At 40.6% G+C, this 144,179-nt stretch overlaps 1 protein-coding gene across 2 annotated transcripts; it reads left to right on the forward strand.

Moving 5' to 3' along the window:
• The first annotated feature begins 769 nt into the window (after positions 1 to 769).
• On the forward strand, positions 770 to 89,470 carry BMP7 (bone morphogenetic protein 7). 2 transcript variants are annotated; one of them, XM_087928962.1, is made up of 7 exons: positions 770 to 1,301; positions 67,104 to 67,296; positions 76,843 to 76,991; positions 80,151 to 80,363; positions 81,787 to 81,863; positions 83,883 to 83,993; positions 85,793 to 89,470. In XM_087928962.1, the coding sequence occupies exons 1-7, from the start codon at positions 770 to 772 to the stop codon at positions 85,940 to 85,942; spliced, it is 1,425 nt and encodes a 474-aa protein (XP_087785088.1). In that variant the 3' UTR covers positions 85,943 to 89,470. The 2 variants fall into 2 exon arrangements, with proteins under 2 accessions (XP_087785088.1, XP_026553242.2); XM_026697457.2 differs by having other exon boundaries at positions 80,151 to 80,348.
• Positions 89,471 to 144,179: the final 54,709 nt, after the last annotated feature.

The following is a 144,179-nucleotide window of genomic DNA, read 5'->3' on the forward strand; positions in this document are numbered from 1 at the left end:
TGGTTCAGCGCTCTCCGACCCACCCACCCCCCGCAAACCCTGCCGCCCACGTCGCCCGCCCACGCGCTTACCTGGGAGCAAACTACGCAAGTGGGCTTCGCTCCCCGGGAACGCCCAGGGACGGGCTGCGCGCCTACACAAAACAAGTGCCTCTCTTCCCTTTCGCCAGATGGGGCAGAGGCCCTCCACGCAAGCACCCGCCACGAGTGTGCGTGTGCGCCCCGCGCTCATTATTCTCCAAGCCAGTCGGGAGGGGGCGGCGGCGGCCCGGGTGAAGGACCGGAGGCGGGGAATCGTGGGCGGGGGAGGGGGCTCTCTCTTGGAAATGCCTCCAAACGGACGTCGGAGCCCGGCGAGGAAAGAGACTTGACTCGCTCCTGCGGCTTGACTCCCAGACATTTTGGGGAGGCAGCGAGGCAAGAGAAGCGAGCTCCGCCCACTAAGCGCCCGAGCTGCCGCCTGTTGCTTCGGCAAAAGCTGCAGTTGGAAAACTCCGGGACTCGCGGCGAGACGCGCACAGGACTGGAAGCGGCCGGGGCGAGCGAAGGAGCGCGGTGCCCGCGAGAAGCGGCGAGGTGGGGAAGGGGATCGGGTCGGTCTCCTTTCTTTTTTCTTTTTCACCTCCGTGTATGGATTTTGCCAACTGAGCCGCTTCCCGCCGCGACAGCCCGGGCTTATCATGCGCGCCTCGAGGTCGGCTTCCCAGGGCAGCTCCCGAGCCGAGTGATCCCTCCGCGGGGCGCTCCGCTCAGCTGCCCGCCCCCTTTTAATGGTCAGCTCTTTCGTCCGGTCGCCGCCGCCCGCCGCCGCTCAGCCCGTTGGCTTCCTAGATCTACACACACACACATACACACAACACACTCCCGTGACGGAGATGCACGCGGCGGGGTGGTTCAAGCAGCTGGCGGCTCCCTCCCGGCTCGTCTGGATCTTCCTCTGGACTCTGGAGCTGCGGTGCGCCCTGGCGGACTTCACCCTGGAGAACGAGGTGCACTCGAGTTTCATCCACAGGAGGCTCCGGAGCCAGGAGCGCCGGGAGATGCAGCGGGAGATCCTGTCCATCCTGGGGTTGCCCCACCGGCCGAGGCCCCACTTGCACGGCAAGCACAACTCGGCTCCCATGTTCATGCTGGACCTCTACAACGCTATGTCGGTGGAGGAAGAGGGCCCCAGCGAAAGCGGCGAAGGCTTCTCCTACCCTTACAAGCCTATCTTCAGTACTCAAGGGCCACCCCTGGCCAGCCTGCAGGACAGCAATTTCCTCACCGAGGCAGATATGGTCATGAGCTTCGTGAACATGGGTGAGTCGCTGGCTGATGGTGGAAAGTGGTTGGGAGCGCTTGGGAGAAGGCGGTTGTTGGGAAGCCAGGAAGAACCTGGTGGAGGTAGGACCAGCACCTGGTCCTAGGAGCCCCAAGGCTGGTGACCTACCAGAGATCTTTGGGCACTGAGGATACTTGTCCTAGATTCCCAGGTGCAGGTCCCTGGCGATCTGGCAGAGGCAGCCATCTTCTTCCGCACCCCTGAGAAGTATTATGGGAAACAAAAATGACCCACAGTAATTGGGTCATTAAAGGCCTGCTTAAACCTGAACCTAGCCTTCCAGCAACCTTCTTTTCTCTTTATGGCTGGCATGAATCAGTCAGGAATTGTTGTTTATCTTCCTTCCAGACTTTTACTTGATTACTCACAGGTAAAAAAACTGAACTTATTTTTTTTTTTAAAGCCATCCTTTCTTATAGCTTCTTGGATCCTCTGTTAAATGAACAGAATTTTGTTTGCTCTTTTTCAAATGCTTAGACTTTCTCACCATGATAAAATAGTTTTGTCACTGGGATCCCCACATCAACCACATGGACAATAGTGTGTCTCTAAAGGGCACGGTGTCTTCAGTGTATGCTTCCTGAAGTTGTGAAGGCCAAATCTCTGAATTGGGACTCCTGTCCAATTTGGTACTTAGGAAGGTAGAACTAGAATTTATTTTATTTCTTAAAACCACATGTAGAGAGACACCATTAGATCAAAAGGGTGGATATTCTCAAGCGTGGTTGGGGTCACGAACTATGGGGAGCTATTATCTCCAAAATCCTTTCGTAAATCAATGTGGATTCTTAATAAGGTGCATTTATTCCAACCGTATATCCTGGACAGTAAAAAAAAGAGTTAACTTGTTGGATTTGTTGAATTTCAGCAACTTTCCCCTCTAGATATGAGCCCCACCTGATTAATGAGTAACCAATTGTTGAGTGATCTTTAACTGTTCTTCAAGCCTATTACATATTTTTTCAAGCTACCCCTTGAAATCTTGCAATTAGCTGGCCTTAAAGGACCTTGGGAAGTGCACCTGCATGAATCTAAAGTTGCAATACCACACATTGATTTGGGAATGAGTGGCATTGCCTTTAGTGTATGAAAACAGAGGACTGGGAAAGGTGACAAATTGCAGGACTTTTAACTAGTGAAATTAATTAATCTGTAATAACAGAAGCCATTATGTTCTCCACTTGCAATAACATAACTGGACAAACACTTTGCTTGCTCCTTGTGTCATCCAATGGACAGGTGACATTTTCTGCATTTTAATCTCCTCCTGCATATTGTTGGGTTAGAGCCTGATAATGAAATTTTGATTATGCCCCTCCCCCCCAAACATTAGATTTATTCCTCAATGTAAACTAGAAACAAACAAATTGAACTTTCTTCTACTTAAAAATACGTATATGAACATAACATGCAATCTTTGTTGTGGAGTAATGTGATGATACCATAGCCTCATCTAATCCACTAATTAAATATCCAGTGCAGGGTTGTGAAAATAGCCTCATATGTGTTACGTGTGAACAAAGGTTTGCTAAGAGATACCAACTGCTTATCAAGATGTTTGCAGAATTAGTCTAAAGAGCTCCTAGTTTTATTTGCTATCATGAACTGTTGTGCATCATAAATGAATTAATCACAGTTTTATGCATACACTCTGGAAATTGCTCAGAGATACATTTGCATAAGATAACAGTTGATTATTGTTATCTTAAGTCTTATCACATATGCACTTCTAGCTCTCTCCCAGCACTTTGCAGTGATGGTGAGTTCAGTCCTGTGTCTGAGATCTCAAGGTTTAGGTAACAACTCGTAGTACATGTTAAAGGATTTGGATCGTGTTGAAGAGCAATGGAGTTGCTGCAGAAGCATCTATAAATGGAAAGATCCCAATGGAAAGAAGAAAGCTCAGAGCTGTTCTAAAAAGCTAGCTTGCTTTATTCAACGAAATTCTTTTCAGTCTGGTTTGTAGTCCACAAACTCATTACATATGATGCACTTTTTCAGATGAGGAAAGGTTTGCTTGGGGGTGGGGGGCAAAGCAGGTTGTGGATTTGGAACTTAATGACCCAAGAAAGATTTCCTGATAATTCCTTGTTTGCTGTGGCTTTGTAATGAGCAAAGCCTGAGCACATGGCAATGGGTTAAAACAAATTAAAGGAAACTTGTCACTTTTCAGTTTGGCTAAGCTGACTTTTTTTTAAAAAAAATTGAGAGATATTATTCATGGGGGTTTCTCTTTGTTTGTTAATGGGGTTGAATAAACCAGCTGGATTTGAGTAGAATACTCTTTAGGGCAAAGTTCTATTTAAAATGTATAATTATAGGTACGAGTTTCTGTGTATCTGTTTTTAGCCTAGATCACGTGTTGTCTGTGAAACCACCACATGTACAGATTGGATGTCTCTGAATCCACACCAAATCTTTATAGAAGTTCAGAACAGAGAGAACTTTAAACGATTCCCCCTTCCCCAACCACCCAGCTTGGCCTAAACAAAGCCATAAAGAGGGACACACCCTTTGCATATGAAATGCCACAAATGATAGCCGGATTCTTCTTTCTTATTGCAACATGAGGTGCAGTGGCCTAGAGCTTACTGTCTGATTCTCCAAGTGTCCACCCAGCTAAGAAAGTTGACTAACACAAGATAGTTGTGGAAAATGTTTCATGGACAGTCAGTGAAGGGAAGCTGGCTTAAGACCTCTTTAATCAAGCTGGATGGAAATTCTGGCTGGTGAAGGCCAACATACCTGGCCAATAGTGATCCAGGGAAAGTTGCCTTAAGAATGCATATTTGAGTAGTAAAGCCAAACTAACCACATTATGAGTTAACATAATGTGTGAACTTAGCCTACATGAAAGTTTAAGCAATTTTAAGTGAAACACTGAATAGGGAGATCTTAATTATCCTTATTTGGCACAATTTATATATTTCAGTTTCTTTGTTACTGTATAAATCAATGCATAGTTCATAGTGCATTATATTGCATTTCTATGCAGGATATATTTCTATAAGTTGGAAACTTGTTCTGTCATGACACATGTATACAATCAACCAATATTTCTCACCCTTGGTAACCTTTAGATGTGTGGTTCTCAGCTTCCCGAATGTCCCAGCCAGCATGCTGACTAGGGAATTCTGGGAGTTGAAGTCCATACATCTTCAAGCTAACAAAGTTGAGATACACTGAAATCAACTGGTTAAAACTGGTTGTGGTGTGAACTAACTTAGCTCATGTGAATTTGGATGGGGAAGAAAATCCTTGTTCCTAAACCGTTCCCTCAGATTCTGTGTGAATTATTCTAGTACTGAATTAATGCACTTTTACTATCACACACTCCAATGAACCAAACATAACCCAACGTGTGAGCTTCACAGAACAGGTGAAGTCACACATACACATACATCTTTTAAGTAAAATCTAAAATTATCCAAGTTTCTGATGTTATGATAGTATAAGTCCTGGGCATTAAACTGAATTAAATGTATGGTGTGAACACAGTTCTAGAAAAAGTAGAATAGCATAGTGTTTTCCAGCATACCTGGCTGGGGAATTTTGGGCATTGCAGTCCACACATCTCCAAACTACCAGGGTTGACAAACATTGCATCTATGGGAAATCATGTAAACCTCCCCCTTCTCAAACCGTGGAAAACTAATCCATTTAGTTATGCCACTAATATGGATTGGGCTACACACTGTAGTAGGAAACATGCTGTTCTGGAAATAATGATTCTATCATAGTGGTATTTTCTCTCCGTGAGTGTGGCTTTTCACTAGTAAACTGATAGGAAAGATTCAGTAGTTTTCACATAGGCAGGTGGAATGAAATGAGTTTTCTCTGCATGGGTTTGTTCCCTTGTCAAGAATGCATGCCAGGGCATGTTCAAGAAAGGACATAGATCTCTAATAGCTTTCTTCATCCTTGTGTACACCTTTCATCCCATTATAGCTGCAGGTCTTTCATCTCTGTAGGACAAAGGCCATCTTGTTTATAGACTTTTAAATGAATTAGACTCATAGCTCACCAGACTATATAGTCAAGCCCAGCACCTGTTTTGGAGCCTACAGATTTCTATTGACAGTGAAAATTAGAAGATCTATTGTCAGGGAGATTTCCCTCCTCTGTTAATTGAAAGCTTTCTATAGCAATCTTTCAAAATTGTAGCCTCTGTATTAAACTGTGCCATGGTTGAGAAAAAAGATACCCTTGCGGGCATTGTGTTTCTCAGGTAGGGTCTTGTTACATATGTTGAACTATTGCAGCAGAGAAGTGTCATAACACAAAACTGAAAATGTATTGCGGTGAGGAACTGTTATAGCCCTAATAAAAGGCTGAAATAAAGCAACTTTATATTTGAAATAATTCAGTATAACTTATTCTCTCTCTCTCTCTCTCTCTCTCTCTCTCTGTGTGTGTGTGTGTGTGTTTTAAATTACATCTTTTTCTCACTTTTCTTTGCCTCAGCTACTAAGAGCTAAAGAATGAGTTTTCAAGAAGGTGCAAAGTGGGTGAGCTTTGCAGGGATTGCTGAAGATTTAAAAGATTTTGTATTAGGAACAAATAACCCTTTATAAAAAAAGACAGAGCGGCTTTGTAAGTTGTAAAGAAGCATCAAAAGATAAAGGAGGAATAAATGGTGCTTATTTTTTTCCTCTTGCTGTGGTTAAGTAATTCTGTCATTCTGTCATGCTATATGTAAGGTACAGGGTGGTTATAGGTAGTCCTCCAGAACTGAGACCAGAATTTTGTTGCTAAGCAAGCTGGCTGCTTTGTTCTGAAGACTGACTGTGTGTAACTTTTTTCAGTGCTGTTGTAAGGCTGCTAAACTAACAGTTGTAAATCAACAACTACATGTAGTGAAATTGGAACAGCTGTGGGGAAGATATGCAATATGAAGTTATCAAAAAAGGAAGCAGAAAAAAATGGTATTTCCTTATAACCAATGGTATTTCAAAAATGTATCTTTCAATCTATCTATCTATTGTATCTATCTATCAGTCTATCTTATCTATCATCCATCCATCCATCTATCCATCCATCCATCCCTCCATCCATCCATCCATCTATCTGTCACGAACCTCCCTCCCTGTATGGATTATATATCATCTTTGTTTCTCCCCAAGAACCCAGAGATTAATTTTGTAAAGATACCAAGATTTGATTGATGGTGGCTCTGTTTTTTTTTAACAGAATTAAAATTGTCAGCCTATACTGTCCATTTTTCCAGTAACGTACAGGTCTTCTGAAATATCACTTTGAGCATTTTGATTTTTGAGATAGGCTTTCGGGATGGTGAGGCTTATAGAACCAAGTTTCATTGTCAGTAGAAGAGTGTAAACAGTATTTGCAGGTTGTCTGCCAAGCTGATTTGGAGTATGAAAGCAGTTTCTGGAGGACAAGTGAATTGCAGAGGCTGGCTTATTGAGGCTGCTATGAGTATTTGATGACTAGTCAACAGCCCATTTCTGATCCTCATAGGCTTACGACCACAACTGAGCCCAAAATTTCTGTGCTAAGTGAGACATTTGTTAAGTGAAGTTTTCCCCATTTTGCGACCTTCCTTGCCACAGTTTTAAGTGAATCACTGTAGCGGTTAAGTTAGTGTCATGGTTGTGAAGTGAACCTGGCTTCCTCAATGACTCTGTTTATCAGAAGGTCGCAAAAAGCGACCACATGACTCTGGGACACCGCAACCGTCACAAATATGAACCAGTTGCCAAACATCTGAATTTTGACCATGTGATCATGGGGATGCTGCAATAGTTGTAAGTATGAAAAACGGTCATAAGTCACTTTGTTCAGTGCCATTGTAATTCGAACAGTCACTAAGCGTACTGTTGTAAATTGAAGACTATCTATATTGCTTTTGTTCTCCAGATTCTTTAAACTGTGGAGGGAGAATCATGAGATGGGGAGTAGGTTAATGCATAATTCTGACTTTTTCAATCAAGTATCCTCCAGATATCTTTGTGCTATACAACCATTATACTCATTCATTGAATTTCTTTCTTTTTAGTGCCTTCCCGTTGTGATATTCATCTTTGTCATCCTACTTGCTACCTCTAGAAATTATAAGCATAGAAGTGTTCAATTCTGGAACGTTTATCATAGGAATAAGTTGCCGGATTGAATGCCGGAGCACAATCAATATGAAAACTGGGTTGCTATCAAATAACAGGAGAACAAATGATGGAGATTATTAAAAAGAGGAATCCAGGCAGTTTTCGACTTGTGACGGTCACTTAGCAACCGTTAAAAGTTGCAGTGAACCAAGAAAAAGCTACTTATAACTTGAAGTCAAAGTTCTGGTGGCTGCCCCCCCCACTTTCCATGGTTACATGATCATATTGTGGGCACTTGGCAACTGGTCCTCATTAATGGCCTTTTCAATGTCTTGTGGTCATGGGATCATGATTTCTGATTTATTTTTTTGCCAGAAACTGGTGTTTACTTCCGGTAAGTCTGTAAGTATCTGTAAGTATTGTGGGGAAAGGCAGATACAGGTTATACTTCAGGCCCGGGAAAGGTAAATCAACAAAGGAATTAATTTGTGGATTCAATGTTATAGGTTCAGATTTTATCCTTTGATTGAGTTTGGAAGCCTGAATGAAGCATGTGAAGAAAGAAGTGCCGGTTTAAAGCATCTTCAGTTAAATATGTATAATGATGACTTACTGGATGCCACTTTATAACTGGCAAAGCAAAGAATTTCATTAGTGATCTTAAATGCCCAATCACAAGCAGGTTTTATCTGCTTCCTCCCAGTACCAAAGGATTTAAATATAATTCCCAAATATTTAAAATCGTTGATTTGTTCTACTTAAATATCAATTATTTATTTTCCAACCATGGTTGTAATTGGGCAGCTGTTCAGTAAGACCACTGCTTTTTCTTTTGATAATGGATTTTTATTCTCTGCAACATCAATCACAGGCCGGAAACTTTCACCTTTGGCTCATTTGCATTGTGGAGTAGATGTTATATCATCAGCATATAAAAGAATTGATATGGGCCTACTTGCTACCCTGGGAGAATACAGTTCATTGTAGATAAAACTTGAGGTGTATTTGAGTAGCATTCACCTTATTTGTGGATGAGCTTATATATGAATATATATAATATTCCCTTAGCTTTTTTTGAAGTACTCATATCCTGTATATATTTGTGTATAAAGCCCGCCTGTGGATAAGTAGATTCTTGAATTTTTAACCAAAGTACGATGAAAATCTACAGGTAAGTCAATTTTCAAAGGTCAGCTTATCCATAGTTGGCACATTTTACATGGTATTTTGGCTAAAAATTTAACGGTCAGCTTAATCATGGATGGGCTAATAGACAAGTACTACGTATACAGTAAACAGGATGAAAGAAGGATGATTATGATTGGATGGAGTTGACAAGATCCTCAAAAAAAAAAAAAAAGAATTGAGAAGAACAAAAGACAGTACGTGAAGTGGTATATAGAAGAGTGAATATTAGATTTAGCTATAATTGCTTTTCTTATGCCACTAATTTCCTTAGTCATCCATATTGTGTCATCCTTACCAGGTAGATCATTCAGAAAACATTACTTTATTGTAAAATTACATGAACAGAATCTTGCAAGCCTGAAAGCACATTGCTCCCATCATCATCTTCATACTGCTAGTTCTCAACTTACAAGAGTTCACTTAGTATCCGTTCGAAGTTACAATGGCGCTGAAAAAAAGTGAGTTATGACCATTTTTCACACTTAACAACCATCAGCATCCCCGTGATCATGTGATTTACATTCCTGGGTCGTGTGACCACCCTTTGCAACCTTCTGACAAGCAAAGTCAATGGGGAAACCAGAATCACTTTAACAACCAGATTACTAACTTAATTGCAATTATTCACTTAACAACGTTGGCAGGAAAAGTTGTAAAATGGGGCAAACCTCACTTAACAGTTTTCTCATTTAACAACATAAATTTTGGGCTCAATTGTGGTTGTAAGTTGAGGACTAGCTGTAGCTTGAGAAACTAGGGAGAATCCCTTCTGCATCTCTTGTCCCACCCATTATTCAACTGCAGGCTATGCTGTCTTTTATCTGATTATTCTCCAGGCAGCCTCTCTTCACCCTGTCTCCCAAAGTCTTTCCACACACCATTACACATTGGTTTGCTCAGAAGGGAATTATGTGAAGTGAATACATGCATACCTATGTGTGTGAGATGTCATACTTATGGAAATCCAGAAACACTCCCAACTTATTTATATCATGCTTTCCATCTTTCTTGCCACCCCACTAACCTGCTTTCCAGCTCTGTTCTCCTGTATAGGGCAACAAAAGAAGATCCAGCCAATCAGCTGGGACTCGGGGGGCAGAGAATAGATGGGATGGGGCCAGTCAGAGGTGGTATTTGCCGGTTCTTCAAACTACTCAAAATTTCTGCTACCAGTTCTCCAGGACCTGTAAGAACTGGGTGAATACCATCTCTGACTATATTCGCTTAGCTTTTTTTAAAGTACCCATATATCCTATATATATTGTACTTGTGAGTAACGAGGATGACCTTGTTGGTAAATCTGTACGTACAGTATTCCTTTAGCTTTTTAAAATTACCCATATATCCTATACATATGGTACTTGTGGACAAGCAGATCAAAACAGAGGTTAAGGACCAAATCAGAGGTTGAGTCCAAATCAAGGAGAAGGTATGCATAAACATGTTAAACAGATCCCCCCACCAGTCCACGTGCATATAAAGAAAGGGAGGAGGCAAAGCATAATCAGATTTAACAAGATTCTGTTACTGTAGTCCACCTTAATAAAAGTAGTTTTAGACTTCTGTAGATTTGGTGTAGTCTACATTCTTGGGCTGAGATCCAGCAAACACAGGGATGGAGAAAGGTAAAATAGTCTGCCGGGTAGGGAAAGCTACAAGTTTCCCAGTCTCATCACATTGGCATTGCTTCTTATAAATTGGCGAAGTAGGGTAGTTGGGAAGAGAACATCACCTGGATTGATCCCATTGTTGTGAAATTCCATAAGAACAGTTAGCTAGTGCTTGGCTGTTGCCTAGCAACCATGGCTTGCTTCCTTTACTTCAGAACAGGCTCCAAGCAATTCTTCAGATTGTTGGCTTTCCTAAAGCCACAAGGAAATAAAACTTTTCCATGAAAGTAGAGACTCATACCACCTGCACCCTTCATACATGATATGCAAATAGCTGAGGAGAGTTGGAAGAAAATAAGAAGTTTCTTTTTGCATTCAGGACACACCCAGACTGAAACCTATACACTTTCTGGAATAAATGGAGGCTTGCAATGATTTTGGTTCCTTCAATGTGGCGTTCTTTGGATGTTGGACTTGTAGTCATAGAAATCTTGGGGGAACTGGCTTGAATGAAAGTGGTTATTCTTGAGAATCCAGCCTTCTTTCTCCCCCTTCACATGCAAATGTGTTTCTAATTCATTTTTCATATAAGTCTTTTTCAAGCTGGTATCCATGCTTGATTGGGATGATGGGAGCTGCAGTGTGAAGCAGTGCTTCTCATGGGGGAAAAGTCTAATTGTAGAAGCCTTCTGGAGAAACCAGTTTCCTAAAGAAAAGAAAGCAAAAATGGTACCATAACAATAACAATAATTCAAGCCCTAACCCCATCCTGTTTGCTCAGAAGAGAAATCAAAATGTCTGGTCGAATTCTTCTAAAAACGTAGTACAAAATATTAAAATTTAAATGGTAAGATAGGGAACTAAAAAAATACAGACCCTAGAGCTTGAAGGGAGGGGTAAACTGCTTTTATATCACACGATGAAAACTGCCCAATATCTGTATAGATTTTCTACAGGCAGAGTGAAATGTAGTTTACTTTGATATTGTGGCTGTCATATTTTGGAACACTAGAGATCTGCTGAATCTGTCTAACTTATTTTGAAAAGCATTCCCAAACAACTCTGTTCCAATGAGTTTTTAACCCTAGTTGATCACCAGAGGTGTTTTTAATTTCTGTATTGTTTGGCATTATAACTAGGTAGTCGTCTGAGTAGGCTCAGCTATGAAAACTGTAAATAAACAGATAAACTCTGAAGTAAGTTCATTCTAAAACCAGTACTGAAGGGCCTCTGTCCTAAATGGATATTTGACAGCAATGACCTTTTCAGTGGGGCCTCCCCTGCGGATGTTAACATCTAAGCAAGTTCATAATGGAAAAGTGGTCCCTCAGGTGGTCAGGCTCTAATATGTTTTTGAGAGCTAAAGGTCAAATCTATACTCTAAATTGTCCTTGGAGAACAATTGGCAATAATAGCAGATCTTTCAATAGGGATATTGTGTCATCCTGGTATCTTGTATCAATTAATAGCCAAACTACTGCATTTTGCATCAGTTGCAAATTCCAGATACCTTCCTCTTTGTCCATGATAGCTGGAAAGTCCAGGAAGTCCAGAAGAAAGTCCAGAAGATGCCAAACCAACACAGTCTGGAGGTCATCATCTTAACTGCCCAGAGTTGCTGGAAGTCGGGCAGCATATGCATTTATTATTACTATTATTGTTGCCTTGGAAAAGGCAGCTGCGCATTATGAAAGTCTCTGTGGCAGCAAATACTCCCAATGTTATCAATAGAAAGCCTCATGGCAGAAGTGTCCATTACCGAATCAAGAGTCAGACTGAAGCCAAAACTCCTGGACTTCAGGTTCTGTCATTTGGAGCAGGTGATGGGAAGCTGGAGCTTGTGAGTATAATGTTTGTTACCACTGGTAATTATTGTTTTGCCACGGCTCTTGGGAACCAGCTTGAACTTGCCTGCTAGAAAGAATGCAGAACAACCGAAGGAAGGGAAAAAGGATTGCTTCTCAGAGGAAACAGAAATCCTGAAATTGTAAGCAGAAGTGAAAAGCAGTTGATGAGAAGAAATCTCTCCCAGCAGGAACAAAATCGTCTGCAATGATAGAGAAGACCTAATAATGTTGCAGGATCCCAAAACATAGAGTCTATGAAGACGCCTTTCAGAAGGTTAGAGGGGTGGGAGCTGTCCGAAATCTTTTGGGAAGCTATTCCATAGAACATAACACTGGGACAGAGAAGCAATTATTGAGAGCCAGTGAATAGAGCAGTTAAGACATTGGACTAGGAATGGAAAGAACAAGATTCCAATGATCCTTTAGGCCTAGAGCAGGCAACTGAGTAACTTTGGGCCAATCATTCTCTTTAATAGCAATAGCATTACTGCTTCACAGTGCTTTACAGCTCTCTCTAAGCGGTTTACAGAGTCAGCAGATTGCCCCCAACAATCTGCGTCCTTATTTTACCCACCTCAGAAGGATGAGTCAACCCTGAGCCGGTGAGAATCGAACTGCCGAACTGCTGGCAGAAGTAGCCTGCAATACTGCACTCTAACCATGCGCCAGCACATCTCTTTTAAGCCCTACACTGGGAAGTTGAAAACCACCCTAGCTACCAGCATGCACTGCACGTAATGTGGTAAATTATAGTCCATAACCTTCAAGGGAAGACACCTTCATGGAATGATCTGGGATGATAGGAGGAGGAGGAAAACAGATTTTTCTGCATCAGCTGGGGACCTCAGGCAACGATCTACACCTCATTAATTTTCATTAATAATAAAAAGAATAATATAAACTCACACAGGTGATTTTAGTGATCTGGTTACAATGAAATATCATCCTGACAGATTTATGAATGGTTGTTGCTATTCTGATGAGCCCTTTGTAAAGGTTTGCTTTTTGTTTTGTTTTGTTTGAGCAAATCTACTTTTGTTTGGATTGAAAGCAGATTGGCATGGGAGTTTTTTCCCTCTTGCCTCCCCCTCATTCCACAGCCTTCTTGGTCTTAAATTTAACAAGGTTTCCACAAACAGCTGCCTGCAGTGCTTTCCCACCTGCTTGGAGCAAGCTGCTGAAAATATCTGCAGGTCTTTGATGGTTTCCTTTCAGACCCAGCCTCAGTGAAAAATACTGTCAACTCCAGTTGCTTCATTGACAACTTTAAAATTGTGGTTAAATGCTTGACTAAGTAAGTAAGTGAGAGAGGTGGGAATGGGAAAATTAGTCATTCTTGGAAAGAGCATAGAAAAGTGGCTTTTGGTCCATGTAAACGAAGATGCTTAAGAAACCCTGGAGGTTCAGTTTACTTCATACCATCTGGCAGCCTCTTTCTCTCCCTCGTCTTTTTCCCCTGACAAGTGTTTGGCATCAGAAAAGCCATCTCCTTGCCCCATTTAATAACAAGCTTTTAGCACTCTAGGGTAGTAGAATTTTCCTTCTACAACCGTGTAGGAGAAAGGAGGGAGGTGCACCCTCTTTTGGGGATTACTTTGTGAAGGGAATGTAAGGGGACAAGCATTTGCAGCTGTAACCTGGCTTGTGTTAAAATTTGGAAAAGCTGCCTTGCATTCCATCTCACTACAGGCCTTCCTTGGTGTGCAGCCAAAGGTTAATATAGATGTCGCAAAGTTTCTCTCCCCCTCAAATCCTCCCCCCCTCCCCACTTTAGAGCGCTTCAGATGTTGGAGTATATATACAGCTGTGTTTGTAGTAACCCTTTCATATTCGCCCTTCTTAAACGGCATTTTCCTGCTTGTATAAATCAAAAGAATTTCTGAAAGATATTTGACCTGCATTTGAACTTATTTGATCTTTGCGCATTTCCCACTTGAAACAAAGCAGATTAAATCTTGGCCCTGAAAAGGCCAAGGATCACATGATGCGGTCTATACCTCAGGATAAACATTTCCCCCGCCCACCCCCTGGCTATCCTTTTAAGCTTCTCTGCTTGCTTTGAAAGCCTGGACGTTGAATCGGTTCCTTATAACCTGGGATTTATAACCCCCTAGAGATTGAAATGAAAGAGAGATTCGGTGTACAAAATTATGTTATCCTTCTAACAGAATGCATGATATTAATAAGAATAAGCCAATAGGTACTTTTGCTTTGTGTCAGAATGTAGAAATCATGAGAACTTAGAACGGATGAGAACTTCACAGTGTGTGGTTCTCCAGTGTTCCTATGTTTGCAGCATGTATGTATGTATGTATGTATGTGTATGTATTAAACTTATATGCCTCCCATCTCACTCTGAAAAGTGACTTTCTGCCCCTTGGTAATTTGCATTTATTGCTGATGGGATTTGGATTTCAACTACAATCTAGAAGTCATTAGTTTCTCAGTCCTGGCTTGGGGATAGGCACTTAGGCAGCTGGCTTTCCCTAGAATTACGATTCCTATAAGATTGGAGTTGCATTATATGACTCCATTCCGCACCAGGTAGTAAAACCACAAATCTGATTGGCAAAGTAAGTAAGTAAGGAGTAAGCTAAATGAGAAACACAGTGAAGTATCGGGGAAATCAGGAGATTCAAGCAATTCAAATCAATATAAAGCTTTCTTGCAAGCTCTCTACAAGAATCTGATTAACTAGTAGTCAAGTGAAATGTGTGGGAGATAAGAGAGGCATTCAAGGAGGGCTGGACTTAAATCTATTGTGGGCAGGCAGGGATTTACAAAGCATTTGACCCTTTCCTTGGGCTCAGCCTGGTCATCTTCTACAAGCACATTAGATTGTCTACCATTTTTTTTTTGCTTCTGATGAAGAAGAGTTTTGAGACTAGGAAAGAGTTATAAAGAGAATGTTTGGACCATACTGGAGAAGATAGATATGGCCAGACTAACTCATGCCTTAATCAATACTCAGTCAGATGTTTGATACAAGGAACCATACAGCGACTTCAAAGGGCAACAGCAAAATGCTTTCCAGCATATGCCAAACAAATGTTAGGCTGGTTTTATATTGTCTTTGGTGATCTATGTCACCTTTATTTTGTGTGATAACAATTGGGCATAAAAACATGACGATGTGTTGTATATTACTTGGGGTTTTTTTTAAGCATGTGTACTTAGGTGGCAATAGAGTTAAATTTGCATCTGGTATTAGTTTATCCAAAATAAATCTTAACATTTCAGAGAATATATGTTTTGAATGTTCTGGGCTAAACATGGGACAGCTTACCTTTTGCCCTCAGAGTAATTGTTGAATATTTCAGGGGAAAGGATGAATAAAGTTCTACCCAAATCTATGTCGAAAACATTCTGACTTCCAAACCATTCCCATGATTGGGATGAAGCATCCTGATATAGATTTTTCTCCTTCTAATGTCTCTGTACAGGAATTATTTTCCATATTTTTAATACAAAGGAAAGCACTGAAATGCATAACAACACCCTCCTGTGTTTTTAGCAGAAATGCTTCTGCCTATTTTCCCCTGCCCAATTCTTTTTCCCTACTCTCACATGGCAGTTCCAGTTTACTCTATGATAGTCAAAAAAATGACATTGATCTTCTTATTTTCTGATGTAGATGTTTTCATCTGTAGAAATCGCTGTGTCAATAGGTTTGATAGACCTTGTGCAAGATTTTCTTTTGAAATTTTGCTTCAGAAATATTGCACTGGGCATTGGTCCTGATATTCTCACGTTGTAAAAACTGATAAAATAAAATAAACAGCTTCCCTGCATTGTATGGAAAAGGGAAACAATAAATAACTCTTTCAGTGGAGATGATTGGGTGCCTCATGCAAAATTAGCAAGGTGTGGTAGAAAAGGTTGCTACTGTTATTATTGGTTGATTTTAAAAACAAATTGCACTATCGAACCACAGCTGGTGTGCACATCCTTGGGAGCAGATAGCTAAAATATTTAAAACTTAAAAGAGCAGTTTGTTGAGTAGAAAAAAAGGTTGTCGTAGTTGATGGTTTATGTAGAATACTGGCTTGCATCTAGGATTAATCATGGTCAATGTAGAGCCTTTAAATCAGTAGGCTTAAGGTGATTTCATTGATTTCAATGGATGTATGATTAAGCAAGAATTGATATACCAACTAAACCATAAGCACAGGCTTGATTTACACCAGGGGTAGGAAACTGTGGCCCTTTTATGTCTTGTGAATTTTAACTCCCAGAATTCCCTAGCCAGCAGTACTGGCTTAGGAATTCTAGGACTTGAAGTCCACAAGTCAGAAAGGGGCTATAGTTCCCCACCCCTGGTTGATACAATAAGACTTGATAATACATTCCCTAATTAAAGGACATTATGCTATTCTCTATATAGATTGTCTGAAGGGGTGCTTTGCAGAAGTATTCCCAAGAGAAGCAACCATCACAGCATCCCTATGGTCAAGTGATCAAAAATAAAGTGCTTGGCAATCGATCTGTATGTATGACAGGATAGGTTAGGGTTAGGCAAAATCAATGGAGGAAACTGGATTCTCTTCTGTCAATAACTGGTTTCTTTGATTCAGTTATGTGATATGATCTCTATGGGAAATGTCCTCATTTAGTCATATTAGAAGTAAAATTATTATTTGTGACACGTTAGTGAGGTGTAAATAGCTTCAAAGGAGGAGTAAATTTTTTTAAAAAATGGCCTTAATAGCTTGTGGAAGGGAAAGAAGAACAAAATAAAAATAACAACAAATTTTCTTTTAACATGTAAGAATCCATTTCAGAGTGAAAGTGGCCTTAATTAGAATGGGATGAGAAAAGATTTGAAAGGCCTAATAGAAATATTTTATTAGGCCCAAAAGTGAGCCCAGATAAGTGGAAGAATCTTGCATATTCTCTCAAAGGAAGTAAATAAGTGAGTTTAGTCTGCATTTAGGATTGCCTCCAAATGGAATCAAATCAGTTGTCTCTGAAAAAAAGTTAAGTTGACATGGATTGACCTAGTCATTATCAATCTGCTTTGAAGTGGTTTTTTTCCCCTTAAATCTCTGCACTTTTATCCCTCTCATTTATCTTTCACCTGAAAGTACTTCAGTATATGCCTTCTCCTCAAATGAATAACTGTAATCTGAATAGATATTATACTTACAAGAAGGATCCAGGCTGAGTAATGCAAATTAATGTAGAATTAGAAAGAACATTCGCCAAGTTTTCTTTAACCCTCTTCCATCATGACATAACGATAATTAGAACCAGAGAATGGTGAATTAATGCTTATTGTAGCCTGTAACCCATGCACTGGCACATATGACTTATCCCAAAATGAAACCACAACTTTTGTAATAGATTATATTCTTTGACACCAACTAATGAATTTGTGTAAATTAGGGGCTTAGTTGTTGTTTTTTTGAAAACAGTTCTGCTCAAAAGAGAGTTGAACTGTGATTCTAACAATTCTACAGTAATCTGAAGCCCAAATAATTCAGTGGGACTTACTTTCAAGCAAAACACTACAGAATTGCAGGCTAATTCATTTTGGTTTGTACATAAAAACTATATTTGGTTTGTACATAAAAACTGATTTTGTATGGTACTTGGATAATTTTGCTAAAAGTAATTTTTTAGTATTTCCTCAAAAGTTGAATTTGCTTGATTGTCCTCAATAACCTAATGATTTAAAGTTTTCGCCTAGGAGTTGGAAGGTTCAGCTTTGAGTTTCCTCTTACTACAGATCATCTGGTGAACTAGTTACTGTCTCTCAGCTCAGTCTACCTGGAGAGGGTACTGCATATCACATCTTGGTTTCTAGAGGACAGCATTACACATCTAAGATAGACTAACAGATTTGCTAGAATGATTTCCATCCACATTTGTGGTTTCAAAGCACTAAGGTGAGGCTAATTAAAAAGCTGCCTCAAATAATACTCCATCTTGAAACCTGCTACTAGATGTTCATGTAGTGCATGGGTGTCAAACTTATGCCGTTACATTGCCGTCATGTGATGGATCATGACTTTTCCCCCTTTGCGGAGCTGGGGTGGGCATGGCCTGTGCCTGATGCATCCTGCCTGCGGGCTGCCAGTTTGACACCCTTGATGTAGTGCCATCATATTGATGGATTCAGTCACCAGCTGGTATGGATGTCAAAGATGAGGTGATGCTATTTCACATGAGTTTGGAATAGAGTTTATTGCAAGACTCGCAGATGCGCTGTTTTGTGTTTCATGCAATTGTAGCTTATTCGGCAATTATTAAGACATCCTTCTTTTGTTAATAAAAATTTACTCAGTTTGGAACATATTTGAGAAAGGAATGACAGACAGGAGCAAAAATGGTTGGGAAGACACCCCCCCCCCCACCAAAAAGCTTATTATTATCAAAGCTGAGTCAAGATCTGTTGACAGATTTCTTTTTAAACGGGACATGTTATGTTTCAGTTTAATACATTCTGGCAGTGTCACTGGGGTTAAAGCTAACGCAGAGATGTGTGGATCCTGTCATGTTATTGTCAGGAAGAATGTGGGGATTAGGTTTAAAAAGGGCAGTGGGTGAGTGGTGCAGCTGTTTATACGTATTATTAAAGAAAAAGGGGGGTTAATTCCCACTGTTAGAATCAATATATTAAATTGCAAGAATCTTTGGTTTTAATTAATCAAAATAAAATATGTTGTTAGAGCTCTCATGGCTTCCCTCCTTGAACCACAGCAAGGAAATGCTAATATTTGTACAGAAACTGTTAATTTGTGGTTAAAATGATAACATCTTTAGTTTTTAACACAACTCAGTCTTTCTAATGCAACAGCTGATGTGATTGACTGATAAAAATCATGTGAACCAATGAATTCAAGAGTTTGCACAGTAGAGGCGAGATTATTTATTTGTAAGATTTGGATAGCCACCTAGTTTATGTAACATAACCCTGGGTGACTCAAAAGCAAATAGTAAAAACCTCAGAAGCCACCAAAACCTTCTTGACAACCCAAACACAATATATCCCCACACATCCTGAAGAAAATGTAGTCCTTTCCTGGATTCTAGCCTCAGTCTACTCCAAACCTTCATGGCTTTCTGGAAAGCCAGGAGCCTTTTGGATCTCATTATGAAGGGTATTCCAAAGGTCCCAGATAGCTACTGAGAAGGTGTTGCAATAAAGATCCTGCTAGATGGCAACATTTAAAGGAAGGAATCTGGAGTGCCCAACCCCTTATTTGACCTGGTGAAAAGAGCAGATAGCAATAGCACTTAGACTTATATACTGCTTCACAGTGCTTTACAGTCCTTTCTAAGCAGTTTACAGAGTCAGTCTGTTGCCCCCAACAATTTGGGTTCTCATTTTACCCACCATGGAAGGATGGAAGACTGAACATGAAGATACCTTCAGGGAGAGATGGCCCTATCAATAAGTTGTTGGCATGGATCAAGTCTGGGGTTTCTGTAGGTTGTGGTCAACCTCAAAATTGCAACTCCCAACAGCAATGGGACAGAGACATTTTTTTTAATATGTACCGTGTGCTCATATGTTAAATGAAACATTGATCCTTATGTCACGGTCACTAGTTTGGCTTTTTTTGACCACGCTTTGAATACATCTCTTGCTTAAGAAATGATAATTACTAATTTACAGAGAAATCAACTAGTACACTCACGGTGTCACATTGCCATCATGTGGCGTTTTGTGATGTTTTCCCCCTTCGCGGAGTTTGAGTGGGCGTGGCCAGTGCATGACTCATCCAGCCTGCAGGCTGCCAGTTTGACACCCCTGAAGTAGTGGCAATTAGCTCTGAATACTAGATCCAAGCCTTTGCTTTAATAACCTGCAGCGTATGACCATTGGGTTGATTAATGTGGAAATCAGGGTATTGAAATTGATGAACTGAAGGCCTGCTCTATTAAAGCCTTCTTATAATAGTCTAATATAGACTGATTTTGTACTCTAATACAGCCATCCCAAAATGTTGCATATGTTGCATGTTTGGAATGGTAAGAATTGGAGATTGACTGATTCAATTTTTTGCAAAGTGCTGGTCAAATACATCTCAAGCACCTTGTTTTACTTCAAAAGTCTGGAACCCATAGGAAAAAATCCTTTTTCTGAATAGAAAATTCATTGACTCTCACTTAAACAAAGTTACCTCTGAAAACAGCCCACAGTTACTGGTGGGTAGATTTATTGCTCGCTGTTATTACAGTAGGATTGTTTTATGCTAAAGTTGTATATTTAGAATAAAATATTGCTAGCAAGTACTGTAGATAGATACCAGAAATAAAAAAATGGGCTATTGTTAAGGATTTCTTTTCTGCAATAAAATCCCCTTTGTTTGAAACCTTAATTCTGTTCACCAGGTGTTTTGTATTCTCTGCTTTAGAAACACAGTCAGTATACTGTACTTTGGCAAGATTACCCAGAATCTGTTTAAGAAAACTGGCATTGTGGTTAGCTGAATGATGGTAGATAAAGTTAACTGCTAAGCTCTAATCTTAGAGATACATTAAGCGTGGGTGTAACAATTGTTAGGGGAATCCATGTTCTGTGATTGTATAAGTGCATTATTTCTGATTGGAAAAATAGCTTTTATATTACTATAGGTAGGTTCACAGATACTTGGGTGGTAGACCTTCAACACTCTTCCTCTAGAACAAACTGAAAATGGGCCTGTTTTGGCACTTTCGGTATTTCTGGGAGGCCTGTTTTTTGGCCTCCTGAGGCTGCAGAGGCTTCCCTAGAGCCTCCGGGAGGGAGAAAATGGCCTCCCCCGAGCTCCAGAGCTCCTCCTGACGCTGAAAACGGGCACTTCTGGTATTTCCAGAAGGCCTGTTTTTTGGCCTCCCAAGGCTACAGAGGCTTACCTTGAGCCTCCGGGAGGGCAAAAACAGCCTCAAATGGGCCAAAAACCAGGTGGGAGGTACGCACATGCACAGTGCGGGTAAATTTGGCTGGGGCTCATGTGCTCGCATAAATGGCTCTGCATGCCACCTGGGGCACACATGCCATAATTTTGCCATCATGGCCATAGGTTAAGTTAGGGAGTTAATACATCTGCTATATAGAAGACAAGTGCTGTTTTCGGGGTGGGGGTTGGGGGGGGGGGACCTGAACTCTCTTTTTAACTGAAATATTCTCTGTGTGCACTTGGAAAATAGCTAGGAATGCCCCCCCCACCTTCTTAATACCCAGAATTCAATAAACAATTGGTGTTGCTGTTTTTTGTTTTCTGTCTGTTTTTGAAGGAGAGACATTCAGTTCCATTTTTTTTAAAAAATCTACGCTTTGTGGTTCTATAATCCCTACACTCCCCAAACATGTAGTTCAGATCTGGGTGTACTCAGTTTTGAGACTGCAAATCTCAGTGTACTTGCTCTATTGTTTAAGAACCAAGATGTTTATAATCTGGTTCCTGTGCAAACATGCTGAATGTGTGTTAATGTGTTTCAAAACCAGACCCCTTCAGCAAAATCTCTGCTTTTCATTAATTGACATCAGTAGCACATGGTATTTCAAAGTGCCGGCCAAATCTGAACTGTGTTTCCAATTTCTTGACTTTCCTGTGCTTGGAATGCCAATGTTAATTTGTTCCCATGGAAGAGCCAGACATGGCCAACCATCATTTCATGTTGATGGCTTTGCTGTGTGGAGCTGCCAATGCTAAAATGATATTTTGGGGGGGAATCTCTTGGCTGTGCTCATCAGATTTAGTACCTAACACTGGGAGCACTATGTAAAGGTGGGTTACAATATTAATAGAGAGAGGTCAGCTCCTTTTCCTGAAGAAAAGGTTTAATAAAATAGGCTTATTTTCACTTAATAATTAACCAAAATTACTGAATGGGTTCCTTATATGAAGTAAACCCATGGAAACAATGACTGTTCCCATGTTTTCCAAACTTTACCCAAAGGCACGGAAACTTGCAGGCTAATCCCTGGATTTACTTGATTTTAGCGAGATTTCCTATGAAGCCGGTACATTTAGAAGGTCAGTCCTAATAGGTACAATATGTAATTCATGCTTTTACCTCTATTCCTTTGCAGGAGTTTTAAGATACTCAGTTTTACATAGCATAGCGTCCTATCCGGTTCTTTCTGAAATCATTATAGTGTGCCCTGACAAACAGGGTAGGCACAGCCTTTTCATAGTATTATCCAGCTGGAGTGGATTTTGTTTTTATATGCATGCCTTTGGCTGGCATAAAGGCATGTCCGCGAGCACTTATCACTCTCCATCCAGTTTTAAACAAGTAACTAAAACATTGTAAGAAAACATTACATGATGCATCTCTCTCTCAGCCCCTGCCCCCTCCTGTTGGTAGCGTCATCTTTTTTCATTTATCTTTCTTATTCTCTTTTCAGAGATAATGTTTAACTGCATTTTTCAAATATAATGCCTTTCATGTCACTTCCCATATGGTCATTTCAAAGTTCAGCTGATCTTTTTTTTTTTAAAATCAAGATTGTATCAATTGCATTAAGGCAAATATAAAATATTCATTAAACATTCATTAAAAAAAGGTATGGAAGAGAAACAATGTGGAAGGAGAGAGGGAAGAGAAAAGGAAGAACAAAACAAAACCATTCATCCATAAAGGACAGAAAATCTACTTCAGCTTTTTTCCATTATGGCTCTCCTAATGATCAGTGGTAACCCTTTTTGCATTGTCTCACAAAAAAAGGATTGTTTATTCAATAAAGTGATTTACACTCTAATTGGGTCCATGTCTTTTCATAAGAAGATGTTATTAACTTCTGTAGCATTTCTCACAAATTACAACTGCTGTCTTAATGCCAGTTTCTTGAAATTAATAATCGTTGAGCTCTGTAAATCAAATTTTATGCCATTCCAATCAGTTATAAATAATTGGTTATACCAACACAATTTTCTCCTAGCTGGAAATTCTTGCAATGTAGTATCAATTGTAACTGGAAATGACCATATTGGAAGAGTTTGCTCTAGTAACTTGTTCATGCAAACAATGTAAAATCGAAGTAAGTTTTTAGTGAATAATGTACCAGCTTCTTTGGTGGTTCTAAAAATTCTAGTTTGATTCCACCCCCACGTGCAACCCCCCCCCCCCCGAGTGCACATATTAAACAAAAATTAATTCAAAGAACATCTTAATGCAATGCCTGCAAAACATCTTCCTATATATTCTGAACTGATAAGAAACATATGTAACAGCCTTGGAAAGGTCGGAATACAACGGGGTGGCATTTTTAATAACAAGCCATTGAATATTAGATAAGCCATGAACTTTTTCCTCCAGATTTTCCTACATAAACAGAAAGAATATATATGTAGTCCTCAATTTACGATAGTTCATTTAGTGAATGTTCAAAGTTACAAGGGCACTGAAAAGAGTGACTTTTGACAGTTTTTCACACATACGCCCGTTGCAGCATCCCTACAGACATGTGATCAAAATTCAGGTGCTTGGCAACTGACTCATACATACGACGGTTGCAGTGTTCTGGGGTAATGTGATCCCCTTTTGTGACCTTCAGACAAGCAAAGTCTATCGGGAAGCCAGATGCACTTAGCAATCCTGTGTACTAACTCCACAACTGCAGTGATTCACTTAACAAATGTGGCAAGAAAGGTTGTAAAATGGGGCAAAACTCACTTAACAAATGTTTCACTTAGCAACATAAATTGTGGGCTCAGTTGTGGTCGTAACTCGAGGACAACCTGTAGACCACAAGCATCCGTTTCTCCTAGCTCACCACCATCAACCTCAGATTTCCATTCTTTATCCAACCCCTTCCCAATATACACAATGTTGCAAGTCTTCAGTAGCTATAGAATAAAATTTCTAAGATTTTCTGGAGAAAGTAATTATTTTAAAAAAGGTATTAATATACTATATGTAAAAATAGACTTAAAAGAAAGTTTTGTTTTATGCAGGGGTTATGACATTGTACAGATGAGGCTAGTTTCTAGATAATCTAATCTCATTCTTCTGCTAGATCTATTTGTGACAGATGACTCTTTAGTCTATCAAAAATGTCCCATCAGTTGAGTTAGGCTATTACAGGAGATTCATCTCATCCTCAAGCAGTTTCTCAACCCAAAACCCTTTTTCTCTCATTTAAACCTGTTAAATTTCATCTTAACTTTTTGGGCTGAAGAACAAATCTGTCTCTTAATGTAACTTTCTTCAGATTTCTGAAACATCCCCTGGCCCACTCAGCTTTCACCAGGCTTATCATGTTCAGTTTCTTCAATAGTTCTTCAGAAAATCTCTCTTTCCTATTCCACTGACCAACGTAGGTTCTTCCCAGTTCCAATTTGCCCACATCCTTCTTAAAGTACCTCATTTGTGGTGTGACTAGTAGAGAATGAGTTGTTTTTTCTAATGTTTTCAAAACTATGGACATGTAATTATATGTAATTTCAATTGTATTCACCTCTATTAAGTTATTTTCATGATGGTAGGATGCCAATGTTAAACTTTTATCAGCTGGTTAAATGTAAAACTGTAAACAAATTAGCATGGATATTTTGTTGTTCATTGAATTGCTTATAATTTTGTCCACCTGCCATAGTAATTCATTCTTAAGAATCTTACAGATCAAGGCATAGCTAGTTCAACTGTTTTTTTTCAAATTGGCCAACTAGATCCTAGGGGAAACATGCAAGTAGTTGGGAGTAGTAGTTCTGTGGTTCTCCACATTTGGGTAGCTTACAAATATTATTAGTAAGATGTGGTTTCCCTTGGAAAAATGTTGGGGAGAAAAAAAAACAAGCTAATGCCTGAGCTAGTTTTTTTTCTTTTTTCTTTCTTTTTCCCTTCATCCTCTTTTTTCCCAAGGAGAAAGATTATTTGCACTGCTTCCTAACTAACAATTGGAAAGATTGAAAACTAGATGTTTCCTAAACAGAGGTGACCACTGTATCTCTTTCCTCCTCCTCTTCTGATTTCTATTTTGTTTGCCAGATTTAGATCTTATCTTTCAGCAGTGTGGTGGCCTAGTGGTGAAGACTTGGAAAATTGAGAGTTCAATTCTAGGTAGCGGCAGATGTTTCTTTTCTAGGGCACAAAGAAAAAAAAATCTGCTGTGAACTCCACATGGCATCAGGAAAGGCATCCAGCCAGTAAGTACTCAGTTCCATCCAGTTGCCCTGACTCTACCCCAAATTAAGGGATTATAGGCAGGGGTGGGATTCTCCCAGTCTGGACTGGTTTGGGCAAACCCCTTGTTCTGAAAATCAGCTAGCTCTGAACTGGTTCGCTCCAATGAGCCTGTGGACCCTCCCGGCCACTCCTGGTCTTTCCTGTGCTTTATGTCTTTTTGTTTGCACAGCTGATTCGTGTAGCAGAGCGGTTTGCTGCACCTCAGCTGTTTTCTTCAGCTGCAGTTGAAGGTAAGTATTAGCTTTTTTAAATGTGGAGGATGCGCGCAAAGTGTGTGCTCACTGAACTAGTTGTTATACCGGTTGAATCGCATCCCTGATTACAGGGTCATAAAAAGGGAGTATGTAGAGCTCATCTTTCTTCTAGACACTCAAGGCAGCATGAGTAGCATTCTCACCTTCAGTTTCTCTCACAACAGTAAACACATGAGGTAGGAAGGGCTGAGGGAAAGTTCCTGGTTGACAGTGGAGAAATAGGAGATTAAACATAAGTGTTCCAGCCTGTGATTCACATATAACACACACTTTTGCTTCCTCTCATTCTGGCTGCCTATCTTGCTGTGATTTGCCTTTTGTCTTTCCACAATCAAACAAAAGCTAGTAGATAGATTAGCTGTTTTCTAATAGGTGCCCTACACCTTACCACAGCCTTTGGCTCAGTAGTGTCCATCGGGAAAGTAAAAATCAATATGGCAGCCACAACCATCTTCATGCAATCTCAATGTTCATTCATGTAGCCCCAACTGCCAGTTGACTTTTTAAACCACCAGCTTGCAGACATCCCTGCTTTGGCCATAATGGCTGGGAGTTCCTACAGATGCAACTTTAAGAAATCTGGACAGTGCTACTCTGAGGAAGACTGCCTTAAAAGCAAACTTTACTAAATCTGCATGTGTTGAAGGATGTTCCTTTATTCACAAAACATTGACGTATTATGGAGTAAATTTACTTTCTGAATCTAGTTATTAGTAATTGCTTCAGACTGGGTTAAAAGATAGAGTGGACACAATTAAGAAAATTCCAGACTACTTCCTAGTATTTCAAGGTAAAAATAGACATTAGAAAAGAAAAATAAAGGAGGCTGGTTATTTAGGGATTCTCTTCTTATGGATTTTCATCAGATTCAGCCACAAATGTAGAAGTGTACCACTGGATATACAGCTGGATTTAGGAGTGTCTGCACTGAGTCCAAAATTAAATGCTTAGCAGTTAGACACAAGCATAACTAAAATAATATAACAAGAATCTGCATAATTGTATAAAACTATTTATTTCAGAGTTGCTTTCTCATTGAGCCAAGGGATGCCAAGAGGGAAAAGAGTAGATAGTGCTTAAAATGTTTTAACAAGTTTCCTAGAACAATAAAACCAAGAGCAGGTTTTCATTGGAAAAAGTTAGCTTAATTTCCTAAGCTAAATGGATCTGAATTTAAAAACTGTACTCTGGAAAAAAAAAATGGAATTCATCCATTTTCCTCAGGCGTTTTAGTTCTTCAGGTTTTTTTCAGATACACTGAAACCACTATGTCAGAACAGATGTCATAGAAGGTGGCCCTGGTCATTTTAGTTGTGTCCTTGTGGTTTTTACTTTAGAACAGGGGTGTCAAACTCGCAGCCTGCGGGCCGGATGCATCACGCACTGGCCACGCCCACCCCCAGTTTAGCAAAAGGGAAAATAGTTGCGATACGACACAGGATGACAACGTGTCATCACAAGTTTGACACCCCTGCTTTAGAACATGCTCTTTTCGAAGGCGTGGAAGAGATTATGTTGTGATCTTTTGTAAATTTCTCCAATCTAACTCTAAATCAACTCACTTTCCAATTTTGAAAATTTGCACCATTTTTAGGTATTTTAGGAGGAGAAAAGCATACACTTTAACTCACCATCAGATGGAATACATTCTAGACAATAGCAAAAGAATTCCCCTTAAAAAGAAAAGAGCTTTCAAAAAAATATACAGATGTTTAGAATACACCATGCAAATATAATACTGGTTGGATAGCTTCCTGGTCTTCTGTCCCCCATTCTCCCCTCCCCTTTCCCTAAAGATTTTTAGGAATATTTGAAGGCAATTTTCTAGAAGCCTTGAGTGACAAACTCATTACTTAACAGCCTTTTCCTTGCCAAGCACTTTCTGCATTCTTTCACTGCTTTGCTCTCAAGAGACTTTTAAATCCATTGACCCAAAACAGCCCTCGCTTTGCTGGCTTAGGAAGATCCTGGCAGAGCTGTTAGTGGCTACACCTGTTCCAATAAAACAGGAGATTTAAACCCATTTGGTGTCTTTATGAAACCTAAGACAGCCTGTACTTAGAAAGCCTACTCAGAAGAGGTAGAAACAGGGGGAAGAAACCGGTTATGTCATGCTATGTTTTTAACAAAAAAGCGGTATACTGGCTCTCAGGGCTTGATCTGACTCCTCTAGAAAAGAGAAGCGACATGATTAAAGCTAAACATGAGCACCTGCAGTTTCATGTTTTTTTTCCCTCTTTTGTTTTTCTAAAGATCTCTTTTCACATCACTTGACATGATGGGGAAGTGACAGTGTCTTACTTAGCTTGTTATTCTAAACATACTAAACAACAACAGGAAGCCTATTACTCAGCTATCAACTCAGATAACTTTAGATCAGGCCTGGAAATGTCTTTCTAAGAAGTCTGTATTTGCTCATGATTAATCTAATGTAGACTACCTGGAGGCAGGCTTAATGAAAGCAATAGATCAGGGGTGTCAAACTGGTGGCCCATGGGCCAGATGCATCACACACAGACCATATCCACCCTAGCTCCACGAAGGGGAAAAACCATCGTGATACGTCACATGATGGCAATTTGACAACACGAGTTTGATACCCATGCAATAGATAGAGCCAGAAACCAACCTAACCCAACACAACCCAACCCAACCCAACCTAACCTAACCTAACCTAACCTAACCTAACCCAACCCAACCCAACCCAACCCAACCCAACCCAACCCAACTTTACCCAGCCTAGCCTAGCCTAGCCTAACCTAGCCTAACCCTAGAGACACCTATATCCTAAATCATGCAAAAGGTTTTTAGAAGTTCGCTCTGGGTGCTCAGTTGTGTTTCAGAAGGAACTTAGACAAATCTATGGAGGATAAATCTCTCTGTAGCTCTTTATCATGACGATATGATACCCCAAGGATCAAAAGCAGAACAAGAAAGATCCAAAGTCAAGTGCACTCTCAGCCATGGAATCCTTTTTGCTTCTTATTGCCTTCTATACTTCCTATACCTCTTTAGCAAATGGAGATGTCATGAAGCCTTTTCAGGACACTAGTGGTGAAGGACTGATGAGATACTGTGCACTACCTGAAGAAAGTGAGTGAGAGTAAGTTTCCCCAAAACAGCAACCCTTGAACAAGTTAGTATGTTTGTTTGCTGAGAGACAACCTGTAGGAGATGACCAGGCTGAGCCCAAAGAAAGGGTCAAGTGCATCATTATCTCTAATTCCTTCAGGCCCACAGGAGATGTAAGTCCAGCCCACTTTGAATTCCATTGAGTCTTATCTACCGCCAATTTGCTTTAATTGTTAGTAGTTCAGATTCTTATAGCAAGTATTAGCATGCAATAAACCTGTATTTATTTGAACTGCTTTGTCTTCTGATTTCCTGCACTTCACACAATCCCTACCACCACCATGAGGAGATCTGACTGGGGTAGTAGCTTACTGGGAAGATCTGAGTGGAATACAGGCAGTCCTCACCTTAGGACCTTCCAGAATGGAGATTGCATTGGGAAAAGAGAGCAGCCCACACTGCCCCTTGGCATCCCTAGGCCTTGTGGCTCCATACTGGAAGTGGATGCCATTTCATAGCAACCAGAATTCATTCTGGAATCTGTTCATTGCATGATTTATCCATTCTGCATGTGTAGAGAAGCCTCTTGTGATACTCTCAGCATTAGATAGGAAGTGTCTTCCAGATATTACAAGTGCTAGTTAGACCTGGTGGACATTGTCTTTGAATGTATGAATTCTTAGAAGATATGGCAGCATTACTTGCTTTGAGGGAGTGTCAAAGCATGATATCCCATATTAAGAGTAAAAGTCAATACCACTGTTTACTCATGTAGGCAGTTATCACTACCGTTATTTTGTCCTACTCATAGAATCAAAGAGAAAGCACCACTGGAAAAATAATGTGGCCCCCGTAGTGGTCCACAAAGTTACAGACCGTCCTCACTTAGCAACCACAGTTGGGCAAATTGGATGTTCAACAAAGCAATCATTACCTGAAACCGTGACTAGCACGATCTTTTTCAGCTTTCCTTTGCCTTACAGACTCACAATGGTTGTAAATGCGAGGAATGGTCATAGAATTACTTTTTCATCGCTGTTGTAATTACAAATGATTGCTAAACAAGAGAGTCCATAATTGAAGACTAGCTATATTTAAATAACCTTGGTAAAAGCTGCAGGATTTGAGTGTTCAATTATTGGTCTAACAATCAGCTGTAGGGCAGACTGCGCATGCATGCATGTGCTATGGGACTTTTCTGGGCGACCTCTCATGTGCCGTCAGAAGTGGCTCTGCATGCCACTTCCGACACGTGTGCCATAGGTTCACCATCACGGCTCTAGCCTCACTGTGCTTTTTCTGTGCCTTTTACTTAGGCACCTCTCACTAAGGCTTACTGTATCTCCTGCGCAGCCCTGCAGGCCCTCCCAAAACATCTCTACCCTTCTACCACACACCTTTTTCGGCTTGCCTTTTGCCATCGTAGCACAAGAACTACCAGTCACTGTGTAAGTTGATAACTAGAGAAAATGCACCTTTGCCATCAGTTCAGTGCTTTACTTACTTAACTTATTTCAGTGAATAGCTGATGGAGGAATAGACAGTGTTACTCTTTGCTTTGATAACCATGTATTATTGGTTTTTAGAGTACTATTTTATTACCCATTCTATGTTTTGAAGGTTTAAAAAAAAATTTCTAGTAACACACACTTTTAATCTTACAGATAAAATAAGTTCTTACTATTTACCTGTTGTATTCTAGAATACCATTAAAAATCCAGAGTAGACATAGGTGTCTTAAAGCTCACATATGCGTGCAAACAGAGGCGATATAGTCGATTTGTTTTGTGTACACAACTACTCCAAATCATACATGAAAGCTCTTTCAAACTCAAGAGTAACACCCCCAAGTGAAACATGCTCTTATCTGAGTATACTTAGACATTTATCTGATTTTGCTGCTTAGAAAGGTATGTTTGATTTCAGCATATTTAATTTGAAAATGGCCACAGGTAGTTTTGCTGGGATATTTTGACAGAGAATCTAGGCATATTCTCAGGGCTGCAAGATGACTTATCAATTGGCCACCCCTGGACTATGCCATAAACCCATTTATGGCACAATGGCTGGGTTTGCACACCGTGCTAAGCAATAATGTTTATGTTGTGTGAACTCAGCCACCAGGAGCTACTAAGTCTGGTCTATTCGGTAAAGGAGCAGGTTTTATATTTTTAGACAGGGTGCAAGCCAGAAGATAATTGTGTCCCCTATGATCCCTGTGTGGAACTGTGCCAAGCAGAGGAGGCAATAAAACTGCTACTGACTTCATCACGGATCTTTTGAACATGCCTCAACAAAAGATGTTGGAACCTGTGAGTTTTGCTAATCTGAATTTGGCAATGGGCATCTTTTGCCAAAACAGAGATAAGCTATAAATACGTATACACTTGATTTGTTATTTATAAGAAATGATCTGTATGATTTCGATTTATTTAGTAACATATTTTTAATAATTATTCTGGCAATTGGCATTAAGTATTAATTATTCTGGCAATTGGTATTAAGACCTGCATTCACCTTCCAGTAAAGTAAACACCCTACATTGCCGGATCATGAAGTTTTACAAGAACATGATGCTGAGTGGAGCCTCAGGGAATCCATATTCCAGGCTCATACAGAGCAAAATAGTCCAATCTTGAAAATATTAGTCTCCAATTCCTGCTTGTGTTTCCCAAGTGTGTGTAGTAGCTTGGGATGAATTTGTTATGTTTTACCCTTTAATGAGAACTCAGTTTGTACTTGTTTCATAAGCACTGAGTAGATGCCACAATGGCATCATGCATCTTACGGCATATTCATGCAAACGATGCCAGCTATGGAATTCGACTACATCAGTCAGAATACACTTGTGTTCTTTAAACTGTGGGTTGCAAATGCTGTCCTGATATACATACAATTTAGCCAGTATTGCCAATGACTAGTGACCAAATGTAGTGCGACATCCACATGTAAACTGTGGGTTGAAAACTTGGTTGGTTTCCTTAACTAAATCTCAACGTGTTGGGTTAATAATCTAAACAGAATATGTGTAGGTGCGTTTGGTGGCAATAGGAATTATTTTATGGCAATCTGGATGCTCTCCAGGTATGTGAACTTAGCCAGGATTTTGCTGAGATTTCTGGGAATTGAAGTCCATATACCTAGAAGTGGCCCAAGCTAGGAAAATGTGTTCTGTGTTTCATTTCTGCTTTTGTCCCTTTTTTTATATCAGTGGGGAATGAGATGGGGGAGGGGGAGTTATAAAGGAATTCAGTTTTCCCCTTCCCATCTATTGTGATTCTAACTCATATGAGGTCATAGCTATAAAAAAATAATAGCGACCCAAATATATTTTGCATATCAGATATCCATGGTTTGCGCCAGAATGGAAGTTACAGGTAGTCTTCAACTTACAACTACAATTGGGACCAGAATTTCTGTTGGTAAGCAAAGCAGTTGTTAAGTAAGCCATGTTTACAGCCTTTTTTTTTTGCCATGGTTGTTAAACAAAATGCTGCAGTTGCTAAGTGAATCATATAGTTGTTAAGCAAGTCCAGTTTCCCCAATTGACTTTGGTTATCAGAGTCCAGCTGTCCTAAATAATAGCCAAGCATCCAAATCTTGATCATCGGGGTGGGTGGTGCTGCAATGGTCATAAGAGAGAGGGTTGGTCATAAGTTATTTTTTTCAATATCATAATTTTGAACTCTTCCTAAATGAATAGCTATATACCAAGGACTACTTTACTTGTACATATTATGTGATCCTATTCCATGTATTTCATCTTCCAAGCAGATAACCATCTTCCTCACTCTGGCCTTAATCATTCCATTTTATTGGCTTGCACTATCATTTAATTTTACTCCAGAATTAACTAGAATATAAGCTGTGGCTAATGACAGCAGTTTAACTAAGCATTCTGACAGTGTTATTATTGGGTATGTTGAGGATGGGTGATAAATTAAAAAAGCATATTGACTTTTATACTTCAAGGGCTTAACCCAGAGACAAGATTTAATGCTATTTTGATGGTAACTTTTTTGTGTGAAATTCCTCATCTTCTGGAGATTCTTAATCCCTATATTTTTAAAAAGTTTCTGGCTATAAAAACTTGTTTTTTCACCCCTGTCTGATTTTGCTTAGCTGATTTTTTAAACTTATACTTCTGATTGAGTGATGTTTTAAATTGTACTGGATTTTATTTTTAAAATACGGATTTAGATGAAATAAAATAACTTTAGGTCATACCAATTTGCAATTCACTTTGTCGGCCAGTACAAGACCCACAAATATCAAAATTTGTAGTGATAATTGTTCTCAGCTGATATATAATATTTGTAATTGGTTTTAGGTTATTTTAATGATTGTTCACCACCCAGAAGCAGTTGTTTGAGAGGGGTGGCTATAGAAAGAAAAGAAAAGAAAAGAAAGAGACGAAGAGAGAAAGAAAGAAAGAAAATGGTTTTCTACCATTTCTAGATAATAAACAAATGAACACAAACAGTGGGAACCACTGAGAAAAACCTCAATATAGTTATTTTTCTAACCAACATACGAATAGAGAAGGAAAATGGCTCTGAAAATGGCTTTTTTGTACGCTATGACTTTCATAAAGTCAGTACAGTACCCCTTTTTTCAGGTTTATTATGGGAAGAAGCTGTTGTTTAGCATTACATCCTCTTCACTTCTTTGTGTTATTTTGCCATTTTAATTGGAGTCTTGAGTCCTGATTGCACATCTTCCAAATAACTTTGGATTGGGATGAATCAAATTACAAGCGATGAGAGACCTGTGATTATTCTGTTGACTGTTTGTGCTAGGGTGTGTATACCAAATTACAGTAACAGAAGGATCTGAGTTCAACTGATGGTTTTTGTGTGTGTGTGTGTGTGCGTATACATAAGTATTTGTGCTATGCCTCCCCCCCCCCCAATTTTAAGTGACTTTCTTTCTCTTGTTCTTGGGAAGCAAATAACTTTCACTTTTAAAAAGGAAGAGTTAATCTTAAACTCTTCTTAAAAGAAAGAGTTAATCGCATATTCTCCCCAATTAAATGCATGACACATTCTAGAGTTTAATCTCTCCCACCATGGTTTCTTTTGAGCCATGGAGCTCCCCACATCCCATGTAATTTAATCCTGATCTAAGACGTTGTGGCACAGGCTCTACAAAAACATTTACAGCTATTTAAAAATCCCAGTTGGATTTTAAAAATCCAGCATAGCTTCTGATGTTGTTTTCCCTAAGATTGGTTTTCCTTTTGCAAGTGGACCCCAGGTTCTTTCATCCCAGTTGGCATGTTCAGTGGTTATATTAGCCAGAGAGCACCACGTTGAAAAAGATGACCTAAGAAACAGAACTGCATATATGAACTACATCAGGTGTCTGGAGGTTTAAACTTTGACAGGGGGAAATCTTTTTGTACTGTAAGGAACCTTGCTTTTCCACAAGTCAACATCGATTTAGAAAAGAGTACATTCCACCGATAGCATTAACCCATTAGACAAGTCTGTCACCTAATCTCCTGCCTTTTAAGTGTTGCTGGTTGATGGATGTACCCATATTCTGCGTTAGTGCTTTTTGAAGGACTTTTATTCTGAACTCAAGATGTGGATCTTATGGTATTAAGGAAAACAGAGCAACCCTTTATGTAGCTGCACCTGCATCTTAACGCCTAATGAGTTTAGTTTGATGGAATCCAGAGCTCAGGAAGGATTATAAATTCTCGTTTGATTTCATTTACTTCTGAAATACCTTAAACCAGCTGTACCAGTCTGGAATCCACTTGGCTCTTCCAGACTGCTTTTTTTTCCCCTTCAATGACCTGCTAATCTATTACATCTATAACTTTAACTTTCTAATGTATACCCAATAACTAAGAGCAGAAGGATAGTTAAAGGAGGGGGAAAGTTGTTACAAAATAAATTAGATGTATATAACTTTGAAAGCAAATGTCTTCTGAGTTATGAAAGAAGCTTTAAAAAAAATAACACACTGTACTGCATTCTTGTTACATTAGGCATCTGAAGGAAGATGTTTTATTTGGGAGGGCTGAATCAGTGTTCTAAGCCAAGAATGATTAAACCATGATTTATTGAATCTGGTACAATGGTTGGAATCACATATTGCACTAAACCCAAATCATAGATTGTAAACCATGAAAAGTCTGGCTGGGATATGTGAAGCTAGGTAAGGCTTTAATACAGTATTTAAAGTATTAATCTGTTTGACCTAATTATAACCTCATCTCCTTGCTTCATTAGCTATGCTTACCTCATGTTGCTTAGAAAAATTCTTTTTACTTTTTTATTTTGCCTAATGATACTTCTTTCCTTCGCTGCTGCTAGTTCGTACCTCGGGCTGCAATTCTGAGGTACTCCATATGGGGACCCTGTACCCAAAGCGAAGCTATGGATTTTCCCTTTGAGGTCTGTCCATGATGATATCTCTACTGGTACAACATCTTCCATCTTTCTTCTGTCAGAAAGCTTGCTTTAGACATCAAGGTGCTGCTGATACATATACAACGTTGTCCTTCAACGTCTTTCTGTTTGTACGCATGGATTGCTAATGTATTTCTTCACAGATGTGTTCAAGCAGTGGATAGGTAGCCAACTATTGGGAAAGGATTAATTTTCATTTTGGTGCATGATGATGTAGGACTTGACAGGCAAGGCGAGCCCTTTAAACTGCCATTTTATATCATAGTTTCTACTTCTAGGGAGAGCACTGACTTAATGCCAGGCATAAGGAGCTGAGTTCTGGGAATAGGCTGAAGTAGTTTCTTGATTGTTCCTTCTGTTTCAGGGGTGTCAAACTCAATTTCATTGAGGGCCGCATCAAGACCATGGTTGATCTTGGGGGACTGGATGGGTGTGGCTGACTAGGTGTGCGTGACCAACTGGGTGGCATGACCAGCTTGATGCCACTCCCCAAACTGCTGGCATGTTTCCTCTTTGCACTGGGTAGACCGGGCCAAAGCCATGCTGGCCCGATGTTTCCCTTCGCCAAAGCCACACTGGCTTGATCTTTCCTCTTCTTACTGGGTAGACTGGGCCGAGGCTGTGCTGGCCTGATCGTTCCACTTCACATTGGGTAGACTGGGCCAAAGCCACACTGGCCTGATGTTTCTTCTTCGCATTGGGTGGACTGGGCCAAAGCAACATGGGCTGGCCCTTTACATTTTCCAGGATGGCCCCGCAGGCCAAATCCACCATATTGCAGGCTGGATCTGACCACATCTGCCCTGCGGACCTTGTGTTTGACACCCGTGTTCTATTTACAAGAACCTTGCCAGACTTACTGCAGTCTTTTGGGAACAGTTGGCAGATAAAGGCTTATGGGAGTCTGGCCTCCATTGCTTTCTCTCACACAGTGACATAAGCTAGACTGCCTCTTTATTCCACACTTTACCCACAGATTCTACTACACTTAATTGTGATAGGGCCACCTAGCTGAGATGACCTTCTGAGGTTCACTCTTGAAAAATATAAACATTTATAAGTATACATAAATTTGTATAGACCGGTATTCTTTAATCCAGTTTCTGCCAGATATGTTGAAGTAAACTTCCTGTCATCTCCCCACTAGTATTCAGGAATTCAGAATTTATAATCCAATGCATCATGGTAAAATTGACAGATAACAAGTGGTCTCTGATACTTGTATCAGAGGTGAAGACATTGTTATAATTTTAAATGACGGTATTCCAGCTAGAAACGATATAGATAAACAAAACTCTTTTAGTGCACATAAGAAACTGTTACCCTGTGGAAAGACGGGCAGCCAATAAAATTCACAAGTAAAATAAATAAATAAAACACAGAACTATAGAGCCATAAAATGGTACATGCAGCTTTAAATTTATTTGCTATTGTTTTAAACATAATAGCAAAGCAGGAACAAAACACAAGACTAATTATGACAGAAATTCATACGTTGTCGAAAAAAGTTCATAGAAAGTATTTTAAGATGACTATTATAACAGTAAACAGGTATAATTTTAAATATACTACTTATTTTCTAATGCAAATATTATTTAAGTACAGATAGTCTTCAACTTACAACCAGAATTGAGTCCAAAATTTATGTTGCAAAGTGTGAAATTAATTACGTGAGTTTTGCCCCACTTTATGACTTTTCTTGTCACATTTGTTAAGTGAATCACTACAGTTGTTAAATTAGTAACACAGTTGTTCAGTGAATCTGGCAAAAGGAGATCACCTGGCCCAGGATGCTGCAACGGTCATAAATGTGAATTAGTTGTCAGCATCTGAATGTAAATCACATGACCATGGGGGAAAATTCTGTAATGGTCATAAGTGTGAAAAATGATCATAAGTCATTTTTTTCTATGGCATTGTGACTTTGAACGGTCACTAAGCAAACTGTTGTAAGTCAAGGAGTACCTCTCTGCATATATTTCTAATTTACTTATATAACTAGAGTATCATGTTTTTTAATCTATATGAGATGATATATACACAACTACAAGTGCAGCCAGATAAGTTTGGAATTTCATCATGACACAGAATACACACAGAAAAAGTGTTTCATGAGACGGTGCTCTACAGAGATGGCTAAATATGGATACAGAGGAAATAATGTTACCAATGTGCAATGCACACAAAACCAGCATATATTTTATACACCAAACCCTTCAATCTGAGAACATTTACGTCAGACAGACCTGTTCCTCGGATAATAGAACTGTGGTTACAACATACACATTAATTCAGTGCTTAAATTTTTCCTATGTGGGTAGCTGTCAACAGTCCTTCAGCCTATTACTCCCTGGCTGATTTTTGTGGAGCAAAACTCCTTCTAGTAAGGTTGCAGTGGCCAGAGTTAGAATTAAAATAACTTTCCATTAACCAACTTTTGTGTTTCTAGAACATATATAAGTTGTTTCTTTACTGGCCGACTGTGACATTGAATTAACACACAAATTAATTTGCTCTTCTAATCACTTACAACTAGTAAGATTCTTTTTCACAACCCATCTCTTCTGAACCCATTTATCAATATCCTTTTGGTATGTTGTTTTGTCACTAAATCAATATTGGGTATGGTATTTCTATTAAGACACAATAAGTACTGAATAAAGCAAGTTAAGCTATCCCAGGGCTGTGAAGCCGTGGTTCTACTGACATCCTTTGAGAACATGGCCATTGTTGAAGAATATTGGTAGTTGTAATTCAGCAAGTTCTAGAGGAACACATACTCCCTACCTCTTTTCTGTGTAAAGATGGTATTTATGCCTCATAATTGCAACCTACCATAATTGCAGCCTATTCTGATCCAGGGATTTTAATCTCTAACCATTGTTTTATGTTTGAACTCGTTATTACGGTACATTCTTTCTTGGCAGTTGGGAGAGAATAAATATATGCAAAACATACCATTCTGGGAATGAGCTCTTCCAAGAACTCTGTTCTCTCTCTGCCCTCTGGATTGTGCTAATCAGCCTGATCTGGAGGATGGTCCACTGGTTTATAATGTTGTGGCTGGGATTACAGCTTCTACTTTGAAAGAATAACTTATGAAAACTGCTTGAGCAACCCCAAACAGCGGGTTGAGCGTGATCTGGAAGAGAAATTGAAAATTAAGGAGTTTTATGGAATTTCCTCCCCATCCCCCCAAAATCAGAAAATATAACCCACCTCTGCAGGAGAATCATATGGAGAAGAGACGTTTGTCTCCATACCCTAAGAGCATCCAGAAGCATCCTGTGAACTTTTGTGAGAACTATCTTTGGTCTCTTGCAGCACAGTTGTTCTTATGAAATGCACTTCTATAGGAAGATTAATATATCATCCAGCAGATGAATGCTAGGTCCCATGTGCTGTGGACGTGGGACCAGTGCTTAATTTAAGCCAGGGATGTCAAATTCATGGGCCGGATGCGTCACATGCTGGCCATGCCCACCCTGGTTTAGCGAAGGGAAAAAAAGTTTCAATACGTCACTTGACGACGTATCGACAACTTGATGCTGCGAGCTTGACAGCAATTTGACACTGCGAGTTTGACATCCCTGATCTAAGCTATTGTCACAATCACCAGCTTCCATGAGTGCTCTGAAGATACTAGAAATATTGTTGGTTCTATCAACCAGGAAGACATACATATACTGCCTGGGGCTTACAAAGGATTAACGTTAGCAATATAATAGATCCGCCTGTTTCCAGTTGTTTTCCAATCATATTTCTTCTTCTAATAGTTCTATTCCTAGCCCATTAAGAATTATTCTAGAGGGTAAGTTGGCTCAAGAAGAATTAGGAAAGAAAGCCCATGGGGCATCAAATGATGGTGTTGAGAGTTTTCAATGAAATCAACCTTTCAGGACTCTCCAAAATTGGAAATTGGGCCCCTGCATAGCTGTCTTCTGTCATACCGCAGTTTCTATTGGCTTTGCGTCATTTGTCCTTGAATCTGCTGACCATGGGTTTTAGTTTCTTCTTTCCCTGGAGAACCCTCTCCACAGTTTACAACATTCTAAATTTCATTTTGCGTTACATTTTCCTGCACAATTGTAAGACTTCTTGGAGGTTCTATGAAATATTAGTATATTATGCTTTCTAACTTTAGTAGTATATTATGTAAATAATATATGACTTCATGTACTACTACAGAGTTCCCCAACCTTTCTGGGTTGGCAGCCCTGGGGGGAGGAGCAGGTGCCTTTACACATACATGTGCACCTGTGAATGGGGGCGGCAAGCTCACACGTGATGCGAACGGGGTGGCAAGCATGCACACTGGCCAGCCACTCACGTGGCCCAATGGCCAAACAGGCCACTGCCGAGTAATGGCCCGTGGCCCACAGGTTGGGGACCTCTATACTAGTATATTATATAAATAGTTTAAAATGCTTTCTAATAAAAAGCTGCAAGGCAGTTATTCAATATTGGGCAGCTCAATACAATTTTTTTTGACATAGGCTTGAAAAGATATGTCCTCTGAACGTATACAGTTCTTTTCCAGGAACAAATGTAGGAAAGGCTATTTCAGACTTGCACAGATGACTCTTCTGGGCTTTGATTCCATTTGAGAAGAACTCTTGAGGGTTTAAGAAATAATTGGATCCACCTTCTTTTCAGCTCTGTCTTGTCGGGTTCCTACACAATGGTACTTTTGTTCACAGCAAATATGTTGATGTTAAAGTGTTTAATCTAATACTACAGTATTTGGGGGGTCGCTCTAACATCTGTATATGATAAGAAATGGTTTGTATTAAGAGGATTTGTTGACAAAGTAATAGCTAATGCTTATACATGAGCAGATGGAAAATCTCTTCCCTCCCTTTTATTCAGCAAGGAGGGGCGTTCCTTCTTTCCATTTGGGTTGCAGATGTGATATGCCCCATTGCTATAAAAACTGTCTTATTTTATTTATTAGTGAAAAGTCTGTGTTGGGTGGGAAGAATGCTGAAAACTCACTGCTCTGTTTTAGGCTCTAGATCGTTTGGTTTGCCTTCTTTCTGGAAAGAAGAAAATGCAGCACAAATAGTAAAAAGTAAAAAATTGCAGATATTAAAACATTAGATTATTAAAAGCTTGGGTAAATTAAAAAAACAGTAGCATCCCCTCCTACATTGTAAGAGGAAGAGAGTTTGCCTCAACCCTAGTGGGCAGTTTCTTCCATTGCAATGAAAATTTGAGGACAAAATCCAGTTTTTTCAATTCGAGCACTAGTTTTTGAGATTTCTAAAACTGAGGTTAAATCTATTGGTTAATGCTTTAGATGAACTTTTCCTACTCAGGCTTTCCAGATGTGCTTCCTAGCCAACAGATGTATGATGATGCTACCAAGCTACAGCTGGAAACCCCTGTATTGAAGAAGGCTGGAATAAACATTGCTGTTCCTATGGAGCCCCTGTGTTTGTAGCTGTGGTTGAGGGAGAGCTCTTGGAAATATATCTCAAGAATGAATGTTAAATCTCATTTGATAAAAGGCAATATTATTGAATTAACATTTGTCTGACAGTACCATAGACTAGTTTCATTTGTTATTGTGTGTGTGTGTGTGTGTGTGTGTGTGTGTGTATGAAAGAATAGAGGTGCAGATGGATACAATTATTTAGTTGGATCAGTTTTCCTGCATTTATTACACAAATGAAGATTTTTAGAATAGAACATTCTATTATGATAGATTGCTTGTTTATCTGTACCTAATAGCAATAGCACTTAGACTTATATACCACCTACAGTGCTTTACAGCCCTCTCTAGGCATTTTACAGAATCAGCCTCTTGCCCCCATCAATCTGGGTCCTCATTTTATCCATCTCGGAAGGATGGAAGGCTGAATGAACTTTAAGCCTGGTGAGATTTGAACTGCCAAATTGTAGGCAGCCGATAGTCAGCAGAAGTGGCCTGCAGTACAGCACTCTAACCACTGCACCACCGAGGCTCTTAATTCAGTATTGGGCATGCCTAGTCTACAGAAAAGAAGCACTAGGGCTAACATCATATATTGTTCCAATATTTGAGGGCTCTTACAAAGATGTGGGGGTCAAACTGTTTTCCAAAGACCAAAAGACAAGAAAAGAAACAATGGATGGAAATTAACCAAGAAGAAAGCAACCCAGAATTAAGGAGGAATTTCCTAATGGCAAGAGCAATGGGAATAGCTTGCCTTCAAAAGTTATGGGTGTCCCATCACTGGAGGCTTTCAAGAAGAGACTGGACAACAATTTATTTGAAATAGTACATGGCATCCTGCTCAAGCAGGGAGCTATACTAGGTCTAGCTCAGGGGTGGGCAAACTATGGCCCAGGGGCCACATCTGGCCCGTTGGTCTTTTTAATCTGGCCCGCCGAAGATTGGTACAGAATTAAGGTTTGATGTGAATGATTGAATGATTGCATTCATTTGATTTTGACTTGTAATGACAGGCATTTCAACACCAGGTGGGGGCCCGTCTGTCAAATTTTAAAAGTCAATGAGGCCCCCGAGCCAAAAAGTTTGCCCACCCCTGGTCTAGCTCCTTCAAGGTCCTTTCCAAATCTATTATTCTATGTTCTGTGGTTATACAGGTAGTCCTCGCTTATCAACTATCTAATTTGGTGATCATTGGGTATTCATAGTTCTACATAAGATGATCTCCTTCCTTCTTATTTAATCTTTCTTTAAGAAAACAATATTTTTTTTCTCAAGAATTAAATATGAAACAATTTTACACATTCAATCTCTCTCCTAAGTGAGGATTTGATTGTGTTTTCTTGTAGAAATTAATTTTGCAAATTCGCTTAGATGCATTATTGTGATATATTTAAAATTTACTCAACAATATTACACGAGAACTTATACACACACACATACATACACATGTATATGTATACACAGGTATGCATACTACATTCATACACCCACATGTGTGCATAAATACATATTTACATACATGAGTAAATATGTATGTAAATATGTAAATACAGAGTATCAGCTGGCCAAGCTTCTCATCCAGCTTTATATTTTGTTTGCCACTCAACTGTATAAGGTGTTTAACTTTTGGATGCAAAAGAAACTGATAGTACTTCCAGTCTTTTAACACTGATAAAAAATATTGCTGGTAAAAAATAGCATAGAAATCATGAAGTATTTTAAGAAGTCATTAGTTCTTATGGACAATATAATCCACATACTTTCATTTTTAAAAGCATCCTTTAAAAGCATCCTCCAGGTTTCACATAATTATTTTTGCAGGCTACTTTCTGCTGTTTTTGAGTGACATGTACACAATGCAACTGTTCCTTTGCACTCCTTTCATCCTGACTGGCCGTGTTTTTTTTAAGACAACACATTAGCTTTTTCTATAAATGGCAATTGAAAGCATCAACTGCTTTATGCCTGTTTTATAGGAGGCTATAGGACATTTATAGGACATGTATGTTATGTCATCCAGATAGAAATGACAGCAATTTTGTGGCATTCTTCCCATTTCCATGCTGATGATTTTATTCCTATAAAAAGTGCCAAGGATGCTACAGCAAGCGTTCAATCAGAAATGTTTAGAAACATTGGACACTCTGGTTTCCTTGTTGCTATATGTATCATTTCAGGCTGAATGTGATTTTCATAGGAAAGATGACTTTTTACTACTACCGTGGTTAGAATGTAGTATTGCAGGCTAGCTCTGCCGACTGCCAGGAGTTCAATCCTGATCTGCTCAAGGTTGACTTAGCCTTCCATCCTTCCAAGGTCAGCAAAATGAAGACCCACGTTGTTGGGAGCAATATGCTGACTCTATACACTATTTAGAGAAGTGGTTCCCAAAGTAGGTGGTACCGCCCCCTGGGGGGGAGTGGCATGCCTTAGGGGGGGCACTGAGAGGCAAAGGGGCCAGCAGAGGGGCGCTAAGAGGTGGCACGGGGCGGTAGAGGTGAGCGGCAGGGCACAATTCAGGGGTGAGAAAAAATGCCACTGCCACGTTCGAAGCGAGGCCCCGCAGGATCACCCCATTGACTTGCATGCTCTGGTGCAAGGAGCTCAATAGGGTGATCCTGCGGGGCCTCGCCCCAAATGCAGTGTTGGGAAAGGAGAGCAAAGCCAGAGTGGCTTTGCTCTCCTTTTCAAACATCCTGCCGCTGCGTTCGGGGCGAGGCTCTGCAAATCCACCCCATTGATCCCCTTGTACCGGAGGCACCTGCCCAAGCAAGTCTGAATGGAGCGGTGCACGAAGCCAATGGGGTGAGCCTGAGAGAGAGGAAGAGAGAGAGAGAGAGAGAGAGAAAAGAGAGAAAGAAAAAGAGAAAGAAAGAAAAAGGGACAAAGAAAGAGGAGGGGATGGAAGGAAGGGACAGAAAAAAAAGAAATAAAGAAGAAGGGAGGGAGGGAGAAAGATAATGAGATATCTATTCGAGTCCAATCACCTGCACCAGCAGGGTTAGAAGGGAGTATGTGTGTTTGTGTGTGTTGTCCTTGTAATTTACCAATACATTTTGGTTTTGCCTCCTTCAGAATTGGCACTGTAATGCATTGGGGAAAAGTAATTTTTTAGGGTGGGGATCTGGTCCAATGGATCCTGTTTAAAGCCTCAACAAAATGTGAGAGCTTCCTGATAGCCTTGGCCATATTTTGTCCACAAAACCTTTAATTAATAGAAGCCAAAGATGTTTCAATCTGCTGGTAAAGATGCTGGCAAAGACATTTCAATGTGGAAAAGGACCCCTAAACTAGGCCTCATTTCAATCTGATGCATCAGGTCTCTCTCTCTCCCGCTCTCCCCTTCCCCCCTCCATCCCCCCTTTCTTTGTCCCTTTTTCTTTCTTTCCCTTTTCTCTCTTTTTTCTTCCTTCTCTCTTTCTCTCTTTTCTCTCTCTTTCCCTCTCCCAGGCTCACCCTAATGATTTGGTGCACCGCTCCGCTTGGACTTGCTTGGGCAGGTCTATCCAGTGCAGCGGGCTCAATGGGGTGGACCTGCGGGGCCGGCACCTAGAACGTGGCAGTGCCAGCACATTTGAAAAGTAGAGCAAAGGCAGAGGTCGGTAATTTTTGCTGCAAAGAATCACAAAAGCTTCTGGGTTGTGCACAAGAAGGGGAACACATGTCAATGCAATTCAGCAACATAAAATAATCTCCAAAGCATCTCTGATTAGATTTTATTCACTACTAGAATCTAATCAGAGATGCTTTGCCGATTCTAGTCCAATGACCTGCTCCAGCAGGGTTGGAAGGGAGTATTGTGTATATGTGTGTGCGTGGCTGTCAAAACTTCAAAAACAGGTCAAGTCGTTCTGGGGAGGCCAGTCATAAATTAGAACACTTGCTAAGCAACCGGCCATTAAGTGAGGACCACTTGTATTTGGTTTGCCAGTCACCAAACCATGCCCACCCAGTCACGTAACCAGCAAGCCATGCCACCAGTCGCGTGACCAGCAAGCCACTCCCACCCAGTCACGTTACCAGCAAACCATACCCTCAAATTAGGCCACGCCCACAGAAATTTGAATTCCACCCCTGGGTGGGGTGGGGCATTGAGGATGAGTTTGTAGCACCAAGGGGGGCGGTGGGCTGAAAAAGTTTGGGAACCACTGATTTAGAGCATGTTATGAATCACTGTGAAGCAGTATATAAGTCTAAGTGCTATTGCTACCTGCATAAGGCAGAACACAAGTCCTTATTTGCAAAAGCATGATTTCCTTTGAAGCTGAAATATTAGGGAAGGTGCAATGAGCAAGGGAGCTGGATGAAAAAAATCAGATACTTGTGGAAACAGAATTGCTTTCTGCTAATGGAAAACCTCTCTCCTTTAAAGAGAATTCCACGAATCAGCAACTAGCAGCCTCAAATCTAATCTGTCCCTTGAGGAATAGTGCTTGGCCTAAAGGTAGCATGATTTTATTTTGAAAGTGATTATACAGGTAGTCCTCAACTTACAACTACAATTAAGCCCCAAATTTCCATTGCTAAGCAAGACAGTTGTTAAGTGAGTTTTGCCCCATTTTACGACCTTTCTTGCCACAGTTGTTAAGTGAATCACCGCAGTTGATAAGTTAGCAACCCTCAACCCTATTAAGTGAATCTGGCTTCCCCATTGACTATGCTGGTCAGAAGGTCATAAAAGGGGATCACGTGTCATAAATATGAACCCGTTTCCAAGCATCTGAATTTTGATCACCGTGGGGATTTCTGCTAAGGTCGTAAGTGTGAAAAATGGTCGTAAGTCATTTTTTCAGGGCCATTGTAACTTTGAACGGACGCTAAATGAACTGTTGTAACTTGAGGACTACCTGTATTCAAAGAGCTCAGTGTTTCTGAAAGAGCCACGTGCCCTGCAGCAATGAACCGATAGTCAGATTAATTTACTGGAAACCAGGAAAGCTTCATGTTGTTTTCCTAGTGCAAAGCCTCTTTCTTTCTTTCTGTTTTTTAAAATCAATTTGCTTTCCTTTCAGCATGTTCCAAAATAATCTAATCGGGCAAGGGAGTTGATGCCTATAAATTTTGACAGTGTCAGGCAAATTCTGTTTTAACAGTATTAAAGAAACATTTTCCTGTTGGTTGCACAGTGTGGAGCATTTGCTATGCTCTCCTTCCAGAACCTCTTATTTATAGCATCAAGAAAAAAAATAAAAACTAAAAAGATACAAATGCTGATTCAGCTCTAGTGGTCAAGTATGTTAATTCTTTTACTCGAGGGAGCTGGGATGAAGAAAAAGCAAAGTTGCATAACAACGTTGTGTTGCCCATTTTAATTTTCCTTCCAGCAAATCCACAGAATGTGCATCACGGACATAACTGAGCTAGAAATACATTCTAGCTTATCCAAGTTGTAATCACAGAGGATTAGCTTTGCAGAGTTGTTAGTCTGGGGAGAATTGAGACACGAACTGTTGTATTCTTTCCTGTGTCAGAATTATTTAAAAGTTATCTGGAGTTGCAGTAAGTGATCAGTCTAGGGGACTTTGTAAGGACTTGGCTTATTACCATGTTTCCCCCAAAATAAGACCGCTTCTTATTTTCTTTTGGGTCCCCAAATAAGCACTAGGGTTTATTTTGGGGATTGTCTTATTTATCTCCCTGCCCCCCCATGTATGGGAGACCCACTTCTGCTTGCTCGCGGCAGGCAGGAGGCTGCGCAGCATGCCAGCACCACCACCATGAGGTGGGGGGATGGAGCTGCCCCAAATGCCCCGTGCTGGCTTACCTCAGGGCCCTCTCAGTCAAGCCATCCATGCCTCGACGCCTGCCCATCTTGCGGCCATGGCCCCAACACACCATTCAACCTCCTGCTCCGTTGCGGCTGTGAGCAAGCAGAAAAAGTGGGCTGGTGGCCATGTGGGCTGCGGGTGCTGCCACCTCAGGGCATGGATGGCCTGGCTGTGGGGGCCCTGAGGTAAACCAGTGCAGGGCGTGTGGGGCAGCTCCACCACCATCCCACCTCGCCTCATGGCCAGAGAACCACGAGCAACCAGATGGAATGGGTGGCGGCCAGCTGTGCAGGCTCTTATGTTTTGGGGGTAGGGCTTATATTAGGCATCCACGGAAAAAACATGCTAGGGCTTATTTTTGGCATCGGTCTTATTTTCAGGGAAACCGGGTAATAGCCTCATTTTGTCCTCCCTCTCCCAACTGCCTGATCAGCTGAGTCTAACCCTAGAGAGAATACTCAAGGCAAATAGGAAAAACTCTTGTCTCTTCTCACTCTTATTGTGATTTGTATAATACGGGGGCCTAGTCTTTGTGGGCATTAGACTTTGAGAAAAAGCATCAGGGAAAAGATGAACTCGGGGACCAGGCCTCTGACAGAGTGTTGGGCTTCAGTACCTGTCTGGCGATACAGTTAGTCCTTGACTTACAGCAGTTTGTTTAGTTACAACAACACTGAAGTACAACACCGCTTTTCACAGTTAGGACTGTGGCAGTAGTCCTGTGGTCACAGGATCAAATGCTTGGCAATTGACTCATATTTATAACGGTTGCAGTGTCCCGGGGTTATGTGATCCCCTTTTGTGACCTTCTGATGAGCAAATTCAAAGGGGAAAGCCAAATTCACTTCACAGTTGTGCCAGTAAGTTAACAACTGCATTGATTCCAGTGGTGGTATTTGACTGGTTCGGCGCGGTTCTGCAGAGCCGATAGCAGCAATGAGCAGCGGAGACTGAACCAATTCTCTCCACCACTCTTGCTGTTGTGCCCACCCGCCCGTCCGGGCTCCCATACTCACTTTTATTTGCTGAATTTGAAACATAGCTGCTTTGTGCGGCACAGAAGAATGTTGTGTGGCAGCTACTGAAGCGACCGGGATCATACAGGCTTTCAGGAGGTGAGTTAGAATGCCTCTGTGCCTGCACAAATACCTCTGCGCCTGTGCAAAGTGCGTGTTTGGCACCCACGCGCATGCAAAGTGTGTGCACGTGCGCAAAGTGCGCCCCCCAAGCCACGCCCGCCAAACTGGTTGCAAAAATATTTGAATCCCACCACTGGTTGATTCACTTAAAAACTGTAGCAAGGAAAGTTGTAAAATGGAGCAAATCTCACTTAACAAATACCTCGCTTAGCAACAGAAACCTTGGGCTCAATTGTGGTCGTAAGTTGAGCACTACCTGTTAGTGTAGCCTCAGAAGCTGGCCATGCCACTAGAAACTTGGAACCTTAATGATGTCACGATAAAACGACGGAACATCTTGCAAAGTGAACATTTGTAGTCAGCAATACGGTTTCCAGAAGAGTTGGTGATTTGGCATCTGGGGAAGGTTCTGCTTGCCAGCACAGATGGGAAGAAAAAAAAGAAGTGTGAATGGAATGCTTGATCCACTATTCAGCCTTTGTTTCCAAACAACTTGGTGTTGGTTGTGATTGGTATCCACTCCTGATTTAGTAGTGGAGGAACAGGGATAACTCTGAAAGGAAACAGCTTCCAGCAGCATCTGTGTTGAAGCCAGGAGTTTCAGGCCTAACCAGGAGACACAGCAATGCTGAAGAGGCTATGCAGTGACTTAGAGGGGAAATAATGGGCTACTTTAGTTCACATTCTCCCCCTCCCCGCCCCTTTCTTCACAGCACAGTTGTCAAGAAACAAAACTATCACAATTGCTGCATGCTGGGACAATAGAGGCCACTTTGACTTTGCATAAATGGAACAGTTAATTGAAGTTTGTTTGGTCAGTTATTCCAGTTTCAGCGTGTCGCTTTGGACAACTGCCCCAGTGTACATTAGCCTGAATCCACATCCCATCAAGAACCACAGTCGTCAGTGGTGGGATTTAAATATTTTTACCGCTGGTTCACTGGGCGTGGCTTGGTGGGTGCACTTAGCGCATGTGCACACACTTTGCATGTACGCGGGTGCCAAACGCACTTTGCTCAGGTGCAGAGGTGTTTGCGCAGGCACAGAGGCGTTCTAACTCACCTCCTGCAAGCCTGCATGATCCTGGTCGCTTCAGCAGCTGCTGCACGGTGCTATTCTGTGCCGCTCAAAGCAGCTGCGCTTCAAATTCAGCGGATAAAGGTTTGGTCTCTGCTGCTCAACGCTGCTACCGGCTCTGTAGAACCGGGTCGAACCGATAGAACACCACCACTGGTCGTCATGCAAGGAGAGTTCTGTAAGAATTATAGAAACTCTTGACACATGGGCTTCAGGACCCTCGACTGTACAGATGTGGGGGGATATGGGTAGTCCTTGATAAACAACTATAATTGAACCCAAAATTTACATTGCTAAGCGAGACATTTGTTAAGTGACTTTTGCCCCATTTTACGACTTTTCTTGCCACAGTTGTTAAGGGAATCATTGCAGTTGTTAAGTTAATAACCTGGTTGTTAAGTGAATCTGGCTTCCCCATTGATTTTGTTTGTCAGATGGTCGCAAAAGGTATTCCCATGATCCGGGGGACACTGTAACCATCTGAACCAGTTGACAAGCATCACATTTTGGTCATGTGACCATGGGGGGAGGATGCAATGGCCATAAGTGTGAAAAACGGTTATAAGTCACTTTTTTCAATGATGTTGTAACTTTGATTGGTCACTAAATGAACTGTTGTTTAGTTTAGTTTACTTTTTTTTACTTTATTGTCATTGTACCACATACACCGAAATCAAACACCATCTTCAGTGCACATCATGACCATGAAAATAAACACAAACATATATCCTTCACACTCCACACATTGAACCGAAAACCTGCAACACCGCACCAACAGTGCACAAAACAAAAGCTGTTTTTCAGCCTATTTGTCCTTATTTTTATTATTCTGTACCATCTGCCAGTTGGTAATAGTTAAAAAAAAAGGTTGCCCAGGATAAAATGGATCTTTGAGAATGTTTTGAACTTTCTTAAGGCAGTGGGAGCTATAAAGTTCTTCCGAAGAAGGGAGAGGGCAACCAATGAATCTCTGGGCAATGACGTTAACCTTCTGGAGTGCTTTCCTATCTGCCCCTATGCAAACCATACAGAGGTGCAATATGTTAAAATACTCTCTATGGTGCAGCGGTAGAAGGTCATCAGCAGTTTTTCATTCAGTTGTTGTTTTCTGAGAAGTCTCAGGTAGTATAATGTCTGCTGGGCCCTTTTGACTAGTGCTGCAATGACTCCAAGTCAGGTCCTCTTTTATGGTAACACCATAAGTTGTAAGTCGAGGACTGCCTATAGTCATAAAAAGCTTCTGATTTTGGAAGCATTGTTAAAAGATTCAGCAGCCCAAAACTTCTCCTTTCCTTCTAGCATATGGAAGGACTTAGTCTACTTGTACTCTGATCTTTACTCAGGTGTGATGAGAATTAGAGTATTTACAGTAAGCTCCCAATCGCTCTCCCTTCCCCCTATAAAGAGAGTATCTGGTTTAATCTATAGGAATCTACTTTCTCTTAGGTTCTCTTTGAGTCTCAGGAATTCACTCAAGGAGATTAGAATCTTCCACAAATCCCCCCCAAGGCCTTTTCTGGTCAGGAGAGCACTCACAGATATTTAAATGTGCATTCCTGATAATGTGGCTTTCCATACATGTGTGTGAAAGGGGATTTTCATCCTCAAGGCAACAGTTATCAAGACCCATTTTTCCATAGGAATGGAAAGAGAAGAGCCACTCTTAGGAACATTTACAATCTGACCTGCCAAGCAAAGATTGCCTTGAAGAGCTAAATGGGGAAAATATATTTGTGAAAATACAGTTAAGCTTTATTAAACAATCTTTAGTGCCCTGTAAAACAGCACTCAGATCTTTAGTGAGAGTGTGTACACTAATCTTATCTTTAACAACAATGTAGAACATACAGTGAAAACTACCCAACTGCTAACTAGAATCATGTAGCTGAGTTTTATACACACACGTGCACACACATACCCACACACAGAATATCACACAGACAACACACACACACACACACACACACACACACACACACACACACGGAATACAGTTAGAGAAGAGACACTTACTTGTTGATGAAGGGAATTTATGGGAAACTATCTTACATTGAGTGAAATTTAGCTCAGTTCTTAGCTAGATCAGAAGTATCATATGTAGAATACAGTTTCCGTAAACCAAGTCACCTCCAACAAAGAACTGTGGACTGAGAACAATCTGGTGGGAGGCAGCTGTTTAGAAAATTACCCCCAGGTCTTTGGCCTACAGGCAAGTTTTATATTACTAAGTTAAGGTTGTTAGGCTGCGGAGCAGAAACTCTCTACTGCAAACCATGATGTCTGGACAGGCTCATCTTTAAATGAAACCACCTGGCTCTCTGTTCCAAGCCATTTTTGAAATGCAAGAGAAAGTGAAGGATCTTTCTTGTTAAAGCTGTCCTGAAGATAATCCTTCGTGATATATTGCCACTAAATCCTAGAGATATTATGTAATCCACCTGACTAAGAGCAGTCAGTAAGGCTTTCTGATGAGTGCTAAAGTGTGGAATAAACCGAAATGAAATATATAGGATGCTTTTAGTGCTGCAGTATTGGGAGAAACTTTGAATGACAAGAGTTAAGATCCGTGGTGTCACAGTGGTTAGAATGCAGTATTGCAGACTAATTCTGCCGACTGCCAGCAATTCAATTCTCACTGGGTCAAGGTTGAGTTAGCCTTCCATTCTTCTGTGGTCGGTAAAGGACCCAGATTGTTGGGGGCAATATGCTGACCTTGTAAACTGCTTAGAGAAAGCTGTAAAGCACTGTGAAGTGGTATATAAATCCAAGTGCTATTGATATTAAGGTACCTGTTTTGTCCCTGAACTTTTCCACAGGACGTTACCGTTTTTTTAAAAAAATGGCTGAAATATAATTTCCTATCCAATTTTATGGCATCATAATATCTTCTGCAATAACCCCGTGGTATACAGGGAAGAGCAAAGCCTGTAAATAAAACTGGAAATTTAATTTTGGGATCCACTCCCCCCTTTCCCCCCCAAAAGCCTTCATTAATTTTACATGTGAATTTTTAAAAATAGGAATTCTTTGCAAGAGTACCAACCTTAGAATGCATGAATAAATAAATAAATGCCTTTTTAAAAAAGTTGATAGCAGAGCAAGAGTACAAAGACACGGTGCTCAGTGCAAGACAATGCAAACCACACTTGTCTTTGTGTATGTATGTTTGAGTATTTGTGCGATAGAGTATTATTGTCTGGGAGAAAAGGGGTGTGGTGGAGAAAATAAACCTAGCAAACAAAATGGAAGTTGAATCCCTTTCCTCCCTGTGCTTTAGAAATAACCATGGTTAAATAAAAGTTTTGAAGAAGAGCTGAAGAAGCTTCTTGGACGAGAAGCGAAACATCTTCAAGGAAAAACCAGAAAGTCCAGTTGCCTCTTGAAAAAGCACCTTTGGGACAACCATGACTTGGACGGCGGACAGCCTCCATAGACATGGTTAAACACAGTCCATCTCTTTGCCTAATCTCATTAGACCCAAATTAACCCTGCCTGGGTTCTAGACAAAGGCCTCCCCTGCAATCCCATCAAGAATAAAAGTCTTCTCACCAGCTCGCAGCACAGCCAAAAGGAAACTGCAACCTAGAGAAACCTCAGCTGTTTCATCTTCCATCAGCTGATGATCTCAGTGTTCCATCTTCTTCACAGTGGACTTCCCCAGCTCTGCTGTCTTTCTAGAAGGTCCATTTTGCCTAACAATAGAACGATCCCAGGTACACTGATAAGGACTTGCCTAACTACCCAAAATTTCCCTGTACTCAGTGTTGTGCATTGTGTGGGAATGTGTGCTAAACAAGTTTCCATTTTTCTTCTGTAAACCATAATAAGGAAGCATGTGCAATAATGTTTCTTTTGGGATACAAGCCTCAAAACAGCCAAAGCTTATTGGCTGCTCGATAGTTAAAATACAAAATTACACCAAAAAGGGAAAAGTAGGAAAGGGGGACAACAACAAAAATTTAAAGTGACACAAAAAATCAAAAATAACTTTAAAAATTACTTTCAACTCTCTTCATTAAGATATAATTATAATAAAATACTCTCTTGCTTACTTTACCAAATAAGCACATGTTTAACTAAAGTATAAAAGTTGTACATACCAAACTATCACATAATAACAGAAATATATAATATTATAGTCACTTACTCTGAATAAAACATAATGCAACATAGTAGCAATCCCACCCACATATTACTAGATATTTTTAATATTAAATATCTACAATAAAACATCCTCTATTTTAAGTTTAAATAGGTATGTAGAAACATAAAGTAAAATGGCATTGTCTAAATCCTAGCAAGGATACTATTCCAGTGAATTTAGTGATTAAAGCTGCAATGACTTGGCATGGGAATCCTGTTGCTGCATCATTCCCATATATCATGTGACTGCTCATGCATAAACAGGAACTTTTTATTGTTGTTGCAGTTCAGTTGCATTATTGGCACGAGAAGCGACAAAAATCTTCCAGTACTAAGGTGTAGCCAGACTGGTTAGGTCATGATAAACTTTTACTATATCTTATTAAATAGTTTGAAAGCCACAGTTAATTGAGTGCTAGTGCAAATGTTAGTGGAGTGGTGTTAATCCGTAGATTTCTGGGACTCAGCTTTTGATGTTGAAACTCTTGATGTTGAAATTTTGGGACCCAACTCTTGATGTTGACCCAACTCTTGATGTCTTAATATGGATAGTCCTTGACTTACAACAGTGGCCATTTAGTGACCATTCAAAGTTACAATGCACTGAGAAAGTGACTGTTTTTTGCACTTATGACGACTGCAGCATCCCCATGGTCATGTGATCAAAATTCAGATGCTTGGCAACTGACTCATGTTTGTGATGGTTGCAGAGTCTCGGGGTCCTGTGAACACCCTTTGCGACTTTCCGGCTAAAGTCAATGGGGAATCCAGATTCATTTAACAGGCATGTTACTCACAGTAATGGGATTCAAAATTGTTTTCTACCGGTTCTGTCATGTGGCAGAGGAAGGATACTGCAAAATCCCCATTCCCACCCCATTCCTGGGAGAAGGTTACTGCAAAATTCCATTCCCTCCCCACCCCACTAACCTGCTTTCCAGCTCCATTCTCCTGTGCAGGGCAACAAAAGAAGACCCAGCTAATCAGCTGGGACTCAGGAAGCAGAGAATAGATGGGGGCAGGGCCAGTCAGAGGTGGTATTTGCTGGTTCTCTGAACTACTCAAAATTTCCACTACCAGTTCTCCACAACTGGCCAGAACCTTCTGAATACCATCTCTGATATTACTAAAGTAAAAACTGCAGTGAATCACTTAAATGTGGCAAGAAAAGGAATAAAATGGGGCAAAACCCACTTAATGAAGGCCTCACTTAGTAACAGAAATATTGGGCTCAGTTATGGTAGTAAATTGAGGACTATCTGCACAAGTTTGAATATTGAAGTTAGAAGCCAAAAGTTGTGATTAAAATATGTATTTGTACACTAATATATATATTACCCCTCCCCAGATGTTATATGTTACATCCACGTCTGCTTATAATATTACAGAAAGTAATAGAATAATATCAGTAAAAAACAAAGATGCAGATTAGATACTGTTTTAAGTTAGTGCTAAGATAATCTAATTTCAGTAGAACTACCGTGCCTTTAGTGGGTGCCATCTGTAATGTTTTCAGTTCTCAGGGTCATGGCCATTGACTATTTCAAAATAAGGACTTGAAGTTAGATTTCCAGACCAGTGGTTTGATGTTTATTATTGTTAAACCACTCTGACTGTCACTGGAATATAACAAGATAGCACTTGGATCCGATAAATTCATGGGGGTTTCATATTTGTTTGTTTGCAAAGTCACAGTAATATTGGCAGATGTTACAAAAAAAAATGAAAGAAACAGAAGCTTATTTGCATATGTCATTTTTTTGCTGGAATGTTTCCATGCAATTATCCTCCACTGCATATTTGCAATTTAATTAAGAAAATTCCATGTGATAATACTCTTCAGCATCAATTTCCATGCTAATAATTTTGAGCTTGGTCACGATCGCTGACATTTTTTTCAAGAAAGTGTGTGCGATTACTTCCTGTTGATAACTTCCTGCTAATAAAAAACAAAAAGAAAAGGTGGGTTTGACTAGAGAAGATGCAAACTCTGTGAACAGGTTCTCAGAAACCCGTGTGGTTCTTTTTGGTTTAAGTAATCAAACAAGAAGGTCAAGTGGGGATTTGTTGATAATGTGTGTGTAACTTCCCAGAGTTAATTGTTAATTGGGTAGCACAGGAAGTGTAAATGAGATCAACAGATACAAGCTTAAGCCAAGCAAACATACAGAATGAGTTAAGTACACAGTGTTGCCACAAATGGGTGATTAATTATTGGAAGATTTATGAAAGCACTCAACAGCAATCAGGATCTCTCTTCTCTCTTCTTAGCTTTCAAGTCTGAGACTAAAATAGATATGATGGTGGCCATGTAAGCATTCCATGCATACTTCACCCCCATTTAAATAAAGTCCAACTCATTGTACCAGTGGTTCTCATAGGAATCAACAGTCTCAAAGGAGTATGGTGTTGGTAAGAGCTTTATTAATGGCCATCATTACATCAAATGTTTGTTTCAATAAAATAATTTTGGAAGCATTTAATTGTATGCTACTTTCATTTTCATTAATGTATTTGTGGAGAGAGGATATCAGTAGTTTCCATTAATATGAAATTCAGTGGTGATCTACTCTTATGATTTTGCTACCACACTATTGGCTCATTATGTTCAGATGCTGAACCATGTATGTTGGGAAATTAGATTCAGGAGATTTAGAAGGAAGAAGAATGGCTAAACTAGGGTAGCAGAGTGTTGGACTAACCGTGGGAAGACTTAGATCACTTAATTGTAGAGCTTGTAGACAATAATAACTATATATGTCTAAGCCCAAACTTAACCGGGCTAATGAAAAACTCATTTCTGTAAGCTCCCAGAATTAAGATGATCATCTACACTTGATCTAAGGCAGGAGTGTCAAACTCAATTTCATTGAGCGATGCATTGGGGTTGTGTTTGTCCTTGGGGGCGTGGCCAGGGTGAGTGTGGTCAACTCAACATCAATCATGTCAAGGGCACCTGTGGTGGCTCGGCTGGAGCTGGGGGGGGATCCATTATCTCCAGCAGAGAAAGGTGAGACCAGGAAGAGCACCAAACCCTTGGCCTCCAGAGGAGCCTTGCCATTCCTCTCAGGCCATGCAGAGGACCCCTGACGGTAGCATAGGCTATCCGGAACTCTAGGCAGCAGCCTAGCCCTTGAGCTCCCAGGACACCAGAACCCCACAGCCTAGCCCAGCCCTGCTTCCCTGAGGGAGTGCTCAGCTACACTTACCCATTTTCATTGACAGAGGCACACCACAGGGCAGTCCTTCACTGTTTCCAGGGCGGCTCCCTGGGCCAGATCTAAGCACTCCACAGGCCGGATCGTCCTGCGGGCCTTGAGTTTGACACCCTTGATCTAAGGCGAGTATTATTTTTCCAATCTTGTAATGATAACTTTTTTAAACAGTTGGCTTCCCTTAAAGTAATGAAAAGAAGGACTGGGGTGACATGATAGCAGTGTTCCAATATCTCAGGGGTTGCCACAAAGAAGAGGGGAGTCAACCTCTTCTCCAAAGCACCCAAAGGCAGGACAAGAAGCAATAGGTGGAAACTAAGCAAGGAGAAAAGCAACCTAGAACTAAGAAGAAATTTCTTGACAGTTAGAACAATTAATCCATGGAATAACTTGCCTCCAGAAGTTATGAATGCCCAACACTGGAAGTTTTTAAGAAGAGATTGGACAACCATTTATCTGAAATGGTATACAGTGGGTGGGTGTTGCACTAGAAGACCTCCAAAGCCCCTTCCAACTCTGTTATTCTATTCTAATTGGAAACTACTGTAAGCATGTTTGTATGGTAACTTGTAATAGATATTATTTACTTATTTTAAATTTGCTGCCCCCTTTCACTTTTAAATTAATTTGATGTGGCCTTGTGCTTTTTTTATGCACAGCCCTCATTCTTATATTTCTAAGACCAGCCTAACAGAGAATATATTTCTTTGGAATAATATTAGGAAAACAAAACTCATCACAAACTTTCCTCTGACTTACTGTGTATTTCAGGAGGGCAGCTTTTTTTAGGATGAGTATGAGAAGTTGGCTGTTAGATGAAGTAGATCAGACCACAGTGGAAAGCAGACCAAGTCCAAGGGAGTCAAAAACAGATGTATAATCTGCAGTTGAGATTCAAGATAGTAACAAGCAGGGCTAGAACCCAAGCCAAGATAGGAAATCTACAAACAAGAGAACAATTGTTGAGATTAATTGCCAGTCACTTATAAAGCTGTCGTCTTGTAATTTTGCCAGGGGAATGAATGAGAAAGGAAGGCTTCCCTTGAAGGACTTACAAACTGGGCAAACTCACAAAGAAAATACTTCTTTCAAAAATGCCTTATCTTGAGTCCTGTAGAATTTTATTGGTCACATTTAGCATTTGAATGGTGACATAATACAGTAGGTGGTAAAACTGTTGTTAATAGCAAGTTCCTGCTAATTGGCCCCAAGCAAATTGGCTTCTAAAATATTCTGAACCAATTCCATCTCTTTTTCAAAAGCCAGTAAACTAAGCCTATGTTTGTGAATTCTTGACTATTCCCAGAGGGAGAGGTATTAGAAAACTGGCAGAGTTTTAGAATTATAGCATGCATAGCAATTATTTCATTTGAAAGAGTTTATGAAGTATTAAATTTTTTAAATTCTAGAACTCTTCTTCTCTTCATATGGTTGGTCCATAAGCAACTTGATTGGCTCTTCAACCCAATTTAATTTATCCAGAGCACAATTCAGTGGTAGAGTACTTCTTTGCAAAGGTAAAGTTTTGAGTTCAATTCAAGTACAAGGATAGGGCTGAAATCCCTATAAGACCCCAGAATGTCTCCCCCAATCAGATTAGACAACACTCAGTTCACAGTCCAGTAGTCTGACTTTGATATAAGGCAGCTTCCATGTCAATTTGGCTCTGGGATATTTACTTATTTTTCCTTGTTAGGTCATACGCTTTTGCATAATACACAGCTCATTTAATCTTCAAAGGGTTTAATAATGAATTCTTCCAGCCCAGCCCATAAATAGGGACTGCTGCCTTAGCAGATGAGAAAGCTGGCAAAAGGTGATAAAGAGATTTCCCATGCATACTTCTGAGTGTTGCAGTCAGGGCTGGATCATGGACTTTCTTGGGACAGTAAATCTGAGCTGAGGAAGGGAGGAAGAGAATTATTAATGAAAATATTTTCTCAAGTCTAAGCTATTTTTCCCTCTAATACTATTTACATCATCACATTCAGACAGATGGTTGCATCATTTCAATAAATGATTGGCTTATTTAAAGCTGCATCTAGTAAAGTCATCCTCCTTCAGGTTGAACTTGACACTGTGCAGTTTTCTTGGCAACAGTAAGGAAGTAGTTTGCAGTGAACTTTTTTCAGGATTTTAAATTCCTATTCTAGTCAACAGCCTTCCTATTGCATGTCACCCATCCAGTACCAACTAGGCAGAGATCCTGCTTAGGTTCTCAATCAAGACAGAAACAATTGACCAGTTGCTGCCACCTGCTGTGGACTCATTCATAAATTGAAAATATGACTTGGATAGTAATGTAAATTCTACTCTAAGGGCAGATTTTCTGAAGAAAAAAACAACAATAGCTATGAACATATCCTTAATGAATTGCATCAGGATTCTTTTAGAACAGCATATAATCTTGTTTCACCTTGCTTGAAAAACAGGACAGCTAGTGTAATAACCATTTGAAAGAATAAATGAAATTCTATACTTTCACTTATCATACTTTTTCCATACAGGTGAGTATTCATGTTCAGAGTGATGGGAATGGGCAACTAGAGTTTATCAAGCAGACTGTATATTGCTTAGTGTATATTGCCATGTATATTGCTGCAGTTGTGGTGATGCTGGATCATAAATATAGATACTTTCTGTTCTTATTGTTGAGTTGAGTGGTTCAACAAATTTGATAAAAAGTGTCAGAATACTACTCTGAAGTACGTTCAGCTTGAGGAAAAGGCTGAAGTTGACAATTTTATTATTTTCTTGATTTCTCAAGGCATTGGGTGTTACCTAAATTTCATAAAACAAATGCCACAGTTTTTGTTTTGAATTCCAAGGACACATATCGTTGCTGGAATTAGTAGTTTCCTCTGTGTTTTCTGTTTGCTTTGTGACATTTGGCTTTTCTTGAACCTAGACTCTCTATAAGTAAAATAGCTGTTATCTGAGCACTTCCATTTTAATAGCTATAGACTTTAAATAATTAAAACAAATCAACAGAGAACTAAAATGTGTGAGATCAAAGCATAAACATGAAGTACTTCAGTACAAGGGCTATTATAGTACAGGAAATAATCTTACTAATTGTGGTTCATAGTTGGATGGCATAATATCCAGATCTGTAGTTTAAAACCTAGAATTTTTCAAATGATAAAGAGAGCAGTAGAGGTGTATGTAAGTAATTTTAGAATAGAATTATGATACTGGAAGAATGTTAAGCGGTTGCACTGTGTATACATTTATATTCTTCCCTCTCTTTTAGTTTAGTTTTTAACTGTTTTTAATTGGTATTAATGGTTAAATTTTGTGATTGTTAATTTGAATTCTAAATGAGTACACCCTGCTCAGGGTCACATGGAAGTGAGATGGGTGCATATAAATTGAATCAATCAATTCTCTTCAATAATCAATATAACAGTATATTTTTTCTTTCTTTTTTCTGGTCCGTTTTGACGCTTTTTTCCTGATGCACTTCAAACAGTGCAATTAGAACATACTGTAGTTAGGAAACTACATAAACTTGAGAGTGGGATAATGCCCAGACAAAGTTCACTTGGTATCTATGACATGTATCTATATTCCAGTCATGGTCATTGTGCCTGGATATTGGCATGGGAAGAAAGCTGTATCATCTCAGTGACAAAACATTGTGGTGAGTTTGGAAAAATGTGATCAAATAAAACTCAGACAAAGAACATCTGGATTAACCCCCCTCCCAAGAACAAATGACTAACAGGCAGCTATGCTGCATAAAATGGATTGCTTTGACAAGTTCAGGATGAGATTTCTCTCAATTTCTGCTTCTTGTGTAAAAGAGAGCACATGTTGACCATCTTATTTTGATGCAATGTGGGGGAGCTTGTGAGTTGAAAGCTTATTTTTGCTGGGAATAGGAACACTTGGTCAAAGTTTCCAGAAAAGTTGATTTACTGGACAAAGAGAAAGCTGGGGAGAAAGTGATCCTGTTGGAATTCTTAGTATGATGAGAAAGTTAAGCTGAGTGTAACCAAATTCGTATTTTGGGTTTCGAGAAACCACTTTTTAATAAGCTCAAAAGAAGAATAAGAATTCCATGGCAGGAGATACGAATAGGGAAAGAAGGCCAAGGTGGGTTGGAGTTCCTTAAAAAGGAGCCGTTGAAACAGTTGCAAAAAATATGGTATAAAAATGGGACAGTAGAGGAAGGTAGTACGCGTGTACTAAAGAATTAATGGAAGACAGGAGAAATAAAGCAAATGGAAGGAAGAACAAGTTTTCATGGAGGAACATATACAAGTAGTCCAGATTTGATACCAGGAAGATTAAATCTTAAAGAGACTGGGGTTGGTGACCAATGGTAGGACTAACCAAAAACACCTTTCTTTCTTTCTTTCTTTCTTTCTTTCTTTCTTTCTTTCTTTCTTTCTTTCTTTCTTTCTTTCTTTCTTTCTTTCTTTCTTTCTTTCTTTCTGAGGGAGGGAGGGTATGCCAGTTGCTAAATGGAAAGGAGTTAGAACATTAAGAAAAGACAGAACTGCTTTAATCCTATTAAAATTACAGTCTTTTCTGAAAAGGGTCCATGTCTTCTCCCTGGCAATTAGGAAAAAGCAAGATTCAAGCTTAAGGTTGATATCATTCCTTCTAGAATACTTAGTGACCTGATTCAGAACTCCAGGATTTTATTCTAAGATAAAAGGACTTGCTAAGTTTGTTTGTTTGTTTCCAAATTTTAAATCTGCCCATCTTCCTCTCAGAGAGACTCTTGGCAGTGTACAACTAAAACGGTACAGGTAGTCCTCGACTTATGACCACAATTAAGCCCAAAGTTTCTGTTCTTAAGTGAGGCGTTTGTTAAGTGAGTTCTGCCCCATTTTACGACCTTTCTTCCCTCAGTTGTTAAGTGAATCACTGCAGTGAAGTTAGTTACCCAGTTCTTAAGTGAATTTGGCTTTCCTGTTGCCTTGGCTTGTCAGAAGGTTGCAAAAAGGTGATCACATGACTTTGGGACACAGCAACGGTCATAAGTAGGAACCGATTGCCAAGCGCCTGAATTTTGGTCACGTGACTTTGGCTGCTGCAAAAGTCATAACTGAAAAACCATCATAAGTCACTTTTTTCAGTGCTGTTGCAACTTTGAATGGTCACTCAATGAACTGTTGGAAGTTGAGGACTGCCTGTAGTCATAAAAAGGTTCTGATTTTGGAAGCATTGTTAAAAGATTCAGCGCCCCAAAACTTCTCCTTTCCTTCTAGCATGTGGAAGGACTTAGTCTACTTGTGCTCTGATCTTTACTCGGGTGTGATGAGAATTTGTTGTAAGTTGAGGATTACCTGTATATAACATTTAAAAAGAGGCAAAGATGATTAAAATTGAATGTTAAAAACTGATTAAAAGGGAGGGAGAGGCCTTTCAAGGTGCTAACCCTGCATGCTTCTCTGTGTGCCCCAAATAAGGCTGCAGAGAAATTATTTTTCACTTTTCCAAGAGAGTGAGGGCCCACCTTACCTCAGACCGGGGGTGTTCAGAGGGTGGGGGAAATGGCAGAGAACGATCTCTTCCTGAACCCACCAGTTGGAATTTGGGGGCTGATAAATTCCACAACACACCTTCCCTACCTAGCCTAGTGGGATGGGCTGATGTAATAGAATTTCTGTAGATAAACTGGCACCGTGTAGCGCCTTAATGGTCGTAAACACCTTGAATTGGAGCCAGAAACAGACTATTCCTTTTATCTTTGAGGAAATCCTAATGAATGAAGAAAGTTTTGGAGTGATTTTTGTCTCTGTCTTCTGAAAGGAGACCTCGGGTAACACAGACCACTCAGTCTGATATCAGTACAACAAGACAGACACAGATTTCAGAGAGTAATTAGGACTGCAGAAAAAACAATTGCTACCAGCCTGCCTTCCATTGAAGACCTGTATACTGCACAAGACAAAAAGAGGGCTGTGAAAATCTTTACAGACCCCTCACATCCTGGACATAAACTGCTTCAACTCCTACCCTCAAAACATTGCTATAGAACACTGCACACCAGAACAACTAGACACAAGAACAGTTTTTCCCCGAACACCAACACTCTGCTAAACAAATAATTCCCTCAACACTGTCCAATTCCCACAACACTATTACTATTAATCTTCTCATCACTCCTTATCACCCATCCCCTCCCACTTGTGACTGTATGACTGCAACTTTGTGACTTGTATCCTAACAACTTTTATTGACTGTTTCCTAGTATGATTTGATTGCGTATTGTACCTTATGACTATTAAGTGTTGTACCTTATGATTCTTGACTCTTGACGAATGTATCTTTTCTTTTATGTATATTGAAAGCATTTGCACCAAGACAGAGTCCATCACACTTGGCCAATAAAGAATTCTATTCTATTCTATTCTATTCTATTACCTGGGAAGATTCTAAGTTAGATCATTAAATGATAGATTTGGCAGTACCTTGAAAAAGTGCCCTGTGACAGTCTAATTGTCAAGTTAGTTAAAAGTTGAGAATCGTTTTCTGCCATTAAGAGCCTGGATAGAAATATTTTTAAAAATCACGTTGTATAGGATTGCATTTTGTTGTTAAGTGTTCAGAATAGGAGTAATTCCACAGCAGTCAAATTTAATAGATAATAAACCTAATTGATAATAATTGTATTCAAACCTGGAACACCCAGAAGGGATGTCTAGGGAGATTCTCCGTCATCCACATCATGGTTCTCCCAAAGGTGCTTTTTTTTCCCAAGAGGCAACGGGACTTTTTGTTTTTCCTTTGAAGATGTTTCACTTCTCATCTAAGAAGCTTCCTCAGCTCTGACTTCTATTCCTCCACCATCCAGTCAGAGCTGAAGAAGCTTCTTGGATGAGAAGTGAAACATCTTCAAAGGAAAACCAGAAAGTCTAGTTGCTTCTTGGAAAAAATAAACATCTTTGGGACATAAGAAGGATCAGTGGTGGGATTCAATTTTTTTTACCACTGGTTCGGTGGGCGTGGCTTGGTGGGCGTGGCAGGGGAAGGGTATTGTAAAATCTCCAGTCAGAGGTAGTATTTGCTGGTTTTACAAACTACTCAAAATTTCTGCTACTGGTTTTCCAGAACTGATCAGAACCTGCTGAATACCACCTCTGGAGATGATTATTGTGGAAAGCATAATCAGTTATTGTGGTGTAGAGGAATTTATATATACTATATTTAAGGTTGTTGGTAAATAGCAGGTTTTTTTTTTTTACAAATAATACCATGTAAATGTATTGAAGTCCAAATCTACTATCTCCTGCATTTTTTGTACTAATTAGGGTGATTTGCTTCTTGTCCAAAATGTTGAAGAGCACCAAGGGCAAGGCTTGGGCAAGGCTTACAGAATAATGAAAAAAAAAAACCATTGAAGATTGGCAGCTGCAATATTATGGACCACAACTTGTGGTCTATTTTACTTTGGATACATAGATTTGGGTTTTGATGAGTAACTTCATTGCTCATAGATGCAGTTTTTAAAGATAACTATCCTTTATGTAAGGTAGGAATTAGAAAAAAAACCACATAGAGAACTTCAGATGAAACAAAAATATTAAAATCAACATGCCCTTCAGGTTTACCATTATTCATTTCTGATTATAATATAAAATCATGGGAAGCAACAGTTTATATTATATGAGTCACACCGTTTATACAGTTAGCTATGGTCCCCTTACTAGATGAAAATAGCATCAAATATGTCTGTTTTTATACTTTCCTTGCATTGGTGCACGGTCTAGCCAACCATACTTGATTACCTGAGAGCTGTGGTGGCACAGTGGTTAGAATGCAATGCAGCTTACTTCTGCTGACTGCCGGCTGCCAGCAGTTCGGCAATTCGATTCTCATCGGCCCAAGGGTGACTCAGCCTTCCCTCCCTCCAAGATTGGTAAAACGAGAACCTAGATTGTTGGGGGCAATATACTGACTCTGTAAACTGCTTAGAGAGGCTGTGAAGTGGTATATAAATCTAAGTGCTACCTCGCTTGTGCCTCAGTGATTTCTGTAAAAAAAGAAGTTAGGAAAAATGCATGTTTGCCTAAATTGCTAAGTGATACTTACAGGTACCTGGGGTTACTAGTATGCTAGATGAAGCTAACAGTCTAAAACAGGGGTGTCAGACTTATCACAATGTTTTCTCCTTTTGCTAAACTGAGTGTGGGCATGGCCAGCACGTGACACATCTGGCCTGCGGGCTATGAGTGTGACAGACCTGGTCTAAAAGTTATTTCAATCTTTTCTTCATGATAGGGCTGTTCAGCCTCCTACTGATTGGACTGAGATCCATCTTTATGCTTAGTTTAAACATAGAGATTGTTGGTGAATGCATTCCTGAATGTGTAGCAGCTTCTGTGCCTAAAAGGGCTTTTCAACAACTCTGGTTGAAAAGGTACTCCTCGACTTACGATGACAATTGAGCCTAACATTTCTGTTGCTAAGTGAAACATTTATTCAGTGAATTTTGCCTCATTTTACGACCCTTCTTGCCACAGTTGTTAAGTGAATCACTGCAAGCGTTAAGTTAGTAACATGGTTGTTAAGTGAATCTGGCTGCCCCATTGATTTTGCTTGTCAAAGGATTGCAAAAGCTGATCACATGGGACACTCAACCATCATAAATGTGTGTCAGTTGCCAAGTGTCCAAATTTTGATCACATGACCATGGGGATGCTATAAAGGTGGTAAAAATGAAAAATGGTCATAAGTCACTTTCTTTAGTGCCATTGTAACTCTGAACAGTCACGAAATGAACTGTTGTAAGTTGAGGATTAGCAATATAACAATATTAGATTAGTTTAAAGGCCTATGTAGTCAAGCATCTTGGTTTTTAACAGTGGGCTGCCAGTTATTGATGAGAATACAGCCTCTTGTAACCGTATGACTGTAACTTTGTCGCTTGTATCCTTACGATTTATATTGACTGTTTCCTAGTATGATTTGATTGCTTATTGTACCCTGTGACTATCATTAAGTGTTGCACGTTATGATTCTTGACTCTTGACAAATGTATCTTTTCTTTTATGTACACTGAGAGCATTTGCACCAAGACAAATTTTTTGTACGTCCAATCACACTTGGCCAATAAAGAATTCTATTCTTAAAAAAAAAAAGAATGTAGATTTTTTTTTCTCACAGTATAACCACAACTGTATTTTTATTGTGTTGCAGTTGTTTGTATTCCACTAATAATAATCATCATCTTAGAGAAAGAACTGGGAAAAAAAACACAAAATACAAAGACCAGCAAATAGAACAACTGTGGCAAAAGAAAGCAAAGTTAGTAGCAATAGTAATTGGTGCCTTGGGTGTGATCTCAAAACATTGGAAGCACCACTAGAATAGCACCAATATTGACAAAATCACCATCAGTCAATTGCAAAAGGCAGCTTTACCTTGGAACAGCTTACATCCTGTGACAATATGTTTGACACTATCGAACAATAACATCTGCCTACCCCTAACTCCTTGGGAAGAACCTGATAGGTGCATAAAAATGCCAAATTCAGTCTAACTATCTGGCTGACTGTGCCACCAACCATAATAATAAATATTGATGTGGAAATTCACAAGAAAATACACTCAATTATCACTCCAACAACTATATGGAGAGTCATATTGTCTCAGCAGGTGGCAGCACCTGGTTGATCTTGTCTTAGCTGAAAATATTAGCAGGATCGGGCCTGAATAGAAGTCATCCTGAGAATAAGATTACCCTGAGTAATGCCAGAAGCAGCAATGGGAAACTATTTCCTTACTGTTGCTAAGAAAACTTTGTGGGAAGATCATGAGTTGTCAGAAGTTGAGTGCAGACTGAGGGAAATGGTAATTGGGGGTAATGCATAGCTCTCGTGATTAGTAGCTGGTATGAAAGTTAGTTCTCACCCAGTCAGAAAAATAAACTATGGTAACTGATCCATTGATTGCACACAAAAAAAGAACAGATAGAAACAACATGGCCTGAACCGTGCAAAGAGTTTGAATACTGTTCCTATAGAAAAAGGTTGTTTTTGAATCATAGCAATTGTTGAAATTCTTTGGTTATTGTTTCTATTACTTTTTCCAATACATATGATTCATCTGTCATCAGACAACTGTTGAGAGACAAATTTATGGAGAATAACATGAGAGTGTTTATGGAGTGATACCACATTTTAAAGCCATCTGTGTTAATGGCCATGATCTATAGAAGCAAATTCCATAGTTTAAGCATGAGTTGCCTGAAGAAAGATTTCTTGGCAAAAAAAAAAAAATGAAGTGGTGTGTTCCTTCACCTCCTTTTTCCAGTATGTTTTTTTTTTTAAATTCCCACTCTAGTCTTGAGATTTCTCACATCCCTTTTCTCCAAGAAGTATTCAGGGCTGACCCTATTTAGTTTTCTTGAGATCAGCCACAACTAGTTAAGTACCATCATCAATTGTGGTTCTGCCTCATTTTAGTGCTCTCCCAATGTTAATTAAATAATAATAATAATAATTCCAGAGTTCCTTTGGATTCTATCTGGTGGTTGAAAAAAAAATCTAACTAGAAAAGCTGGTGTGCCCTATATGCCAGGGGTGTCAAACTCAATTTCGTTGTGGGCCGCATCAGGGTTGTATTTGATCAGGGTGGATGTAGCCAGAGTGGGCGTACCCAGCTTGATGTCATTCATGTCGGGGCACCTGTGCTGGCCTGAGCTCTCTGCCAGCAAAAACGGGCTCCTGAGCTCTGTTTTTGGCTGCGACAGCCTCCTGCAACCCTCTGTCAGTGAAAATGGAGCTCAGGAGGGCCCCCTACAATCGTCCTGAGCTCCACTTTGCTGGCAGGGGAACCACAGGCAGTCCTTCACTGTTTCCAGGGTGGCCCCATGGACCAGATTTACACACCCCATGGGCTGGATCCGGCCCCTGAACCTTAAGTTTGTTACCCTGCTAAATGCCCTCCCAGAAACTTCAGTGAGAGCGGATACTAAGATGGACCAATTAAACCCATTTCTGTCTGCCCACTGTTAGGAATAGCAATATTCTAAAGTCTACAGGAGATCCGGAGATGATCAGTAATGTATATCTGGTTTATCATCCTCTATATTGTACTTTGTATTGTATATATTGTACATAGATATTGTACTAGGTACTATATTGTACTGTATATTTTTTAGCTTAGGGTATATGAGTCTGAAATTCAGACTGGATTGGCTTGGTTTCTCAGTCAGGGAGCAAGAGTGAACAGATCCTTCCCAACATCTGGCATGTCCATCTAATTTGAATAACCAGTACTTCGCAAAGTTTCTGCAAAGATTTAAAATGTGTTGTGAGTAGTAATATCCTCCTATCCCATGGATACATTCTCTTTTCTACCAGGCATTTTCTTTGTGAATGCATAGATGTTAATTCTGCCATTGGATATTTTATGGGTCATTGAAAAATTATTGGAGCCAATAATTTGATTTTCTTTCTGCAGTGGAACATGACAAGGAGTTTTATCATCAGCGCAGTCATCGTCGCGAGTTCCGATTTGATCTCTCTAGGATCCCCGAGGGTGAAGCAGTAACTGCAGCTGAGTTTCGAATTTACAAGGACTACATTAGAGAACGTTTTGATAATGAAACATTCCAAATCGGTGTCTACCAGGTCCTCCAAGAACATCCAGGAAGGTGAGTGACTAAAAGACCTCATTTGAGTTGGTGCTGGAAACCTAAGAGACTGTAGAATGAAATATAATTCAGTAGTTCCTGTAATGAGGGAGAGGGAGAGAAAGAGAGAGAGAAAGGGAGAAAGGGAAAGAGAGAGGGGGAAGAGATGAGGGGGAGAGAGAGATGAGAGAGAAAGAGAGAGAGGGAGGGAGAAAGAGAGAGATGAAAGAGAAAGAGAGAGATGAAAGAGAGAGATGAGAGAGAGTGTGTATGCCTGTGATGCTTATTATTTAGTATCTCCTCATCTAAAGACTCAGGGCTGAATGTGTGAAGAGATCTTCTGAAACTTCCTTTGTTGAGATGATATGGAAACTCTGTTTTTAGCACTTGACTTCCAGAGGCTGTTTCTGTTCAACTTAATTATCCCCCTTAAAATGCAACTACACTTGTGTATTTAATGTATTTAGCTTTGAAGTACTAATCAAGAATTGAGGTGTAAGCCTTTGAAGAGCAGTTGGTTTAATTAATGTGGAACTTGCTTATGAAATAGGTAGTAAGATTAGGCCCATTCCATGCAGAGTAAAAGACAGCTTGGTGGCTCTGTTGCTTCAGCTCCACTGAGTTCCTCCTCCATGGCTTGCCAAACAGGACTCATTTTGCTAAACTTTCAGAATGGTCTTATTTTCAGCCTATCCGAATGGCCGGAGTTGCAGGATCTCCTCCTATCTGAATCATGTTGAAATTCCTTACCCTTCTTGAGGATGGCTTAATATGGTGGACTTTAGCAGTGACATTCCAAAGATAGATTTAAATATAGGAAAGCAATTTCCAATTGAAAGTTAGAAAATAGTAACAGAGCACTGGATACTGGATAGCGGAATCAATTATCCAGATAGGTGTAGACACGCCGTCACTGTTTGAGCAGAGGATCTGTCAGTGTGTCCCACACCGAGGAGCCAATCAGAATAGAGCTGGAAGGGACCTTGGAGGTCTTCTAATCCAACCCTCTGCTGAAGCAGAAGACCCTATACCATTTCAGACAAGTGGCTGTCCAGCTCGAAAAACCTCCAGTGATGAAGCACCCACAACTTCTGAAGGCAAGCTGTTCCATTGGTTAATTGTCCTCACTGTTAAGAAGTTTCTCCTTAATTCCAGGTTGCTTCTCTCCTTGATTAGTTTCCAACCATTGTTTATTGTCTTGCCTTCTGGTGCTTTGGAAAATAAGTTGACCCCCTCCTCTTTGTGTCAGCCCCTCAAATACTGGAAGACTGCTATCATGTCCTTCTTTTCTCTAGACTTGCTGAAAACAACAATCCCATCTGATTCTATGATTCTGTTTACTTGAAGTGTTGCAATGCCTGTAAGACATTTTAATAATGATGTGGTTGGTGGCATGTAAAATATGGATGGAAACTTTAGCTATTTGTTGTGTCTGTTCTGTAACCCGGTCAGGTTTTCAGATCAGTTACTTATATCAGAGCCAGTAAGCAATCTAAAGTTCATTCAGGAGTTCAAACAAAAGGTCTAGCTGTAAGCAGACTCTAAAGCTAGGCCGAAGGTCAACATCAGTGTATCAGCAGCTAAGATGCTCAACTGGAGATCAGAAGAGAAGCTTTTGTAGAGTTGCCACTGATGAATAACTCTCATGCCAATTTGTTTCTCAAGAGAGCATTCCTTTGAAGCCGTTGGTGCTCTCTGAGCTTGGTGGTTTTGCAGGCTTCAATCTGGTCCATCACGAGGACCTAGAGGCTTAATCTTCCAAGCGTTTGGATTCATGCTAGAGTGCATCCTCATTCAGCTGTAGCACAAGTCTGAAAGTTCAGAAGACTAAACTTCTGGTCCTTGTGATGGACCCAGATTGGATCCTGCAACATTATCCTGAGACATTGATATTTGCCTTCGTTGGTGGTTTTCTTGCAGATGTTTCATTATCAAACTAGCTAACACCACAGGGTATTCCTTTGCCTAGCTATTACCATCTCTTTTGCTGCCCCTCATCCCATTGATGATGGGCATCCCATTGAGCCAGGTGGCACAGTAGTTAGAGTGCAGCACTGCAGGCTACTTCTGCTGCCTGCCGGCTGCCTGCAATCTTATCAGGCTCAAATCTTATCAGGCTCAAGGTTGACTCAGTTTTCCATCCTTCCAAGGTGGGTACAACGAGGACCCAAATTGGTGGGGGCAATAGGCTGACTCTAAATTGCTTAGAGAGGACTGTAAAGTGGTATATAAGTCTAATTGGTATTGCTATTGATTTTATCCCACCGAAAGAGCTGTCTCGGGAAACAAAGGTGAAGGATCTCCTCTAAATAAACAGGAGCTGCCTATTCCATTTAGGGGGTTATAGTGAAGGTATCTCAGGAGCTTCTAATCTTCCTCCAAAGAGAAATCCTTTGAGGTAAGAGTAGGCTATGCTGCTCAAACCTTCCTACAGTTTACTTCTAAACAAGACACATGTCTTCTGTAAATCAATAGATAGATATCATAGCATTTAGACATTACTTCACAGTGCTTTATGAGCCCTCGAGAATCAAACTGCTGGCAGTCAGCAGAATTAATCTGCAATACTGTATTCTAATCACTGTGCCACCACAGTAAGTAGGCAGGCAGATATTCAATGTATTAATTGGCATAACTTTCCTTTTTAATTTATCTTTGTTTAGTATCCTGAATAAACAATAAATCAAGTCTAATTTTGGGGTTAAAAATAGGAGATGAAGCAAACAAATTATTTAGTTCGAAATGACTTCCATAAAATGGACACTCTTCTTCCAAGGCTGCTAATCCACTATTGCTGCTGATACCAGGACAGAAAAGTTCCAAATAAGTGTGGGAAAGATGATTCCCTTTGATCTCTCTTCCTGAGAGGGTTTCCCTCCAGGCTTGTTGTGTACATAAGAATCTAAGTAACTGCAGGAAAACAGATGCATTGTACAGCTGACTCATGGCCTGCTCTGAGCCATGCCATGCCTTCATTTCAACAAGGGAATTGAAATGAAAAGGGGGGAGGGGTAGCTTTTTCCCATATAAGGTTAACCCAAGTTGTAATTTTCAAGAAGTGTCTGCCCCATTCCCCCCAAAAGTAAACATTCATGAAGTAGGTTTGTGAGTAATAGAAGATGGTCAAATCAAGCAAGTCAAATGAAACCCTGGAAATTCCACATCAGATCTCAACGTTTAAGGCTGAGTGTTGTGCTTTGTCATCCATGCTTCCTGTTATTGATCCTTGATTTGAAAGCTCATCAATGAATTTCAATGTTAGAGCCTGGCTGACAAGCATTGAGGACTTGGTACAACGTGGTAGAGAAGCCACAAAGCTTTGTGTTTGTTTCTAAGTTGACTCTGTCAAAGGGAAGGGAGAGTTTGATGCCCCAATTTTCAAAAGACCGCCCAAGGAATATGGAAGAATGTCCTTGATCAATTAGCAGATTGCTCTGTCTGACAGCAGAATTCATGCAGATGTCTTACTTGTTATCTTACAGATAATTTATGAAGAGGCCAGATGTGATTGGGTAGAATTGGGGTTTTTACCCTTATAACTAACTACTGTTACTCTTAAATCTAGAGAAGCTCATAGATGACCTTGGAGAAGGTCAGTGGCAATTGTTAATAAAATATTATTAACAGGAAAACAAGGAAGCATGAGAAAGAAAATCAAGGTTGTTCCATCTTGACAGCCTTAATAGAAGAGGGAGGGAAGAATAAGGCTGCCAAACCTTTAAGATTCTGTCACTATAATAAAATAAAATTCTAATATTTCTTGTGGCGTCTGTTTCTTAGGGTGGCCTGCCTTGAAGGGCTGACATGGAGTTCCTTGTCTCGTGTGTGTATTTATTTTAAGAATATACACTACACTTTTGTTCCATTTGCAGTGCAAAATATTCTCAAAACCATAAGTCTTCAGAAAGACTTTAGCAGCCAGCAACTGTTTTAGTGGGGGCACTCTGATGAGATGATCAGAAATAATTGCCACATTTTCTTGAAAAGTGGCTGGCTGCTGTACCATAGTCAGTCTTTCTAAGATGCAGCCACACTCGGGTCTTCCACATGCTGCTTACACACCTTGGGGCTCCCGGAGGCTGGCTATGCTATCTGATTTGTCTAAAATACGATTTTAATTTAAAAAGAGAGTGAAATGATAGCACGCCATAAAGCAGATTGCTAGCCTGAAGCACAATTCATTTCCAGGAATGTTTCTGGGCCTCACATATATAATAAAATTGTTATAAAGTAATGAGCAATCATGGCAGACATTTATAAGAATGTCTCTTTCATAATTTCAGATTTGTCCACAAGCCCCACGAGATTATGATCTTAAGATCTTGTCTTAAGATAGGCTTTTTATTAAATCAAGATTGCCGTTCAAGAGTTAGTCCTTGTCCTCCAGATTACCTGAATATGCATTCTGCGGTGGATGTAACATCTCTATAGTACACTAGGATTCTTTTGAAAATGGAGAAGCAATTGTCAGGTGCAGAAAAAGTTCTCTAAAGATAAAAAATGTGCAATTCATTGAGGACACAGAGGATTAGGACTTTATTAGGGAAAGTACTTTTTAAATTGTTAAGTATTTTCATCTTGATCAGATTTGCTGATCAGATTGATTACATCACATTACTTTATCTTGTGCTTGAATATCTACAGAAAATCTTTCAGTTGGGAACTCGGAACATTTCCCCAGCTCCCTAAAAAAAAACACCCTCTGGTAGCTGGCTGTTATATGAGGATCAATGTCATAAAATGTAACAAAAGCTTTTCAAAGATCAGCTTGACATCTCTGCCCTAATTATCCAGAGTTGTGAGGGAGATGGGCAGTCCTAAAAATGGGTGGACATCGAGATAGATAGAAAGACAGACAGATCTGAGTCCTAGGGTGCCTGGATATGAAAGCAGATACTTAAATTATCATTTCATGTTCTTGATCTGAATTGGATACATGACATGGATCAGAAGCATAGAAAAGCATCTCTCTCTGCTGCCATCTTGTGACTGTCCATCATTTTTTTGGATATAATCCTAGAGATCTCATTCAGCTGGAACCTGAATGAAGCAGAGCAGGAGACCTATTTTTCTCACTTCTAAAATAAGTCTCAGTTTTAAAATAAGTCTTTTTCTCAGGCCCAACTAAAGTTCATGGTGCTAGTGACCTCTACACAGAGTACCATACTCATAACAATACAGGGAGTCAAAGGGAAGACTAAAGGTAGAATTTCCAACTAAACAAAACAGCACTAAAAGTAATTTTAAAAATGAAACCAATCCTGATAGTTTTATCTATTCTTTCCCTATTAAATGTACTTCTCTCGGGGTTTTGAAGCAAAGGGCCTGATCCCAGAAAGCCTTTAGCTGCTTTTAGAGATTATAACCCATCAGACTGAGGGGGGGAGTGTCAGATTGTCATTTTCAGTCCAAATCCTCCCAAGCCATACCTCCCCTCATTGATAGAGGACAGTAGCTTTTAAATATTATAAAATATTTAGAGTAATCATCCAGCCTGCAGCAATCAACAATGATTAGACTAGTTGAAAATTCTGGGTATTTATGTCTTGGTATCTGGAGGCTTCACAGGATATGGAAAACCATTCTGATTGTTAGTCTGATCCAGAATAGCTTATATATTGTTTGGGTATTTTCCCACGTCATTATAATGGTGTTTTTAAAGCACCACTATAATGACGTGGGAAAATACCTGAACAAAGCTGAATACCATACATAAAAATACCCGCGAAAACTTAAGAAAAATGTGTGTGTGTGTGTGCGTGTGTGCATAGCCTTGCAACACAGCTGTAATTGGCCTTTATTTGTTTTAAAAAGGCCATCAGACTATCATTGCATGTATTTATATTATTATAACCTGTCCAAAAGTCAAATTAAGTTGAAAATAATCGTTCCCCCAAAATTAAGGTCAGGTATGCTTTAGCAGTTAGAACAGCACTCTAGCAGTATCTTTCTTTTGGCTTTCTCTTCAAGTGGTTTCTTTCCTGCTAAATTGAGCAATGTGTCAGAATGGAATAAGGAAGATACTACAATGATTTCTGTTAAAATCTAGGAAGCTGTTAGAAAGTGAATTGGTGTTCAAAATGCCTCATGTTTTGGGGTTTGATTTGTTAAAGCATGAAGATAACCAAAGAATAGAATAGAATAGAATAGAATAGAATAGAATAGAATAGAATAGAATAGAATAGAATAGAATACTTTTATTGGCCAAATGTGATTGGACAAACAAGGAATTTGTCTTGATGCAAATGCTTTCAGTGTACATAAAATAACCTCATTATGGTAGATGTAGGGTTCCACCTTCTGATTCTATATTTTCAGAATTTATTGTGTATACTTTTTTATAAAAAAAATAGGACATTGTTCATCTCTTCCATACATATCCAAATATTCTTCTAAAAAATCCGATGGACTTTCTATTACACCTAGAAACCTGAATATTTAGAATGGGTTTCAGGTGGGCCAGCATGAAACTATAATGGAACTGATGAGATAAAAACGTTATTCCTCTGTTATTTTGGTCCTCCGGTATGTCAGAGGATCTGTTCTTCACGTTTGGCAGGTTCCATGCTTAGCTCAATTACTTTTAATTAAAAACCACATGTAAAAATGCCATGCTGTAAAGCCAAGCCCCAAGTCTGTAGCCCCATTTAAAGACTGTAGTCTCAAGAGTGCTTCCTGACTCTTTATACCCTATACTATGGAAACATTCTTATGAAATAAAATGATAAGGAGTTTGCAACCCAATACATGATCTTCCCAGAATAGGACAAGGTCAGCAGAAGTGGCAAAGAGCATGTAAGAAAACTAAAGCAGGTGATTGGGAATATTCTCCTTTGCTTTCCTTCTGGTAAATCCCATCTACGATGCCTGGTAATTCCTAAAAATGCCCGTAAAGTGCTTTCAGAATTTACCGGCACAAAAAATATGAATACCTCTGCTCTGCCAGATGGTTGAGTATTAGTGTGACACCCATAAAACCTTGATGATAATTGCCTCATTAGTTTTCATCTGCAACCCAACAGGACAGACACAGATTTCAGAGGATAATTAGGACTGCAGAAAAAAACAATTACTACCAACCTGCCTTCCATCGAGGACGTGTATCTTGCGCGAGTCAAAAAGAGGGCTGTGAAAATATTTACAGACCCTTCACATCCCAGACATAAGCTGTTTCAACTCCTTCCCTCAAAATGATGCTATAGAGCACTATACACCAGAACAACTAGACACAAGTACAGTTTTTCCCGAATGCCATAACAAATAATTCTCTCAACACTGTCCAACTATTTACAAAGTCTGCACTACTATTACCATTAACCTTCTCATCACTCCTTATCACCCATCCCCTCCCACTTGTTACTATATGATGTAACTTTGTCACTTGTATCCTTACAATCTACATCGATTGTTTCCTAGTATGATTTGATTGCTTATTGTACCCTATGACTATCATTAAGTGTTGTACCTTATGATTCTTGACGAATGTATCTTTTCTTTTATGTATACTGAGAACATTTGCACCAAGACAAATTCCTTGTGTGTCCAATCACACTTGGCCAATAAAGAATTCTATTCTGCTCTATTCTATTCTATTTAAAAGGCTGAAACAAGAGAGCTTACTAGCCTGTTTAGGAAAACTCAGTTGATTTTAGTAACACTTCACCCAGACTTAATTTCGAATGGGTAACCTGTTGATCACAGCTGAATTTGCTTAATATATTCCTGTTGTTAAAAACTTGCAAGAGAAAGTGCTTACCGTCGTGTTGTGTGTTCTCCTTCATCCGGTCTTGTGGCAATCCCAGAGGTGAAACTTTAGGTTTGTTGTAGATGATCCAGAAGTTGCCCTGTTCAAGGAAGCAACTCGCATATGTAACTGTCCAGATTAGGAAGAAGTAACCTAGATATTGCTTCTGTCTCAGACCTCATGATATTCTTGCTTGATCTTTGTGCTTCCTCTTGAGGTTGCTCTAGTCCTTTGTTGAATGTCAATTCCACACCTCTGCCTTTTTAAAAAAATGAGTATGCTTTGTGGCTTGGTGCTTCTTTTATCTATAAAACCCTGTACTATCATTCTACTGATAGTAGTGCCCTAAGATTTTCACAACCACACAGATGGGCTTATCTTTGCTTCAGCTGGAACCCACACAAAGTAATTTAGTTATGCAAATATCTATGCAGACGTGTTCACGGGATATTTGGCAAGATGATGCAAATCAGTAAATGAAGCTGGTATGTTGGTGTATCCAATTATCAACCTTGCACAAATGGTTACAACTTCCAAGTGGCCTATATTAACTATAAATGGGATTGTATGAGGAATGTACAGTTTGTCTAGGGTGGGAATTAAGGACACTATTAAGCTCTAGAATACCATGTGGGTCACCGCACTCCAAAAATGAGCATGAAAAAGGACACAGAAGTATGATATGATATGATATGACATGCTATGGCATGCTATATGATGTAATCCATAGAATTGAGAAAGGATTGATGGGATGATATCTTCATTCAAAACAGTTGATGTATATAACCCAGTATTTATTTTAGGATTTGTGGGTTTCTCCACAGTATTGGCCATTGGCTTCAGTGGACAAAGAGTGACATAGGAGATTCTAACATCTGTCACTTTGTCCATCCATATCCATCCATCTGAAACACAGGCAAAGGCAAAGAAAATTCTACTCATAATGGCTTGAGAATCTTAGTCAATATTCCCCGGATCCTAGGAAAGAAAAGTTGGATGCCATTGAGGTTGATCTCCCTCAGATTCCTTCTTCATGAATGTTTTGCACACTTTAACAATTATTTCAACCTGGCTTTCAGAATTTTGTATAGACAGTTTTATATTTAGTAGAATAAAACTTAAACAAGGGTTGCTTGTGCTTATTCTATAAATTCATAAGATATTTGTTCAATAGCCAAAATAATTTGAACTGAAAATATTGGAGGAGAGGGACTCATATTCAAGAAATTGTACATAATGTTACATTTAGACAAATTATTAACTACATTTCCTGCATGATGGTTTCAGTTCATTGCAAATTGTATTTTTAAGCAAAATTCTTTACACTGCACCACATGTTGTGATCTAAGCATGTTTGTTCTTTAAAATGTATATATGTACGTACAGTTTTCCCTGTCAGTCATGTCCAACTGTTAAGTACAGTGCTCATCTCCATTTCTTGACCGAAGGAACCAATATTGTCCAAAGATAATTTCCATGGTCATGTGGCCAGCATGGCTATATGCCAAAGGTGCTCGAATGCTTTTACCATCCCACCAAAGAGGTACCTATTGATCTACTTGCATTTGCATGCTTTCAAACTACTAAGTGGGCAGGAGTTGGAGCAAGGAGCTCATCCCATTGCGTTGTGCTCACATCTCAAACTTGGGCTGTCAGCTCCCCAGCTGACAAGTTTAGTGTCTTTAACCACTGAGCCATGTGCCTTACAAACACACACACACACACACACACACACACACACGCACACACACACAATCTTAATTTTAATTCTAGAAATTTTGAAAGATGTTATCTCCCATTTTCTTTTTATTTTGTGTCTCTAGGGATTCAGATTTGTTCTTACTTGATACTCGTACAATTTGGGCTGAAGAAGAAGGTTGGCTAGTATTTGATATTACAGCAACTAGTAATCACTGGGTGGTAAATCCACAGCACAATCTTGGCCTACAGCTATCAGTGGAGAGTATAGATGGTGAGTATCAGAAAACAACATTTTGGCAGATCTTTTACAATTTGTGCTGGGGACAATTACCAGTTGTATTTAGACATGGTGTTACTTATGACCATTTCATTCACCCCATGGAGATTTGAGTCTGGATGGAATGGTTTTGAAGGCATTTTGAAATTCTATCTGTAACATAAGCTCACGTTAAATAGGAACTAGACAACAGTGATCTATTTGGTCAATATTTCAGAGACATTTTCTTACTTAAACAGGGAAACAGAATGACCAAGGGCAGAAAATCAATGAGAATGAGAATGATTTCTGACTTCCTGCTAGCTTTTCTCATGGTTGACTACCTTTGACAGCCATTGGTGGGATTGATCTACCCAGCCTCCAGAAAGCTAGGATGGAAGTGGTCTATTGAACTTCTGGATGGCAGTACATCAGCACTACAGCTTTTTCCAAATTTCAATTCCATGGGAGTCATATGTCCTGGATTTTGGACACATTGTTAAGTTCGCCCAATTGAATTAAATTGATTCAAAAATTGTTGCCCTATAATGCACTGTTCCACCCAGGTTAGGTTATAGACATAGTATATAGATCACAATTTCTATTCTTTGATAATTAAATCCAACAATGGTAGATAGAAGGAAGGAAGGAACAATGGCGGAAGGAAGGAAGGAAGGAAGAAAAGAAAGAAAGAAAGAAAGAAAGAAAGAAAGAAAGAAAGAAAGAAAGAAAGAAAGAAAGAAAGAAAGAAAGAAAGAGGGAATTTTAGTGAGTTTTTGTTTATTCTGAGAAAGTTTGGTTAAATGAAGCAATGCAAGAAAGGCTAAAGTAATCCATTAGCCTCGGGTATTCTGTTATCTGCTTTCCTTCCTGACATTATATTGGAGCAATAGCTGACTCTGTAAAATTAACTTGATTTCTTACATACTGGTTCATATCCTGTTTGTCTCATTACTGTGGCGATTTGAAGAAAACTCTTATGCAGCTTGATTCTAGACATACATGCTTGGCAGTAAATCCCGCACAGTTTATCAGCCACCATAGCTAAGGAAATGTTCAATGAATATAGACTCAGAAGCTATAGCTAGTCTAAAGCATATTTGCATCTTTTCATCTGAATGAAGAGTATTGCTTTAAACTTAATACAACTATCTTCTCTAAAGTCTTCATGAGAACCCATCAGAGTGACTGCGAAGGAGCTTCCACTATAATGAGATTAGAACCTAAGATAGGGAGTTATTACTGATAGGAATAAGAGGTTTTTTTTTTTACTTAAAACAGGGCTCCCCAACCCCTGGGCCACAGCCCACTACCGGGCCGTGGCTTATTGGAATCGGGCTGCATGAGACCTGGAGCGGTGCACATGCACACATGCAGCTACACTCACATGAATGGTGAGTCAGTGTGCAGGCAAGTGCGTCATCCCACTGCTTGTGTGGCCCAGTTCCCCGCTCTCCCCCATAGCTAAGCCACCAAGCTGCAAAGATTGTGGACCACTGACTGAAAAGATTTATTAAATTAAATTAAATCTATTTCTTAAATTATCTATAAAATGCTGTTTAAGAAAGAAAAACAGTGGCTGCTAAATCCTCTGTCAAATGTTTCCAAATCTTTACTTGCAGTATTTCAAAATGAACGATTTGGCCCAGCATTACTGAACAACTTAACAGATTAAATATTACTGATATTATAAGCATTATTGACTAAATGAGTATGATAGGGAGCTAAACAATTGCCATATTTCTGGTGATCACAGCATGCCTTAGAGAAAACCATTGGATGCTGTTATTATTTGGAACTGGTATGAATAAATTTCCTCTGAAAAATCAGATGGTTTTCTGGTCCTCTATCCTGATCAGTTAAATGATGGTGGGATTTTGGAAGTGTCTCATAAAGTGCTGATAGGATTCCTCACACTACTAACTTGGGGGCTAGATCTCTAAAACATGTAGAGCATTCGTGTATCCTGTCTGACATCCATTTCCCTGACCATTAAGATAGACTTAAGAGACCTGTCGGATTTTTAATAAATCCTAAGTCCCTCAATACACTCCACTTTCACCAATCTCTGGAAGGCTACTAGACAGGGGTCTAATCTAGCTTCCAAGCTGAGGTTGTTCCATGATCAGGATCCATCACAGATCTTCAGGCCTCAACTTTACTCCTCAAAAATGGACAACCATTAGCAGCCTCTTCTGGGATACTCATATTGGACAGATCCCACTAATACTTGGAGCTGAGCCCCAAGGGCTTCATAGGATGAAACATGCAGTGTGAAATGTACCCAGAAACATATTTGTAACACGTGTCATGGCCATTAATGTAGGTGCACTAACCAGCAAATGGACCACTATATTCTGAGCCAACTGCAGCATTAAAGTAGCCTTCAAAGTAGCCCCATGTGAAGACTGTTGTAGTAGTCCTCAAAATCATCTTTGTTTACATAAGACTAAAAAAATTATTTTGATGTCTTTTAATAAGAAAAGGCTGTTTCTATCCACCTCTCAAATGGATGTTTTCTGGAAACACACCAGCTTTTATTTTAGGACATTTTTATTTTCAACTAATAGCTTTTCCAGGAGAATGTAGTGTTCTGTTGGACTTAGTTTTATGTCTCTTTTTTAAAAAAAACAGGAGCACATTAAATTATAATTGGTTGAACTCAAGAAACTTCCCCCACCACATTGTTTTGTTTTTAAAACCAAAGAATCGGAGAAATTAAAATTGAAGTTGGCCTGGAATAACATAGCTTTCAATAGAGGTAATTGCTTCAGGAATGGCAAATTTCAAAATGGAAAATGATTTTTTTTAATTGAGCCATTTTTTGTATGAAATCTTGCATTAATTTCCATGTTTAATAGCAATAGCACTTAAACTTATATACCATTCCAGAGTGCTTTGCAGCACACTCTCAGTGGTTTACAATGTCAGCATATTGCCCCCAACAATCTGGGTCCTCATTTTACCAACCTTGGAAGGATGGAAGGCTGAGTCAACCTTGGTCCCCATCAGGATCGAATTCCTGGCCGTGGGCAGAGTTAGCTGTATCAACCATGCATGTTCTATCTTCCTGAACATTGGAGGCTCCCATTATTACTACCATAACTGGAAAATAGGCAACATTCACCTGCAAAACTAATTTGCCACTCTCCTCTTCTTTCTCTTTCCACTTAGGGCAAAGCATTAATCCCAAGTTCGCTGGTCTCATTGGAAGGCATGGTCCACAAAACAAGCAGCCATTTACGGTGGTCTTTTTCAAAGCTACTGAATTACGTTTCCGAAGCATCCGTTCTACAGGAGGCAAACAGCGGAACCAAAACCGTTCAAAGGCACCTAAAAATCAAGAAGCCTTTCGAGTGTCAAATCTTGGAGGTACGCAAACATTAGGTTTGTGATTTCCATAAAATTAATCTTGGGGATTAAGTTAAGAAAATAAAGTTGTTTCTGGTACTTTTGTTTCCTCCCTAAATTGTTTTTGTCTTAGCTGGGAAGAAATGAAATCTGAGCATTATTTTCTCTGCTGTGAACATGCTTAGATGTTGAGAAGCCTGCAAAAATGTTTCTCTGCAACCAGCTAGTTATCAAACACAATGAACTTCATTGCAGAGTTGGAGCGTGTAAAAGATTCTTAGGTCTGAACAGCCATTTTGAGCATTCTAGATCTGAAACAAAATAACCCTTTGAATTCAGGACAAAATAGGGATGTTGCTTTGAGTGTTCACTCTAGAAAAGAAAAAGTATCTTGCTCCAAATGTTTCATCTGGAGGTCACTTTCTTACAGCTAAGGACTATATCCTGGGCTCCTCAGGTATGAGACTTGGAAAAGTAGACCAAGGGGCTGAATTTTTATTGTCACACAGTATTGCAACAATAATATACACCAGGGGTCTCCATCCTTAACAACTGTAAGGTTTGTGGACTTCAACTCCCAGAATTCCCCAACCAACATGGCTGACTGAGGAATTCTGGGAGTTGACGTCCACATGTCTTCAAGTTGCCAAGGTTGAAGGCCCCTAATATAGACAATGTCTGTATTATGCAGAGAAAGCTACAGAATATGTACCCAGTCACACTTCCATGAAGGAACCTTACCAGTCTTGGTTTCCAGTGTACGGCAGTTTTATGTTTGGTCATCACCACAATTTTGTGCTTGGGAAGAAAGGGAAGAGGGCGGAACGAAAGAAGGAAGGAAGAAAGGAAAAGAGGGAGGAAGGGGTGGGAGAAGGGAGGGAGGGAAGAAAGGAAAGAAGTTATTGGAATTATTAGGAAATGCGCCTGTGCTGCAGTGTAGAGATTCTATGCTTTCTCAAATTTTCTTCAAACTCTTTTCACCTTTCTACTACACCTGTTGTTGAAATGTTTATAGAATTCAGATCAATACATTAATGTGTTGAAAGAATATTAAAGAACCATTAATATATAGCTTTTATGGATTAATTTTTTGCATCCTTTTTATCGCTTTATTTATTTATATTCCGCATTTATTATTTTTGTAAATAACTCAAGATGGTGAACATACCTAATACTCCTTCCTCCTCCTACTTTCCCCACAACAGTAACGGAGGAGGGGGGGAGGGCTGAGAGATACATAAATCCTTCTAAGGTTTCATGGAATTTTATTACACTGTTTATAGATATTGTCATTATTTTAGAAAAAAATATTTCTAAAAGTCATGTATGAATGTAACTACATTCCCTTTGCTAGTGCCCTAATGCATACATTATTAATACCACTGCCAGACTGATTGCTGTGAGGCAGTTGGTCTAACTTTGCTTTGCTTCTTTTTCTGCCCAATGCTCTCCAACTCAGAAAACAGCAGCAATGATCAGAGGCAAGCTTGCAAGAAACATGAACTCTATGTCAGTTTCAGGGATCTTGGCTGGCAGGTAATGCTACTTTTTTTTTTGCTTGGAATTAGAGATCCCCATTGTGCTTTAAGCCTATTTATTCTCAAGTGTGTAACGTGAGGAAATTCCTTTTCCTATTATGTCCGCTTGTAGGACAGCAAAAGCCAAACTTGTTTTGGCAGGTTAAGATCATGCAGGTCTACATGTTACTTGCAAATAATTCCAGGGCAAACATTCTTTCCTTATACCCTGTCTCCCCCAAAATAAGCCCTAGCACGTCTTTTACATGTGTAAGCCCTACTCCCCCCCCAAAAAATAAGCCCTACTTAAGAGCCTGCGCAACTGTCCAGCCACCTGTCCATTTTGTCTGGTTGTTTGCTGTACCGCGGCCACAAGGTGAATCAGGGTGGTGGTGGAGTTGCATCACGTGTCCTGCACTGGCTTACTGCAGGGCCTCTGCAGCCAGGCCACCCACACCCTGACACCTGCCTCACGGCGGCAGCACCAGCAACCATGGCCACCAGCCCAGTTCTTCTGCTTGCTCGTGGCCACAACAGAGCAGGAAGCTGAGTGGTGAGCTGGTACAAGCCAAGGCAGGTGTTGGGGCGTGGGTGACTTGGCTGCGATGGCCCTGAAGTAAGCCAATGCAGGGCACATGGGGCAGCTCCACTCCCTGACTCATGGCAGCTGCACTGCTGCGTCGTTTGGCCTCCTGCCCCCCCCCCCCAGAGCAAGCAGAAGAAGTGGGCCTCCCATACATGAGGGGGGAGATAACACCCCCCAAAAAAATATGCCCTAGTGCTTATTTTGGGGCCCAAAAGAAAATAAGACTAGGTCTTATTTTCAGGGAAACATGGTAATAGATCAGTTCCACTAATTTATTTATCTATTTATCTCACAGAGCCACTCTGAGCCGTGTACAATTATAGCATACAAAACATGTGTGCTATATTCCAATAGGGGGCAATTTAAATGGGAATAAAATAATTAAAGTTAAAAGCTAGAGGAAGGGCCTTCAATCAACATCAAAGCTGTGTGTCTATGGAAATTCTCAGTTGGTTTTCTTTGAACAATACCAAAGTTGTGTGTTCCTCTGCGAACCTCAGTTGACAGAGATTTCTTCTGAAATGCCACGCCAGGGGGGCCTAGCTTGTTTTTCTGGGGGGTGGGGTGGGAGTAGAATATTCTAAAGGACAGAAGTGATGTCAGAGAAGGTTCTCTTCCTGAATTATGCCAGAATTTTTAATTTATTTATAAACTAAAACAATCAGTAATTTTAAAGCCATCTTTAGTTGGTAGGGCAGAGAGAAAGGGATTGTCTCAAAGTCAACCAGGTGGCTCTCATGCCTAAGATGGAACTAGAACTCACAGTCTCGCAGTTCCTAGCCTGCTATTTTAACCACTATAAGGAGTGGATACAAATCTAATAATAGCTTAACCCAAAAAAACCCACACCAAAAATAAAAAAAGTCATTCCAATCCAATGTTTCTCTACCTCAGCAACTTGGTGTGGACTTCAACTTCCAGAATTCCCCGTTCAGCATTAGGGGAAGCAATTAAAGTTACAGCGATTGAGAAACACTGCTTTCGGGGAAATAAAAAAAAAAAATCCACAGCAACCCCATTGGGGTTGATACTCTTGTACTGGGTCTAGGGATAAATTAATGTGCCTGTGGCAGGAAATGAAGGTTAAGCTTTGCTAACCTTCTCTTTGATCTTTAAATGATAGCACAGACCAGAGACATTAATTTAGGCCTTGATAATCCCTAAGCATGTTTTAAGCTAAAGTAAACTTCCCCTAACCCCCACCCTTTTTATCATAGTTCTTTTATTGCAACTTGTAAAAGAGAAACACGGGGGGGAGGAGGGAATCAATCTACAGAGATAAATTGAAATAAAAACAAAATTATCTAACCAATTCAGTTTCAAATCCCCATTTAAGTGAATGCCCTATATGTATACAGACGAATTTCAATATTTTTGGGGGGGGGTGGGGTGTAGAAATGATGTTGTTTAGCACATTAAGTCCTCTCCATCTCTCTGCCTCACCTAACCCAGGACTGGATCATCGCTCCAGAAGGTTATGCTGCTTATTACTGCGAAGGGGAATGTGCTTTTCCACTGAACTCTTACATGAATGCAACAAATCATGCTATTGTACAGACACTGGTAAGTTTATCTTAAAAGTCTTTCGCAACAATTCTGTAGCCTGATCTGTGTCATTCGATGAAAAGAGAAATTACAAGAGAGGCGAACTATATGAATTTCAGGAAAGTAAAATAATCATTAACTACACATTAGCATTTCTTATATCTTCAGTTTGGTAATTTGTCTGATACCAGGGTGGATGGTATTTGGTGAACTCTGTGGAGTTTTTGGCGCTCTCTGAGCTTGGTGTTTGCTTGCAGACTTTTCATTACCAAACTAGGTAACATCATCAAGTTTAAATCATGTATCCACAATTTGCCATTTTTAGGTAGGATGGCAGTCTTTGTCCTCTCCTCCTCTTGCCCTGTTAATATGATTACTGCTTTTATTCATGCTAAGCAAATATATCTACTAAACACATTTTTCTCATAGCAATATACTTCTAATATTTCCTCAAAAAACTTGACATAAGAAAAATTTGAGCAATCTTTTCCATCATCACAGATTATCAGGAGCTAAAATTCCATGCATGGAAGAGGATATTGAGTTACCCCAAGATTATAAACTAGATCTAATTATCAATTGACACTATGAGTAAAGAACTTGCAGCTACATTGACAGTTCAGGAATAGCCAGTTCAGCTACTTTGATAGTGGTAACCTGCCTTCTTTGGGCAACACCCAAAGTTGCCATGCAATCAGAGGAAATCAAGTGTTGGTAATAATAGGTGCCAAAACTGGATCTTCTAGTTGAATAATGGGAGGAAACATTGACAGGGTGGGAGAATGTGAAGCTCAACCAATTCACATCTGTCTATATGTATTTATAAATCACTATAAAAATGTGAAAAGTGAATTATTTTACCTTTTTAACTATATTTTCACTAAGAATGAGAATTTGAAAAGTACTAGGAAAATAATTCAGATATTTGAGAAAACCCAGTGCTGTATCTCCTGCCTATGAAATGATCCAAGGAAAGCTTTCCCCACAAAAGAGAGGAGGAGAGAAAGGAGGAAAATGTGGATGAGAATGATTATTGTATTCATATAAATAATTTCTTCATATCACCAGTTCCCAAAACTAGGAAGAATATGTAAAGAACAGTCACAAATTCACAGGGGCAAGTGTTTTCTATAGCTGTAGGAATTGCATTAATGATAGTGGGGTGTGAGTTGTGTGCATAGACCACATACCCACAATACCCACAAATATACACATATATTGCAAATAATATTATCCCTAAACATTTACCCAGAAAGCCTTTTATCCTCAACCTTCTTACTCACTGCCCTTTTATGACTGCCTTATGTAACAACTCTGGTTGATCTGCAAGACCTGTTTCTTCTAAGCCCGGTAATCATAGTCTTCTCAGCACAGAAGTCAAAGTGTCAGATCTCCTGGCTCCAGTTCTGATAGAACTAGGTGGTAACTTTGTTGAAAAACCCTGTTCCTTTCAGTGTCTAGTACCCACAGAGCTTGCTCAATGCAAAGTTCAAAAATGCCTTGTTAATTCTTGCACAGGGATCACCAAATTTGTAGAAAAGCAGGTCTTTCAAGTATAAGTGGTAGAAACAGGGAAACAGTTATGGAGGGAAAAGAACCATAGTCCTTTTCTGGAAAACCACATTTCAGGCTGCAAAACTCAAATGACCACTAGGTGTGAATCGTTTTCAGTGTCTTTCCTGCCATCTAATGGTTTTCTGGATTCCTACAGTCTCTCTGGTAGCCCAGCTGATGTGCTGTTGTGTTGTATTTGTATTTAATATTCAGCTTAAGTTCTTGTAAACATCCTGATGTCTCGTAACTTTATTTGCCTCCAGGTTCACTTTATAAACCCCGATACCGTGCCGAAGCCTTGCTGTGCCCCAACACAACTCAACGCCATTTCTGTTCTCTACTTCGACGACAGCTCCAACGTCATTTTGAAGAAATACAGAAACATGGTGGTCCGAGCCTGTGGCTGCCATTAACAGCCTAGTCAGAAAAGCTATATCGGGATTTCAAAATGTGCAGACTGAATTGTTTTTATAAAAAAGAGAGGTTTTTTTAAAAAAGAAAAAAAGAGGAAAAAAGAAAAGAAAAGAAAGCTATCGTAGGAAGAAAATTTCGAAATGGGCCAAAGGTTCAGGAATTATTTTTGAGATGCAAATGCTGCTTTGAGCAAAGTTGGCTTTAGATTGCACAGGAGCATCTTGAAGGAAAATAAGGATGAATTCTAGGAGCAGATTTTTTTTTCTCTGCAAGTGCCTTGTCAGGGAAACAGACCTCTTTTATTTCTTACTTTTCTTTTCTTTTTTTAACAAGAAAGCTATTTGAGATGTATATGAATGAGGAACATATCCATGGACAGGTTTATAGATTTCCTTCCTAAAGAAATGCACCACACGAATTAAAATGTATGAATGAATTTATCTGAATCCACTGGCTATCTTGACCACATTACAAGGAAGATGTGAATTTTGACTTATTTTTAAAACAAAAATTCCATGGCCTTACATGTTTGAGATGTTCCCTGCCAAGGCAGCTATAAAACTTTTGCAGTGATTCCAGACACTGAACATTATGTATATACTGTACTTTTTTCAGCTGGATCTCCTGTTTCCTATTCAAAACAAGCAGGCAGCATTATAAATCCAAGAATCAGGGCTGTACATAATATCCTTGTATGGCCATACATAGTGTTCCATATACAAGCACAGAGACAGCAAGATAAATGGCATACAGATTTGAGCTGCAGTTGGCTGTGTTTAGTGTAATTCATGGAATTGCACAATTAAGCTTCCGCTGTTTGAGAAATTCTGACAATAGCATTCACTAGAATACGGACAATAAAATTTGCCAATCTTATTTCCCAAGTCACAGTAGCAAACATGCAGATTTACTCTAATAATTGTTTAATCACTTTTGGGGGCAAGATTTGTTCTTTTCCTATGCTTTAATCCAACTTGATAGGCAAGAGAAAAGTCTTAACTACTCGGAAGAATGAATTTCTTAAAAGTGCAAGAACAATGCATTCAGCCAATATAGAGATATTTTGTTTCTGAAAAGTGCCTTCTCCCGTTTCTGTTTTGGCAATGCTAATTTAAATCTTCTAATCTGGGAGGGAGCAGAAAGGTATAAAAAGTCAATACAATAATTGCCTTTGAATTAAAAGGCTACCATTTTTGAAGCCATGTTGGTCAGACTAATCTGGATGAAGAGGTAGACAGCTTGTCAATGACATGGAATTGCAACTCTGTTAAACAGTGGTAAGCATTTTCATTATTAATCATTGTGGCTCAGAAGCTGGAATTCAACATCTGTAGATCCATGTGTTACCTATTTCTGCATAGATTGTGCACACAAAATTATTCACTGGATAGAGATGTTGGGAGAAAAGTACAAGGATAAAGATAGAGAAGACCGTTATGGGGAACTAACATTAACTAATAACTTGATACCATCGTAAATAATTCAGGTTCTATCAAGTAGAATTGTTTCCAAAATGGGGAGAATGTTATTGCTCTTTCAATTAGCTTGAGGATGTCCCTGACTTTCAGTTGGGTTGCATGTTGTCTCAAAAAGAATTTTGACCATTCAGGAAAGTTTCATAGGAAAAGATATATAGGAAGACTAAAGGAGCTGAGGTCACAAAAGTATTGAATTTCAAGCAGCAAGTGTAATATGCCATCAGCTAAAACTACATGTAATACTGGGTGAAGGTCCTAATTCAAAAAAAGATGTTGTGGCTGAAAAGTGACTTTATATTGTTAGAACTCTGGTACAAGGTTGCAGATAATAACTCAGTCACTGGACAGAGTCCCATGGAAAGCCATATCTAATCATCACTTGATTTAAAAAAAATAATCCAAAGGCTTTTTCTGCATCTAAAGATACTAATGCAGAAGAATTCCATTTTATCCATGGGATTTTATATGTAGTATGTCACTTAATGTATTCAAATTATTTGATGTCTGAAAATTATGGATAAATCCCAACTGGAAGGATGAATTATAAATCTTTTGCAAGTATCTACCCAGTAGGGTAGTTAAAATCTTGGTGTCTACATTTTTGTGGGTCTTTACCTGGTTTAAAATCTCATAAAATTATGATGGAATAGAAACCAACAAACCTGTGTATGCCTTTTACCAGTGATTATCAATCTTGGCAACTTGAAGATGTGTGGACTTCAACTCCCAGAATTCTCCAGCCACCATAGCTTTTTGGGATCTGTCATAACTTCCAGTGGTTGCTAAGTGAGCTGTTGAGGACTAACTGTATTTTTTTTTCTGGTCTCCCTGAATATGAGAGAGATGTTTCTTCCCTTCTTACCGCTAATCAGGCTGTCTAATGAAGTTAATTTGCCGCAATAGAACACAGAAAGCACAGTATCACACAGTGCCTAAGTAATTTGATTCTCGTTGTCTTGCTATCTATGAACTCATGCTTGGAAATGTTTTAGACTGGTTGTTAGGTGGAAAAGACCCAAAGTCCTACTGTATGAAACCAGCTTGTTTCATATAGGTAGAATGATTGTGGAGGTAGATCCCAATGGGAAACGGAAGAGACCAGAGTGGTTTTCAAGCATCCCTCAAATTAGACCTGATTCTAATCCTTACCTTTTCTCTCAGTCAGTATATTTTTGGATCAGATTAACTTCCCTTCACCTGCTGATGAAGTCAGGAGGTCAGAGTCCTAGCATATTTTTATATAGATGCTTACACTACCTTCATATGTCTTTCTAGGACAGGGGTGTCAATCTTAAGGTATGTGATGCGTCTGGCCCATGGGCCATAAGTTTGACAGCCCTGTTCTAGGGTCTGATGAACCTCATTCAGGGAACTCTTTTTTAAATGCTATACTAGATAAAAGAAAATGTCTTCTTCCTGAGTCTTCTTACCTTCAGGCTGTGTTTGGACAACAAAAGCAGGATTCCTGGCCATTTTGTGAATTCTGAGCATTGTAGTCCTAGTTTATACAGAGGACGCCAGCTTAGGGGAGACTGCCTTATGAATGAGTATGTATACAATATATGGGTGGTCTGTAGTGTCTTCTTTTCCAGATTATGTTGGTAAATATTCTGGAAGAAAACCTTCATGAATCAGTTCAGCCTCTTTATGTGTATTAGGGGAATAATATTCCAAGGGTCATTTCCCTTCCCAACCTTTATAAATAAATGACCTTTTTTTGGTTACTTTCTGTTTAAGATCCATTCTTTGTACATGTTTTTGTAAATAGTTTTCACAAAAGCGAAAAAAAAATTATTTATTTCAGCCTCTGTATTTCTTTTCTCAGTCACATTTGGGAAAAACAAAAACAACCAAGCAACCGACAAAAAAAATCATCTCTCATTTGAAAACATGTTGTTTCTTTATTTAATAAAATATTTATTAACAACTGCTAGTGAAACAAATAAATGTTTGGGGACTTTTTATTTCCTTACAGCAGTTGTTTTTAGATGGTTGTTTGTACAAATTAATCAAATAAATCATTGTCATTTTATGTGGCTTTAAAATGAAGCCTCTCTTGTGATGTTTTTATGTGGTTATTGCGCTTCCTTTCCTTCTTCACAGGCCTGTCCTGTAAATGTTCTTTTGAGTTCAGTGGGTTTCATTGTCAGGACAATGTAATCCCTTTCAAAGAGCCACAGATGAATGAAGGCTACAATTCCTCATTTATGTACCTCAGTATAAGCTTCATGTAACACAAGGAGATTTTCCTTTGAGTAAAGAATGGAATGGCACAGAATGGAACAGAATTCTTTATTGGCCAAGTGTGATTGGACACACAAGGAATTTGTCTCTGGTACACAAGCTATAAGTGTACATACAAGCAATAAGTGATAAATCATAATCATAGTCATCATAAAAATATATACATCACAACCATAAGAAACACTTAGTGATAGTCATAGGATACTAAATAAGCAATCAACATAAATCATACTAGGATACTAAATAAACAATATAAATTGTAAGATATAAGCAACAAAGTTCTAGTCATAAAAAGATAAGGAGATAGGTAATAGGAAAGATGATGAGAATAACAGTAATGTAGCCTTACTAGATAGTTTTGACAGTGTTGTGAGAATTACCAGTAGTTGTTTAGCAGAATGATGGTATTGGGGGGGTGGGGGGATGTCTGTCAACTCATAAAACATTTCTTTGCCCGTTTTATAGTTGCCAACAGAAAGCAGTTCAGTTTGGTTTAGAGTTTCGTAGTTAGGTCGTCTGCAGGTTGGTCTTGCCGATCATGGTGTTGTCGTCTGGTGGTTACTTGGGCAGCTATTTGGGTAGGGGGGGATGATGGCATTTACAACCTCCTCCCCTTCACATTTGTACTGGGTCATGTGGGAGAGGGCGTCAGCCAGAAAGTTCCTCTCCCCTGGGATGTGTTTTAGCACGAAGTCAAATCAGTTGAAATATTGAGCCCAGCGGACTTGTTTGGTTGATAGTTTTCGTGGGGTCCTAAGGGCTTCCACTGCCGGAATCCAGACACTGTCTAGTTGTTCTGGTGTCCAATGCCCTATAGTGTCATTTTGAGGGCAGAAGTTGAAACAATTTATGTCTGGGATATGAGAGTTCTGTAGATATTTTCACAACCCTCTTTCTGGCTCGTGCAGTATACAGGTCCTCAATGGAAGGCAGGTTGGTAGCAATCATTTTTATTGGTTTTATTTTTATTTTATTTAATTATTCTAATTATTTGCATGTGGACACTCTAGAAAGGTTGAAAAGTTTTGGGACTCAATTTTATCCAGAATTAGGCACTGTATTTCTGTTCTGCATTTATTTGAAAATATGTCTGTTTCACTTTGACTCCCAGGTCTTCCAGGTGGCTTATGACAAAACAAATTAATAAACACAGTCCATAACAAAAAAAATACAAAATTGTAAATAATGATGAGAGGGAGGGAAAATGCAAAGGAGTATAGAATATTTTTCTCCTAAGGTTGGGTTTATTGATTTTATGGAGGAAATTGTTCTAATTGCCCAATACCCAAAGCTTTCTGGGTGGTTTATAATAAATACATTAAAAGATGCAATTTTTGAATACAAACCTGTACAATAAAGCGCAAGATAAAAACTTGAAAACTAGGCAGCTGAAAGTCAGTCATTCAAAAGTTAAAATAATACCGTGTTTCCCCCAAAATAAGACCTCGAAAATTAGCCGGAGTGCTTATTTTCAAGCCCAAAAGAAAATAAGACTGGGTCTTATTTTGGGGGAAACATGGTATCAATTAAAATACAAATAAAAATTAGTTAAGAAGCCATGACATCTTGACCTGGCAACACGATGATGCTAATGTGAATGACAAGCCACTCTGAGGAAGGAATTTCACAAATGAAGTGCTACCACCACACACAAAGGTCTCACCTTTGTAGAGGTCCATCTCACCTCCTTTAGTGAGAGGATCTGGAGGAAGGCCTTGTTAGACAAGCTTAAGGTCCAGGTAGGTACATACAGTTTGAGGAAAGATGTTCCTTCGGGTAGTCTAATCCTAAATTGTTTAGGGCAGATCTGGGCATTTTATGGGCCTTGGGCCATATCTAGCCCTTTGGCTATCCCTGTTTGGCCCACACGGATTGCTTTTATTTTGAAGGCATTTGCTATCTTTTTTGTTTTTACATTTACGTATGTGCGTATGTGCATTCCTACGCAGCTTCATAGCCCTATTGGTTCGTCTCTCCTCAACAGTCCGGTTTCTCATCTGGCACTTTTGCAAAATTAATTGCCCATCTCTGGTATAGGGTTTTAAAGGTCAAAACTAACACAAATCCAGGTAGGTACATACATATAGGAAGAGGTATTTCTTCAAGTAACTTGGTCCTCAGCCAATTGGGGATTTAAAGATCAAAGCTAACACTTTGAACTGAGTTTGGAAATCAACTGACAGCCAGTATAGATGGTGAAATGTTCATATCGTATCAATCTCAGTGAACAGTCTAGCTACTCTTTGTTTTGAACTAACTGAATGTTCTGGGCTGTTTTCAAAGATAACCTCACATAACAACACATTGCAACAATCCAACTGGAAAATTACCAGACCATTAATAACTATTGAAAGGCTGTCTCTATCCAGATAAGGTCACAGTTGGTAAATCAAGTGAAACTTGATTTAAAAAAATACACTGAGTAATCGAGGTCACACCTGGGTCTTAGTGGCAGTGATGGATGTGGGAGAATCTCCTAACTTGCAAAACTGTTCCTTTAGAGTAAGCCGGACCACTCTGGGATAGAGATGCATAATCGAATAATAGAATCTATGTCTTACCTGGTTTGAGTTTCAGTTTTTTGGCCCTCCAGTTTATCACCCTGTCCAAACAGTGGCTTAGGACAGGGATTTCCAACATTGGCAATTTTAAGACTTGTGCACTTCAACTCCCAGGGAGGAACTTGTGCACTTCAACTCCCAGGGAGGAACTCTGGGAGTTGAAATCCACAAGTCTTAAAGTTGCCAAGGTTGGAGACCCCTGGCTTACGATACTACCTGATTCAATCTGTATTAGATGAAAAGGAGAGGTAAAGTTGTTTTTTTGAATTGATCATTTGCTGTTGTCAACCCTGACACTGGCCTGTCCGAAGCCATCCTGGGGCTTCAGTGCTGCCACACTAGAGCCTGAGAGATAGGGAGTGGGGATGAGAGATAGCTGGAGCTATGTAGTCAAAATAAAATACTTTCTCTTGGGAACCAAGGACATTCTTGCACCTGGCCAGAGGAAGGAGGAGTGATGTCACCAGACCAGTGGATGCTGTCTTGATTGGGCCATGTGACTGATTGTTTGGGATTGGGGGGGGACTTTCATTTTTAATTGGGTAAAAACCAAGAAACCCTTCAGAGTTGGTTTCACCAGATATGTACCAATATGATATTTTCCAATAAAACTATTCTTTGAGGAATCTACCTGCCTCAGAGTTTTTGCTTGCAATGGATCTAATACTTGGAACCCTAACATTAAACTAACTCAACATTAAACCAACTCCACAGAAGTCAAGACAGCTGACTTCTGGAAACCAGAAAGATTTTCTCCACAATGATCTGTCTTTATAGGTCTTCCAATAGTGCATTCATTATCATTAACTGAGTCCATTCACCTTGTTGCTGGTTGCTATACTCTCTTTCCTTCTACCTTTCCCAGCATAACAGCCTTTTGCGGAGAGCTAGGTATCATTCACATATTGATGGCACCTCAGTCCTTGTTCCCAGATTACCTCTCCTAGTGGCTTCTTGAAGATATTTAAAAGCATAGGAGATATAATAGAATGCTGAGGGACTCCATAAGCCAACCACCAAGAGGAAGAATAGGAATCCCCAGCACCATCTTCTGGAAATGGCCATCCAAATAAGAGTGGAACCACTGTAACACAAAGTCCTCAGGTCCCAACTCCAGAAGGATACTATATGTGCAGCAGTGGTACGAAAAAATGCTGAGAAGTCTAAAAGGATCAACAGGATCGTCCATCTTTTTCCTAGCACAGGCCATTCTGCAGGGTGACCAAGGCAGTTTCTGTTCAATAGCTAGGGTAGAAATGAATCTAAAAAAAATCGGTTTCATCTTGGAAAGCCCAGAATTGCTCACTCATCAGGTTAAGCTGTAGTTTGCTTTATCATGGTTTTTGAATAAACCACCAATGTGGTTAGTGAGCCAAAAGCAATGTATCTTTTGATTTGGCATTACAGGTATAGTAGTCAACTTGCTTTTAAGGTGGATTCTAGATAATTGGGAAAAACAATGTTGGGAGTTAACTGTTTTCAACACTGACTTTTCATGGTTATCCGTTGTTGGAGCTCTTAGCCACAATTGGGCTAAGCAATAAACTACAACTGCAACACTACTACAAGTGTGAGTAGCCTGGTTTATTGATTAAAGATCCAATTCTTGGCAGAGTGCGACAGAAAATCCTATCCTGCCTTTTCCACATCTGAAGAAGTTCAGGAGCAAAGATATAGAACAAAATATTACCAGTGTGCAGTAAAATTGCACATGATATACATAGTACAGAGCAACATATATCAAACTAGATTCCAATAGACTAAAGCATAGTTTACAAATGCCCCAAATCTATTAAAGTCTTGCATGCACCCAGGCTAAAATGCTTTACTTGTTTGCTAGGCACATGCACCTAAACATGTTAGGTAACTCTAGGGCTAACTTCGGGCTAAGATACTGGTCTAGAGTGCTACACTTGGGAGGCACCAATGCCCACTTTTTTTTTTTTTGAAAAAAAAATGTCCACTTTTTTTTTTTGAAAAAAAACGTTATTCTAAAAATGCAAATCTTTGAATCGGTAGGAAGCCTAAGAGCACCATGCACCCTCAACAGAGTGCTGAGTGTATACACCATAAATGGCCCTTGAGATTAATATTTCAAAAATCCTTGACAGAAAAATTGCAGCCCAAAGATGTAAACTATGGATGTGTCTAAAGGAGCTTTAAGATGTTACCCACAAGGGCCACATGATGGGCAAAGCTAGAGCCAGAAATGGATAGTGGGGCACCCATTCTGTAACGAGCAGAAAGAGTAACCTTGGAGATCAGGAGGAAGAGCCACTACCAAGACAGATAAAAGTCAGATAAAAGAAACTTGAGTCCAAGCCAGAACTGTAACCTGACAAAGCATGTAAGACAAGACCCTACCTAGTTCTCCAGAAGACATAAGAAAGAAGGGGGAGAGGGGGACACATTCAGACTTGGCAAGATCCTGTAACTAACCTCACAATAAAAGCAGTATTATGTATGCTTGGTTTCCTTGTTTGAACTATCCCGAAGGGCTGAGATATTCTTTTTTTGTGCTCCCCTTTTCATCTTTCTGATATATTCCTTTTTGCCTCCAAGCAGCAAAAGAAATTGATGTTTTCTTTCACCAGGGGCTTGACCTGATCTTTTATAAAGGCCATATGAATATCGTAAGTTTGAATGGCTGCATGTTACCTGTCCTTATTAGCTTCCTATAGGTTTACAGACATGCTAGTTTTGTTTTCCAATTTGACTTTCCTCCCCTTTTCCTCTCTCTCATTCATGCATTTCGACTACGCAACACAGCCTCTTCCAAGTTGCTCAGCTACTATGTCTTGGTTACTTGTCAACGTTCACTGCAACGGCATAAATCTAAATTATGCAGCATTATTGGGAGGTAGAGAGATCTACAAGGGGGGGGGGGATGTGAAGATTCCAAGAGCAAAGATGCCCAGTTGATTATAGCACAGCTGTCAGCAGCTGTTTTGAAGAAGCGGGAGGTAAATTAATTCTGTTTACTGCTGACATAGCTTAGAGATTTAGTCATCCCAGTAAAATCAGAAGCACAAGAAGGAGGAGGGAGGTAATTAGAAACTAAAGAACCCTTAGCCAAGAAGTAGATGCTTTCCCTCCAAAATTAGGTGGCTACAATATGGTTTTTGCAGATGTTGCCAGCATCAAACATTTCTCCTGCCTACATAATATTGTTATGGAGGAGGAGAAATGAACCATATTGGAAAAAAAAATAATCATTAATAGCCATCGCTATTTTTCTGCCTACATGGAATACAGCTCATTATCAGCTGACTACTTGTCCATCATACTAGAAATAGCTTTGCATAGCAGATGTTGAGATGCTTCTACAAAAGGAAAAAGAAACAAAGGACAGTCTACATCCTGGGTTCCCGGGTTAACAATGTTTGTCTTTTCCTTTCCTCCGCTATTATTGACTTAAGCTAACACCTACTCTTGACTTTAGCTACATCAATCGTTCCCCAAGTGTGATGTGCTCGGCTTCAACTTCAGGCATCCGTGGCCTGGTGGTTTAGATACAAAGCACGTCTGGTGGGTTCCAGGTTCGAAAGAGTGGCCTGAATTGCAGTGGAATAAGCACAGCCCTAGCAATAAATATAAAGGCACAAGGGTCTGAGAAGACTTACTTTTGATCAGGCTGAAACTCTGCATGTTCCAAATTGTGATGATTTAAGAGTATCTTTTTCCAAAGCAACTGAAGGCAGGACGAGAAACAATGGATAGAAACTAATCATGGAGAGAAGCAACCTAGAACTAAGGAGAAATTTCCTGACCGTGAGAACCGAGGTGTCCTTGGTGCTCTCGGTACTTGCTTGCTTGCTTGCAGATGTTTCATTACCCAAACTAGGTAATATCATCGGCGCTAGTAAGGAGTGCTGTTTGCTATCAGTTTAGTTCAGGGCCCCCCAAACTTGGCAACTTTAAGACTTGTGGACTTCAACTCCCAGAATTCTCCAACTAGCATAACTTAAAGTTGCCAAGTTTGGAGACCTCTGGTTTAGTTGCTCTAACAATTTAATCAGTGGGACGTCTTGTCTCCAAAAGTTGTGAGTACACGGAATAGTTTTAAGAAGAAATGTAACCGCCATTTGTCTGAAATGGTATAGGGCAGTAGTGGCAAACCTTTTTCAGCTCCTGTGCCAATAATTGTGTGTACACTCATGCACTCGCGCTCGTGTGCCAGCACCTAGAAGGCAATGCACGCTGCCCCCCTGTGCATATGCGTGATGCCCCTGCAGCGTGCCACGCATCTGCGCATGCACACAAGATCCCCTTGCCGTGCGCCACACGTCTGCACAGGGGTGGGATTCTACCAGTTTGCACCTATTTGCTAGAACCGGTTGTTAACATTCTAAGCAGTTCGGAGAACCAGTTGTTAGAAGAAATTATTGGCCTAATCCTGTAAGGAAGGCAGGAAGGAAACATTCTGGTGTTGCTTACAGAAACTGCGTCTCCGTTAACCCTTATTACATTCTTGGCAGGACTAGACTTCTTGTCCTTGGAACTTCTCTGGAATTTTTTTTTCCTCCTTTGCTGGTACTTTGCTTGTGTAGAGGGGCTACTCAAAGTTACAATGGCACTGAAAAAAGTGACTTATGACCATTTTTCACACTTACGACTGTTGCAGCATCCCCACAGTCATGAGAGGCCAGGCGAGGAGATGCGTGCCTCTATGTGAGTGATATTGAGTTGGCTACACCCAGCTAATAACATGACCACCAAGCCATGTCCACCTAGTTACATGACCACCAAACCACGCCCACCAACATACTACGCCCACAGAACCAGTTGTTAAAAAATTTGAATCCCACCTCTGCATCTGCGCATGCACGCATGATTCCCCCGCTGTGCGCCATGCATCTCTCGCATACGTACATGATCACCCCCCTCCACGCACCGTGCATCTGCACATGTGTGCACGATCACCCCCGTGCCATGAGTCTGCACATACGTGTGCCACCCCACGCGCGCTGCACATCTCTGCACATTGCACATGTCTCCCCCGCCCCTGCGCATACACGCCAGATACCTGACAATCAGCTGTCGGGCAGTGGCAGTGCGCACGCATGCGCCTAGGGGCTCTTCCAGGTGAGCTCTCACGTGCCGGGGGAAATGGCTCTGCATGCCACTTCCGGCACACGTGCCATAGGTTCACCATCACGGGTATAGGGTCTCCTGCTCGAGGCTGATGGATGGCCCAGGCTCTGCCTTTGCCTCTGCCTCTGCAGGGGATGGGACTAGAAGACCTCTAGGGTCCTTTCCAACTCTTATTATCCCGTTATTCATTTTTGTGAGACTATTTTGGAGGCACCAGGGAGTTTCCTTTTAATCCCCTCATAAACCTACCTCATTTTGTTAGAAAGAGTAAGAAAAGTTTCCCAGATCATAATTTTGCTCCTGAATTTTGGCTCAGAGCATGAAGGCTCATGTATTAACCAAGAAGATTATCCAGGAGATGAAGAATGCTTTTTCCCTGCTTAACTCCACTATAGCCCTGTATCTCTTCCTTTTTTGCAGAGAGAACTTTTAAAATTGAGTAAATGAGGGAGAACCACCAAAGTTAAACAGGTATGTTTTCAGTATTAAAATGTCAGCATCAGGAAAGCCTTTTCTATCAAGCTTCTGCCTGGCATAGAAATGATACAGACTTAGAAATGACAAAATGAAGGATACGTATTATGTGTCCATGTCAGTGATTTATAATGGCAAATCACAAAGTGTCATGGTTTGAGCTGCAAAAGCTTGGTGAGAAAAATAAACTTAATCTGCTTAATCTAACCCTGACCAATGAAATCTGTATTTTGGGTGCCTTGGTCTGCTGTAATATCTTCAACCCTAATTTTTCTGGCTCCGATACAAACTTTGACCCAGCTAAGGGAGTTGATCTTGGTGGATTTTCCCCTATTGATGTGTCAAGTTCTTTGGATGACTTCACATAAACTTTGTGAATGTGGAAAGATTCCAAATCTGGAATGAGTTACTAAAGGTCAAAGCTCAGCTATATTGTCTTGGGAACCTCTTGCAACTGAAACCATTTCCCTCCCCGCCCTCATCTCCCCCCCCTGCCCACTAGTATTTGGGAATTTTATTTAATGGTGAACTCTAATCTTAAAAAACATTTAATTTGGAAAATAAGCCCATTGGGATAAGCAGTAGTATTATTATTTTAAAAAAAATTCCAGTGAACAAATGATTGCATTGGCAAGGCAGAATAAATTCGCTACTGAATTTGTTTAAATTGTTTTAAAATCTTGGAAGTGGAAAGTTATACAATAGGTAGAGCCTCTATATCCCTTCCAACCTATTTTCTGGGTTTTCTTAATTATAAGATAACGATGGGTTATCCAAAATTGCTGTAATAAATTACATAAATTACAATTACTACCAACCTGCCTTCCATTGTATACTGCACGAGTCAAAAAGAGGGCCAAGAAAATATTTACAGATCCCTCACATCCCAGACATAAACTGTTTCACCTCCTTCCTTCAAAATGATGCTATAGAGCACTGCACACCAGAACAACTAGACACAAGGACAGTTTTTCCCTGAACGTCATCACTCAGCTAAACAAATAATTCCCTCAACACTGTTCAACTATTTACAAAGTCTACACTGCTATTACTATTAATCTTCTCACCAGTCCTTATCACCCATCCCCTCCCACTTGTGACTGTAACTGGAACTTTGTCGCTTCTATCCTTACGATTTATATTGACTGTTTCCTAGTATGATGTAATTGCTTATTGTACCCTATGACTATCATTAAGTGTTGTACCTTATGGGGGTCCCTTCCAACCCTGTTATTCTATTCTGGGTTTGTTGATACTGGGTGTCAATGGCTCTACAGCATTTTTTCTAGCCTTGCCTGGGATTCTATTCTATTCTATTCTATTCTATTCTATTCTATTCTATTCTATTCTATTCTATTCTATTCTATTCTATTTTGCTATGACATCTCTAGGAGCATTGCAGAAATATGTTATTGGAACAAGGGGCTATCAGACCAATATCAATGCCTGCCCAATATTCCAATTACCCTTCGAAAGCCCCCATTATGGACAGAAAGGTGTATTCCAAAATCTAAGGGGCTGCCACAAAGAAGACGATGTCAATCTATTTTCCAAAGCAGTTGAATGCAAGATAAGAAGCAGTGGGGGAAAACTAATCAAGGAGAGAAGCCACCTAGAACTAAGGAAAAATTTCATGACAGAACAATTAACCAGTGGAACAATTTGCCTCCAGAAGTTGTGGGTGCGTCTTCACTGGAGGTTTTAAAAAGAGATTGGACAACTGTTTGTCTGAAATGGTATAGAACAGGGGTCGCCAACCTTTTGGACCTCAGGGACCACCAAACTCATAATTTTAAATTCTGTGGATCACTAATACGAATTTTGACTGATGGTGGCTTGCTGAGGTTGGTGGGAAAGTCTGTCCCATATTCCAGAGCTGCAGTAGTCACAAGACTGGCCCTTTGGTCATCCTGGAGCTGCTGTTCCTCTACCCAGGTGCACCTGTCTGCCATGGACTGGAGGAGCTGATCCGGGATGACCAAAGGGCCAGTCCTGTGACTACTGCAGCTCTAGAATATAGGACAGACTTTCCCACCAACCTCAGCAAGCCACCCTGGGGCAGATTTTCCTCCCCTGCCATTGGTCTAACCTTCCAGTTCCACTTCACGGGGCTCTACTCAAGGTAAAGTTTGCCCTTGGCCGAAGGTGGGGGGCAGCGGGTGGGTGGGCCATGTGGGCGGTGACATTTCTCTGCGGACCACCAAAATTTTCTCATGGACCACCAGTGGTCCCCGACCCACTGATACAGAACTTACTGCTTGACCAGGGGGTTGAACTAGAAGGACATCCAAGGTACTTTCCAACCCTGTTATTCTGTTATTCTACATTTATAAGGCATTCTATGGGAGTGCCCCACTGGAATGAGTGGTGTGAGAAAGTTTGCTCTGATGAGGGCCAACATGGGGAGGAAGATTTAAAAAGGCAAGATGGCAGTCATACCTTGTTTTTACAAGCTTTGCACATATGGACACCCTGCTCTGCAGATTTTCTTACTCAAATGGTATTAAAAAACACCATAAGCGTGACAGGTGTCCCTGCCCACCACTTCTGGATTAACCCTTAAGCAAAATAAACATAATCAGAATACCAAAAGAAGTGGGAGATTTTTTCTCCTGGCTCTCATGCCTTTAACTCTTTCACTGCCATGTTAAAGAGCTCAACTTTAGGCAACTGTTTTGTGCTTGTCCTTATCTGCAGTGTTTGACTTGCATTGTTAAAAACAATGTTCAACTTGTACTGTTAAATCTGCACAGTTTTAAAAAACCTTTTCTTTGCCATGATGAGCAACTACATTCTAACAATGGTTTGAAGGTGTTGTCAGATATGACATTTATTTCCATCTCATGGTGTAAGAGTTTTTCTTCTGAAAACAGACAACATGGTTGGGTTTTATTTAAGGCATCAGTTGGCCTTAATTTGGCCCTCTGCCCATTAATGTTTCCAAGGCCTGATCAGCCTGACAAATGCTGTTTGAGTTAAAATCCAAATTTACTGAATATTGAAGCTTTCTGTTAAATATGAACCATGAGTATATTTTGTAATCGAGTTTCTCAACTCAAGGAACTCATTTTATCGAAAAGGTATAACTTATTTTTACTCAATAACAATTTGCACAATGTTTTTAGGAAGACAAAAAGTGAAATAAAGTATAAAATTGCAGGTGACAGAATGTTTCATTAAAATACACACATACAGAAAATCCTGCCTTTACTGTAATTTCACATTAATGCCAAGAAGTCACTTGTAAAGAGGGCACAAGGCAACATATGTATAAACAGAATGTCTAGTCATAAATATTGTCAGGGCATCTGGGTTTAAGAAGGTGTAGTTAGCTTTTGTCAGCACTGCCATTAGAGACATCTATTTTCTCATATTTACGTCTCCATTTTGGAAGAGGAGGAAAATGGGTGGAGAAGAAGTGAGCAGGTTCCCTTGGACCATGGACCATTGTAGCATCCCCATGGGCACATGATCTGCATTTGGATACTTGACCACTGATTCACATTTATGACAGCTGCAGTGTCCCAGGGTCATATGATCACCTTTTGTGACCTTCTGATGAGCAAAGTCAATGAGGAAGCCAGATTCAATTAACAACTGTTTTACTAATTGAACAACTGCTGTGATTCACTTAACAAATGGGGCAAGAAAAGTCATGAAATGGGGCAAAATTCAACAAACGTCTCACTTAGCAACATACATTTTGGGTTCAATTGTGGTCATAAGTTGAGGACTACCTTTCGTCAGTCTAGTGTCTTGGGATCTCTTTCTGGTTCCTCAGGAGACCCCTGAAAATTGCCCTAAACTAAGGCCACTTTTACCTATTCTTTATTCTAAGCCTTAAAATACACTTAATCTAATTAAAAGAACCCTGGAACTGCGACACAAAACAGCAAGACATAACCCTGCCCCATTTGTATAATTGTTCTGTCTACTGCAACTTGTACCTTCTTGGGGAAAAAAATAAGAGTAGTACCCAGCTAATAAGTGCAGCAAAATGTGAAATTGCCTTCCTTGATGGCCCATGAATTACTAAAAAGAAAGCAGTACCGAATTGGCCATGGAAAAGAACTTGAAGGGAACTTCTTCCAGTTCTATTTGGAACAGATTCAATCAAGGCAATTGAAGAAGCAAGGCATAAGTAGTGCATCATACATTGCCTGTTTGAATTTTGATACTCAGTCAATTAGATGAAAGGACACAGAAGGCATTTTTCATAGAAATCTGCTTTTAATTTATGGTAGAAAGCCCCAGGTCTAGATGCAAATTTCATATATTTGCACATTATGAAAAATAAGAAACACTAGTGTGGTTACAGTACGCTTGTAAGCCATGCTGCTTTCTGAAAATGTCGTGGTTTGACCACTAAGCCAAGAAACTGGGGAATGAAACCTTCAGCTTTCTTTGGCGAAACCACCAAACCACTGATAATATCCTCCCGGGATGCTAGGAGATGGAGAGATGGAGGCTGCCAAAATCTGTGGAATGTCCTGTGGAAACAACTAGACCACAAATTCAAATCTTACCAAATCTAGCTCATGACTGCAAGAGATGAGGGTATTGCAGTAGGGCTTCTCTTCATTCCTTCAGGATGACGTTCAGACATACAGCTATACTCATCTGACAGTAGAAAAACAATGTGTTCGATGAAAATCTCACCCACACTTAACTGAGATAGTTTTACAGGCATTTCTAGGAATGATAAAAACACACAGTATTAACTCCCCACCCCCATCAATCCTGATTGGCAATTGGAAATATGCACCTCTTGGGATCTGGTAGACATCACTGTGAGATTGATACACCAATGCCTGTGACTTTTCTGTCATTAAATTCTTGAAGAGAAAAGCTAACTCAATGTTCCAACATAATTTTTGTGTCATTTTAGGCAGAAAAATGACCAGCATGATATCTTTCTCTAAACATGTTAGGACTGACCAATGGCAGATTATCGTACCGGTATTTTAGCATCAGAACAATCCTGTTAAATTCTTCTGAAATGTAGGAAGTAGATGAACTTCTAGGCTGAATGGGGATTTCAATTTGGATTTATATACATTGTGTCCATTATTCCCATTCATTATGTATCATAATTAACTTAGATAAAAACTCCTTCAAGCTCTTATTCCAATAAAGCCCTTGTATGAGGAGTCATGGTGGCGCAGTGGTTAGAATGCAGTACTGCAGGCTTCTTCTGCTGACTGCTGGCTGCCTGCAATTTGGCAATTAGAATCTCACTGGCTCAAGATTGACTCAGCCTTCCAATCTTCTGAGGTGGGTAAAATGAGGAGCCAGATTGTTGGGAGCAACAGGCTGACTCTGTAAACCGCTTAGAGAGGGTTGTAAAGCACTGCGACATGGTATATAGGTCTAAATGCTATGCTACAAAAAAAAACCACTAACCTTGAATCACTTCCTACCCACCCCTACACAATTAGACCACAATCTTTAATCAGTCATTTCTCCATTCTGTCAGTGTCAGTTCCTGGGGAATGCAACCAAGTTGAGTTAGTGCAACATATTTTAAGGAAAGCTGAAATAAGATGATTATAATTTGTGAAATTCTTTCCAAACTTTTTGCCAACAAGGAGCACTGGAAGTGTGTACTCTCTTCCACATAACAATGTGTGATGCATCTTTCTTGACCCTTGCATTTGTACTTCTGTATTGTGAGGAACATGGCACATATATTTTCTACCCCCGAGTCATATGACCAGGAGGGAGAAGGAAAAAAGGAGGAAGAAATAATATGTTCCTTTCCTGCAATTTCTCATGAAACTGATCCTTATTAATCCATTTAGTTGACCGTCTTCATATATTAGGGGTGGAGGGAGGAAGAGAGAAAGGGGGAGGGGGAGATCAAAATATGACAATAGGTGTAATTTTAAGAACTGAAGAGCTATATTTAAGCACAGCCAAATGAATGAATGAGCTAGTCTCACTTTTTTTTTTTAAAGCCACAATGCCACTAAGATAGATGGCATGAATTACTGTCATTTCCAAAATTGCTAGCTGCAGAAGAAACATCCCAAACACTATATAATATGCCCCAGCACTGGGACTGTCAACTTAACTGTAATTATAGGAAAACGTTTAAATGGAGCAGCCCCTGGAAATGAAAAGCACACAGCACCAGTCCCTGTAGCTGAAGTCTTATGGCAGCTTGTGAGGGCCATGCTCAGTAACACACGGTCTTCATGTATCTGGGTACAACCACTGTTTAGCTGCATCTGTTCTTTCTCGCTTAGGTTCTTGCCTAGCTTAGCATCTTGCTTTCTTGAAGGACCAAGTTACAGCTTCTACTTCAAAGTGAAAGTCAGTCGTAAAGATGCAGCAGGAAGAGGTTTAAAAAAAATATCATTAAGATAATTATTGCAATCATTCAATTAAAACTCTTCTCTAGTGTGAGGTGGTTCACCTGACTGAGGCATATAAAAAGGGTGTGGTTTTAAAACTTGCAGTTGCCATCTTGGATCTTTTTTTACACAGCTATTCTTCATTTGGTTGCAACTGGGATGGCAACTTGGTCATTAAGTGAAACTATCTCTATGCTTATGACTATTCCTTTAGCTTTCTTTTGCTTTACAAACAGATTGGTCAGAAAGTTACTTTTTCATCACTCTCATAACTTGAAATGGTCATTAAGTGAGGCAATTTAGCAGAACAAGACAGGATGAGGACTACCTACACAAATTGAAGAGCAGCTAATCAAAACGGTTTCAATAAGATGAGCACCAAGCTTTTTAAAAAGGATAAAATGTAATTTTAAAAAAGTTACTGCTCACTCTTTCCAGGGACATTCCCCCTAAGCTCATGGCTGTCAAACTTGTGGCCCACAGGCCAGATGTGTCACATGCTGGCTGTGCCCCTGCCCAATTTAGCAAAGGATGGGGGAAAGTCCCGATACCTCACGTGATGCTGCCATGATGACTTGAGTTTGACACACCTTCCCTAGCTATTCAAGTGGAGTAAAAGGGCCCATTTATAAACCCATCACTCTTGATTCATCACTATGGAGATTCTCAGTCATGCATGTCATAGTTTTCCCAAAGGTGCTTTTTCATGAGGCAACTGGACTCAGCATAATTTACTACTTCTTTGTTTCATCAATCTTGTCAGGCCAGTAAATATTTTATCCTTCCAGATTCATTCATACTACTAATATGTCAAAAGATGACTTTGCACATTATGTTAACATTGATTAGCTTGATAAGTGTTATTTATTTATTTCTTAAATCATATAGACCATCACCAATCTTATGTACAATAACAAAGGGAACAATAATAACTCAATAAGAAGACTAAAACCAGCAGCAAAACACTTCCAGCACCCTGCACCCCAAAACCACAATACTCTATATCCCAAAGGTGCTTTTTTCAAGAGGCAACTGGACGTTCTGTTTTTTCTTTGAAGACATTTCAATTCTCACCCAAGAAGCTTATTCAGCTCTGACCAGATGGTGGGGAATGGAAGGATTTATACTCCTTGCAGATAGCTGGTCATTTACATTCATTTTAGAGAGTCGTTGAAGCAACTTGGAGGTTTCTTTGGTGAGAGCAGAAGAAGCTTCTTGGATGAGAATTGAAATGTCTTCAAAGTAAAACCAGAAAGTCCAGTTGCCTCTTGAAAAAGCACCTTTTGGACTTGATTCATCATGTTTCTGTTTGCCATGCTATTGAAAAAAGATCCAAAAGGCTAGAAACAAAGCAAGTGTAGGAGATGATACTGTTGTTTGCATACCATACACATGTAGATACAAAACGTACATTGTAACATTACAATTGTAGCATTGTAGTTAATTGATTCAACAACATGCAGTATATCAGAACAGATGTACTATTTATCATGCAATATTTTATGTTCTATCTGCTAGCTAGACAGATTTGCAAAGGTTTGAGCTAGAGAAGGGAAAATTACAGTTGCTATTCCTATAGCCTGTTTACTCTTCTCCCTCCTTAATTTCTGGTGGAGGAGTGGGAGGCACAGAGATTGCTTCTCCTCGTTGACAAAGAGGCTATCAGAGCACCAAGACTTTTGATACATAAGGCAACCTAGGGGTCATATTAGCTTGTCCATTTCACGTTGCTGATTTTCTATATGTCTTTGTGTTGCCTTTTGAAAACTTGAGAGTGTTCCTTATAGCTCAGAGATAGCATGTGGTCTCTGGATATGATTTAGTATGGCAGTCTTTTGTCCATTAATCCAATATGGGCTTACTTTGCTTAGTTTTATGGCACCGTTCTCTCTCTTGTGCAATCTTCTGACAACTGATGACCTGTAAGCTTTGCCTTATCTCTGACAAACATGAAATTTGCAGCTGTTGTGGATTTCTTCTCTGAGATGAAAGAACAAGAACCAGGGTTTTCCAGTAAATTTTATAATATCCACAACAGAGAAATTGGAAGATACAGGATTAAAAAAAAAATCCTGCTGCCTGGTTGGTAATAAGTAAGGAGCATACCAGCAACATAAACATAAAGGCTTCATCTAAAGACAGGGCTGAAGTAACTAAATTAAAGGATTTCCAGTGAGGGAAAATGCAAGGAAGAGATAAAGCAGCTGTTATATCCAGTTGTTTAGTTATTGAAGTGTCTGAAGAATATATCTGTATATCTATATATCTATATCCAAAGCCATGTCTTTGCGGACAAACCAAACATACTGAAAGTAATTAAGACAAGATAGTGACCACTATGGCTCCTTGCAGATATTTTGCATAATTGATACTCTAACTCTGATCAGCAGACAAATGATGGGAGATGTAGTCTGAAACAGCTGGAGAGATTATTTGCAGTCATCCCTGCCACAAGACTTGGATTGTTGGTAACCATCATGATGGGCAATTGTCTTCTTTCTAACATTTCTGTCTGCTTGAGAAAATGATGTTAATCCCTACTCCTTATTTATTTGTATTTTTTAACCTCAATTTTTTTTTTGAATGGGACACTTCCCAAAACCAGAAAACACTGCCAGAGTTCTTAATCTCATCACAAAACTGCCCTTCCCAAGATTCTGTGAGTAAAACTATCAACATCAAGAAATCCAAAACTAGAAATATGCAGGTTTGATTCACACAGAGTGACAAAGATAAAAAATAAAATAAAATAAAAGGATGCCCATCTCTTCCCTAAAAGTGGAAGATCAATGCCAGCATCTCCAGATAGGACTAAAACACTCTGCTCTCTGAAACTTTGATGAATCCAGGGGTGGGCTTCAAAAATTTCAGCAACGAGTTTTCTGCCTGGTTGCTGGGTGGGCACAGCCATGGTGGGCGTGGCCTAGTCTGCCTCCTGCACCATGGTGTTGTGGGGGGCTGTTTTCACCTTCCCCAGGCTCCGGGGGCTTTCCTTGAGCCTCTGGGAGGGCAAAAATTGCCTCCCCTGGGCTCCAGAGGCCCTCTGGAGGCCAGAAGTTTTTGGACTTCCAGAACTTCCAGGGGGGGCATTTTTCCCACTCCCCAATCCCCCGTGTAGGCCCTGTACTTACCTGGCATCCAAAATGGACAGAAGGGAGACTCCTGGGAGGGGAGGGGAGGAGTGGGAGGGGCAGGGTGGGGTAGGCAGGCCCAGCCAGGGATGGGATTTGGTGGTTTGCTGAACCAGCCATAACGTTAGCAATGGGTCCGCCCGAACCCGGGTGAACCCATAGCAACCCACCCCTGGATGAATCCAAACTTTGAAAGATGAGTAAAATCCAATCTTCCTAACAATCAAGTCACAAATACATATGTGCTATGAACAAGACCCCATAATCTGTAATGTCCCCCTTTGTATCTCTGTTGGAGACCTCCTGACCTAGGTTAGGTTATGATAGAGTCAGAAGGTTTAGCTTATCATCTGAGATTCTTTGCTTTGTCCATAGGAAAATGTTGAGAGAACTGCTGTCCTAGAAATCCTTTATTTCTGGCAAACTTTTTCTATCCTGTGTTACAAGAGTGGCCTGCGGCAAGGAAGCTTATCGTCAATCTACTTTAGCTTTTAGAAAAGCTGCTCAAGAGAACTACTTAGTTCCATGGTGCATGATTTGATTTTAAAATTTTAAAGTTTTCCCACTTTGAATGCCAGATGCAAATACAGCTGGGCTTCAGTTGCCAGTGAAAATTAGTTTGGCTGGTTCCTGCTTTAGTTAGAAGGAAGCAAGGCCTTAGTTTTCTGGTTTAAAACGTTAAATGCACACAGCTTATAAAACATTATGCATGTCATTCCCTTTGACTTAGTAAACCGAGGGATGATATGAAGTCCTTCACAAAATCAGATGACCTGGGAATGCATGCTGCTCACCTCTAGCATTTCACAGTGGGAGTAAGACATGCTTCCAACTTCATAATTCATGCCTCTAGGATTGCTATCCAAGCTTTTCCCTTTTCCATCAATTACACATTGTCTGTTTCACCTTTGGTATCCATTTCTTCTGTAATGCTGCTGAAAACTGTCCTGCGATTATCTGTACATTTCACTTTCCTCTGGAATGACCTGATCTAAGCATTCTGAGATAGCTTGAATATTCTAGGAATGAAATAGAGCGTGGGAAGGCAAGCATAGGTGCACAATATCAGTTCTGATTATATCATATGCATCAGAATGTTGCTATGAATTGTTGACTATCAGTCACACCTGTCACATATGTGACATCACTCCTCTTCCATTTCTCCCCCTTGTGGACACTCATGAAGCCAAAGATGCTTCACACAATTGGAGCAATGAAAGGACATTTGTACCTTCCTTCCTTCCTTCCTTCCTTCCTTCCTTCCTTCCTTCCTTCCTTCCTTCCTTCCTTCCACTCCAGTGGACACTGGGCAGTGTACAAAACTAGAAAAAAAAACAACAGTTAAAAACATTACATCAATTGGACAGCACAGACTAAAATGATCTAATAGAGAACAACATTCACAAAACAAAACATGGCCTTTTGGACAAATAATTGACATCAATCCCAAACCTTCCAGAAAAGCCAGGTTTTCAAAGCTTTATGGAACTCTAGGAAAGTTGGTGCTGTCCTTACCTCTCTATGGGGGAGGGAGGGATGCTTTCTACAGAGTGGAGATTACCATGTGACTGAGAAGGCATGATTCCTATATTCCACCAGATGACAAGGCTTAATGGAGGGGACCTGGAGTCCACCCACTATGCTAGAACATATTTGGTGGGCAGAAACACTTGGAGGCAACTAGTCTCTCAGATATCTAGAGGATGGAGGAGGAGGAGGAACAGCAGCAGCAGCAGCCACGTATTTTGGAATAAACATGACATTTTTGTACTGTTTTAATAAATGTGGTTGGATACCACAAAAGACATTGTTTAACATGCTGGTTGTTCTGATTCCTTGGAGGGAAGGACAATTGATTTTGGCTGCAGGCACATATAATATTAACAGTTGTGGATTTCTGCTGATAATATTTAAAACTACTATAAACAAGAGAATCTTCCACATTTAATTAATTAAGTCCGTTAGCCACTTAAAGGCCAGTCTCTTTTATGTGCATGTGGCATTGATTCATGCACAAAAGTGGTGGGGATTTAATTGCAGTCTGCATCATCATTTTGGCTTTTTTGACACACCCACACCCACACCCACATCCCCACACCCTCACACACATCCCCTGGGTGCCCTGACACATTGAGTAAACAAGGTGGTCTAGGAATATCAGTTCCACAAGTTGCCTCCATTTCACATACACTGCTAGTTCCACCCTGGAATCATGTTTACCTCATTATCTTATATTGATATTGACAATTTGGCTTTATTTCTCTGTTAAGATCCTTTGATTCCTGCGGAAATCCAAGCAATGGACAAGGAGCTTAGAAAGCTAAAGTAATTACACTTGCAATCTGAAATAACATCCATACCCTAAGTCTACTTTTAAAATTGAAATGTTGCCCTTGGGATCTGGATGTAATTTGTGCACTGAGAACATTTGGGCAACTTCTTATCGGCCCCACTGGAGATGAAGGTATAAACCCAATTAAATGTTCTTGGACTGATGCCTATAAAAACTAACCTTGAAGTCTTTTCTTTGAGCATTCCCACAAAAAAGACAAGGACACTAACTTTCACCTATCTCTTTACCACACACTTCCTCATGTGCTTCCAAATCTTCAGCTCATGCTTTTTGAGAAACTTTGATGTGGTCCTTGTTATTTTTCCCATCTGGATCCCACATTTATGAATGATGTGCTCAGTGATGATCTGGACGAGGGTTATAAACCCAGTATTATCCTAGGGCAGGGTTACTTAAAGAATTGTTTGCTAAGAGATGTCCCATTGTGCCTTTGTCTTGTTGCAGAATACGGTTTTGCCCTTCCCTTATTCTTCTGGGTACAAAACTAACCAGATGTGGAAACTCTAATACTATTAATTATCATCATTATTTTTTAGTGCTGGGTTGGCAAGTATAAGCGCTAAGAGAGCACAACTAGCCATAAAGTTTCCACATAAAACCACTGAGAACAATAAAAGCCAAACCAAGTTTCCAGTGATACAATTTTCCATCAAGCTATTTTCCAAAGCACCAAAAGGCGTGACAAGAAACAATGGTTGGAAACTAACCAAGAAGAGAAGCAACCTAGAACTAAGAAGAAATTTCCTAACAGTGAGAGCAATCAACCAATGGAATAGCTTGCCTTAGAAGTTGTGGATGCTCCATCACTGGAGGCTTTTAAGAAGAAACTGGACAACCATTTGTTTGAAATGTTTCCTGCTTTAGCAGGTGGTTTGGGCTAGAAGACCTCCTCCAAGATCCCTTCTCACTCTACTGTTCTATGTTCTTTAGAGCTGGGTAGAATGTCCATCAGAACATCTACAGATTATAATCTCCTTAGCTGCTGTGTGTATTCAGTTTTCTTTTCAACAGTGTTTGTAATTTGGTTCTAATTGATTGATTGATTGTCTGCTAGCCAAAGTGACACGTTCGAGATGGGCTGCCATATGAAATGAACGAATGAAATAGATGTTTTGAACCAGTGTTCATTTTTGAAAGTCTAACTGGGCTGTGTCTTCAACTGTGAGAATTCTTAACAAGTTAGGATTGTAGTCTGCCTCCAGTCCAAAGTAAGAGTTAATATATAAAATATTGTATAAAATAAATGCAGTCTCAGCCCACCTGAAAGGCAGCAGGTGGATGAAGGCTGCTTTGCAGAAACAAAAAATGTGGCAAACACACACATCTCCTCATCGTCCCATCAAATTGGCTGTGCTCCATTTGTTCTCAGTCTCTGATCCAAGGATCATTGGTGGTCCAGTGAAGATACTATAGGTGGTCTTTGATGCAAGTGCTTCTAATTGAAATACTGTGGGGGGGGGGGGGGGGGGGGGGGGGGGGGGGGGGGGGGGGGGGGGGGGGGGGGGGGGGGGGGGGGGGGGGGGGGGGGGGGGGGGGGGGGGGGGGGGGGGGGGGGGGGGGGGGGGGGGGGGGGGGGGGGGGGGGGGGGGGGGGGGGGGGGGGGGGGGGGGGGGGGGGGGGGGGGGGGGGGGGGGGGGGGGGGGGGGGGGGGGGGGGGGGGGGGGGGGGGGGGGGGGGGGGGGGGGGGGGGGGGGGGGGGGGGGGGGGGGGGGGGGGGGGGGGGGGGGGGGGGGGGGGGGGGGGGGGGGGGGGGGGGGGGGGGGGGGGGGGGGGGGGGGGGGGGGGGGGGGGGGGGGGGGGGGGGGGGGGGGGGGGGGGGGGGGGGGGGGGGGGGGGGGGGGGGGGGGGGGGGGGGGGGGGGGGGGGGGGGGGGGGGGGGGGGGGGGGGGGGGGGGGGGGGGGGGGGGGGGGGGGGGGGGGGGGGGGGGGGGGGGGGGGGGGGGGGGGGGGGGGGGGGGGGGGGGGGGGGGGGGGGGGGGGGGGGGGGGGGGGGGGGGGGGGGGGGGGGGGGGGGGGGGGGGGGGGGGGGGGGGGGGGGGGGGGGGGGGGGGGGGGGGGGGGGGGGGGGGGGGGGGGGGGGGGGGGGGGGGGGGGGGGGGGGGGGGGGGGGGGGGGGGGGGGGGGGGGGGGGGGGGGGGGGGGGGGGGGGGGGGGGGGGGGGGGGGGGGGGGGGGGGGGGGGGGGGGGGGGGGGGGGGGGGGGGGGGGGGGGGGGGGGGGGGGGGGGGGGGGGGGGGGGGGGGGGGGGGGGGGGGGGGGGGGGGGGGGGGGGGGGGGGGGGGGGGGGGGGGGGGGGGGGGGGGGGGGGGGGGGGGGGGGGGGGGGGGGGGGGGGGGGGGGGGGGGGGGGGGGGGGGGGGGGGGGGGGGGGGGGGGGGGGGGGGGGGGGGGGGGGGGGGGGGGGGGGGGGGGGGGGGGGGGGGGGGGGGGGGGGGGGGGGGGGGGGGGGGGGGGGGGGGGGGGGGGGGGGGGGGGGGGGGGGGGGGGGGGGGGGGGGGGGGGGGGGGGGGGGGGGGGGGGGGGGGGGGGGGGGGGGGGGGGGGGGGGGGGGGGGGGGGGGGGGGGGGGGGGGGGGGGGGGGGGGGGGGGGGGGGGGGGGGGGGGGGGGGGGGGGGGGGGGGGGGGGGGGGGGGGGGGGGGGGGGGGGGGGGGGGGGGGGGGGGGGGGGGGGGGGGGGGGGGGGGGGGGGGGGGGGGGGGGGGGGGGGGGGGGGGGGGGGGGGGGGGGGGGGGGGGGGGGGGGGGGGGGGGGGGGGGGGGGGGGGGGGGGGGGTGGGGGGGGGGGGGGGGGGGGGGGGGGGGGGGTTTATTCTGATCAAAACCATGGGTGATTGATTTCCCATCACTTGGATTCTACCACATTTGCTTATCTTTAGGCCAGTGGTGGCTAACCTTTTTGGGCTCCTGTGCCAAAAATTCGTGCATGTGCAAGGCAATGTGCATGCGCTTCCCACGCCCCCTGTGTGTGCATGCGTGATTCCCACCCCCCCTTACCTGCACTGCATCTCTCAGCTGATTTTTGGCCCATTTGAGGCCTTTTTCGGCCTCCCAGAGGCTTGAGGGAAGCCTCTGCAGCCTTTGCAGGCCAAAAAATGGGCTCATTTCATCACTTCTGATATTTTCAGAAATGCAGGAAGTGATGAAATAAGCCTATTTTGGGGGCCTGAAAAGGCTGCAGAGGCCTGAAAATCTGCTGGGAGGCACACGCATTTGCAATGAGGTAAATTTGCCTGGGGCTCCTGTGCCCACACAAATGGCTCTGCATGCCACATGTGGCATGCATGCCATAGATTCACCATCATGGCTCTAGGCAATTCAGAAAGCTACATATAATCCATAAACGTAACAGCAGGGATGGACTGCTGGGGGTTCGCAAGGGTTCAGGAGAGTCCCTAGCTAAGATTCTGCACAGTTCAGAGAATCCCCAAATCCCACTCCTGGCTGGCCCTGCCATCCCTCCCCTCACAGGAGTGCCCACGTGGCATGTTTTGGATGCAGGTAAGTGCAGGGCACATGTGGAGGCTTGGGGAGGGCAAAAAATGGGCCTCCCGGAAGTTTGGGAAGGCCAGGAAGTTCAGGAAGGGCCCATTTTCAGCTTCCAGAGAGCCTCTGGATGGCCATTTTTGCCATCCCGGAGGCTCGAGGAAAGCCCCCAGAGTCCGGGGAGGGCACACCCCCAATGAGCAGGAGACTGACTAGGCCATGCCCACCTTGGCCACGCCCATCCAGCAACTGGGCAGAGAACTGTTACTAAAATTTTTGAATCCACTCCTGCATAACACTGCATGCCCTATTGAAAGCAATCCAAAATTAAGATTGCCCAAATGATCCTACCAAGATGCAGTATAGATACTAATCTCCAAAGGCTTGTCAGAACAACAATATTTTAACACCTTTACGAAATATGACTAAAGTGAAGGCTAGTTGGATCTTGGGGCTGGTGAGAAAGATTGTGGAAATAACGAAAAAGCAATTCTTCCATGCCCCCATCCTCAACTTACTTCCTAAACTCCAGGTACCTCTTGTGAATAGAATGAACAGAATGATTAGTCAACTTGAGATAGTCCTGAAGGCATCTGGAATCCTTTACAGCCCATGAAAAGCTTAATCTTTTCATAGAAATGCAGCATTCACAATCTACAGTATGCAATTGTATTACTGTACTGGTTCTCATCAGTCAGGGTATGGGATGCTGTATTCAACACAATATTTTACAAAAGCAGCAATTTTTAGATAGTCTCCACATAAAACATACAGAGGCAATCCATTCCTCTAATGAGGAAGTGGCCAAATACTTGCAACTAGGTAGCACTGTGAATCCAAAAAACACTTAATTGTGAATCTGTTCCCCTTGTGTGGATAGGATATCACTATCCCATCCATACCTGGGAAAAGCCACCCATGTCTGTTCTGCTGGGACTTGAAACTAATTTGTTCCATCCTACCTAAAATTTACAACCTCTGGACATTGCCTAAGGACCTCATAGCATCTCCACTTCAGCCCCAAGGCGTAGTGTCTCCACTTCAGCTCCAAGTATAGATGTATAGCCATGTATTATCAGCATATAGTTAATACCTCAACCAAACTAACAGATAATCTCTCCCAGTAGCTTCATGTAGATATATATTGTGTAAAGGAAAGCTAACTAAGACCTATGACAGCATATATGAAAGGGACCATAAGCTCAACTACATATCTCAAATCAAGGAAAATATAAGTGTCCCAGAACAATGTTGCAGGATCCGATCTGAGTTGGTCACCAGGACCAAAGGTTTTATTTTTTTCAAGGGAACCTCTCTGAGTATATGCACTGAGTCTACGGTGCACTGTATTTATATGGTGCCTGGTTGTGTGTAGCTTTTAGTTGTTAAGTTGGGGGTTGATGGCTGGTTAAAAAATCACTGATTGTTGTTTCCTTGTGCTGTTGCACCCTTAGCTCCTAAGTACTTGATAATCTGCAGTAAATCAGCACTCCCGTTGACTGACAAGTGACATGTTTCCCAGGCTTCAATCATTTCTCTGACTATTTTTGTTCCAGCTTGGCCAACAATTGTAGTAGCTGTAAAATTGGATGTATGTCCTTCTTTATTGCAGTGTGAGGCTACCAATGAGTTTGGAGTTCCTGCTCATGTTCTTGCAATCTATTGATTAGTTTCCTCCCTGTCTGTCACACATAGTCATGGGCAGTAGTAGGATTCAAATTTTTTTACTATTGATTCTGTGGCATGGCTTGGTGGGTGTGGCATGGCTTGGTGGGTGTGGCATGGCTTGGTGGGTGTGGCATGGCTTGGTGGGTGTGGCTTGGTGGGCGTGGCAGGGAAAGGATCCTGTAAAATCTCCATTCCCACCCCAGTCCTGGGAGAAGGTTATTGCAAAATCCCATTCCCTCCCCACCTCACTAACCTGCTTTCCAGCTCTGTTCTCCTCTGCAGGGCAACGAAAGAAGACCCAACCGATCAACTGGAACTTGGGAGGCAGAGAATAGATGGGGGCAGGACCAGTCAGAGGTGGTATTTGCCGGTTCTCCGAACTACCCAAAATTTCTGCTACCGGTTCTCCAGAAATGGTCAGGACCTGCTAAATACCACCTCTGGTCATGGGACAATCCATGCAGGGAATCCAATAAATTACATTAGAAGCTTCTCACACCTCCACTTTCAGTTACATATCCTGTATCCCTCACTATATATTTTCATCACTAACAACTGAACTGCCCACAATCAAAGAAGTGGAAAACCATGCCTGCAATCTTAGATGATCTAGGAAGATATTTTGGTGGTGGTATCAGAACTAGCTGAGAAATGTAACAGAACTAGTCGCCTCTCAGCAACCAGGTCCCATTAAAGGACATCCACAAGAGCAACCAATGCTTTTCCGTTGTATACCTGTATCTCAAGCCTTGCTCAAAGGATCCAGATAGTTCATTTCATCCACAATCCTTTGTAGCTGAAGTGCTCTCACCTTTTCTAACATTTTCCCTAAAAAAGGAAAGTTAGAGACTGGGAAGGAGTTGTCTTACATTGGGAGGACAAGAAATGGCTTCTTCAAGAAAGGCTGCTCTTCAAGATACCAGGTACTACTTTCTCCCTCAAATAATCATTTACTATCTTCTGAAGATACTCAAAGTAGTTAGGAAGGACAGGGATTCAGCGCACATACGGCAGAATTCAAATGGTCAAGATTCCTACCAGCATCTTCAAAGCCCATATGAAGAAAAGAAATTCATGTAGCTTTCTGTTACTCCAGTTACTTCCATTGGCACTGTCAATATGATGTACAAGTCTAAATGAATACAGGCTACTTGGTTTATGGCTTGCTTCTTCTTTTCCCTTTTGGTTTGTAACTCCACGAGGGAGCCCTGTAAAACCAGAAACTCCCCATTCCATCTTCTGAAAAGTCCTTAAAGGAAGAGGTTTTATGCCTAGCCTATTGACAATTCAACCCCATAGGAAGGTCTACCTGTTCTTCAGTTAAGTTTATTGATTGATTGATTGATTGATTTGATTTGATTTGTCAATTGCTTACAAGATAATAGGTGCAAGTATAAACATGAGTAGGAATACAGGAAATAGGTACAAATGAATGGGGACAAAAGGACAGGAATGGTAGGCATCATGGTGCGCTTATGCACGCCCCTTACAGACCTCTTAGGAGTGGGGTGAGGTCAATAGTGGATAGTTTGAGGTTAAAGGAGTGGGGGTTTTCTATTCAGGATTGAATCTGTCAGTAGAATAGGAAGGTCACCTCAAGTGATATGTCCTAAGATAGATGGAATTGCACTAAAATGAGGACATGAGATAGGGTTGTGAAATCTGCACAGGCTGCGCTGAACCTAGTTTGCTTTCTTTGGGGCCAGTGATAAACACTTCCATTTTCACTAGGAACAAGATTCCACAACTGCTTCAGTCTGAAATAGAGTATCATTTTAACCTTGTCTATGGAGATTCTCAGTCATCGAGGTCATGGTTGTCTCAAACAGAGGTGGTATTTATTCAACCAGTTCTGATAGGTTCTGGAGAACCGGTAGTGGAAATTTCGAGTAGTTCAGAGAACCAGCAAATACCACCTCTGACTGGTCCCGACCCCATCTATTCTCTGCCTCCCGAGTCCCAGCTGATTGGCTGGGTCTTCTTTGGTTGCCCTGCACAGGAGAACAGAGCTGGAAAGCAGGTGAGTGGGGTGGGGAGGGAATGGGGATTTTGCAGTATCCTTCCCCTGCCAATCCACGCCACACCCACCGAGCCACACCATGTCCACCAAGCCACGCCCACAGAACTGGTAGTAAAAAAAAAAAAAATGAATACCACCACTGGTCTCAAAGGTGCTTTTTCAAAAGGCAGCTGGACTTTGTTTTTTCTCGAAGACTTTCTGCTTCTCATCCAAGAAGCTTGTTGAATTCTGACTGAATGGTGGAAGATGGAAGGATTTATATTCCTTGTAGTCATCTGGTAGTTAGCAGTCTCTCTGAGAATCGTTGAGGCCACTTGGAGGTTTATCTGTGCTTTCAGGGTCACCTGAGTGGTACAAATGGGTGGGAAACCTTCTTGGAACGGCTGAAAGGACTGTGTTGTAAACAGCAGATAGGTTGTGTTGTATCCCTCCCACTTGTCTTTTAACCTTTTCTTCAGGCAACAAATTATCTTTGGCAGACCTTATTGGTGCCTCATGTTTTTTTTTTTTTATATTGACGGAGGAGGGCTGTTTTGAAAATGGAAGTGCTGTGAAGCAGAACAGCTCTGGGAAATGGCGTTTTGTCCATGGATCAGCAGTGAAATCGACAGATTCATTCCTTGCCTGTAAACACACATGCCAAAATTTGTCATCTTTCTTTCCTGCTGACATAACAGGCCAAGCTCTTTAACATGTGACTCAGTTATTTTATAAGAGTCACTTGACCAGTTGGGGTTTCTTTCTCCTTCATGCTCTGTTTTCTTCAAACTACTTTCCCCCCTAATGCACCCACAGTCACACACACACACACACACACACACAACAACCCCCATACAATCTGGTTATGATTATAGGTTACAGCCACCCGCAGCTTGATAAACTTATAACAGCTGCATTGCAGGAAATCACCCACAATTCAACCCTGATGTTCCAGGGATGTCTTTAGTTAGCTTAAATAGGCTTTTAACGTTTCTCTGGGTGTGCACATGTTGTATATGTGCATTGCACCTATGTGAGTGTGTGTGCATGCATGTGCATGTGGGTGTACAGAACACTAATCACAAGTTTTGACTGGGGAGATCAAAAAGCTAACAATGTGTTGATCCTGGATTGTTTTCCAGTGATGTATTGTTATCATTTTGGAGAGTTATGAGGAATGGAGGTTTTCTTTTCCTAGTGGATCAAAGTTGATAAGTGAACAGGCTGAAGCGGAGTCCTGGGAGAGGAAGCTATTAACAGTTATGCTTGAAGAGTTTGGAGGGTCACGCTGCATCATAGTGCCTGAGTTTGTTGAAAGTTATGTTATATTCTTCCCCCATCCCCAGTGAAGAAAACAAACTCTTATAATCCACTGCTTTGAGCCACATCTCAGCACGATAATGAAAAATGGCTTACTCCATTTGATAGGAGAAGGTTTGCACACTATACATCATCACCAGGGTGAATGCTAGCCAACGAATAAAAAATATTCATTCTGAATATTGAACTTCAAGGTTTCATAATGTCATTCTTTATTGCAGAACTGCGAGAGGCATAGAGTAGGAGAAGTGCCATCTGAACTGTTTCTTTTTTTTCTTAAAATCCTTTTCAAAGCATGGGGCAAGCTGCAGATTTCAATAAACAACTCAAAGTAGCCTTTTTTTAAACCACCCATCCTCCAGAGGTGCCTCACTACAAGGCCCATCATGCTTCCCAGGCAAGGCAAGAAAGTCTGAGGTATCCGGAGGCCATTTGGTTGAGGAAGTTTGGTGACTTTGGTGGTACTAGAACTGGAAACCAACAGGATGTTTTGGTATGGTGACTTTCAGAAGAAAGAAAAGAAACATTAGTAGCTCTGTTTATTTAAGTTGGTGTGAAAGGGAATGTGAGACCCAGTTTGAATGACCCTACCGTGCTGGTCTTTTGGATGGTCTTGATGACTTGATCTTTCCACTAGCGCAGGGGTGTCCAAACTTGGCAACTTTAAGACATGTGGACTTCAATTCCCAGAATTCCCAGGCCAGTTGGCTGGCTAGGGAATTCTGGGAGTTGAAGTCCATATGTCTTAAAGTTGCCCAAGTTTGGACACCCCTGCCCTAGTAAAAGGACCCCTTAGTCTTGGCTATGGTGAGCAAAATAACCTTGGACATTGGATTTGTTTTTCTGTCCTTTCTATCCAGTTCTTGTCATCTTTGTCATATTTTATTCATATCTGTTCTGTCCCCACTACCCATTAGTTGTGTGCAGTTTGACATGCACCCACCTATCCTCCAATAAAACAGACTGTGTGCATAGATCTAGATACTTTATTGAAAGAACAGGATATGGTGAAACTGGGGAAAACAGGAATGCATACAATAAGAACCAAATACAAGATAGGCAGTATTGGGTTACTGCTGAACACAATAATTAATGAGTACAAAAGCAATCTAAATCTCATCAGAGATGTTCTGCGTGTGGGATGTAGGTTTGTCCTTGGATGACCATGTGCCACAGATTAGGATGGATTCTTCGTAGTGCTTCTGCCTTCTCCAAATGCTAAAGGAAATGGAGTCTGGCTTCCCAGCATCCACTTGTTTTGAAAGTGTGAGCTGATGGATAATGGGATGGGGTCAGCTTCAAACAATATACTTGGTATTTGTCCCTCCAGCCACTAGATGGGGCTAGAGAGCAATAACAGTAATAAAAGTTATATGCTGGGGCATGACAATATCAAATAAACAAATAATAAATAACCTGTTATATAATACAGTGGTACTTGGGTACTCAACTGCTTTAAAACTCATCAAATTTGGTTCATTTTGATGCAAAATTTTTGTGCCGGTATTATTTTTTGTTTGGTACTAGAACTTGTCAGTGTTGGTTGCCTTGTGACTCACTACATTATTCTTCATGGAAAAAATTGTTTGGTACTCATTGTTTTTTGTACTCATTGTGCCTCCTGGAACCAATCAATGATGAATACCAAGGTACCACTGTATATGAAAATAAGATGAAAGGTAATAATAAACAATAAAGTGCCATACAACAGTGATGGAATATTGAGCAGGAAACAGGTTATTTTGTATAGTGTAAGGCCAATTTGGGAATGTTCTGTTCCAGAATATGTTTCTGGTGCTTCTTGGAATGCAGGCTTTGCATAGTATCATGTGTTTAGGGCTTAATTTTGGAGACTACGGGAGGATTCCTTAGACACTTCACTAAGGACTTGTCCACAAGAAAGTAAGGAAAGCTTTTTGGAAAGAGAGGTGCCATTAGGAACACATCCATCTCTTTTGCAGATCCAAGTTCATACTTCTGGGGCAGAGAGCTGATTCCAAACAGGAAGAAACGTGAACCTTCCTCCCTCTCTTGACGGAATTTGTATGGGAGTTGGAGATGTTGAGTGATTTATGTAAACATTAAATATGCACTAAATCAATCTCTATTGGGGGGAAAGGGGGAATGCCCTTTCCCCCCTTGAACAGCTACAGAGTTAGAAGTTTGAACATGAGGTCTGATGTTGCAAAGCAAATGGCCATTGGTAATTTGGGAAATGCAACATAAGTACAGCTGTTCAATTTCAATCTGCTCCTTTTTAACATTCCACAAACTGAAGAAAACATGTATTCAATTAGGGCCTATGAAAGGGTCTTCCTTGCAAGGGGGAAAAAACCTTTGTGGTTTACACTTTCCCAGTATGACAGAACTCTTATAGTCCCTTCCTTCCTTCCTTCCTTCCTTCCTTCCTTCCTTCCTTCCTTCCCAGATCTCATGAAAATGTATTATATTTGATAAATACATAAATGCAGGAAATACGACTTCAGCAACAGAATGGTCAATGTCTGGAATACTCTACCTGACACTGTGGTTTCTTCTCCAACCCCCAAAAACTTTAACCTTAGACTTTCTACTATTGACCTCACCCCTTTCCTAAGAGGTCTGTAGGGGGCATGCATAAGTGCACCAATGTGCCTACCGCCCCTGTCCTATTGTTTCTTTTATTTTTCTTATATGTATCCATGTATTCATAACTATGTTTATACTTATACCTATTATCTTGTAAGCAATTGACAAACCAAATTAAAAAGAAAAGAAGAGCCCCACTGCACATGCGTGCACACCACCACTGCCCGACAGCTGATTGTCGAGTATCTGGTGTGCATGCGTGGGGGAGCATGGGGCATGTGGGAGACATGCACGCATGTGCAGAGACCACAGCATGCGCTGGGGGGTTGCAGACGCATGTGCAGAGATGCGTGGTGCACGGAGTGATCGCATGCGCAGATGGATGGCACGTGGGAGTGATCGTGCATGCAGGCGCAGATGCACAGCACGTGGGGGGTGACTGTGTGCACAGGCGCAGGGGCGCAGCACGCAGCAAGGAAATTGTGCATGCAGGCACAGATGCGCAGCATGCTGCGAGGGGATTGCACACGCAGGCACAGGGGGGCCCCAGCACACATTGCCTTCTGGGTACTGGCACGCAAGCACGAATGCATGAGCGTGTGCACAATTATCAGCTTGGGAGCCAAAAAAGGTTTGCCACCCTTTTCCTATTCCAATGGTTGGGAGAAGCACCAGGTTTTTAAGGCCATCTGGAAAGGTATGTATTCCACCTTTCTTTGAAAAGCCTCAGGTGAAAAACATAACTTTCTCTCTCTTCACCCCATTGTCTTATCTTTGGGTTGCTGGTCTGAGAGATAGTGACTGGCCCAAAATAACACTGTGAGTGTCTTTGACAGAAGTGTAATGTGATTCTGGGTCCCTCTTTGGGTATTTTAACCTCTTTGCCTCTCTGGCTTTCTAGATATCAGGAAAGGAAGGAGTGATCTGCACTATTTAGAGAACCAGCACCATGATTTTCAACTGTTAAAAGACATGTATATCCAAGCCCTTTTTGAAATTTGTCCACAGAGTTGATGGGATCAGCTATCAGATGAAGTGTCATATGAATGTTTTCCCAACTATAGATGCATTCATAAGAGAAGTAAAAAACAAAAAGCCAGTCAGGAAGCTCACAATTAAAACCGTGGTCATGTTTTTTTCTATATATTACACAAGCAGTCCATATAGAAAGGGGCACATCTGTTGTCTTAACTCTGTGGACCCTACTCCTCCCTGGGTGCCTGTTTGGGGTCCTCCAAATCCCCCAAACTGTGCCAGAAATGAGTCTTTGGGACTCTGCAAGGCATCCTGCTCTAAGAGGCTGTTCCGGCAAAGACTCATTTCTGGCAGAGTTTGGGGGAGAGAAAGAAAGACTTCTGCTGCTTTCTTTGCATGAAGCCAAAAATTTATCTCTCTCTCTCTCCCTCCATCCCTCCCTCCCCCCCTCTCTCTCCCCCTGAGAATGGAGCTAGAGACAAATAAAGAATGATCGATTGGTAAGAAAACAGGGTGTGGAATTTTCCTGCAGACTTTTGGGGGCATTTTCCCAGGGTCTTTGGTCCACTGGATTTAACATTATGAGTTTGGTGGTCCCGGAGGTCCAAAAGGTTGGTGACCCCTGCTCCAGATAACTTCTCTTTGCAAATCACCTTAGGAAGCAGATAATGTGTGCAGAGAATGTTTCCAGGAACTCAGTATATATATTTGATTTCTGGCAAAAAGCATCCTTTGGAGAAAATGTATTTGCTTAACAACTGCAATACTTGCTTAATGACTGCTGCGAAAAAAAATGTTAAAAAATTGAGTCGGGTCACTTTGATGCCTCCAGATACAACTGCAATGACTTGCAACATTGTTCCAGGATCAGTTATGGGTATAAATTGAGGACTATGTATTGTCTTCATCCAATAGCCTTACAGTGGATGGAACTGCTAGTAATTGTGGCTTGATACATCTGAGGAAGGTTGATTTATTTACTCTGAAATGGAAAAAAACTTTATTGTGGTCATTGAAATTTAATCTGGGGCTAAACTAACAGGTTGCCCTAGTTAAAAATTAGAATGAAATTTGCAGAAGTTGAAGTGTCAGAATAGAGGTAGTCCTCAACTTACAACAGTTCGTTTAGTGGCCATTCAAATTTACAATGGTGCTGAAAAAGGTGACTTATGACCATTTTTCACAATTATGACCTTTAGAGCTTCCCCATCAAAATTCATATTTATGATTCATATTTATGACTGTTGCTGTTTCCCAAGGTCATATGCAGAGATGATATTCAGCAGGTTCTGACCAGTTCTGGAGAATTGGTAGAGGAAATTTTGAGTAGTTCGGAAAACCAGCAAATCCCACCTTTGACTGGCCCCATCCCCATCTATTCTCTGCCTCCTGAGTCCCAGCTGATTGACTGAGTCTTCTTTTGTTGCCCTGCATAGGAGAACGGAGCTGGAAAGCAGGTTAGTGGGGTGGGGAGGGAATGTGGATTTTGCAGTAACCTTCCCCTGCCATGCCCACAAAGCCACGCCACTCCCACAAAGCCACGCCCACAGAACCAGTAGTAAATTATTTTTTTTGAATCCCACAACTGGATTTGATACGCTGACTCTGTAAATCGCTTAGAGAGGGCTGTAAAGCACTATAAAGCGGTATACAAGTCTAAGTGCTATTGCTATCACCTTTTGTGACCTTCTGACAAGCAAAGTCAATGGGGAAATGAGATGCACGTAACAACCATGTTACTAAGTTAACACCTGTGGCAAGAAAGGTGGCAAAATGGGGAAAAACTGACAACACACTTAACAACAGAAATTCTGGGCTTCGTTGTGGTTGTAAGTCGGGAATTATCTGCAGTTGCATTTCCCTTCCCTTCCCTTCCAATCCACATCTTTGGTCCGTCCATTCCCTTGATTCTCTTGGATTCTCCTCCCCAACAGAGGAAGAGCCCGTGCAGAAAATCAGCAACACAATAACTCGGTTGAAGTTTTATTCTTGGCTGACCAACTGAAACCTTTGAGAGAAGCACCAACACCTCTTGGGTCACTGTGTCAGTCCAGACCTTTTGACTCTGGAGTGTAATTAAAAAATGCTCCGGAATGCAGCTCACCTCCCTTTTCAAAAACAAATGCACTGGTAACTCTGGCATGATGTATGATGAAAATATTCCAAATTGTTTTCTAGATTGCACGCAGAGGGGAAAACATTTTGCTGTGAATTTTGAAGGGAGGGGGGAGAAGAATTAATGGGAAATTCTTAGCCCTGGCTCTAGGTGCTCAGTAAAATGTGTATCCAGGAGAAGGGAATCTAGCTGGAACGGGGACAGCAGCAGGGAGGAAGGCTGGCCATACCCACTTCCCCAAATGCCCAGAGAAGGTGGGGGGTAGAGAAGGGGTGGTGTGGGGTGGTTTGCTGGATACTTTGCAGCTGCCTTCGATTTGCATGCTGTTATTGGGTTTGGCTCCAATCTTTTGTTTCAAATGCAAATCTTACCTCTGAAAAATGAAATTAGCAGTGGCAGAGGGAGCATGCAAACCATACCGGTATGGATATATTTCTTTAAAAAATAACTAATAGAAAACTTTGAGGAGGGTCTGCGCATCAGAGGAACAGTTAACCTTTTACTTCCCAAGAGCTATGCTCTTGTATAAAATGGGCCAATCTGGGACCTTTTTCTTTTTTTTTAGTTAAAACCCTGCAGAATTATAACATTGAGACTCTTTTGAGTCTAAAGATTTTTATTTTCTTGACATTATTTTTAATGTCAAGAAAAGCTGTGTGGCTTTTTTAAAACCTGTAATTGAATTAACAGAATAGAATAGAATTCTTTATTGGCCCAGTGTGATTAGACGCACAAAGAATGTGTCTTGGTGCAAATACTCTCGGTATACATAAAAGAAAAGATACATTTGTCAAGAGTCAAGAATCATAAGGTACAACACTTAAAGATAGTCACAGAGTACAATAAGCAATCAAATCATACTAGGAAACAGCCAATATAAATCGTGAGGATACAAGCAACAAAGTTACAGTCATACAGTAACAAGTGGGAGGGGATGGGTGATAAGGAGTGATGAGAAGGTTAACAGTAATAGTAGTGCAGACTTTGTAAATAGTTGGACAGTGTTGAGGGAATTATTTGTTATGGCATTCAGGAAAAAACTGTTCTTGTGTCTAGTTGTTCTGATGTGCAATGCTCTACAACAGTGGTCCCCAACCTTTTTTGTACCACGGCCCGGTACCAGCATCACAAAATGATCCACGGCCCAGTACCGGTATCAGCATGCATGACCAAGGCAAGGCAGGCTGAGCGACCGGCCATCCATCCATCCCCCGCTTCTCCCCTCCACCTTCAACTCCTCCTTTGTACCTTCTCGCGGTTGATGGGCTTTTCGGGCTCTTTCTTAATCTCCTCCTGAGTAACGTGAGACTCCACCGCCATTGGGACGGCTCTTCATTCAAAGCCGCCCCACCCTTCAATGAAACTAAGGCACGAGGATTCCTTCAGCACCCAAACGCCGCTTTCCAACCGACGACCGATAAGCTCACCCGGAAGCACTTTCTCAAGTGCCATCGAAACAAGATGGTGGTGCCCAAGCAAAGTAGGCGGCCCGGTACAAAATGATCCACGGACTGGTACCGGTCCGGGGCCCGGTGGTTGGGGACCCCTGCTCTACAACATCGTTTTGAGGGAAGGAGTTGAAACAGTTTATGTCCGGGATGCGAGGTGGTCTATAGATATTTTCACAGCCCTCTTTTTGACTTGTGCATTCTGAACTTTCTTTTTCCAGGTTCCAGGAAGTTTACTTCCTCTGTAAAAGAGGTCATTCCCCCCCACCCCATCTCATTCTCAGGATCCTTGAGAATTCCTTAAAATTCATTCATAGTGGCAAAGTGACAGCAATATCGGTTTTACAAGTTGTCCTTGACATACAACCACAACTGAGCCCAAAATTTCTGTTGCTAAGCAAGACAGTTAAGTGAATTCTGCCCCATTTTATAACCTTTCTTGACACAGTTGTCCAGTGAATCACTGCAGTTGTTAAGTTAGTAACAAGGCTGTAAAGTAAATCTGGCTTGTCCACAGAGTTGATGGGACTTTGCTTGTCAGAAGTTTGCAAAAGGGGATCACTTGACCCCAGGACACTGCAACCATCATAAATATGAGTCAGTTGCCTAGTGTCCAAATTTTGATCATGTGACCACGGGGATGCTGCAATGGTCACAAGTGTGAGAAAAGGTCTTAGGTAGAGTAGAGTAGAGTAGAAAATAGAATAGAGTAGAGTAGAGTGAAATAGAATTAGAATAGAATAGAATAGAGTACAATAGAAAATAGGAATAGAGTAGAGTAGAATAGAATAGAAAATAGAAAGAGTAAAGTAGAGTAGAGTAGAGTAGAGTAGAATATTGAGAAATATTGAATGAGAATATGGCTGAAGGCAATTTTTCCAGTACTGGACTTATTCAATCATCCATCTTACCTTCCAATTATTTTTAAATCACCCAAAATCTTGCAATATTATCAGATGTCCAAGGATTCCAAGGGTTTTGTAAACATCTCCCTCAAATTAAGCTTGTGACTAAATAGACACATCTATGTTGGTTTCCTTGGTTACAGTGCTGAAGTTCTTTGCCACTATATTCAACTAGGATTTTCCACTGGTCTCCCATCCTTGTACTAATCTCAGCTGATCTCAGAAGAAAATATCAGAAATCACATAAGACATTGGCCTCTAGGCAAAATTTAGACTTATTTATTTAATTTATTCATTTAAAAAAATTATATGGCTGCCAACTCATTCACGATGACTCTGGGCAGCTTATAAAATAAATATGTCAGGGCGAACTTGAAATCTTGCAAAATCTCAGGACAGAATGTTACACATCTTGCAAGAGTTTATTTTGAGATGAGAGAGGTGAACCACTTAATTTCTTTAATTATTTTTGTATTAATCAATCTTCAGAATCCACATTGCACACTCTGTTGTATTGGTTGATTTTTTTTATGTAATCTGTTTTGTTTAATTAGCTTTTCAACCAAAGAAGTCTCCCTGCCTAATTTCTATCTATTTTAAATAATAATATTATTTGTCTTGCCTGGATTGTATTATGTCAGGGGTCTCCAAACTTGGCAACTTTAAGACTTGTGGACTTCAGCTATGCTGGCTGGAGAATTCTGGGAGTTGAAGTCTACAAGTCTTAAAGTTGCCAAGTTTGGGGACCTCTGTATTATATCAACAAATACTCACTAATAAACTTTTAATACTGTTAAATAGTGGATCTATTACTGAAGATACTTTGATGGTGGTGTTGGAAGAAATATCCATCTGGTTCAGTTCCAAGCTGGAAGAAAAACACTGGAAACATGGAGGCTGATTGGAAAGATGGTTTAATGGCAGAAGTGGAATTCAGCCAGTTCTGACAGGTTTTGGAGAACCGTTAGCATAAATTTTGAGTAGTTTGGAGAACCGGTAAATGCCACTTCTGGTTGGCTCCGCCCCCATCTATTTGCTGCCTCCTGAGTCCCAGCTGATTGGAGTCCCAGCTGGGTTTTCTTTTTTTGCCCTGCAAAAGAGAATGGAGCTGGAAAGTAGGTTAGTGGGGTGGGCAGGGAATGGGGATTTTACAGTATCCTTCCCCTGCCATGCCCACCAAGGCATGCCCACCAAGCCATGCCACGCCCACCAAGGCACACCACGCCCACAAAACCATACTCACAGAACCGGAAGTAAAATTTTTAAATACCACCACTGTTTAATGGTGAAGCAGAACCACCAAGCACATGGTTCTGGGCAGCTGACCACATGGTGTTGAGAGTGAAGAGTATTTATACCTTCTCTTGGGCTTTGCACTTGAACTTCCTGTTCCTGTGCAAGAACATGTATTCTATTGTCAGTTGTATGGGGTCATAGCTAGCTCTGTAGGTTGTCTGGGCTCTCAGGTTTGGTTGAAGTTTGGACTCAGATGCAATGTCCCTAGGAGATTGTGCAAAGTAGTGAGCTCTACTGCTAGTGGGTTACTCCTATTATGTCCTGGAGGGTCATGTCTTAATCCCATTATCCTGAAGCTGAAGGTCTTTTGTTTTGTAGATAGGAGGGCCCAGTCTTTCTTAATGGGCAAAAAACATCTGCTGGAAGCTATTAAGAAAGGTGGGACCTGTCTCTTTCTGTCTCCAAGAGTATGTTCCTCCATTCCTCCTTTAGGGAAATATAATATTCTGCCTTTTAAATATTTCTCAAAATATTTCATTCTTCTAGTCTTCCCTCAGTGGTTTCTAAAATGCCTCTGGTTTGTTTTGTTTTTTGCCAAAAAATGCCACAGTAATAAAACTTGGATGTTCATGTACATCCAAACTCATTACCAAGGAGGTCAGAATGGTGAATGTATTCTCTTTTTCTCAATATTATTCCCGCAATAGCACTGGATAAACTGGGAGGCATATCCAGGGTGGACTAAACTTCTTTTTAATAGCTAGATTTCTGTGTTCAAAGAAGATTTGGAATTCAGTCTCTGCCTGCTGCAGACTAAAAGTTCAAGAAGGGGAAAAAAGGTGTGTGGCTTAGTACTTCATTTGCTTTTGCAATAATCAGATTTGCCTGCCCCGTCTTTTTGTTTTATTTTTCCTGTGTGTATGTGTGTGTGTGTGTGTGTGTGTGTGTGAGAGAGAGAGAGAGAGGGAAGGGAGGGGGAGAGAAGGCAGCTGGGAGGTAGCTTGCTCTCTCTAATTTCATTGACAGCGGTAGTGATATATAGGGTAATTTTATCTTCACAACCTGTAACAAAGGATAAGACAGTAGTCATCTTACATTCCCCAGACAGTAGGAGATGTTTACTTATTCTCACAGTGAACTCTCTCATCATTCATCTAGACTTTATTAGCCTGCCAGGAAGCCATAAACCTATAATTTAAGAAATGTATCACGAAGGGGAAAGCCTTTGTTTGCTTATTTGTTGGTTTAGTAAATATAGCTTGAGATCTGGAATTAATTCTCTTTGATTCTTTTTTTCCCCATCTAGACATCACGCCTCCCACAAGGCACAATTTTGCAAGACATAGAAAGAAAGGGAGAGGGAGAAGAAGTTGGAGTGGGAACACTGGGTTAGGTGTTGTGGATCACAATTCTAATACCATGATAGCAATAGCACTTAGACTGATATACCACTTCACAGTGCTTTACAACCCTCTCTAAGTGGTTTACAGAGTCAGCTTATTGCCCCAACAATCTGGGCCTTCATTTTACCAACCTCAAAAAGATGGACGAGTCAGCCTTGAGCCACTGAGTCAATCTTGAGCCACTCAGAATCAAACTCCTGGAGTGAGCAGTGAGTTAGCCTATAGTGCTGCATTCCAACCACGGCACCACTGCAATAACCACAATAACATTTAATTCTGAAATAATTTATTACAACAATCATAATCTTGTAAGGAACTTCACAGTTGATCTGGTTCAATCCCTTTCAGTGCAAGGTGTGGTCAGATTTATTAATATATATAGTTTCTAACAAATAAAACATGTGGGACCTTGGAACTTTGTTAAAGTAACTCATGGGATCCAACAGGTCTAGAGTGAACGATCATAGAATCACAGAAAGGACCTTTCTGTCAATGAGTCCAACTTAGAGACCTAATTTGGTCTACGAGTTAAGGCACCATGTTAGAAACGGGAGGCTGTGAATTTTAGTTCCACCTTAGGCATGAAAGCCAGTTGGGTGCCTTGGGCTAGTCATTCTCTCAGCCCAACTCACCTCATAGGGTTGTGGTTGTGGGGAAGACATGTTGGATATGTTCATTAGCTTGAGTTATTTGTAAGACTCAATAATTAATAAAGGTAGGATAAAAATAAATAAAATATAAAACCTCTTGTTTAGGGTAAAAATCCAAGTTAAGGCTCCTATGGCTTTAACACATGCAGTGACCTTCCACAAGTGGTTCCATGGTTACTGTTTACTGCTATAGACTTTTTTAACATTCAGTTAGAATTTGCCTTCATGTAATTTGAATCCATTATTTTATGTTATTCATTTGAGATAAAGGAGAACAATTTTGATATTCTTCTATGTGATAACTATATAGTACTGGCAATAGCACCTAGACTTATATACCACTCCACAGTGTTTTATAGCACTCTTGGAGCAGTTTACAAATATCAGCATATTTCCCCCAACAATCTGGGTCCTCATTTTATCGATCTTGGAAGGATGGAAGGCTGAGTCAATCTTGAGTCAGACAGGATCGAACTCCTGGCTGTGGGCAGAGTTAGCTTTCAATACTGCATTCCAACCACTGCAACACCCCAGCTCACATCTCCTGTTCATTATAATTCTCAAGGCTAAACTTAGCCAGCTTTTTTAGTTTTTCTTTATAGGGGATAGTTTCCAGCCCCACAATCAAATTTGTTGGCCTTCTTTAAAATTGCTTCCTTTTTTCCAAATCCTTCTTAAACTGGAGTACTCAGAACTGGACACAGTGCTCAAGGCAGAGTCTGACCAGAGGAGAGGAGGGTGAACGATTAGTTCACAAAGATTGGAAATCTTTGAAGATGCACCCTGATATCACAATTATCTTATAGGCAGCCATATGATTTTGTTCATTCATGCTCAGTTTAGAACCAGCTACGATTCCAATAACTTTTTCACAAGTACCAATACCAAAGCAGGTAATACTCTGAGCTTATTAAACTCTGACTTCTTGAAGGTGAAGATGTGCATGTCTTATGTTCAGGTTTAGAACCTAAAATAAAGAATTCCAGCAGTAGAAGAGAAAAATAGAAAGAGGTAGGTAGGTGGAGGAGGGGCCCCAGCTACAGATATTCACTTTAGTATATGGTATTAAGGGTATTGATACTTTGAACATCATCAGAAAAATCATTAGCATTAGAGCAGCTGCCTCTTTCCCATGCATACAAAAGAAAGAAAAAAAAAGAAAGAAAGAAAGAAAGAAAGAAAGAAAGAAAGAAAGAAAGAAAGAAAGAAAGAAAGAAAGAAAGAAAGAAAGAAAGAAAGAAAGAGAAAAAATAGAGAAGAGAAGAAAAGAGAAGAGACATGGCTGCTTTTAAAGGGTTGATGGGCCTGGTAGAAAATGGTGCCAGACATAAATCTCTATTACTTCCTCTTCTCAATTACCACATGTTCAATTGGGGGAACAATTACAAATTGAGTTTCTCTTCAAACATCCCAGTTTAACTGAAGAATTTGAGAACATAGGACTATATGTCCCATTTTGGTTTTCAGTAAAAGTCTTTTGTGCGTGCAGTTGACTAGGGCTAAATTGCTGTCTTTTCAAACTCATCAATTTTAAGATGGATGGACTTCAACTTCCAGAATTCCCCATCCAGCATGTTTCTTTGTAGGCATTTCGTCCCATTTGGAATGGTCCTGGATTTTGAGAACCAAAGAAGCCTGTGTAGTGTGCAGTGCCTCCATGACTGTTTTTCTGCATGAGGGTTTTTTATCATACACACACACACACACACACACACACACACACACACACACACCATACTCACTCACTCACTCCTTGCATCTCCTCTATTATTTGGTTTTACTCCAGGCTTGAAAAACACCAAAGTAGGGGAATTCTTATCTATGCATGAAAACCAGCCTTTATTATCTGACAGGAAGTATCTCTATAGAGACTGAACCTGCCATCTCAATAATAGGAGATAGAGGTTTGGCTGTTGGAATCTAACCAGCCCTCAGCCAGAGAGCATATTTTTAGCTGGCGTTTTCCAGCTGCAGACATATTTTACAGCCGCAGAAATCAGAGTTTGGCTGACTTTGTAACTCTGCAATATCACTTCCTCCTTTGGGACTGTACTTCAGAATTCTGCATTGCAACTGAAATACAAAGAGATGGCTATTGATAAGTAATCCTTGAAGATTGGGTTTTGTGTGAAATGAAACACACACACACACACACAAATATCCCACCATATATGACTTTGGCAGGGAACATAAATAACTCTGACTAATTTGGGGGAGAACTCTTAGCTCCATAATGGGCTGCCTTGGGGATTCCTTTCTTTGAAGGGGTTGATGATAATGCAATGTATTTATCAAAGCCGATTATTTCAAAAGCAAAGTTATATAAAAGTAGAAAACCCTTCAAGCTGGCAATCAAATTTGCTAAGAAAAACAACACAAACATAAACAGGTAGTTCTCCATGTATGACCATAGCTGGGACCATAATTTCTACTGCTCAACAAGTTGTTAAGTGAATCACACCTGATTTTATGACCTTTTTTGCCATGGTTGGTAAGCGAACCACTAAAGTTGTTAGGCGAATCCTGCAATCATTAAGGGAATCTGCCTTCTCTCATTGTATTGTCAAGGTCAGAACCTGTTGAATACCACCTCTGAGCAAGAACTTCCCCAAATACCCACACATGTTATTTTATTTCTGCGGTGGAAACAGATTACAAAGGAGCAATTTTCCCACCAAGGCTGGCTAATTTAAAGGTTAGCTTGTTAGATTGTGGCTTAATAATTACACTGCCTTTTGCAAACATTAGTAATACTTTTCATCAATTGAGAGATCTACACTCTTAATATATTCAACCAGGAAGGAACCACATAAATAATGCAACTTTAATCCTTCTGCAATCCTTTGAGATATTATCCTTGTTTCTAGCAGATACCTGACTCTGTGGCTTTTTGGGGGGTGGGGGTGAGTTTCCAGAAGAAAATGGATTCTTGTGATAGGTCAGCAAATGAATGTCAAAGAAACAAAAAATGAAAGAGTTAACTAAATATGTAAATTTATGGCTGAGTTTTCTAGTAAAAGTTCCTATGAACTTATCTCTTTGTAACTGGGATTGAACTGGGGTCTTCCACTATAAAAAATGTTAGCTCTGCTGATCTATTTAGTCACCTTGAAAATACAAGAATCAGGAATTTGTTCCCGGTCATGAAATGGAAAAAAAATATCAGTTGGGTTTTGCCCTTTTCAACTGTTCAGTGTGGTAGGCTGGCCTTTGGCCAATTTACAAACTTTGATGGTGGTATTCAAGACCGGGGATATAAAGCATTTTATTTATTTGTAGTGAGTGCTGTGAGACAAGATCTCATTCACAACAGATCATTCTCAAGTAGTTGACTTCCTATCTGCCTCATGGCTGACAACAGTTCCTAAAATAGGCTACCCCTCGCTGCCTGTCCACTTCTGCAATTCTGAAGAGCTCTTATCAGAACTGTAAGAGGTAGCAGAAGGAAAAAGAGGATATATATATATATATACATGTATATGTATATGTATATGTATATGTGTGTGTGTGTGTGTATGGTATTCAGCTTTGTTCGGGTATTTTCCCACATCATTATAATTGTGCTTTTAAAGTTGTAGCAACGTTTCGGTAGAATCTTATCTGCCATCATCAGGCTTCTGTATTGTGTATTGTGTATTGTGTTTGTCTGTGAGTCAGACTTTCACAGCCGTTTCAATTTTAAATTTGGTGCTAGCCTACTGCTGTGTTAGAATGGTTTTTTCTTCATCCTGATTGGTTGGGAGTCTTGGTCTGTGTTTATTGGTCTTGGAGTTTGCTGTGTTCTGCTTGATTGGTGTTTCTAATATCTTCTGTCTGTTTTGTAGCGTTTTTTTTGTCTCGATTGGCTGGCAACATTGTGTTTCCTGTATTGGAGGCTTTTAGTACTTTGAGTAAACGGAAGGCTATCATTTATCGGTTTACTTGAAGCCAAGCCACACTAAAAGCCGCCAATACAGGAAACACAATGTTGCCAGCCAATCAAGACAAAAAAAATGCTACAAAACAGACAGAAGATATTAGAAACTCTTCTTTCTTTGTGCTGCAGGCCTTCTTTTTACACGAGCTGTAATTTTTCATTTCAACCTTTCCTTACAAATTGTACTTAATCTTTGTTAATATTTAGGAAACAGTCGTATCACTGGGTACTGAAACTAGACCCCCACCTCAAAAACAATAACTTAATCCTAAACACAGTTTAGGATCCAGACAGCATGTCTTTTTACTAATAAAAGAAGCTAAATTTTCTGATATTTTCCTCATAGCTGTGCTAGGGGAAAAAAGGAAACAAATACAAACCTAAACATCAAGAAACTGTTCCTTCTTTCAATGTCCACATAAATATGGTACAGTATATAGTCACATAGAAAGAGTAAGATGAATGAAAAGAGAAATTTTAAAAGTCTGCTTTGTTCTTTCTTCTTTTTTACAGTGGTACACTGATAATGATTAGAGCAGTGATATTTTCTTTCCAGTAAGACAGAGATCCTCAAACTTGACAGCTTTAAGACTTGTGGACTTCAGCTCCCAGAATGCCTTCTCCAGTCATGATAGCTCAGGAATTCTGGGAGTTGAAGTCCACACATCTTAAACTTGCCAAGTTTGAAGACCCTTGCAATAAGATCAAGGAGAAAAGGCTTGCTTGAGGTCCCAGCCCTGAGAAATTGCACTTGCAGGATTGAATCTTCTTAGTGATGGCCCCCTTCACTAGATTATCACCAGTGGAGTTTCTTTCTGTGGAGAATATTATTCTTTAATAGAGCACCAGCAAGATTCTAAGATTTGAATTGGTCCTAGTATTGCTGCATGGCATTTATATGGCTGCAGTTTTATGGTGCTTTAAATTCTTTTTCCAGATCACTATATGCTGCTCAAAGCCAGTGGGAATGTAATAGAACAGAATACATCAGGGGTGTCAAACTCTCAATGACATGTTGTTGTCATGTGATGCATCGCAATTTTTCCCCCTTCGCTAAAATGACGAATCCGCATACAGACAGGATGTTGTACAACTTGCCTTGTGGTGTAACTGGAACAATTTGGAACTGAACACACTCAAAACTGTAGAAATGGTGATAGACTTTAGAAGAAACCCTCCCATACTACCATCTCTTACAATACTAGACAACCCAGTATCAACAGTAGAGACCTTCAAATTTCTAGGATCTATCATATCACAAGACCTAAAATGGACACCTAACATCAAAAAGGTCATCAAAAAAGCACAACAAAGAATATTCTTTCTGCGCCAACTCAGAAAGCTCAAACTGCCCAAGGAGCTGCTGATACAGTTCTACAGAGGAATTATTGAGTCTGTCATCTGCACTTCTATAACTGTATGGTTTGGTTCTACAACCCAACAAGAGAGACACAGACTTCAGAGTGTAATGAGGACTGCAGAAAAAACAATTACTACCAACCCATCAAGGACCTGTATACTGCACGAATCAAGAAGAGGGCCGTGAAAATATTTACAGACTCCTCATATCCCGGACATAAACTGTTTCAACTCCTACCCTCAAAACGATGCTATAGAGCACTGCACACCAGAACAACTAGACACAAAGACAGTTTTTTCCTGAAAGCCATCACTCTGCTAAACAAATAATTCCCTCAATACTGTTCATCTATTTACAAAGTCTGCACTACTATTACTGTTAATCTTCTCATCACTTCTTATCACCCATCCCCTCCCACTTGTGACTGTATGACTGTAATTTTGTTGCTTGTACCCTTATGATTTATATTGACTGTTTCCTAGGATGATCTGATTGCTTATTGTACCCTATGACTATTATTGTTGTACCTGGTGATTCTTGACTCTTGACAAATGTATCTTTTCTTTTATGTACACTGAGAGCATTTGCACCAAGACAAATTCCTTGTGTGTCCAATCACACATGACCAATAAAGAATTCTATTCTATTCTATTCTAAACTGGGATTGGATGTGGCCAGCGCATGATACATCTGGCCTGTGGGCCGCAAATTTGACACCCCTGGAATACGTCAATGAAGACTCAATCATCCAGGCCAAAGGTTGAATCATGGCAACTAGACCAAAATTTGTTAATCTGAGACTGCTCCATTGCTCAACCAAGCAACTTCATCAGTCAGAGCAAAATTAGTCACACATAGAGTCAGAGAGTTGCTGGAATGTACCAACTCTTGCCACATCAAATAAAATTATTTTTTAAAATATAAATATAAAATACAATTATAAAATGGAACAGAATAGAATGCTTTATTTGGGCAAGTGTGGTTAGACAGACAAGGAATTTGAATTTGGAAATAAATAAGCAAATAAATAATCAGATTAATTTGATTATAATCTGGAGAAGCTATAAGAGACTCTTTACATGCAGGGATGTTACTTCACTATTTGCTGGTGGGACTCTTGAAGGACAGAAGCTAATAAGGCATAGGATATTGATCTATTCGACTTTTTCAGATCAACATAACCATTAGCCAGGGCTTCTGTTTTATAATAATTCTCACTGTGTTAATAGGTTTTGGCTGTGAAAATAACTTATGAAGTAAAGCAAATTATTCCTGCTGATGAAGGTGGTCATAGTATTGATAGGAGTAGTTACCTTCCGACTCTACATCATTTTTCAACCTAAGGGGTGTCTAATCCTGTTGTGGATGGCTGAACCTCTTGGTGCAGCTGTATACTTGTTATAACTTGTCATCTTATTTTAAGTCTCCATCTCCATAAGTGCAATGTCAGGAGCATCACTTCCCTGACTTTTGAAACATCTGTGATGCTATCAGTTCTTCTCATTAAACAAATGTGCCCTTATAAAAACTTGGATGATGCATTGATGTAAGGACATTCTCCTTTTCAAGAAGTTGTCTGGCTCCACTTTTATACTTGGCTGTATACAGGTGGTTCTTGACTTACGACCACAATACAGCCCAAAAATTCTGTTGCCAAGTGAGACATTTATTAAATGAATTTTATAACCTTTCTTGCCACTGTTCTTAAGTGAATCGCTGCAGTTTTAAAGTTAGTAACACAGTTGTTAAGTGAATCTGGCTTTTTGGTTGTCAGAAGGTTGCAAAAGTTGATCATATGAACCCAGGACACTGTCTGCAAGCATCATAAATATGAACCAGCTGCCAAGTATCTGAATTTTGATTGTATGATCATGGCTATACTACAATAGTTGTAAGTATGAAAAGTGGTCATAAATCACTTTTTTTCAGTGTTGTTGTAATTTCAAACAAATGGTTGTAAGTTGAGGATTACCTGTATAAATATCTGTTAATTATTCATAGAACAACTTCATATGTTTCACAACTTTGGAAGCTTTAAGATGGAGGGACTTCAATTCCCAGAATCCCCCCCACTGGGGAATTCTGGGAGTTGAAGTCCACCCATTGTAAAGTTACCAAAATTTTAAAAAATACTGCTTTAGTCCATTAATGCCTGCATGTTCACATCCTCAAATCCATGCCACCATTGTTATGTTTCTAATCTGAAATACGCATACATTTTATTTCTCGTGTCACTCTGGTCTCCTGGATTCATTTCCAGCAATTTTCCTGTTCACATAAAGTTTAATAATTCTACCTACTTTTTATGCATTGACAATTCAATTTATATTTTTTCATGAATACGTGATAATCCCCTGATTTTGTTATGGAACCACAGTGCCCTCTAAAGCATTTTGTAAATTGACCCAATGTTGAGAGGTTTGGATTCAGCTTTAGTTCTTCAAAAGAGGTACTTCCTTGTATAGAAAAGCAAAGCTGGTAAAAAGCAGCTTATCCTTTATAGTTCTATCAAGAATTATTAGAAACGTATAACTTCTACAGATGTAAACAATTTAAAGTATTTATCTCGGATTGCTGTAATATTAACATTAATACAAAGAGATAGTTAAAAATCCTAATGAGCTTCTGGAGAAAGATAAATGTAAAAGTGAATGTTAGTTCGGTATTAAAATATGTGCTTAGAAATATTCCCCTTCTATCTATCTATCTATCTATCTATCTATCTATCTATCTATCTATCTATCTATCTATCTATCTATCTATCTATCTATCTATCTATCTATCTATCTATCTATCTATCTATCTATCTAAATATCTAAATATCTTCATGACATTTCATACAGATTGATAAATTGTTAATATTTTTATGAGAAGGACAATCTACTGGACTGTCTTTAAACTATAGTTACTATACAATGGTGGGTATTTTAATTTTCCTATATGCAGTTGTATTACTTGGTATACATTTTGACTTTTATTTCCCTATAGAATCTAAGCAGCCCAGTCCAAAAACATGGGTCCAGTTAGTAATGTATGCTGTGATCCTTATGATAAAATAGCAGGAACATGGTTCCTTTCCAGAAAATATTCTTTATTTTTAATATGAAAAACTGCAAGATATATTTAGAAATCATGGTGGAAAAATGCATTTGATCTTTACAGTACTTACAATGAAGGTACTATGCCAGGATTTATAGTCCTGAATTAATGAAGTGTATTCATTCTCTGTTTATGAACTGGACCTTGATCAATGCAATGGAAAGACTGAACTATGCTACCCCATGTGATTGAGGTGGAATGATGTTTTTAAAAGGATGGTTTTCTGTGACTTACTTGAGAGCTAATTTGGTGTAGCAGTTAAAGGTAGCAAGCTAGAAATTGGGAATCTTGTGAGCTTTAAGTCCCACCTTAGCTGGCACAAAACCAGCTGGATGACTTGGGGCCAGTCATTCTCTCTCCGTCTGAAGAAGAAGGAAATGACAAATCACTTTTAAAAATATCCCAAAGGTGTTTTTTTCCAGAAGGCAGTTGGATTTTCTTAGGTTTTTATCCTTTGAAGACATTTCACTTCTCATCCAAAAAGCTTTTTTAGTTCTAATGGACTGGTGGAGAAGTCAGCACGATGTCAGAAATGTGTTTAAAAGAAAAAAAACCCCAAGAAAGTCCAGTTGTCTTGGAAAAAGCACCTTTGGGACAACAATGACCTGGATAATTGAGAATCTCCATAGACACTTTAAAAATCTTGCCAATAAAGTTTCAGGCAATTGCCAGGAGTGAAGTCTTGATAGCACAAACCAGTGGTGGGATTCAAAAATTTTTACTACTGGTTCTGTGGGCATAGCTTGGTGGGAGTGGTGTGGCTTTGTAGGCATGGCAGGGGAAGATTACTGCAAAATCCCCATTCCCTCCCCACCCCACTAACCTGCTTTCCAGCTCTGTTCTCTTGTGCAGGGCAACAAAAGAAGACCCAGCCGATCAGCTGGGACTTGGGAGGCAGAGAATAGATGGGGACGGGACCAGTCAGAGGTGGGATTTGCTGGTTCTCCGAACTACTCAAAATCTCTGCTACTGGTTCTCCAGAACTGCTCAGAACCTGCTGAATACACACCTCTGGCACAAACACACATATAACTTTGTTAAGAAGCCTCTACAGGGTGACCTTCCAACACTGGTTGAATCACACCATTGCCTAGATTCCTCTTCCCCCCTAAATGAACTCCTTTTTGTATTTACCAAGGTGACTCCATTGTTTATAAAAACATCCTAATTGCAAAATTACAGTGTTGTAGCTACTTCCTTTGCTTCAGAATTGATATACAGTTTATTACATCTTCTATTACTTGGTATCTGGTAGGAAGAACCGAAATACTTTTTGTCTGACTTTCCTAGACTTGTGCTAAGGGGAAAGATTAGGTAGAAGAGAAGGGTTAGGTTACAAAAGGTATGTTTCAAAACTCCATCCTACATGATGAAAAATGGTGGGCCTTCAGAGTCACTCCTTCTTGGACGCAGCCCCTTCACTATGGAACAACCTCTTTATCTCAGGATTTGTGCAACTCAAGTCAATCGTAAACGACTTCCATATAATTGGTTAGAAAATAATATTGTCATGTCCAGAGTAATGTAATGTAGAGTCCAACTTGATTTGAGGAAGACTATTTTTTAATCCTTTGTCAGTTGTGAAATTCTTAGGGGAAAAAATCCCCAGCATCTGTCCAATTAGACTTCAGGTTTAACAACCCCTAGCTTATGTTTGTTAATTATCTTAGAGTCCAAATCCAGCTTTCCAAAGCATTTTAGTAAGGTTTGCTGACCTCTGCTGGCAAGAAGGATTGTCAATTGGACTAAAATTCCTTAGTTTTTCTCTACACACTAGTAACTGTCAATTGCATGCATTATAAGGAGATCTTCCCAAACTGGTGGGCCTCAGATATGTAAAATAGTAGTATTGGTGACTTACCCTTCCTTGATAAGATAAAAGGTAGTATCAGGTTGGGGAAAACAGCTTTCACAAAGTGAAAAGTGAAATTAGATTCAAACCAGATGGAAGTGGAATTGGATAGTAGAAGACTTGACTTAAAGTCAGTTTTAGCCTATTCCAGATCAGCATGTGGAGACATTTGGCTATCAGGTTATTACAGAGACTCCCATCTCATTAATATTGATAGTTCAAAGGTAGAACAACTTGCACCCAGAAGTTGTGGGTGCTTGAACACTGGAAGTTTGAAAGAAGACTGGACAACCATTTGTCTGAAATAGTGTAGGGCTTCCTGCCTGATCAGGGGGTTGGACTAGAAGACCTCCAAGGTCCCTTCCAACTCTGTTATTCTGTTCCTAGATTAGTATCTCATTTGTATTAATTATGGCCTTACATACTCTGCTGTAATATGTTTTTGTAAATAAGTATGGTTACTATGTTTGGATTTGTTTTGGTTTTAAATTGTTATCTAAGTTGTTAAGTTGTGAACTATTTATATGGGATTGAATTTTTGTAATTACTGAATCTCTTTGACATGTACCACACCTTGGTAAATGTGAGTAACAAACTGCTTGTTATTCTTCAGCTGTGTCTGGGTCAGAGATGGCATTCAGCAGGTTCTGACCAGTTCTGGAGAACCAGTAGTGGAAATTTTGAGTAATTTGGAGAACTGGCAAATGCCACCTCTGACTGGCCCTGCTCCCATCTATTCTTTGCCTGCCAAGTCTCAGCTGATTGGATGGGTCTTCTTTTGTTGCCCCATAGGAGAATGGAGCTGGAAAGCAGGTTAGTGGGGTGGGAATGGAGATTTTACAGTAACCTTCCCCTGCCACGCCCACCAAGCCATGTCGACCAAGCCATGCCCACAGAACCAGTAGTAAAAAAAAATTGAATCCCACCACTGGCCTGGGTATCCAAGTAGTGTCAGGACAAAGAATGCACTTGAAGTTGGAAACACCACCCAATTCGTCCATTCCTCCCTTATCACCAAGTGTCATATTTCACCATTTGGTGAAAAATAAACTAAATGGTTGTTAATGGGCATATAATATCAAGCAATACCACATCTGTTTGCGGAGCTGGCTGCAACTCCAGAAGTTGGAAAGTGTTGCTTTAATATTTAAAAGTTGTATAATGGGATTGTTCCACTTTTTCTGAGCTAAGAGCTTGAAGACCAAAGATCAAAAGAAATAGTTTGATCCGGCCAAATCCAAAATTCAGTATTGTTACATAGATGTTGAACTGCAGTGAAATACAGTTCCTTTCCAGATCTTTAAAGCTTCTCCATTCTGCTAGTTTGGTAACAAATTTTGGAAATATCAGAGGGTTTCTAGCAAGCTGATTTTAACAGTTGAAGGGCCTGCTCGAATTGAGTGCCCATCAGTACCGCCAATGGTCTCCATCAATCTCCATAGTTCCCGCAGGAGTGTGCTTGCTTTTTGGATGTCACATAACCTGAGATTAGGTTGATCCTGACCTTGTCTCCTAGAAAGGCCTCAAAATCAGGGTTTCCCCCTCCCACAGGACATGAGGACTAGGATGTTACCTGAGCCCAAGAAATGTCGATTGATTGCTTTCCTCAACTGCCACTCCATGCTTCTTTATTCATGATAACAATTGCTTTTAATTTTGTTGTTTTAACTTCTACTAGCTGCATAGAATTGTAATTGTAAGATTGGTGGTCATCTAAATCAACATAAACAAAGTCATTGGCAGCCTGGTTAGGTGATAAGATCATTCAGAAAGATCATCTTATTTTTCTTCTGATTTCCAGGAGCTTTTGGTTAGACACAGAAACTCTTGATTAAAAGAGATCTCTGATGTGTAGATTCAAAGAGATCCCTGATTCTGATTTAGTTGAATTTAATTCCTGTCAGTTTCACTTTTAACAAAAAAAAAAATGTCCAATTTTTTTACCCTGTCTTTATTATTTTTAAATAAATAATTCAAGTTTATGAACAAATCTAACTTTTTCCCCTCCTCCTATTTTCCCCACAGCAGCAACAACAACAACCCTATGAGATAAGTTGGGCTGAGATAAAGCAAGTGGCTCAAGGTCACCAGGCCAATTTTTTTGTATAAGGTGCCTCTAGAACTCTCAGTCTCCTGGTGATTGACCCAAATCACCCAGCCAGTTTGCATGCAGAAAGCAGGACTGTAACCCACAGCTTCCTGATTTCTAACCTGGTAACTTAATCAGTAGAATTGAGACTGATATAATCATTCAAGCTTTTGGAATTGTTCTGTGACTTCAGGGTTTATTGCATGGGTATTAATTATGTCTTCATTATTATTTTTATTTTTAAATGATATTTCATATGTTTCATATGTCTTGAGGTTTTTGACACCATTTTACTTCATTATATCATGCTTGACATTTGTTTTAGTTTTCTGATTTTTAAAAAACATCTTGTAAATGCAACAAAATGGGCAGTTCTGTGTCTGTACAGGCACATTTGACTCTTATAATCATCTGCTGCAGAGACAAATAAAGAAAAGAAATTCAGTGGAGAAAATATTTCTATTACCTGCACACAGGGGGAGCTAAAGATACATGGATGGAATTCTGTAGTTTCTAAGTAGTGTTGGGATTGGTTTTAATTCTAAAAGAGAAGGAAAGAAAAAGAAAGAGAAAGAGAGAGACAGAAAGGAAGGAAGGAAGAAAGAAAAAGGAAGAGGAGGGAGGGAGGGAGGGAGGGAGGAAGGAAGGAAGGAAGGAAGGAAGGAAGGAAGGAAGGAAGGAAGGAAGGAAGTTACTTTGTATAAAATGATTCATTACGTGCCATCAAGTTGGTGTTCACTCTTAGCCACTGCATAGATGGATTTTCCACAGGAATGTGCATATTTTGGGGTTTTCATTTTTGTAAGCTCCCTGAGTTCAATCAATCAATCAGAATAGAGCTGGAAGGGGCCTTGGAGGTCTTCTAGTCCAACCCCCTGCTCAAGCAGGAGAACCTATTCCATTTCAGACAAGTGACTGTCCAGTCTCTTCTTAAAAACCACCAGTGATGATAAAATGACTATTTGTCCTAAGATAGGAGGAAGGAAGTTAAAGCCAATGCAACAATTCACAACTCCCACTGTCTGGAAGGAATGTTCATCAATATTTTGTGATGTTCCTTTATACTTTTCAAAAGGTGTTATATATGAAGGCCAGAAAGAATATACAGCTGCATTTGGAACACATACAAGGAAAATTTCCAATTAACATAGATATACTTTTCTCTTTTCAAAACTTGTTGATACTTGTTGAAAGGTGTTATAATAAAACCTATTTTCCTGCTACCTTTCTTTTTCCCTCTTTCACTGATATCTGATCCTCAGATGATCCTGCTACTATTCTAATAGTAGAAAATTATCCGCAAAGCAGGGATGATCCACAACATCAGGATTGCTCTAGAAACCTAAGAGAAGAACACTATGTATTCAGATATATTATCATTATTTCAAAATCTGGGCTTTTTTTTAAACGAAGCTTCTCATCCTCTTGAAAAACAATTTAAGAACAAAGGAGAAACATTTTAAAGATAAACAGAAGGAATGTAAACCAACTTTTAGAGTGCTGTGCTGGATCTGACAAAGGCATGATTTTCCAAAGAGTGACCAGCTAGATGCCTATAGGAAAATTATAAAAGGATAGGATTCTTTCTTTGATGTTGTCAAACAGTAATAAGAACTAATATTCAGAGGCATCCCAATTGTAGCTATTAGCTAAAGCTATCCAGATTGATGGCCTTCACATCTTAACAAATTAGAAATAGGAATGGAGTGGAGTGGAGTGGAATGGAATGCAATGCAATAGAATAGAATAGAATAGAATAGAATAGAATAGAATAGAATAGAATAGAATAGAATAGAATAGAATAGAGCTGGAAGGACCTTGAAGGTCTTCTAGTCCAGCCCCCTGCTCTGGCAGGAGATCCTATACCTGTGATGGAGAACCTTTGGCATGCGTGCTGGAAGTGGCATGCAGAGCCATCTCTGCAGGCACGCGAGCCATCACCCCTGCTCAGTTCAATGGCGCATGTGCATGTGTCTCCTGCCAGCCAGCTGATTTTCGGGTATCTACCATGCATGCATGGGGGGCGGGGAGCATGTGGGAGGCACATGGGCATGTGCAGGGGGGTGGGGGGAGCACGGGGGTTGCATGTGCATTGCATTATGGGTGCAGGCACGCACACATTTTTGGCATGCGATGACAAAAAGGTTAGCCATCACTGCCCTATACCATTTCAGACAAATGACCGTACAGTCTCCTCTTAAAAAACATCCAGTGATGAAGTACTCACAATCTCTGAAGGCAATTTCTGTTCCACTGGTTAATTCTTCTAACTGTCAGGAAGTTTCTTCTTTTCCAAGTTGCTTCTCTCTTTGATTAGTTTCCAGTCATTGTTTCTTGTCATGCCTTCTGGTGCTTTGGAGAATAATTTGACCCCCTCTTCTTCGTGGCAGCCCCTCAAATATTGGAATCGTGCTATCACTATTTTTCTCTAGACTAGCCAAATCTAAATCCTGCAACCGTT

This window comes from Pseudonaja textilis, chromosome 3 (genome assembly GCF_049901715.1).
Source record: "Pseudonaja textilis isolate UNSWEBS1 chromosome 3, rPseTex1.2, whole genome shotgun sequence".
Lineage (NCBI taxonomy): Eukaryota > Metazoa > Chordata > Lepidosauria > Squamata > Elapidae > Pseudonaja > Pseudonaja textilis.

Coding starts and splice junctions, on each gene's coding strand:
- BMP7 (XM_087928962.1), top strand. CDS start 770: ATGGTCAGCTCTTTCGTCCGGTCGCCGCCGCCCGCCGCCGCTCAGCCC. Junction 1,302..67,103: donor CATGAGCTTCGTGAACATGG/GTGAGTCGCTGG, acceptor TTCTTTCTGCAG/TGGAACATGACAAGGAGTTT. Junction 67,297..76,842: donor CTCCAAGAACATCCAGGAAG/GTGAGTGACTAA, acceptor TTGTGTCTCTAG/GGATTCAGATTTGTTCTTAC.